The sequence below is a fragment of the Delphinus delphis genome, chromosome 17 (genome assembly GCF_949987515.2).
Source record: "Delphinus delphis chromosome 17, mDelDel1.2, whole genome shotgun sequence".
NCBI lineage: Eukaryota > Metazoa > Chordata > Mammalia > Artiodactyla > Delphinidae > Delphinus > Delphinus delphis.
The window spans coordinates 14,579,157-14,703,133 of record NC_082699.1 but is presented as its reverse complement, the minus strand read 5'-3'; the positions used below and the strand labels follow the sequence as shown (position 1 = coordinate 14,703,133).

General features: G+C 42.6%; 1 protein-coding gene across 1 annotated transcript; it reads right to left on the bottom strand.

Moving 5' to 3' along the window:
- Positions 1-10,559: 10,559 nt before the first annotated feature.
- SULF1 (sulfatase 1) lies at positions 10,560-87,891 on the bottom strand. Its single transcript, XM_059994741.1, has 20 exons — positions 87,784-87,891; positions 85,806-85,878; positions 85,269-85,498; positions 70,929-71,168; positions 61,951-62,102; positions 59,366-59,535; positions 47,965-48,115; positions 46,850-47,025; positions 44,998-45,126; positions 44,688-44,744; positions 43,776-43,905; positions 32,100-32,316; positions 29,622-29,874; positions 28,009-28,105; positions 27,482-27,576; positions 27,104-27,169; positions 25,976-26,148; positions 24,194-24,336; positions 23,976-24,099; positions 10,560-12,878 (listed from the first exon to the last, which is right to left on the bottom strand). The coding sequence occupies exons 3-20, from the start codon at positions 85,438-85,440 to the stop codon at positions 12,208-12,210; spliced, it is 3,216 nt and encodes a 1,071-aa protein (XP_059850724.1). The 5' UTR covers positions 85,441-85,498; positions 85,806-85,878; positions 87,784-87,891; the 3' UTR covers positions 10,560-12,207.
- Positions 87,892-123,977: the final 36,086 nt, after the last annotated feature.

Here is a 123,977-nt window from a genome sequence, read left to right as displayed (position 1 = left end):
CTTGTCTACTCTGGGGGCTTAGTGAACCTCTTTACCCTTTGTGGGAGATCTTTTTTTTTTTTTTTTTTTTTGCGGTATGTGGGCCTCCCACTGCTGTGGCCTCCCCCGTTGCAGAGCACAGGCTCCGGACGCGCAGGCCCAGCGGCCATGGCTCACGGGCCCAGCCGCTCCGCGGCATGCGGGATCCTCCCGGACCGGGGCACGAACCCACGTCCCCTGCACTGGCAGGCGGACTCTCAACCACTGTGCCACCAGGGAAGCCCTGTGGGAGATCTTTAATCCTTTAGAAGAGAAAGTTTCCTTTTGTGTTGGAGCTAAAGATATGTAGATTGGGAATAGGTGTTTTCTTAATTGTCCTCTGATGGTTAAGAAACTGCACTGAGAGAATTTTAGTGGGATTGGCACTTTTTTTTTTTTTTTTTGTAACTAAGATTGTGTGTTCCAACACTCTCAGAATTTCTCTCTTCTTAGTAGCACATTTTGAAAAGGAGCTCCTCTTAGAAATCTACGACCTGAAACGATGGACTCATCAGGTGTAATTAGAGACCCCCCTCCCCCTTCTCTACCATGAACAGTCATCCAGTTCAGCCATCGCTGACTGAGCACCATTTCCCTGTCAGGCACCATTTTACCCAATTACCATCTGCCAATCTATGAAATCCTTTGGGTTGATTAGGCCATGATTCAAAGAAATTGGCCTGAACTGTATACCACAATGTTAATATTGTACTTCCTCAAGTATCTGGTACTTATGAATAGCAGGTATATCATTACTGTGTTGTTGGTGAATGTAGAATAAGTGGTAAAAATCTTGGGGGACTGACATTTTGGAATATGTACCAAATAAGAGCTGTCCCCAAAATGCTTTGCGTTCTGGTGGCATCATTGGACTATTACATAGTCAGCTGAAGTGACTACTTGATAGATGACACCATTTAATTGTATATATATATGAGGTCCTTATGTGCTTGATAATAAATTGGTCGTGTTACTTTAGAGTCACCACTCCTGTTAAAAGTTTAATTGCCACTCTCCGTTAGCTTAGGCTTCTATTTACTTATTTTTTTGGAAAGGTCACCTTCTTCTTTTAAAAACTCTATAGATGAATGTATTATTTGACTTTAATACGCAAATATAATATCCTGAGTCTAGCCTATTAATTTAGAAACCCCAGGGGGTGGAGTGGACGGTTAGTACACATTATTCTGATTATCTTCTGTAGCTTGAAATCCATATCCTTTGTAGGTGGATGTAACTCTTGAAAACAGTCAAAAGTCATTCAGAACTAGGGTAGGGGAAAGAAAGGAGCAGCAGAGAGGAAACAAATTAGCATCTGTTGAATGTTGACTATTGGCAGAGTGTTTTTGTCAAGCGCTTAATATACATCATGCATTTAAATCCTCTTAATAACTTTGCAAGATAACTATTTTTATTGTTTTTCTTTTTTTAAAAACATCATGAAAACTGAGGCTCAGAGAGTTAGTGTGATTTGTTTAGGATTGTACATAGTGGCCAAGTCAGGGTTCAGACACATGTTTCTCTATTGTGCACTTCTTACACTACATAATGCCGGACAGTAGTTTTGGTTAACATAGGTAAGATGTGACTATAAGATAGTGAGGTGAAGCTTTTCATTTTTTGATGTGTTACTGTTTCTGAAGAGTAATTATTATTTCCTTGTGTAAAACAAAAAAAAATCTGTAGGAAACATCAAAATTTAATGTTTTGATTTTCAAGGTAAATTTACATTTATTTACCGAAGTCTTATATTCACAATTGTTCGTCCTAACATACCTCAAGTATTTATTTAGAGTTCCTATTTAATATAAAACAAATCCAATTTTAATGTTAACATTTAGTCTCAGTAGAGTTTCTGAAATGAATCTTAATGAGGAAAGGTAGTTCAGATTTGTTGAATCTGAGTTTGGGGGATTTCAAGTGTATGCTTTTTCCGCCCCCCCTCTTTCAGAATGTTAACATTTATATTAGTTTTTTTAAGTGACTATAGCTTTTAAGTTTCTTAATAAAAGTTTTAAATGGACACATACAAAGTGTTGCATGTTCAGTGAACAGATAAGTGTTGTATGTTATAAACCAAACCACAGTCCCATTGTTCCTGATTGGTACCATTAGTAGCTGCAGGAAAAAACAGGAATCTGTGCCTAGAAATGTCAGCTTACCTGCAGAAGGTAATGGCAGCCCTACCTTTTTACCAACCACCAAGACACTTCTCCCTTAGTCTGCATTTCCAGCTTGCATTGTTTGGTGGACTTGGAGCCTGTTTCTTTTTGGAGCCTGTTTTGTATCAACTACAAGTGCACCAAAGGGAAGAGAAGCTTCATAGTTTGAATGGACCTGAAGCATTTGCAGAGATTTTCTAGTTGTGCCCGGGAGCAGCAGGAGAGGCCAAGCCTGGAGTGGTAGCCAGTTATACTCTGTGACGTCGTGTGCACTTCAAACATCCTAAGTGGCACAGAAATATGAACATAACTATTGATATATAGGTGCATACTGAGTAGTCTAAGTAGCAGATAGATATCAAAATACTGCATAATTCCAGAATTGCCTAGACTGCAGTTTTGCTAATTCTGTTAATACAGACTGGTAGATATCCTTTACACACACATATTGGCATTTCCTCTTTCACGGAACGGAAGGGAGTGCCATGGCTGGTAAGGCGAAGTTCGTGGCCTCGCGCACTTTATCTTTTCTGTCTTCTCTCCTTTCCTTACCTTCCAGGATGCTGCTGGGATCTGTCCCAGACTTCTTGCCACATAGGAGTCAGATCTGTGTATGTTTGAAGAGGTTATTTTAAGCACTTCGTTTTTACTCAGCCCTAGGAAGGGTCAGATATGACGAAAACCCTCCCTGGGTATTTGCTTTTGCAACATTAAAAAATAAATGCCTCGGTGCTAAAAGTATTTGATGATGCATGCTCACCGCAACAATGCACCACTGAATTCACAGTATTTCACTGATAAGGGGCGGCATGTGCTTTGCTTTTGGAAATCTGAAGAACTACTCGGAAAACAAGCGCTTATTACTCTCGTTACTACAGTTAATCCATGAACTTTACACTGCAAAAATGGAGTGTAAGGGTGAATACTTTTCTACAGAAAACTCAGCGCTTTTGATATTTATTTAAGCAAGAATAATCAGATGCTACAAAGAATTTCAGAGAGAGGGGAAAATATATTTCAGATAATCTTTTCCTATTTCTTCTCCAAAAAAACCTTACGCCCATGTAAGGTGTTTTTAATATTGAGGTTTTGAAGGTGTTGTCTTTTGCTGGTATACTGTTACATAGTAAAATTGAAGGAGAAGATATTATTGAAAACTAAAGTAATTGCAGGGACATTTTAAACCAAAGGGGTGAGCAAAACAAGTTTAAAGTTTGTATGTAGAAATGAAAACTAAGGATAATTGGTAAGGTATTATAGTGGGCATTTTTCTTAAAATACATACCTCTACCCCAAATATTAATTTAGAAACATGAAACAGGCAGGTCAGCCTCTAACTCTTTAGTTAAAGGAAATGTAATACTGTGTCAAATAAACTGGCATTAGGATCCTAGTGGAGTGTGTGTTCAGCGTGTGTGTTTTTGTGTGTAGGGCTGTGCTTGTGATGAAAGGCTGTTTTGAGTTGTTGCGTAAAGGAGTTTGATTTTGTGATTTTTAAAATGAATATTTATTTGGAGACCTCTTAGGGTAATGAGAAAGTTGTATAATTCCTGTGTTTAATGAAATCTATTGTCCATGTACTAATAAACCTTGGTTTATAACATCTTGAATACTTGATCATTGAGAGTTCAGAAAAAAAGTAAAAAAAAAAAAGAATAAAGTGTGTTGGATTGAAATTAGTTTGTCTCTTAGGATTTTTGTTGTTTGAAGAGATGAAGAAGTAATGATGTGAGTGTTTTCTCCCACTATGAAAACACAGGGGTTTACTGGGATTAAATGGGCCTCAGCTTACTCTGGAAAATGGCAGTCATGCACTCCTTATGTAACTGATAACTGCCTTGAAGCCAAGTGTCCCACGTGGGATAAGACTATAGTTTCAGAAGTCTGCAGTAGCACATTTTCCATTGAGTTAGCAAAGAGAATAATAATATTTCACCACTTACCTATGTAAATTCAAACAGAATTTGGGGTTACAGAACTATATGCCTTGAATATGGTTCGTGTTAGTCAGGATAGGCTAAGTTATGCTTAAATAACATGCCAACCCCCAAATCTCAGTGGCCTCATAGCACAAAAGTTTATTTCTCATTTACGGGACATTTCTGTGTGGGTCTGTTCCACAGAGTCCCTCAGGGACCCAGACTGACGAGACTTCCCCATCTTGGAAGTTGCCCCATTCAGGGTTGGTTTTGGTTGCTGAGGCAAAGAGCCCAGGGAAAAGCAAAAGTCCTTTTCTCTTTCTCAGCCCGGAAGTGACACATGTCAAACCGCATTAGTCTGAACTAGTGCCATGTTCCTGCCTAACTGCTGGGATCCTGGGAGTGTCAGGGAGCAGATGGTGGGCATTTGATGGGTATTCTTCTTTGCCACGCTGTTGATCGTGATAAGTTAAGGATAAAATTAGTAACCCAAGGGAATGTCTCAAGCCTAAAAAAGAATGATTTCCAAAGGAGTGAATATCAAAACTTGATCAACAAAGCAGTTAAAGGCTCCCTTTCCCCAGTCTCTACTGAATAGCAAGCTAGTCATTGCTCAAGGGGCCCAGGAGCTGGCCTGTGACTGGAGGAAGAACTTGTGGTCAGACCCCAACCAAGGAGAAAAAGCGCTGGATTTTGAGGTCTTGTCTGACGGCCAGCAGAGTTTTCTAAGTACACTGGCATCTAAAACTTTTGAGTGAGAGGCGGAAGGAGCTGAAGGAGCCATGGAAATAACAGCATGACTCATGGACTGAAGTGCAAAGTGGTTATATTTAGAACCAGCTTCGAGCACTCTATAGGCGGAAAGCAGGGCGATTGATTTCCATTTCTCACTCCATCACTCCCTTGCACACCTAAACCAAAAGGTCACAGTGGCCCGAGATACATGGATTAATTGGAGGGAGTGTGCGCTTCTGTGCTGACTTCTGGGTAAAGCTTTCTTTTCCTCCGTGGCTTCGTGCATGTAACAAGGGAGCCGTTTATGTAAAAAGCAGATAGTAATCCTTGCCCAAGTCTACCATCTTCTCTTCAGTTATGTGTGCAATTTAAGCCAAAGGATTCTCTTGAATCTCTTCAGTATCGCACACTTTCAAGGGAGAGGCAGAGCCTTTCTGGAATTTGTGCCATTTGAAATGGACACATGAGAAAACGGTTTCTCTTTAAGAAAGGAAGAGAGCAGAAAGGTTATGAAGGTGGCCACTCATCTTCCCTGCTTTAGCCCCAGCCTTGGTAAAACCTCAGCAATTTTAAGAGCTGTTAAAAAACATCCAGTGCCTTTCTTCTTTTTAAAATTGTCAGCGAGGCGGAGATGGCCTCTGTTGCTTCAGTGTAGGGGAGCCAGAAAACATTTTTAATTGCACGGAGTCATTGGAAATCAAGGAGATCAATATTCGGTGCTCACTCTTGAATTTAAACGTCAAAGTTTGATGCAATTCCAACTCATAATACCAATATAAATCAGTGGAAAGCTAAACTGTTCTTTGGCTCGCTGGAATGGCTAAGATCCTAGGCACTGAAGAAAGCACGAAAACTTGCCACGGATCAAGTTCTAGATGTTTTCTTGTCGAAATGATAGTGCTGCTACTTTAGAAATCAATGTAAATGGCAGCTTTGCCAAGGGCCCGGGTCCTGGCGCCCAGCAAAGAGGTCTTTAGTTGCACTAGAGTGACACCTAATGGTCATTATGGAAAACACAGGCTGTAATCTCGGCCCTTTCAGCTCCTGGGTTTGATTTAGGAGCTCCTAGTGACCGGATACATAGCAGGGTTGTACGGTGGATGACATCTCCTCTTTGGATGAAACCTTTTAGTGGTTGTGTCCACTCTAGCTCTGGGTCACCTGTGCCGTTGAGGCTAGGAGGTGAGGTAACGTGGGGGAAGAGGTTTGCGGCGGGGAGGATGCAGATTCTGGAGTCCTGGGATGCCCACCTGTGCGGGGGGCTAGAAACTCAGAGCAGAAGGTAGATACCTTCACTCACCACTTCCTTTTGCCAGCAGAAAAGTGAAGCGATGCTGAGCGCAAAAAACCCTCAACATTTGTCGTTTCCTTGTCCCCCAACCTTCTGCAGTGCTTTCCCTAACACCAGGGAGCAGGGACACCCTAGTCCCAGCAGGAGCAGTCTAATTTTTGAAAGTCATTCTCTCTGCTTACTTCGTACAGCAACAGGCGCACTATCAGCCCAAAGTATTAGGCTGGGGACGTCCCCAAAGTCCACCACACAACTTAGAGGAAGGTGAGTTGTCTAGACCAGCATGAATTACTGTTCTACTGTCCACATTAGGTAAGTTTCTTGGTCAGAAATGGGGGAAGGAGCCTATATGGGAAAAGAATCTAAAAAAGAGTGGATACATGTATAAGCGTAACTGATTCACTGTACCACTGAAACTAACACAACACTGCAAATCAACTATACTCCAGTAAAATTTATTACTGGAGTATACCACTGAAACTGTACCACTGAAACTAACACAACACTGCAAATCAACTATACTCCAGTAAAATTTATTAAAGGGACTTCCCTGGTGGTGCAGTGGTTAAGAATCCGCCTGCCAATGCAGGGGACTCGGGTTCGAGCCCTGGTCCGGGAAGATCCCACGTGCCGCGGAGCAACTAAGCCCGTGTGCCACAGCTACTGAGTCTGCGCTCTAGAGCCCACACGCCACAACTACTGAGCCCGTGCGCCATAACTACTGAAGCCCGCGCGCCTAGAGCCTGTGCTCTGCAACAAGAGAAGCCACCGCAATGAGAAGCCCGCGCACCGCAGTGAAGAGTAGCCCCCGCTTGCCGCAACTAGAGAAAGCCCGCGCGCAGCAACGAAGACCCAATGCAACCAAAAATAAATAAATAAAATAAATAATTTTATCTTAAAAAATTGAAAAATTTATTAAAAGTTGAAAAATTTATTAAAAAAAGAAATGTGGGAAAGAGCAAGGTATAAATGTAGCCAATTCTTCTCACTCCCTTGGCCCCAGACTTGGTACAACAGCAGTGTTTTCTTACCTGGGGGAAAGTGTAAAATGCACAAGATATTATGTCCAGGAAAGTTTACATGGAAGGAAAAGGTAAAATTTGAAAAGGCAGGGGAATGAAAGATGGATGAGATTAAGGTGGAGAATGGGGTTATGGCCCAGGAGGGTAGATGAAAAGTTAGAGAAACATTTAGACCTGGGAAGGTGCTACTTATCCGGGGGAAGCTGGTAGTGAGAGGTTGGTGGAGAGCGGAACAAGTGGGTGGATGGAAGGAGGAAGCTTCTGGAGGGGACAAAAATCACTGGAGATTTCTGAGCAGAAGGCTAAGATCTGAGCCATGGCAGTGAGTATGGATGTGTTAGAGACGGAGGGGCAGGAGGTGGGAAAGGGGCTTAGGCAGCTCTTACAGCTTTTGCTGCAGCCTCTATAGGAAGTCACAGAGGCCTGATACACACTAGGGTAGAAAGGAGGGAGGGAGTGAGGGAGGGAGGCATGGAGTTAAACAGAAAGAAAAGTGGCGAAGAAGTAGGGAAGGGAGGGGAAACAGGGAAGCAGGGAGGGGGAGAGGAGGAAAGACAGGGAAGAGGCTTTTTCTAACATTACCCACCCTGCCCCTTCAAGGGAGGGCACAAACCCAAAGAAGAATTCCTGCCAGAACAGGTCGCTGTTGTTAATATAAGGGAAAGGAACACTGAAAGCCACTTTTGTGAAGATGATAAAATACCGGAGGATTTGAAGATTAGAAAATTCAACCCTGTGTGTTAACTTTGTAACATTTACAAACAATTTTTAAAATAATTTTTTATTTTTGTAAAAAAATAATTTTTTTATTCTAAGAAAAAATAAATTTTTCATTTGAGTTGATTAAAAACAAGAAAAAAGGAAGTCATGAGGCCTTAATGAACCAGGGTGGTGGACCATACTGAGGTATTAACTTCCTTAGGTATTTTAATTATCCATCAAAAATCTTTCTTTTCTATTAAATTTTGAAAATCTCAAGCAGAACTGGACTAATTTAGGGGAATTGAGGACCTTCTTATATCTGAGATCAAATCAGCTCTAAAGCAAATCCTAAAAAAGAAGCATTTAAAAATCTTTTTTAGAAGGTCAACATGTGTAGGTATGTCTGGCTTGGGGTGGGAGTGTGAAAGTGTGAAGTATTCATTCCTTCTCTCTTAACCAAAATTCCCTGCAGATGCTACCATCACAAGAATTTTTTTGGTGGTGGTATCTTAGTTCCCCAACCAGGGATTGAATCTGAGCCACAGCAGTGAGAGCATTGAGTCCTAACCACTGGACTGCCAGGGAATTTCCAGGATTGTTTTTAAAAAAGAAGGCTGGGAGGAGCCTCAGAGATGATCTCATTTGCATATGGCAAATAGGTTTTGTCTTGCATGCCAACGCCAGTTCAGCAGTGTTGATAGTAGCTGGCTGCATTGAGGATTCTAAGGATAAAAATGCTCTGGCTTAATGGAGAATTGTCCCGAAGAATTAGCACTGTCTTCCCTGGGCACATTTTGGGAAAAGCAGCACATATGCTATGCATTTGCCATCCTTGATTCAAACCTCTTATTTTATAGTCAAAGAAGCTGTGTTTGAGAGGTTATGTAACTTTTCCAAGCTCACACAGATAGGAAAAAGTAGAGTGTGCAGTGAAGTTAGTCTTGTCTAATTTCATGTCCGTTGTTCTTTCCACTATTTGTTACCAAATGCGGTCCCACTGTGGCCTCTCTTTTCACTAATTTGGGGTGTGTGTGTGTGTGCGTGCACACGTGCGCCCATGGGTCTTGGAATGGAGAAAGTGGAGAGGACTGGCCCTCACTTCTGCTAAATCTCTTTCTCTTCTAAATCTGTGGGGAATGCACAGATGGGAATCAGCTCTGCCCTTCTGGGCATCAGCTTCCTCAGGGATCAAATGAGACCCAGTGGCCAGCCAATCTCTAAGGGCCCTTCGAGATCTGAAATAGTCTCTCTCGTACCCTTTACACAGAGTAGCTACTCCAGGAATAGTTATTGAACTACGATGGAATTCCCTCCAGGATAGCAGCATTTGGCCTATTCACATTTTATAGGAAAGGAACAAGGAGGGAGGCACAGTGATGTGTCTTCGGACAACACTATTATCTGGGATTCTTCTCTCGATGAAACTGTGGTGTTATGGACTGAACTGTGTCCCCTCAAAATTCATATATTGAAGCCCTAATCCCCTGTGTGACTACATCTGGAGAGAGGACCTTTAAAGAGGTAAAGTTAAACGAGGTCCTAAGGGTAGAGCCCTGATCCGACCTATATGACTAGTGTTTTTATCAGAAGAGACCCCCAAGATGGGTATGCACAGAGAAAAAGGCCATGTGAGGACACAGGAGAAAGTGGCCCTCTGCCGGCCAAGGAGAGAGGCGTCTCGAGAAACCAAACCTGCTGAGAGCTTGGCCTTGGACTTCTGGCCTCCAGAACTGTGAGAAAATAAATTTCTGTTGTTTAAGCCACCCAGCCTGTGGTATTCTGTTATGGCAGCCCTACCAAACTAATACAGATGGTTTCCTTAATGATCCAAGGATGGAACTGGCGATCCCAAAGTCCTTTGCTTTTTTTCTTTATTATTAACCTTCTGAGCTCTGGACGTTTCACAGACTGTTAGCGTCTCTATCTGAAGGGGACAAAGCTCCTCAGGCGATCTGGAGCAGAAGGAAGTGCATGGAATTTGTCAATCAGAACACTTGAGGTTTTGGAAGGTGGTGAGGTCTCCACCAAAATTCATGGTCCCCAAAGAACCCAAACTTCCTTCGGAGGGGGCTGGGGGGGTCCTGTCCTCTTGCTTTTGAAAAACTACATTTTTGCTGCCCAGGACTGGCGACATGATTTGCAGGTTCAGTGAAAAATGGAAACATGGAGTCCCTTGTTCGAAAACGATGGAGTATTTCAAGACGGCAGCAGTAGAGAAATTAACCCAGCGCTGGCCCTGTGCAAGCTGCCCACATGCCTGCCCGGGAAGCGGCCCTCAGGTTGCCTCTGCCACATACCACTGGACAGCAATGAGGCAAATCCATGTGGAAATCATTAATCTGAGAGTGTTCTATAACACACTGACTTTGGATCAATTTTACAAGTAAGGCTAATGTTTAATCACGTATTGGTACATTGAGATCAGGACTCCAGTTTACTTGCAAGGAATGAGTATACCAAAAAACTGGGTTGGGGGCTTCCCTGGTGGCGCAGTGGTTGAGAGTCCGCTTGCTGATGCAGGGGACACGGGTTCGTGCCCCGGTCTGGGGAGATCCCACATGCCGCGGAGCGGCTGGGCCCGTGAGCCATGGCCACTGAGCCTGCGCGTCCGGAGCCTGTGCCCCGCAACGGGAGAGGCTACAACAGTGAGAGGCCCGTGTAACGCAAAAAAAAAAAAAAAACTTGGTTAAGTTCATTTCGCTGAAACAGGTAAAGTTTAAACACCTTTTATTTCAAGAAATAGTGCTTCTAGACTTTCCTGAAGCCAGAATTGTTCTATAAAAGTATCACAGAATATTACACAAGATTAAAAAACACAGTATGCTTCCTAATAACTTGAAACCTTTTTACAAAGCACATCATTCATGACCATAAATATGTTTCATCTGTCATTCAGCCGGTGACACACACATCTGATAAAGAGCTAGTTAATTTTAACATATGTACAGAGTCTATGATAAAGAATTAAAGTTATCAAAAGATTCAACTATAACATATTAAATTTCTTTAAAAGAGTTCACCTTAAACACGTAAAGGAAACATAATTTACCTATGCATTTGAATCATCTAAAAATAAAACAAAAATTACTGTTAAGCTAAAAAAAAAACTTCTTGGGAAGTTGGCTAGGATACTGGTAACTTTCAATGAGGTAATAATCGTTTTGCTGGTATTTAAACATCTAATACATGACAAGAATATTTTCAAGAACACAGAATTTCAAAAGCAGTTTTGAATTATGCTTTAAAAAAATCAGAACCTAGTGAAGGCCTCAACAATAATCATACAACACATACGGTGCATTTAAATTATGAAACATTCATGAGTTTGTTTTACTGAAAGAGTTCCTTATATAAATTCATAACTAGATATATTTTCTTAACACTTAAGCTTATCAGCCAAGTCAAGAAAACAAAACAAAGATGAAAAAAAAGTCTTCAGTCCTTTTATGCTGTTAAGAAAATAATAAAAATTTAGCAATTTTAAGCATATGATGAACACTTTGAGGCTAGGCACAGAGTAAGCAGGCAATCTTTGTTTTGTTCATTTATTTTTACTGCCAACATCCTTAGCCATGCCTTTCTGTTAATCAGTTTTAGCAAGTAGAGGTAAAACACATGCATTATTTTCTGGCAAAAGCGTATGTTGAACAATATGTGGTCCATACTGTGTGTCACCCTTGGGGGTCCATTTTCCTTTGTCACACTGAGAGCAAGCAGTGAGACTGACACGTCTGGAAAAAAAAATAAGACTAACCAAATAGACATGGCATTCCGATCTCAAAGTGCAAAATCACTGAGCTAAAAACGAGGGCCTTGAAAAATTCCAGTGGTTAAAAATGAATCAAAACCACACTTTGCAGGCCGTGGAAAATGGATTGAGATTTCACCGATGATGTCAAGTTTCAGAAACTCAGAAAGGCACAATTCTAGCCATCTTGGTTGGATAACATTTATATACTCATGTCCCTACAACTTTCAAAAGATAATACTGTTTTAGTACCCCCCAAACAATCAAAACCCTACAAATCCACCTGTCTTTCTACTCTGGACGAATAGCGACTTAGGACAGAGTCCCTGGGCGCGTACCGCTCGCATGCGCACTTGACTTCCGCTGCACGGGTGTACCCGGGGGAGGACCCGGGGGAGTTTGGAATGTCGGTTGTCATGATTGCCTTTATTAGTTTACTAAGAAAAAGTTAAAAAAAAAATACTGTGTTTAGGGTAAGGTAACATGGCATCTAATCAGAGGAGACTGGAAAGGAGGCACCGCCTTCCGGGCTCTGTAAGTCCCGCCTCCTGTGACTCTTCTCCACCTGGTCTGACATCCCGTCTTGGCTGCAGGAGGAAATAGGCTGCTCCTACTGATGGACGCTTTGATCCCGATGAATGGAGTCAACATCAGGATGCGCGGTAAGATGCAGCCGAACTTCAGAAGCATCTTCTCTTGGAGGACCATCCTGGGGAAGTCCCTTCTGGTGCCTGGGCCCGGGCTGCACCAGCTCCGTCGTCGTGCCGTCGCCGCTGAAATCAGTTTCAAGAAGATTGATCCCTTCCTGCTCCAACCGCTTGTCAGTTTTATGATTTCTCCAGTGTTCAGAATTCAAACGATTAACTTCGGGCATGTCGTTATTCCATTCAAGTTTACTCTCTGGGCTGAATGTTGGTCGGTTGGAATGCAGGGTGGGAAGGTCAGCCGTCAAGGTCAAAGGAGGTGCTTCCCCAACGCTATGCCTCGGGTCTTCATCTGACTCTGCTGGTGCCGAGAGCTCAGCGGACACAGCCAGGAACCCATCACTTCGAGCACTTTTAGTCTTATTTGCTTTATTTTGCTCATGGTGACTGTTCAACAGTGCAAATACTCTATCTGCAGCCTTCAAGTAATTAGTCCAGTCAACCAGACTAAGTCTATAGTTTGGTCTGTCCTCGTAGATGCTTCCATTCACACTGTATAGATCCTCCAGGCCTTGCCAGTTGACGTCTGCAGTGAGACTGGACTGACTAACCTTCCCATCCGTCCCATAACTGTCCTCTGTGAAAAGAGAGGAAGGTGGATCCTTAGTGGAGAAAAGATTTCCTACTTATTGGCTAAATAACTTACATTGTTTTTGCGGTACAAGTCAATTTGAAGTAAAACACTAAAAAGTATGTTTCCCTAGTAATTTGTTGTCAAGGAGGGGCCTAAGGTTACAAAAGTGACTGAATGATAATGAAATTTGGAAAGAAGATCGAATGAGTGAGAACTTCTATGACCAGGCTTGGCTGGTACTGGAAATACACTGGTATTACCGGTTGGGGGGCTTACGTTTTACTCCTGGCTCTACTCAAGTCTCCTGTGCAATCAGGAAGTCAAGTGAATGAGTCTCTCTGAGTCTTGGTCCCTCATCTGCCACATGTGGGAATAGTTGTGTGATAAAACCTTTACTACTTATAGGGCTGCTGGATGAACGCCCTGGTGGCGCAGTGATTGGGAATCCACCTGCCGATGCAGGGGTCACGGGTTCGTGCCCCGGTCCGGGAAGATCCTACATGCCGCGGAGCGGCTAGGCCCGTGAGCCAAGGCCACTGAGCCTGCGCGTCCGGAGCCTGTGCTCCGCAACGGGAGAGGCCACAACAGTGGGAGGCCCGCGTACCGCAAAAAAACAAAAACAAAAAAAGTCAAAGTAATTTAATGTAATAGGCAACGCTTAGTAAGATATTTTTATTTTATATTCCCTGACAGTATAAAAACACATTTGAATGCAATTAAACTCTTCACGGTAAATGGATCTATTTCTTTGATTGCTTTTTTGCTCTAAAAGTTCTATCCTTTAGATAAATCAATCATTGAGTGGTTTTTCACAGCATGCAAAGAATACACCAGCTTTCTCTCTCTCGGATTTTTCTACATCACTAAGATGACTATAGTTCTGCAGAAAACAACAGCTTTTCTCTAGGTGCGCCCAAGAATGCAATGAACTACCCACAAAGCAATACAGATTAGCAGGAAGAGTGAGTAAAACTATACAAAACCCACACCCTTAGTATAACCAGAAGATAGAGAATTCTAGAATCTTCAAATCACCTGTAAGTGAAAAAAAAGTTAATACCAAATCCCAGTAGAGCTGTATGTCACACTTTGGGCACCAGCCCTGGGAAGACTGCATACAAGAGAAAAGAAGAAAGAGAGAATGAAGTCAAAAATGGATTTGAAACCATTGCTGGAAAGAATGTTAACCTGAAGTATAAAACACTGTAGAGTCTTGGTAAATCGCGGTACTGACAATGAGGAAAAGACCTAGAAGGGCACATGAATCGAGGTGGCAGTCTTGAAAGGCATCATTTCAGGGAGAAAAGGAGACAAAGGAAGAGAGAAACAGCCTTTGGAAACTGGCGATAAAGGAAAAAGGAAGCCAAAGGGGGGAAATTTCAGGTCCTGCAAGAAAAAGAGAGAAACAAAGAAATTCGAGGACACACAACCTCTTACAATCCCATCCCCCAATAATAAGAAAATAAAAAAGTAAAAAGAAAGTATACTTGGTTACACAGAAAAGGATCTTCTTAAACTAGACATCTTGTAAATACTGGAAGTCCATGAAATTAATAGAAGCAGTCTAAATATAAACAATATTATTTGAAGAGAAAATAGAAAATAAGAATAAAAAGTCTACCATCTTATGAAAATGCCCCTGCCAAAATAAATGTGAAGACAACCACAGAGTAACACTGCTAAGTAAATTGAATCTTCTCAATCAAGCATCCAAGGATGTAAAAGTCACCTTAAATCAGAAATTAAAGTAGGAAGCAAGGATCATATATTCAGTCAAGCTCTCCTTCAACTATCAAGGCTACAGAAAGACAGATTCAAACATGTAAGGGTGCAGAGAATACTGCACACATCAGTTCATCTTGAGCAGTCTCCTAGAGGATGAGTTTCATTCAACCAAGAAATCACTGGGGAAACTCCAGCAAAAGGATTGATGGTGAGCATTTAACACATTTATCAGATCCAGGAGTAAACCAAAATTAATGAGGTAGAGAACAGAAAAAAAATGACATATCTAATTAATAAATCAAAATCCTGGTTCTTTAAAAAAAAGGATCAAAACAGATAGTCATTAGCTTACCTAATTAAGAAAAAGGGGAGAAATTTCAAATATACAAAATAGAAAATAACAAGGGAGAAATAATCATTGAAATACACAAAACTTAAAACACAAGCAACTATGTTGCAGACATTAAAGTGAACAGATTGGAAAACCTAGATGAAACACATAATTGTCTAGGAAAATACATTTTATTGAAATTGACCCAATAGAGATAGAGAGCTTACACAGAACAATTTCCAAAGAAGGAAAAGAAAGGTTTATAACCTTTATATAAGTTTATAAGAACTACTATAGGAAATTTCTATCAGTCTTGTAAGAATTACACTACAAAGAAGCACCAGGTCTCTATGATTTCACAGGAGAATTTTACTAAACCCTCAAGGAAAAGAGAATCTCAATGCTCTACAATCTGTTCCAGAGCATAGAAGATCGAAGAACACTTTCAAACTTTTTAACGAAGAAAGTATAACATTGTTAGCTGTGGTAGGCAGAATAGTGGACTCACCCCCCAAAGATGTCCACATTCCTAATCCCTGGAAACTGGGTATGTTGCCTTACATGGCAAAATGGACTTTGCAGATGCGAATTAAGTTATGGATTTTGAGATTGGGGGGGTGGGTTATCCTGGAGCAGCCAGGTGGGGCCGATGTAATCCCAAAGGTCCTTTTTAGAAAAAAGGGAGGCAGGAGAGTCAGAGAAAATGTGACCTCGGAAGCAAAGGGGTGTGTATGTTGGTGGGGGTGGGGTAGAGGTAGGTATCGAGATTTGAAGACGCTACATTTTCAGCTTTGAAGATGGAGGAAAGGGCCATGAACAAGGAGTGCAGGCAGCTTCTAGAAGCTGGAAAAAGCAAGGAAATGGATTCTTCCCTAGAGCCCCCAGAAGGAACGTAGACCAGCTGATACCTTGATTTTAGCCCAGTAAAACCCATTTCAGACTTCTGACTTCTAGAAAAGTCAGAGAATAAATCTGTGTTGCTTTAAGGCACTGGGGTAATTAGTTATAAGAGTAATAGGAAACCAGTACAATACCTAAAAAGAGAATGTTAGCATAAACAGAAAGACAATTTCAGACTGAAATCATTTATTAAGATGATGCAAAAACCCTAAATAATAGTGAAGAGAATTCAATATTATATTAAGAAAATAACACATGATGACCTACTGCAATGGAAAGTTGGTTCATTCTTAGCAAGTCTATTAATACAATATACCATATTAGTAGATCTAAAGAGAAAAATGATCTGCATGTCTCCATAGATGCTGAAAAGGCTTTTGACAAATTCAACACTCATTATTGATAAAAACACTAAAAAAAGAATGGATGGCTATTTCCCTAACGTCATAAAAATGTAAATATCTTAGTCCTAAACATGCTTCTCACTTCATGGGAAAATCCTGAAAGTCTTTTCATTAAGAACAGGGCCAAGGTCACATTGTCCTGAAAGCATTAGTTTATCCAATTAGATAAATCAATCGAAGACACACAAGTGGGAAAAGAAGCAAAGCTATCTGTACTTGCAAATGTATGGTAGTGTATCTGGAAGATCCAAGAAAATCCATGACAAAGTTAACTCAAAAAAAAAAAATTTTAAAGGTAGCAGGATGTAAAGTTAATATATGGAAACCAACAGCCCTCATATACACAAACAATAATCAAGTAGAGGTTTTAAGGATGGAGGAAAACCCTGTTTACAATAGTAACAAAGAAGATAAAGTACTTATAAATAAACTTAATAAGAATGTGCAAAACCTTTAAGAAAATACTTTTAAAAGCTCCTGAAAGACCCATAAGTATACTTAGCCAGATGGAAAGATGTCCTTTGCTCTTGGACAGAAGACTCAGCATCATAAAGATATAAATTCTTCCCAATAGCTAATACTTTATAATAACTATAAATGGAGTATAACCTTTAAAAACTGTGAATCACTATAATGTATGCCTGTAACTTACATGATATTGTATATCAACTATACTTCAATAAAAAATAAAGAATTCTTCCTGATAATTCTTTCAGAAATCAGACAGAAAAATGGTCAAAGACATAACCAGAAAATATACAAAATATGTAAAGTGTCCTTTGAACTTTCAAAAATATGTGCAACTCTGCTCATAATAAGAGCAATACAAATTAAAACCATACTGACATACCCTTTCTTTCTTATTTGATTGGAAAAAAATTAAAAAGCCTGACAGCTGTCAAAAGTAAACACTGTCATACATTGATGATGGGAATGTAACCCTTATGGAAGAGAATTTGGCAATATTTAATACATCCACATATGCATTTACCTGTTGATACAGTAACCCCACCAATTCATGACTAGGAATTTACTCTGAAGATATTCTCAACAACATGAAATTACACTTGCACAAGGCCCTTTATTGCAGTACTATTTGTAATTGTAAAATATGAAAATAACTGAATAATACATAAAAGAGCAGTTGAATAAATTATGCTTTTTGCAGTTTTGACTTTGGAGCTAGGTGAAGGCATTACATACTAAAAACCAAAATCAAATGAATAATGATGAAGATAAAAAGAACCTAAAATGGGATACAAACAAATAAACAAACCTTACTTTATTTCAAATGAATAACATAACCATAATCAAAGAGGGCGGGGCACAGAACAAGCCCAGATAACTTTGAACGTAGCACTGTTTTTTGTTAATCAAAAGAGAAACAATTGAAAAACACACTGAACTCCAGACAGCAGGTTTGTTTTTGCAGTAGTGTGATTTAGCAATTCTGAAATTGCTCTCTGTGTACCGGCAGCATTTAACAAATGACTTAATCCACTGGGGATAATGGAAACTGGATTTCAGTGCCTAGCTGTCCCTCCGCGGCACACTTCTTTTCAGGGTACAAACTGCACAGCAGCACCCAGGGCTCCTGGTCCTGACCCACACCTTTAACAGCCCTGACACAGGTCCCCTCTTCGTCTTAGGAAGCCGACCTCACCTCCAGCCCCTTGAACTCCAAACCCTGGCTTTGACCCATCTCTTGGTCTAGTGTCTTAAACAGAAAAGTCCAACAGTGCTAGCAAGGCAGCTTGAAAAGAAAACGGAGCCCTGAGATGTGACTGAGAGAAGAGACCCGGGGGCAGCTTCCTCAGGACAACACAGAGCAGGGCAGTGAAGGCTGTGTTTTTCCTTTCTGATCTCAAGAGGTTTGGATGGTTCAGAAAATGCATTCGTGTGCTGGACTCTGGGCTGCCAATGAGTGATGATGGAGATGGTGTTGGTGTTGATGAATATCTTTTTGTGTTTCTTATAAAATACAGTAGCATTCTTTTATCACTCATTACCCCCTTTCACATACCGCTTTCTTCATGTGAATGTTTTGGGCCCCCATAGTATACCTGACTAAGAATACCCATCATCATTGGGGCTTGCTATATGTTAGGCTCTGTTCTCAGCTTCTGACTAGTGAGGCTGGGATTTGAACCCAAGGCAGGGTGGCTTCAGTGTCTGTGCTCTAACCACAGTACTTTGCAGCCTCTAACACACAGCTATGCCACCCGTAACTGTCTACAAGGAACGCACTGTGGCCACAGGGGCAAATTAGTCCAAACAACCAAAAGCGGTTCCTTAAAAGCTAAAGGACCCAGTGATCCCATTCCTGGGCATATATTTGGAGAAAACTCTAATTTGAAAAAATACATGCACGCCCATGTTCATAGCAACACTATTTACAATAGCCAAGACATGGAAGCAACCTAAATGTCCATCGACAGAGGAATGGATAAAGAAGATACGGTACATATATACAATGGAATATTATTCAGCCACAAAAAAGAATGAAATAATGCCATTTACAGCAACATGGATGGACCTAGAGATTATCATACTAAGTGAAGTAAGTCAGATAGAGAAAGTCAAATACCATAAGATATCACTTATATGTGGAATCTAAAAAAGATACAAATGAACTTGTTTACAAAACAGAAACAGACTCACAGACGTAGAAAACAAACTTATGGTTACCAAACGGGAAAGACGGAGGGGAGGGATAAATTAGGAGTATGGAATTAACAGAAACACACTACTATATATAAAATAGATAATCAACAGGGCCTACTGTGTAGCACAGGGGACTCTACTTAATATTCTGTAATAACCTATATGGGAAAAGAATCTGAAAAAGAATATATGTATATACATGCATAAAACTGAAACACTTTGCTGTACACCAGAAACTAACACAGCATCGTAAACCAACTATACTTCAATAAAAAGAAAAAGTCGACTTTACATTTGGAAAAAACAAACAAGCAAAAGCAATGTGGACAGAAGCATGGTCGCTGAGGGTGGGCACGGCGTGGCCTGCTGCCCTGCAGGGCGTGGGACAAAAGGGGCAGGAAGCAGCCATGCCAGCCTTAGGCGGCCAAGAAGTGACCGTGACCGCCAGCAGCTCATCAAAGGGTAGCGGCATCTGCTCTCACAGGCAATGGGAAAAATAAACGCCCCATCAACCTGTGAATCTGATTCTATTTTGCAACACAGAACTTATTACTTTCAACTCAAGCCAGCAATTATTTCCTGAGTAGAATGGGGGCCACTTTACTGAGCTGTGTCCCTACTCTGAGCTTGTCCTAACCGGGAAAGTGACCAGTGGGAATAAGCAAAGCATTTCAGCTGCCCTGCCTCATGGACCTCCCACGCCAAAAAAAAAAAAAAAAAAAAAAGGAAATTGAACAGGGAACAGACTGGCTTTTAAAAGACCTTCTAAATGAGCCTAAGGATTAATTTTCGAAAATTCACAAAACTGAAGGCAGTTTACAAACTCTTCTGTAGTCAGTCTCCTACAAAGTACATTTTCTAAAATATTCTTGAATTTTCAAATTCCAAATTCTTCAGGTGTGATTGTTCTCGTTTTTCTCAAAGGCTTTTGTAATCAAATTGCATGATTCAAAATGCATTTTAATTAGTTTCCTAAAATAAATAAATAAATAAAAATCTTAAAGAATCGAAGCTTCCAAAAACCCATTAGCAGTGCCGTCACGGGAGGGCTGCGGGCTGGTAAACTGGGACGGCAGTTTTTTCGGCCTTTCCACATCTGTTGCCTTTCAATCCAACAGGATGCAGTGGACGGGGGGAGCACATCAAGCACTGCCTTTGGGTGTCCAGTGAGAGCCCAGGTCTGACAGGTCGATGCCCTCCTGTTTCGTCATTTCCTGCCTACGATGTGGATGGCAGCTGAAAGGTAGTTTGCCTCATGGATTATGAAATGGTGGAGTCTGAAAACGCCAGTCATTCTGAGTTAAAAAGGCTCCTTAGATTTGTCCATTGGTAAGGAATTTAGAAGAAAAAACAAAACAAAACAGGTAACACGAGGTTACCCTGCACACACACGTTCACTGGCCACATTACCAGGGAAGGGACGCCATGCCCTCAACAACTAAAGCTACCAAGGGTTTGCCCAAACGACCCCAGAAAGGATGCATTTGGCCCCGTTTAGTGATGGTGGTGACAGGGATCAGGGTAGGGGGAGTCCCAGATCCTGCCCTTTACTCATGACTGGAGTGCAGTTAGCCATTCTTCATCTCAAAGCTGTCCAAGGATGGCTCGGTGAAGAAGAACTCTCTTCCTCAGCTCTGACCAGACTTGTGTCTTAAGTAACCTGTTAATACCCTTTTCCCTCTGTCATGACAGAAATAAAAGAGGGCCAGACGGAAAATCCCGCAGCTGTAGAACTGAGTGCATCATAAAATAACTGTTAAGTCAGTATCTAGTGTGAGGTCCACTGAAAATGCCCCACTTCAGAAATGTCTTAACGGGACCCCCGGGAAGCAGGCAGATCAGTCCTGGGGTGTGAGATGTTACCTCATCAGCCCACAGCCTGGGGGAGACCCGCGTAAGAGGGGGCTGTCCTGCTCTGTCTTACGTGTGCTGGTGTGGGGTACGCAGGGTGGGTGCGGAGGCAGAGTGAGGAAAGGAAAGGAGAAAGACAAGAGGGGAGAGAAAAAGAAGAGCTAGAGAGACTGTTATCAAGGATCCTCAAAAGTCCAGCTTTCTCTGTCTTGTTTGCTTACACCTTCCCCGCCATCATTCAGCTTCTCATGGGACCAATGAACTGCCCTCTGAAAGGAGGAACCTGAGACCACAGCTCAGGAGGCTGGAGGAGGGGCAGGGGGGCCACCAGGGTGCCCCGGACAGGCGATAGTATTCTATTTCTTTGAGACAGTATCAAGATGGGTGACACCAGTGAGGTCCATGTTCCTTTGATGAAAGTGTTTCTCCCAAGAGGATTCGTGAACTAAAGCAGTGACACACCCGTGCCTCAGTTTCCCCTCAGTAAAGTGGTAAGGACAGGCCCCTCCTGCCCCACACGGCATGTTTCTGACAGACCTGCTTGAAGTCTAAGCTTGGAGTAGAAGTTTCTATGCAAGGGCTGCCACGGCCGCCAGGCGTTCTGGGTCCCCCTCCCCGACCCCGGAGCACAGGGAGGTAAGCGTGATGGATGGGGGGCTGGAGGGGATAAGAGGGCTGGGCTGAGGGCCGTTCGTCAAGCTTTCATGTGTCAGGCACTATTGTCTCCAGGCTGTGCTGGGGCCTTTCTGCGAGACTTGATTCCAGATACCCTGACCCTGACTCCCACGCTTCCTATTCACTCACCACCACTCGGCAAAGCTTCTGAGCCCCATCACCGCTGCTTTCACCACCAAAGTTAATTAAAGACTGTGAACAAGGAAACGCCTTCTCTTTGCTCCAACTTCGGCTCTAGCGTGCTCTTAAAATTCCCGTGACGCCTTTCGTGATTTTGCCTTCATAGTTCATAAAATCTCTACCTCATTTCTGTGAAGCCTCTTCACCAAATCAACGTGTAAGCACCACCAGGAAAGTCATTCTCCCCCCTTCTTCCCAGGGCTCCCGAAGGTCATTCTGTTTTCTCCCTCTTCACATCATTCCGTGCTTAAAAGCACCATCAAGCATGGGACTGAGCGAATGCTCTGAGAGACATCTTGTTGTGACCGTGAGTTGATTTAAAAGCAAAATGACAGATCTGTCCCCAGTGACACAAGACGGTGGAGAAAGCTGTTAGAACATGCATGCACCCCAAGCTACGCTCTGTGCGACAAGGTGAGAAACAGAAATGAGTTAAAGTGGCTGAATCATGCAATGACTGGGAAAGAAGCTGCCGGGGAGAATAAAAAAGTGTGAATACCTGTGCAGGTCATAGCTTCCTCCATCTTTATTTCCTGATATAGGAAAATATAAGAGTAATTTATGTTAGCTTTACAACTCATAAAACCACCCACTGTGTCATGTTCCACGCACAACATCTAAACCCTAGAAAGAAATATATCGTGTGAAATACAGGCAGTGCCGGAGTCCAACAGAGCTTTTCTATTAGACAGGTTCAAAATGAGGATGGAAAGCTATAAATAAAAAGGTTTAAGATAAAACGTATCAGACTTCACATGAAAAATGGGTGAGGGCGAGATAGGAAAGCCCATTTCAAAGCAATAAAACGGTACTTCCCAAAGTCCATGTAAGTCTCAGGAATAGTTAACTTTTGGTTATTTTAGACAAAACACTTGGAAAAAAGGGCCAATAATCATCTCCCTCAGGAAGCGTCTAGAAGGCGGACAGGACTACTTGAAGCGTAACGGTAACAAGAGGCTCCGCCTGGCGTGTCGTTCACCACTTAGAGACTCTATCAGGTTTCACTAAGTGGAGCTGCTATGTCATCACCAGTAGGAGTGCTATGTTCTTCAGGGGAGAAATATCGGGGTGTAATATTTCTAGTGCCTCTAATACTTGTTTCAATTTCCAGGCCTTAGGGGGCTTTTTGGGGGTAAAATTTGAGGAAAAGGTCAACAGATAAGCAGGATATCTGAAGAGATTTAAGCTGAGTGGAGTCAGTGACCAAAAGACCTGGCTGGACTCTTCTGGCTGGCAATGAATTCCAATAAGGTTTTAACTGAGGGGTGGTGACTGACAGCTGTGATGGGACCGCCCACAGGATTTAGACTTTCCTCTGGGGTTCACAGCTTGAATGCCGTGAGGACCCTATAATGGTGGAAATGACAGGTGACGATGTTGATCATTTCAGGATGCGCCACTGCCCCCCCCCCCCGGGTCCCCCATCAAGGCTCATGGCCTGGGGAGCTGCTTACCTTTATTGCTGGTTCTGCAGGGGACCCACAGAGACACAGGCCTTTAAGGGCACTGAGAAAACTCAGCTGCCCAACAGAGGGCTTTTGCAAATTGCTCCCCACTGCCTTTGGGTCTAGCTCTTCACCCTTTTGGGGTTGGCATGCTGTGCCCTTGGCCAGCCTCAGCTCTTTCTCCTTCCTCCTATGGACAGCTGACATTGACATTTCCACAGGAATTATGAGAAAATAAGTATTCTCATTAACCAGGAAAGAGCTGGGACGGACCCTGAAAAGAACTGCATCTCCATGAGCCAAAGGAGAAATGAGTTTAACATTGCAGACCAGGGAGGGAACATCTGGCTGATTCCATACAGGCCCTCTTATACTTTCAGATCTCAGGACCACGTTGTGCTCAAACATCTCTAGTTTCAGATGGGAAATACTTGCAGAAGAAATCTAATTCAGTGTGTCGTGGGCAGGGATCCAACTGGGGGAGTTCCAAACTCTGAGAAGCAGAAATAGGGCATTGTGTGTTTCCATCCCAATTCTCTTAAAAAAAAATAGGATATCCTGGTTGACCTAGAGTGATCTTATGACTGTTGACATCCATAACAAAGAACCCCCCAATACTTTCATCCCGTTTTCCAGCGGATGCTTCCATCAGGAATTGAGGTTTACTAAGAGAACGGATCTTTGGGAGAGATGGAATGAAACACTCCCCAAATCTTCGGGGGTATTAAATTTTTCATTAGTGCACCAGAGCTAAATTAGAGAACAAAATATGTTTGGAATTGCCTGGCAAGTTTCCCCTGTAAGGATCCCAAACTAGACGTTTCTATGTCTTCTATCCCCAACTACATGTTTCAAAGGCAGAAAACTTGACAACAGAAAGAATTTTCCAGGTACTATGGGACAACAAAAAATTGTTTTTCCTTACCAACTTCTAGGCCCTTAGGTCTTGGGTTGCACTGCTTATACCCTTGACAGCTCCTGAGCTCCATCAGCTGCATGTGTAGCTGATTCAAAACGCCCCGTTCTATTGTGTGCACGGTATTTGTGAGCTGTGGATGAAGCGGCCAGGACAGTATCTTTAAGCTCACGTTCTGCTTATTCCATTTTCAATAAGCTTCATAAAATGAAAACCTATTGACTTACCTGATAAGGATCAGTATTCATATCAAAATACTCCAAAAAGCCAGTGGCGAACTCACAGAAGAGAAAATTATGCGTGTCGTTAACTGTCCGCAAACACCAGTAGGTGTTATTGTTAGAACTCGTGCAAGCACAGAAAGAGCCCACTGTCGGTAAGAAAGAAAAACAAAACGAAAAGAATGAGAAAACCCAGGAGCCCAGCCATGCCAGCGTTCCCTATCTTTACATTTCGAAGTTCACATTTTCTTTCTTGCACATACTGTGCGTGTAGACGTTAAAAACAACTACATTTCTCCCCCTCGCTATACAAATTTGCTGTGAGATTAGGTGAAGATGCAAAACAACAATGGCAACCTAGGAGGGTGATGATAGGCTGAAGGCGAAGGTGAAGTTTCAGGCTCTTTCGTTTGCTGTCCCCTTAGCTCCGTGGGGCACTGTCTCCAAAACAGGGTGACTGAGTAGAGAATGGGAAGGAAAGTGTCGGAACTCCTACTGATGGTTGTTTTAATTTTTTTTAAAGAGGGAAAAAATGGTTACTTAATAAAAAGAGGGACCCAGTGCCTTAGCTTGCTCTGAATGTCAGATGCTCGCGTGTCACAAATGGTGCCTGGAAAGAGAGGGGATTCTGCAGCGTGGATGGGTTTGGAGGAGGCTTGAGCGCAGCTCAGTGGATTTAAGGAGGTCAAAATTTGTGACCTTGCAGACTCTCTACAACACTTGAACATGAGATGGACTGTTACCATGAACATCTTTTGTACCACGCAGAGGTCCACTGGTTAACTTGTAGGAAGTACGGGAAAGAGAGGTCCAATGAAAGCTTCTGCTACTCCCTCTGCCTGGGGTGCTGCACCCCCAACCCCTGTTCACATGATTCCTTCTCTCCACGCCTCAGGTTTCAGCTTCAATTTCACCTCTTCAGAAAGGCCCTTTATCCCTACCCTCTTTAAAAGGGACCCTTTTAAAAACTTTGATCACTGTTTCCTTCACAGCATTATTACAACTTGTAATTATTTTATTGATTTCATTTACTTTCTTTCTTTACCGCTCTTGGAATATAAGTGTCTTGAGGGCAGAGAAGGAGGTGTGTCTCGCTCATCGTGTGTCTCCCGTGCTCGGCCCAGAGCCTGATGGAGAACAGATCGCCAGCAAGCTCTGTGACCCTCAGATCCCCACGTTCAAAGTTAAAGCTAGGCCTTTAAGAGTTCACTCAGCCTCGAGTATGTAAACATTATGTAAACATAACTGCAAACATAGACCCTGAAATCAAGATACACCAAAACGGAAAGAGAAACAAAAATGATCACAAAGAGGCCCTAGGTCTCCCCAAGGACGGTCTCTGGTTTCCTGGGAGTCTCCAAATCCCAGTTTGAGAAACACTGACCTGGACTTCAAGTGCAAGTCTCCATGCACTTGAAATAAAGCAGAAATGAAATATATTTGGGACAAAATCGTTCATCCATTGATTTAGTTACTTACTGGCAAAGCAGTCTTGCTGGGCCGGAAGTCTGTCAGGGGCTGGGTACTCTGTGAAATATCGTCAGGAGAAAAACCCACGGAGAGCTGGGCATTTTCAAACAAAACGTCAAAATAAAAATTTCTAAAGAAAAACGTAACTTTGGGCAAAATGATTCTAGTTGTCAGTATAGACAATGATATGATGCTTTCATCTAGAATCTTTCTAGATTCCTGGTTTCAAGCTGCTGAATTCCTAGTCTAAGTGACTGGGCACGAGCTGCTGGCTGTCGGGATGGTGGCAGGAAGCGGCAGTTAGATGGGGCAACTCACGGTTCCAGAACGGCGCCGTCTGCCAGTGGTTGTTGTCATGCGTGAAGCAGGTGAGGCCAGGAAGGCTGCACTCCTCACCCTTCCGCTGCCGTTTCTTCTCCTTCCTCTCTTTCTTCCTCCTGCGGTTCTCCTTGAAAAGCTGCAGTTTGCTGTCTACTTCTTGAGCGGCTTCTCTATTCCAATATAAGGGACTTTTTAATGATCAGAAAGCACTTTCTCAAGTCAAAATAGGATTGTTGCTATGAACCACACACACATATTTAGGCACAAGATAGTAGACACACAATAATAGACGGCCTTACTTTTTCAGAGGGCCTCCAAACACAAAATATAAGCAGCAATATTGAAGACAAACTCATGAAGTGGCAACGCTCTTAGAATTTTACTGAATCTTAACAGGATTGACATTTTCCTCCTATTGACATGCAAACATTGATGGAAATAAATGTCAATGTGAATCATTAGATCCTGTTGGCCATGCCCTTTGGGCAAGTGGCTTAACTTCCTGGTGGCCCGGTATCTATCAGCCATGAAGTCAATGATTGGTCGGATTAGATGACTTGAATTAGGTTTCTAAAATTCTCTTGACAAATCGTACAAAATAGATTTGGAAAGAATTAAAAAAAATTTTTTTTTATTATCTTGATCTTTCCATGAAGGGCTCAAATTTTGTTGAGGCTCAAATATTAAATTCCCTTTACACGCACATTTTACGATTATTTTGAAAAGATGTCTTTTTCTTCCAACGTATAGAATTCAACACAATTGCATGCTGCTCTGCAGAACACACAGACCTAATTCAGCGAGTCCACATCTCCTAATCACTGTCCACAGAAAGCAGTGCATGGAGTACAATCTAGATACCAGCCGATACACCAGCAGAGAGCACACCCGCAATTAGAGCAGAACTTCAAATGATGCCCCCTCCTGGGATTCCAAAAACATCGATTGCCATGGTCCCTTGGCAAGATGTGGGCTTGTTTTCAACTTCTTGAGCTAATGCCCTCCCAGCTGCATCTACTTTTCTTAAGCAGCACCACTTGGAACGCAGGAGCCCCAGCAGCCTTTCAGAAAGGCCCTGCAAAACGTCCTCCACTCCCAGCAAATGTGGCAAAAACAGTTACTTACTTGAATGGGTGAAGGTGGCTCTTTAATTTCTCTTGCTTTTTCACACCTTTCTCTTTGTTGTAATAGCTGCAGGCAAGAAGGTTGAAAAGTGAGTCTTCATAATTGTGCATTTGATCAAACAGTTGATTTATAAAATGGAAGAAAAATACAAGGTAGGCAGTTATTTTGTTGTACGTAACAATCTTTTAAGTAAATGGGACTTTTTAAAAAAGCTTCTGCTTAGGTTTATGACGTGTTTAATTTGACATAAATGGTTTAGATCATTACAATATATGATATCAATTTATTAAGCTTTCTATTGGTAAAAGAGAGAAACGAGCCTACTGTGCATCACTGCAGCTTGTGTGAAAATGAGACCATGGATGGACACACACACACCTCTGTTTATTGCAGCCACACTCCTCAGGTTTCCTTCTCTTTAGATGTCCTCTCACCTCTCTTAAATTCTTAATTTTATCTTGCAAAACCTCAATCTGGAAAACACGCATGTCAACCGCGGCATTTTAAGATCAACATTTTCTATACAAAGCCTCTTTCTTTCCACCCTATTTTCCGTGTTTATAGCTACACAATTACAGCTCTTCATCTGAGGTGATAATTAATTTGGAAACAAGCTGGGCATAGAATATGTCTACCTCTATATTCCAACCGATGTGTTATAATAAACATTAACAGCTGCCTCTTTTATCATTGAATCATTTTGCTCACAGAGATTTCAAGAGGTCACGCTTTTTTCACCTTCTATTTTGTTTTCAGTCAGGAATATCACGGTATCGCTGGAGAAGCAGAAGCAGCTTGTTCTTCTACTCTTCACATAATTATAGAAAAGATGAGTGTGCACAGCAGGGCTGGCAAGTGGAGTGCGCTTTTGGAATAGACCTTCCAAGTACACGGCCATGGCTCACCTCTTTATCAATGTACGCCTTGTGGTCCTTCCAGGCTCTGGCTGATTGATAAAGTTCTCTCTCACAATGGATTGTATCATTTGGAAGAATAAAGCATCTGCAAAAACCAAGCAAACAACATTAGAAACAGGTTTCTATTCTAATATTAAAAAGCAATTAAAAATAGCCAAGGGAACTTCATTATCCTCTATACCAGAGGTCCCCAACCCCCAGGCCATGGACCAGTAGTGGTCCGCGGCCTGTCAGGATCTGGGTGGCACAGCAGGAGGTGCATGGTGAGCAAGAGAGTGAAGCTTCATCTGCCTCTCCCCATCTCTTCCCATCGCTCGCAACACCGCCTAGACCATCCCCTGCTCCCTCCCCGCCCATGTAGAAAAATTGTCTTCCATGAAACCGGTTCCTGGTGCCAGAAAGGTTGGGGACCGCTGCTCTAACTGTTTAATCTGGATGCAAGCAGTTACCTGGAGCTGAGCTACAGACAAGGATAAGTGGCAATGTTTCCTGGCTACTGGTGAGGACAGAGGATGGTATCAGAGAGACGTCATTCATCACAGAGATCAAGGCAACATTCAATATTCACGCCCCCATGAACAAATATCACCCCCCCCAAAAAACCTCCATTTTTGAAAGCCCCACCAAATACTGTAGGAAAAAAAATGTTCTCACAGTTGTAACGGAAATGGTTGATGTGAAGAAATACAGAGATAGAAGGTGGTTATTCATCCCACTCATTTTGTTACAAAGAGCCTGCCTGAGGTGTCCCATTAAGTTTGAAGCAAAGAAGCCTGCAGCCCCAGGAATGGACAGCAGGTGGGATGGGGGAGCAAATCAACACTGAATGAGAAACAAATCCGGGTCTCAATCTTTTAGCCTCTGGAACCATAACCACTGCGGGCACCAGGAGACCCGTCCCAGAGATAAAGATGCTGGCAGGGCTCCTCCCTAAAGTGATGAAATGAAAGAGAAAACAAAGATCTAGCTAATAAATTCAGAAAGAAAAGATTTCTCTATCAAGAGAGCACACAGATTTTGGAAGGAACTGAAGACCCAGGGCAGTCGGTTAAAGCCGAGGGGAATCTCCTCCCTCCCCATCTCTGTGCCTCTCTGGGATCTGGAGAGGTCAGGTGTTTCTGCATCTCATATCCATCCTCAACCCACGCCATCTTTCTGGAAGCTTCTCCGGGACCCAGAGTCCTCCCTTGGGCTGTGTTTCATTTCTGAGAGCCTCACACTGTAACTGCTCTGAGCTGCAGTGCCCATGCAGCACCGAGAGCCTTTTCAGCCCCGGTAATGTTTTCCATGTGTTTTCTAGACTCCACAAAGGTAAGTGCTTCAGGGCAGAACTCCACTCCTGCTGAGTCAAGATGTGACGGCATCACGCTGGCTAAACGCCCAGCTGATCAGCCTTCATGTGAAACGGACCCAAAGCAAACGTCCAAATCTATGACTGTTTGGACCCCTTGTTGCTTCTTGAACCCCCAGGTATGTATCACATCGGCCAGCTCTGGGAACACCGTGCTGCTGAGTGATATCGCTTTTTGTAAAGGGGCAAAATCGTATGATACGGAGGGATGACTTTGAACTCAATCCCCGCGAACACAAAGCCTTCCTACTTGTGCGTCACTCGGACGGTGGCGGGCAGGCCCACGGCATTGCCGCTGTCGGCCAGCATCGCGTCCCCATCACCGCCGCTGGTGGCCTGGCGGCCTCTGGGCCCTTGGCGACCTTCATCGTGACGCTTGGCAATGTTTCGTGGTCGCAGGACTTGCAGTTCTTCTTCTTCCAGGTTTATGTCATATATTTCGCCTTCAAATTCGACTGACAAGGAGCGTGTCTGCCGGGTATGGACAAATCTGGGCTTGTACTCTGGAAATGAGGGAAGACAGGTTAACACGGATGGCCAGGTGTAGTTTAGGAGGGAAGAAGATGATCGCCAGGCTTGGTGGGCATTTTGGGACGGGGCAAGCAGCACACACTGCATTGCTGAGGGGCACATCATGGTGCAGTGGCCGGCCCAGGGGAATCCACACCGGGAGAGGCAGGCTATGGTCCTGGCTTTGCAAGTGCAGAGCAGTGTGCTGGATGGTGTGTTTCTCTGGGTCTCAGGCCTTTCATCCCTCAAGTGAGGGGGTAGATCCAGGTGATCTCTAAGACCCTTTCCCCTTAGGGCAGGCTGTGAACTTCTACATCAAGTTTTCAAAGTGAACTACAAAGCAGTTCGGATAAAGCTATTAGTAATAGTAATGACTATAATTAGCTTTTGCTATATATTATTCCCATCGTCCTTACCTCTAATGCACAATCATGAAAGACAGGAATTATGACAATAAATCCTCACATTAAAAAATCTATCAGATTGTCAAAACAGGCTCATGAATTTGTTACCACTTTTATATTACGATGAGAAAACTGAAGCTTTGAATGTTACGTACTTTTGCCAGGTGACGCAGCCAATAGTTGTGGGATCTCAGACTACAACCTATCAGATTCTAAAGAGTACAGTCTCCCCACGACACTGGGCTGCTTTCTCAAAATGGTCAAGGCTCCAGACACCTTCTATTTGCACAAATAGTAGAAGATCGCTCTAAGAAAAATTAAATTTTGCAAATGCTTTCATCAGCCAACTGACTAAATGCCTGGCCGATGGACAGTAACGCCAGGGGGAGATGAGTGTGCTCTCTGGTCACCAGAGACCACTGTCAAGGCTCACTGTGGGCTAGATAAGAGCTTTAACATGCACACACTGCTCCCCGCCGATCAGATGCACTCAGGCTCTGCGGGGTGGCCGGTGGGGGGGGCACTCAGTGGCCTTGTGTGTCCAGCCCGCTGCGAAAGCAGGAAGAAAGGGAGCACATGGGCTGTGAGATCAGAATCATTTTGTTCTCTGCAGGATGCAGCTCTCAGAGGAAACGCCCCTGTGCATTGGATCACTGAGAGCGCTCACGAATTCCATCATGACGCAAAAGAAGAGCATTCACTCCCGTTCTCGAACACACAATACTCCACGTGGCTTGAAAAAGTGGCCCCAGACTTCTTGCGCTTGTGCTCCACACGGAAAAGTCAGTGTGTTTTATGGTCAGTGCCTGGGGAGCGACAACTGAACTTCTTGAGAGACAAGAGGCTTCCCCCACCTCCAAGCTGGACACTGTAGATGGCTTCTGTTAAGGGAGAGGGTCAGGGGTCCTGTCCCTTGTCGTTTTCCCATTTGAAATCTTTGTGTGAATTATTAAACCTGGCATTTTCTCTCAGGAGGAAAATCTCCAAAGTCAATGATTTTCAGCCTCTGGGGTTATTGATTCCTTTACTATTTTGTTGAAAGTTACGGACATCCAGAAACATGTGCATATATACACATAGAATATACTTAAAATTTTGGATAAAATGCTAGAGGCTCATGATCCTATAAAGTTCACCTGTGAAGCCCAGGATAAAAAAGCCTGTTCTAAGAGCTTCCATTGCACTCTAGTGAATGATTTGATTCCCTGGTTTTGGGCATGGAATTTAATTTAATGTATCCTGCTTTCCAAAACCAGTTCAGAAAGGCGTTATCATAGAAATAAGTCACTTTTCACATTACGCCACTAGATGGCACTAGACTCTCACTCTTTTATGGAAGGTGCCGCTTCATAGGAATCTGATAGCTGCCTGAGAAGAGTTTTTATGAAGATGCTAGGCACTGCTTCTCATGCTGAATTCGGCTAGTTTGACCCCGCCAGTCAATAAGAGGAATTAGAAACACATATCATCCTAAAACAGATATGCCGTTTAAAAAAGCATTTATGCTTCTCCTATTAGTTAAATGCACAAGCACTGAAACCTCGGATTTTTCTTTTCTTTCTTTTTTAAGTGTGCATGTTTTGTGTCTGCTGCTTTTACTGAATATATTTTCATCCTAAGCTTAATATTCACAAAGCAAAATTTCAAATGACCTCGGCTTTCATATTGTAAACAGAACTATTATTTGCTTTTAGCCCCAAACCTGTGCATTGATAATATCTAACATGTAGATGGATCAAGACGTTTTTGTCTCCCTAACATCCATTCCCAAAGGCCTTGGGCTGCCACTGAGAGGGTCACGGCGAATGGCTTACTCGGGGTCCCCTGGTTCCTTAGGTACTGCCTCTGACTCTTCCTCTGGCTTCTGCTGGCCCGATAACCGGCATCTCCACAATTGCACTCTTTGTCATTGTCGTGGAAGCTGCGAGAGAAGAGGGGTCTCGTGCTGTGCCGGACGGCAAGCAGGTCACCAGACCCCTTGCACTTGTGAATCCGAAGCTTGCCAGACGCGTCCTCGACACACCGCCACTTCTGCAAAAGCCAACGTGAGAGCAAGTTACCCATCCCGAGTCAGGTGTTCCTGATTAAAGACTGCTGCTTTTGTTTTCAGAACCCTGGCGGCACCCTTAAAAAGAGCCAAGGACAAGAAGCCAGCTTTTCAGTGACCCTGGACTACGTTGACTCCTGTTCTCTTAGGTATTTCCTTCACTGCAGGCAAATACAGATGACCACAAAGTCATGGGAAATCAGAGCTACCTCAATGACACCAGAGCCCAAAAATTGATATATAAATCCTCAGCACCCAGTCTAAACAGAGTCTTGAATGAAACACGTAAAAGCCCTTACTTAACTCACCAAGCCACAGAGCACAGCTGTCAGGGCTGTTTTCACCAGACCCTTCTTTTTCTGGAAAAACAAACGTGGCTGCTTTGTTCTCTGTCCTTGAATTTTCTAATGCGAGCCCGGGAAGAGTGGCACATGAGGAAGACAGAGGTGAGTTTAATCTGAGTCCATCACGGGGCAAGGTGAAGCTCAGACAGCCCAGACATGAGCAGATGTGCCAGGCTTTCTCTGTGCTTTTTCTTATCCTTCTACAAACAGCGCACAGCCAGCAGAACAAGCCGCTCCCTAAAGAGGCAAAGGTTCACCTCCCCGGAGACACGCGTGAGGATCTGGGCCTGGGTTTTCTAGTTCAAGCTTTGTCTCAAGACAGCCATAGAGCTTGCAGGCTAAATTCCGGATGAGTATGCCCCAGGATCGGGTCTCAGTGCCCCCCACCCTGTTTCGTGAGTATCAAACCTGGCTGCAATAACAGCGCTTTGCCTGGGGGTGATTTCATGTGATCCTCTATAACTGACTTAAAGATCTAATAACCTTCCTTTTACTTTTCATTTTCCCCTTTCTCCCTCCCTAAAATGTTAATCTGGCAAATAGGAAGAACGATGCCTTTTATTTTAAATTGATTGTGTTTGTTACAACATGCTACAGTGTGGTATTATCAAACTTGTGTCTTTTTTTCCCTTCCGTGTATGAGTGTCACCTGTGTAAAATTTTTATTGATACTTTTCTTTAAACAGACACATTTCTAAACTGTGGCCAAAGCAATAATATTTGTAAAATTATGCATTTGTTGTGCCAGTTATGTATTTTCTTTTTTTTTTTTTTTTTTTTTTTTGCGGTACACGGGCCTCTCACTGTTGTGGCCTCTCCCGTTGCGGAACACAGGCTCTGGACGCGCAGACTCAGCGGCCATGGCTCACAGGCCCAGCCGTTCTGCGGCATGTGGGATCTTCCCGGACCGGGGCACGAACCCGTGTCCCCTGCATCAGCAGGTGGACCCTCAACCACTGCGCCACCAGGGAAGCCCAGAAAACCTTCCTTAGTTTTATAACCACAATGCATTAAAAGTTTTCTTTTCTTTTTTTGCCCTGTAAGAGCTGAAGGGACAAGTAGATTCCTGTAGAACACAAAAATATAGGCAAAATTTTTAGTGACTTAGCGTATTTTGATTACAACCTGCACTTTCCCATTAGCCAAATTCCTTGTTGATTTCCTATGGGATAGAGATGAAGAGAAAGTGTGTTTCTTTCCTGAAGAGTTGAATTTAACCACACGTAAGGTCTGGCATGGTCCTTGGCATGGAGGATGTATCATACAAACTCAAATAGACATACATATATGCATGCACATGTACACACACGCACACACACATATACCCACAAACACCACATACATACATATACCTGCACACATTCTTGTATGAAACAGGAGTCACTGACAAAAAAGCCAATTATTTTCTGTACCACGGACTCTCTGAACAAGGCATAGGCCCTATTAGATAGAGTAATTATCTAGAGGCTTTGAAAACCTTCTCACCGGCAAGCATACTAGGAATTTTAATGAAATATAATTACCACACACTGGCCACAGTCATCTTAGTGTCCGATATCATGACAGTTTTTATGGCTGAGCAATCAAACCTGGAAATAGTGGCAACTAAACGGTCATCTTACTTAGAGAGTTTACAGAGGGAGGCGGAGAAAGAGAACTTTTAAAAGAATTGCATGGATATATACACACTACCAAACGTAAGGCAGATAGCTAGTGGGAAGCAGCCGCATAGCACAGGGACATCAGCTCCATGCTTTGTGACCACCTAGAGGGGTGGGACAGGGAGGGTGGGAGGGAGGGAGACGCCAGAGGGAAGAGATATGGGAACATATGCATATGTATAACTGATTCACTTTGTTATAAAGCAGAAACTAACACATCATTGTAAAGCAATTATATCCCAATAAAGATGTTAAAAAAAAAAAAAGAATTGCTCTGAAACACGCTGCCAGCCATTTACAGGCTCTAAATAATGAGATGACTTTGCATCGCAGAAGAGTTGCCACAGTCAGATGAGAGCCTGAGCTCAGGCGAGGCTAATGCGACGTGGAATCAGCCTCAGAAACGAGCTTCGTTCAGTCAGCGCCCTCCCGAAATACAGACGGCACGCTGCCTCGCTTTCATCTATGTTTTTGGACTTTCTCGGTAAATCAGTTAATGGTCAGATCCAGTTTTGCCCATCTTCTCCAACCACTCGCTCCTGCAAATTCCTCTTCTGATCTCTGGGACACCATCTCAATCCTCCTCCTGCCTCTCTGACGTCTGAGTCTGTGCTGATAATTTAGCGCGCATTTATTCCACAAATATTTCTGTACATCTACTGTGGGCGAGGCGCTCGATAAAACTATTTCAATCATTCCAGAGTTATTATGATTCCATTTTAGCCTTTCCACCTACACTGAAACTTGGGATGAAGGGCAAGGACCAAGTCTCTTACTCCTGAACCGTTCCCTGGAGTTAGCTCAGCGCTGAATCGCTCCATTGAACAATTATGTCTTAGTGTTTTTGACGGATTATATGTAACTTAAGGTAAATCACACCGGATGAGGAAGAGAAGGTTGGCTATTTTGGTTCAAGGAATCATGTGTGCAGCTGCTTGGGTGGAAGCCAACCTAATGAGAAATGTCACATTATCATCACCTATTAAACTCTTACTCGATAGAAGGTACTGGTGTAGAGTGCTTTATGTAAAGAGTTATTCATTTAATGTTCACAATAACCCAAAGTGCTACCATAATTCATTTATTGGAGTAGGGTTTTGTAGTAGTGAATATCACCTGTATTCTGCCTGGGACTTGGGAGGGGCATTTCATACCCATATTGATGTCGCTTAGTGGGAAAGTCTGGACTTTCAAGCCAGAGAAGCCTGGATTTGAATTCTCAGCTCTATCGCATTGCTGTGGGGCCTGGGGCAACTCAGCTACACAATCTAAGTCTCTGCAGGGTCATTTGAGCACTAGAGATAACACACAGGAAGAACCTAGCACAGGGCAGGCCATCAACAAAGGTAGCTGCTATTATTCTTATTCTTATGATTGTTACACACAGTTTATTACTTAAAGAATTTGATCTAATGTAAACTTGATGAGAGGCAGCCATTTTTAATGGAGATAAGTATTGGGTTAGGGATCTGAAGACCTCAGTTTTAATCTTCCTTTGCTGCTAACTCTATGGCCTTGAGCACACTGCAGAATCTCTTTGTTCTTCCAGATTCCACATCTGGTAAAATAATACTTGCTCCTCCTGGCTTTAAGGATATGTCATGAGAATAAATTGCTGAGTGTTTTCAGAGTTCTGAGGAGAAGAGGCACTCCACGAATCCAGAGGACATTAGAATTGGCCTTTAATAAGGCTACCCAATCCTTGGGCAAGTACGGTTCCCTGGCTGTGAACTGTCTTAAATACAGTAATTAGGATTTAGTGGGGAGACTGCGAGCGTCACCCTCCTAACTGTGCGACTTCGGTCAAGTTACTTTCCTGTCTGAAACTCATGTTTACAATGGGCATAATATCTATTTTTAGAAGAGTTTTCAGGTGTAAAATGCTCCATGTAAAATGCTCAGCATAGTAGGAGATGGTGATAGAACTTTGGTTACTTCCCTTTCCTGAAGTGACCACTACGGCATCATTATAGTTTCTACGTTTTTTTTTTTTTTTTTCTTTTTTGCGGTACGCGGGCCTCTCACTGTTGTGGCCTCTCCCGTTGCGGAGCACAGGCTCCGGACGCACAGGCTCAGCGGCCATGGCTCACGGGCCCAGCCGCTCCGCGGCATGTGGGATCCTCCCGGACCGGGGCACGAACCCGTGTCCCCTGCATCGGCAGGCGGACTCTCAACCACTGCGCCACCAGGAAAGCCCAGTTTCTACGTTTTGAACTGTATATATTTCTCAGATTGATTAGGAATGTTCTGTATTCTTATTTAGACCTACTTATACCCATTTTCATGAGGAAGAAAAAAACTTTGGCTACAACTTGTTCGAAGATACACTGCAATGAAAGCTTAATTTTACACACAGGCACACATGCACATTAGTTTTCTATTATTATACGTCTTACTACATGGATTTGGTCCTAATTCGGGTCAAATCATAGTCTCTGAGATGCAACCACAATACAGTAGTTTTCTGATAACCTGATTATCCTCTAAGCCAGTGCCAGCACCATGGAAAGCAGTTACCTGCATGTGTTTAGAATTTTCATCTAGGGTGAGGGGGGGCAAAATGGGCGAAGGGGGTCAAAAGGTACAAATTTCCAGTAATAAAATAAATAAATCCCCGGGAGTGTAATGTACAGCATGGTGACTACAGTTCACAACACTCTACTGCACATTTAAAAGTTGCTAAGAGAATAAACCTTAAAAGTTCTCACCACAAGGAAAAAATATTTGGGATTGACCTATGTACGCTACTGTGTATGAAGTAGATGGCTGGTGAGGGCCTACTGTATAGCACAGGGGGAGGAAAAAAGAAGGTACCATCTGTTTGTAGGACATATATTAAGTTAACCTTACAAATGCATTCCAGGGACTTCCCTGGTGGCATAGTGGTTAAGAATCCCCCTGCCAATGCAGCCCTGGTCCGGGAAGATCCCACATGCCGTGGAGCAACTAGGCCTGTGCGCCACAACTACTGAGCCTGTGCTCTAGAGCCCGCGAGCCATAACTACTGAAGCCCGCGCGCCTAGAGCCCGTGCTCTGCAACAAGAGAAGCCACCACAATGAGAAGCCCGCGCACCGCAACGAAGAGTAGCCCCCGCTCGCTGCAACTAGAGAAAGCCCGTGCACAGCAACGAAGACCCAATGCAGCCAAAAATAAATAAAATAAAATTTAAAAAATGCATTCCAATATACATTAGGTGCAGACAAATACTGTTTGATTCCACTTATACGAGATACCTAGAATAGTCAAATTCACAGTCAGAAAGTACACTGGTAGATACCAGGGGTGGGGGGCGGGTGGGGAGGGGGAGGGGGAGTTAGTGTTTCATGGGGACAGAGTTTCCGTTTAGGAAGGTGGATGATGGTGAGAGTTGCACAACAATGTGAATGTACTTAGTGCCACTGAACTGTACAGTTAAATATGGTTAAAATAGTACGTTTTATATTATGTGATTTTTACCACAATAAAAAAAAATTAAAAAAAAATTTTAACTGTGCGGTGATGGATGGTAACTAGATTTAGGGTGGCAATCACGTCACAATATATGCAAATATCGAATCATTAAGTTGTACACCTGAAACTAATATAATGTTACATGTCAATTATGCTTCAATTAAAACAAAGAATTTTCATCTCAACGCTGGGGAATATAAGACCACAGAAGCATCCTTGTTCAAATCACGACTAACTCAAGCTATTGTCAAACTTTCTCACAAATATGAAATAAAGTTGCTTGTGCTGAGATTTATCTCCTGCTTTCTCTGAGATGGGGTAAGATGGGACTGGGGAGGGGAAAGGGGAGAGGGAAAAGCAGAAGAGAGAGAAAATGTTGCCTCCTTTAGATTTTAATGTGAATAACCATTTGTAAAAGTCAGTGTTGGAATGCTGGAAGAAGTATGGTTCTTGCAAATGAGGGAAAGTAAAACTGGTGAACTGACCTTGGCTAACCATCAATAGCTAGTATTTGCTGAGCGCTTGCTATGTGCCAAGGACTACTCCAGCTGCTTGATATATTTAACTCCTATAATCTTTACAGTAACTCCCAGAGGCAGGTACTATTATTACGCCCATTTTACAGATGAAGAAACTGAGGCAGAGTTAGGTTAAGCAACTTGCCCACGGTCACATACCAAGCAAGCAGTGGACCCAGGATGCAATCCCAATGGATGAGGACACCAACACGAAAGGAGAGTGGTTTGGGGCAGAGTGTGAGGCTGCAGGTGGGCCTCGGTTGAGGGAATGGCACCTGGGAAGACAGAGGTGACAACCTACATGCAGGTGAGAATGTTACGTTTACGAGACAGGGCGGGCGTATTGGGAAATGAGAGTAAAAATTAAATAAGGTGGGGCCACATTATGTAGTTGATGGAGAAAGTGTCTGTCCTTAACGTTTGTCTGTTTCTGACTTGTTTGGAACATTATTAAATACGGTTTGATGTTTAACCCTGTGATTTGTATTTTGAAAAATGCAAAGAAGCCGAACATCTAGGTAGATGCCCAACTGTTCAGACTCATCCTTCAGTGCAGGCTGAAGATAGGAGGAGGCTTGCCTTCCACGCTGGGCTCCTGTGCAAATGAGAGTTCAGCCAGAGCAAGGCACTGGGGGCTCAATCTTTCTGGCCAGCTTCTCTGGAACCAGAAGAGCCAGGACAGGGGGAGGTGGGTCAGTGGATGGTTACAAGCCATCCTGTGATCTTAACTAGGGCTCAGTGGGTTTCTGGAAACAGGCAGCCCGTTTCTGGCACACTAACAATTCTAGCCAGAACTTACCGGCAAATGTCTTTTTATTCCTGCTCTGTAGCTGGTCACAAAGGGTCTCAGGGATCTCTGGTCAGAGGGGTAATTTCAGGATGACGACAGAGATCCTGGAGCTAAACCAGCTTACACTCAATGTGCCACATTCTAACTTACTTTGCTTGATGCTGGGGTCCTTTTAGAATTTCAACAGATTTTTTATTCTGTACGGATACCATAGTAGAAAGGCAAACTAAATGACAAAGATGCTGGAATTCAACAACTTTACAAAAGGATATGACATTTGCTTTATAAAAAGAAAACAAGTTGCTTTTTCCTCTTAAATGACAGAGAGTATATAAAATGTACTTCAAAATGGAATGCCCAGGAATTTCTCATTTATGTAACTCCTATTTAAGGAGTCAATATCTGTACCTGGAAGAGGAAAGACAACCCAATCATGCTCACCCAACATGAATGGTTCTCCATCTTGCCTGCTCATAGGAATCATCCGAGAGCTTGAAAAAAAAAACACTGCCATCTGGGTCCCATCCTCAGAGATTCTGATCTAATGTGTCTGGGTTGGGATTCGAACATGGGCATTTCCAAAGCCGCCTAAGTGATTCTAATGTGAGGTCATGGTTGAGAACTGCTACCCAAGATGCTGTGGGGGCTTCAGGGTAGCAAATGCCATTCACAATTTCAAAGAGAAAAATCTACTGTCTTCTATTTTTGCAGAGGCAGCATGTTCTGGGGAAGAAAAGATTGAACATGAAGTGAAGAGATGCAGGTTTTGACACTGGGTTTGTGGCTTAAGTTTTCTGGATCTAAATTTCCTTATTAGGAAAAGAATATCATTCGACTAGAAGACTTCTAAGCCTCCTTCCAACTTTGACATTCTCAGATTCCAGGTCTGTGGTTTGTAACTTTGTTAAAAAATACAGATGCCTTGGCCTCACCTGCAGACATGTTCATCTGACTGGTCTGCAGCGAGGCTGTACGTCAGTGTTTGCGAAAGCTCCCCAGGTGATTCTAATGTGCAGACAGAACTGAGCGTCACTGATCTCTGTTCTCTGTTGAGCCAAAGTCTTCAGACAGAAGTTGAGTTTGTACATGAGTGGGTGCATGTGTGCATACATGCGTGTGTGTGTGTGTGTGTGTGCATAGTGTGTACGTAAATACGCTTGGGGGTGCAACGCCAGCTGAGAGGGTGGTGGGAATTCACGTTCAGCCTCGTATTAATTCAGTAACATGGAAATAATGCAAACGCATATGTCCCTGCTGTCTTAATTAGTCCCTGCTGGTTGCTTTGTTCACGTGGTGAAGTGATGCCAACTGTCTGGGATCCTGGCCCATTTTAACTGCCTGTTGGCTTCACAGGAATGAAAACAACAGGTAAGATGGCCTGGAACAATAGTAACACCCAACATCCAATACTTGCACATGCTTTGGAGCTCATCTAGCGCTTTACATATATAATATCACTTCCTTCTCCAAAGACAGAGATCAAGTTTCTTCCTTGAGCTAGAAAACCCAAGACTCAGGAGAAATTAAGCTTTTTGTCCAAGAACACGCAACCAAAAGGTAGTGGATGTCCATATTCTAAGCCAAACCTTTGAACTTCACATTCTTCTTTCCTATTTACTCCACTTCCCGCAACCACGTTGACCCCAAACCATCCTTTGGTGACCAGGCACGGGGGTCTGGTGAGGGGAGGTGCACTGTTTCTTTGGGGAGGAGGAGTGAAGGGACTGAGTGAATGGGAGTGAATGGGGCTAATGGTGCTGATTTTTCCTCTGCACCACATAGAGGATCAAACCAAAAAATGATGGTGCTGCCTGTGAAGGAAGGCCGTTCACTTTGGTTAGAGGAAGGGAAGCAGGGCACAAGCCATGTGTGAAACCCATGTCAAGGGAAGGAAACCCAAGCAGGTTAGCTCTAGTCTTAGCTGTCGCCTTGTTCCTGAACAATCTCATTACTCTGGACTTTTTTTCTTTTCTTCTAAAAGTCAGTGATATTGTAACTAAAAAGATAATCTTCAAAGTGGAGCCAGATAAAAGAGCAAAAGGCCAAATATAAAGATTTATAGAATATAGCTATGTCAGGTTAGACCGACAGATTTAATAACTGCCTTGAAGAGGCTCAAAATTTTCTCAGTTCTCAGATTCTAAAGCTACGGTTTGAGCGCCACCTATAGAAAGAAATCACCATTGGGAAGAGTCTAATTCTTTGCTCCATTAATTCAGGCACTCCTCAAAGAGATTGCTCTTTGAGAAGTTCTCATATATTTATGAGGTAGAATCCAAATTCAGACTGATTAACATAGAAATAAAGCAGCAGAGGAAAATTCCAGGGAGCCAAATGTTAAAGTATTTCATGGGGGCAAAGCGAGTTTAGAAAACTATTAATATAAAAAAGCAAAGTGAAGTTTTTAACATAGTTGGTATTCAGCACATGAGTGAAGAGCTTGTGCCAATAATCTAGTTTATCCTGCATTTGCCCTTGAGGACATATATGAAAATTTCAGCGCAAGCCATATGGATAGGTTTGCAAAACTGTATACTGAAAGGTAGGCCATGTATCTTATTCTCAAAGGGTTATAAGTCTCGCCACTTAAAGGGCTGAAATAGTAAGATCACCAATGTGCATGAGATATATTTAACACTGAATATTTCCAACTCCTGAATAGAAGTAAAGTTAGTCTATTGAGGCTGGCTCATAAAAATCATTTTAGAGCTACAAAACAATTCTGAGAGTTTAATCATAATAATACTTAGAGCTTCCATAAGAAGGATTTGAAGACTTCAAATTGGAGTATAATGAATAGGTCTAAGCTTCTCCACTAAGCACTTGAAAACTGACTTACCAGAGTGCCATGAAGGCCTGGTTTTATCCCTTCCTTCAAGAGACCTCCCTCCTCACCTCTTTCCACTTCAAAGGGATTCCTGTGTATGAAAAGGCATGAGGAAATTCAGAGCATATGAGGGTCAGGTAGTTCATTATGAACATCTATTCAATACGCTAGATGCCGTATAAATAGAGTATAATGAGTGAGGCCATTTTCATAATAACGGGGCTCTTTATTTCCTGTGTCTGATACCTTGGAATGATGTTGGGTAGTTGTGTGGTTATTTAGAGGTCAGATAAATTAAAAAAAAAAAAAAAGACTCACAGAAGAATTGAACTTCTCTTCACCTTATTAATGAAATTTACCTTGGAAAGCAACAAGAGACCAGAGTTTTAATCAGAAAACTTACGGGTCCCCAGGTTGTAAAATGAGGATGTCTACGCCTTCTTCACTCAACGGATGTGAAGATTAAATTGAGCTAATGTGTATAAAACTCTGGGTGCGGTGTCTTGCATAAGACAAATGCTCGATAAATGTTATGTTTCTCTTTCCTCCACTTTTGTTCTAAATTGCAATGACTTAGGCAGAAATTCAGTCCCTCTCATCATGACATAGTGTATTTCTCCCAGCTAGCATAGATTTCCATCAAGAGTGCTTAGAGTAACTTGTGTTCCTATGTTCTCACTTTCCTTAAAAACAGATCTGTGTTGATTCATCACACGGTCATTCTTTAGTTCTTATTGGTAATAGTTGGTGTTCTGGGTAGCCCTGAACTCCCTGGTAATATTTCTATTAACGAAGAGGATTTATTCGAATGAAATATTTGATGTCAGAAATTTTGTGAGCACAGGTAGAAACAATAATCAAACAGAATATGGCTTCCCTATTCATTCTTCAACCTTGGTCGCAGACTCTGTCCGCCTCTCTGGGTTAGATGACATCTGGTCTTAGTCAGCACGGGGAGACCCAATCTCTTGGGGTGATTCACTGTCCAGAGGCTCAGCATCTACCCAAGATCTCTTTTTTTTAATTAATTTTTATTGGAGTATAGTTGCTTTGCAATGTTGTGTTAGATTTTGGCAAAGTGAATCAGCTATACGTATACATATATCCCCTCTTTTTCGGATTTCCTTCCCATTTAGGTCACCACAGAGTATTTAGAGTTCCCTGTGCTCTACAGTAGGCTCTCACTCGTTAGCTATTTTATACATAGTCATCTACCCAAGATCTTGATTAAGCTGCCACTCGACCCCTCCTGATGGCCAGTTAGGAGGGGCCCCAGGGATGGAGCTTTTTCCTCAGATGGAACCAGTCTCTGATCTTTCTAACCTGACTATCCATTTCATATGTCTGATATCTCGAACGGATGCTGGCTAATTGGGCTGATATTTGGAAGTCTCTGAGAGCACCGTCTTTTTTTTTTTTTTTTTTTTTTTTTTGCGGTACGCGGACCTCTCACTGCTGTGGCCTCTCCCATTGCGGAACACAGGCTCCGGACGCGCAGGCTCAGCGGCCATGGCTCATGGGCCCAGCCGCTCCACGGCATGTGGGATCTTCCCGGACCGGGACGCGAACCCTCGGTCCCCTGCATCGGCAGGCGGACTCTCAACCACTGCGCCACCAGGGAAGCCCAGCACCATCTGTTTTAGTTGGAGGAAGCCCAAGCAGTGATGAGAAGGCCCAGCTTGGGCCAGTTAGACACTGCTCAGTCACGGGAAAGATGTCACAGTGGGCACTCCATGACGGCTATGGAGAAATTCTTTATACATAAATGTACATTATTGGACATGTTGAAAATATTTTACGTTAGAATTAGAGAAGCACGTGAGTCATGGTGCAGAAAAGCTGTGTCACTCACCTGCCCAGGTTGTTCACAGGCTGTCTGGTACCTGGCCTGCTGGCACAGTTCCTTGACCCTCTCATATTTGGGCAAGTGATTGGACTGTTGGATATTCTTGTTGGAGTCTTCCTTCTTACGTAGCAATTTCCTTTGACAGAAAGGGAAAAGCTTCTTCTGTGAGAAGGGATCTGAAATGACCTTCGCTGAGACCTGCCTGTTCTTTTTCCTTCCCTGTCACATGACTCCACATTCTCCAGGCAGCAAGAAATTGGTATCAAGGGTAAAACCACAGGAACCCCACATTTCATGAGTCCTTTGCAAAAAATTACCAGCTGGGAACTATGAGGACGAGAGGTCAGGGGAGGAAGAGTCATTTCCTCCAAAATCATTCATTTCAAAACTACGGGCAGAAACGTTTAGCTTTCCAGGCTCAAAGTTCTTTTCTTGTTAAAAAGCAATGATAGAAATGCTTTTCTCCCTCTCAGTGTAAGTATGGAGGAAAACAAAGACCCTGGGCGTTATAAATCAAAAGGGCAAACCCAGAAGTGACTCAGGAACAGTTACAATCTCATAGATTTGTCTAGTCAAAACTAGTAAAGGCACATAAGGAAAAGAAGGAAAAGGGTGTCAGGCAGAAGATGGGAAAGAAGGTTGAGAAAGTCAATTGACTGGTCCAATTAGGAAGCGCGGTGGAGAAATGCAACCGTCAATCCAGAGCCACGTAAGGGCTGTGGTCCCATCTTTGCAATTCTGATGCAACAATCCTTACTCTGCTGGCCAGGGAGGGATGAGTCGCAAATGTTCAGTCTTATGACTAAGTTTACGAAATCTGCACGCTTAGTAAACCAAAATAAGGGGAAAAACATTCCCAGCAGGGAGAGCTGCCCACTAGGACTGGTGCCCAGAAGCACCCTAGGAACCAATAATTACCCTCTTTCCACGAGGAATGTATCACGCCAAATTTTGGCCTTCTTGTTTGTTCGAAACCTGAAAGCAAAATAATAATATTTACTGTTGGCATTTGGACGTTTTTCCAAACGGATCTGTGCTAACAGTTTATTTAAAGCAACACCTCTCACTTCCCCAGACCAGGACACCAGGACTGCATCTCCATTAATACGCTATTCACAAGGGCGATCCTCAGGTGCAAAGGGTATTTTCCCTCTATTTCTGCCAGCTGCCGCCCAGCTCTGGGGGCCAGTGTGCTCAGGGCTGGCTCAGGGGAAGAAAACTGACGCACCTGTTACCTGGCTTTTCCTGGTCCAGGAGTTTGAGGACAGACTTGCCGTCTATGTCAGGAGGTGCGTCGAGCCCAGCAATGTCCAGGATGGTAGGGGCCAGGTCAATGTTTAGAACAATCTGTGGGACTCTGCAAAGGGACAGATGGTCACGCCCCAGACCCAGCACCAGTGGAGGGTGCCACCAGGGCTGTTTTCTCCATCCCAGGACTCCCTGGCCTTCACTGCTTCTCAGCCTCTCATCTGGTCCCCAAGGGACGGTGGCTGCATCTGGGAGGTGCCTGAGTGGTCAGCAACCAGGGCCAAGAGAAAGATGAACTGGCTGTCACAGGGCTGGAGAGATGCCTGCACCCCGGAACTCTGGCCACACTGACCGACAAATTGTGGCCTGATATTTGGTTTTTGTAAGCTGTGTATTTTCTTCTGAAACCCAATAGTCCACCACTCCTCTGTTGAACTAGGGCTCCGAAATCAACCTTCTGAAAAAGGCACAAGGTTTTTATACTTGAATTCAATCCATGCTTCCTAGTCTTGCAAACATAAAGCCTTGTCACTCTAGATCTGACACTTCCCCAGGGGTTTCCAATGATCTGGAGAGACAGGATAACATTCTCCAAAGGAGTCCTTCTTACTGCCATCCCCTCGTCCCCAGGATGCAGTGGAATGCAGCTGCGGACGAGACTCGTAGATGGGACTCAGAATATCTGGGATCTGGGCCCCAAGGCTGCCACCTCCACGATCGGGGACTCTGAGAGAGGCACGTACCCTGTCTGTGGAGTGTCTTCATTGTGAAATCAGGGGTCCAGGCTGGATGGTCTTTAAGGATCATTCCAGCTTTTGAATTCTACTTGCACTCTTTTCTTTCACTCTTTCCATAATTGTTTCATGTACATGATCTCATTTTACACAAAACATTTTTTTAATGATTAAAAACACATTTATTTAAGTGGTTGAGTTGCCTCCATTTGAATATTGCCTATTGCTTCCATAATAATATCAGAAGTTTTTCACAGATGCTTTTTAACGGGCAGCACCTGCTATATCTCTACTAACAGTTACACGAAACATTTTGATCGGTAGGGCAAATGAAACCCATTTTACGATGGGAATATCTAGATACAGAGGGATGCAGAGACTTGCTTAAGGTGACAGAAATGGAATTCCAGTCCTTCAGGCTTCTTTTCTTAAAATTTATTTAAATTTATTTAAACTTTATTTAAAGTTCTTAAAATTTAATTTTCTTTAAAAAATTCTTTAGTAATAATTAAAAAATAAAAAACAAGGGCTTCCCTGGTGGCGCAGTGGTTTAGAGTCCGCCTGCCGATGTAGGGGACACGGGTTCGTGCCCCAGTCCGGGAAGATCCCACATGCTGCGGAGCGGCTGGGCCCGTGAGCCATGGCCGCTGAGCCTGCGCGTCCGGAGCCTGTGCTCCGCAACGGGAGAGGCCACAGCAGTGAGAGGCCTGCATACCGCAAAAAAAAAAACACAACAAAACAAGAGGAAGGACTGGTTATTTTTAAAAAAAGATTCAAAGAAGGTAAGGATAATGTTCCTAAAGATCACATTCTGTGTCTGTGCACACAGCCTCATGCATTCTGGTAAATTTGAGAGAATGAATCACTGATACAGTTATTTTTCCCTTCTCTTGAAAGAGTATACTTTAGTTAATTTAACATGTGGCAGAAGTGGGGGAGGGGTGGAGCAGGGAGGAGGTTTTTGTCTTCTGAATTACCAACCTACATGCACCCTTTTTGTTTGGATGAAAGGAAACCAGAGCCTGAGATTGGTAATTGAATTATCTCAGACGTACACGAGCTATGACAGCTGAATGTTGGAAACAGAGAAATACGTACATCGATCCTGGTTCTACACTTGGACCACGAATAAAGAAAGGCACACGGATATCAAAGTCATATGGCATGGATTTCCCCTTGACCAGTCCAAACTGCCCGATATGGTAACCGTGGTCGGCAGTGTAGATGATGTAAGTGTTCTCCAGCTCCCCCGTTTCCACAAGCATATTATACAGCTGAAACACAGCACAGACACCAGTCAGAAGCAATTGTGATGGCGTAAGATGACAACAGTGCTGCCATGATTTCACCCAAACCTTTTTCCCATTCTTTTTAGGAGGCAAGAGTTGCTTTAATAAGGCCGACAAACATGTACATTACCCACATTTTCCAGTTGCCTGCAATCCTGGAGGGAAAAAGTCTAATAACACAGTGGATTTTGTATAATATGTAACTTTTGTGAGTCTGGTACGTTTTATTTAAAGGTTTTGTTTGCCTATTTGGAAAAAAAACCCCCACAAAACAACCTCCACCACCAAACTTTAAGGTTTTACTTTGAAAAATCCATTTAAAAGCAAATTTGACTATCATCACTCATATCTAGTTATCGAGGGTTAAAAACAGGCTATTTCTGAGCCTGATCCAGCTAGATCCAGCCTTCAGGCATGTCTTGTTTGGCGTATGTTTTAAAATTCAGGAAATTTCAAAGAAAATATTTGTATTTCTGGCTTCTTTTAGAAGTCAGAGGACTTGATACTGTATCCACATTCTTACACAATAGAATTAGTTGAAGTTGAGTAGTTGCTCCCTGCTTTAGATGGGGGCATTTAGTTTCAAGTTCACCACAAGCCCCACCATTCCCTATTGCCTTATACTGGATCTGATTTAGCTACTTACATTATTTGCTTAATTCCTGAAGGTACTTGCGGCTATAGCCCTTGATCTATGATGTCTTGATTTGTATCTCCTCTCTGCTACTGGCTCCACAAGAGCCAAGCATGGAGAGGTAATAGAAAGGGGACAAGATAAGGGAGCAATGATGAATTAGCTGAATACACACACACTCTCTCTCTTAAAATGAAAAACGACAACTACAAAAACAGGATGGGCAAGAATGGGTCTACGTAAGGGGAGCTGGACCAAAACCTGTCACTGAGGCAAGTTCGTGTGCTTACCCTTTCCACAGAGTCATCCACTGACATCAAAGTCTGAAGCCGTTTGCGATGTAGAACGTTTGTGAATTCCATGTGGATGGGCAGCATGGGTCCCGTGTACTGCATTATCCAGTGTTTGTCCATATTTGGTGCATAATTATAACTAGGAGTTCTGCAAATATCCAGAAAGGAGTCTTACTATATACGCTTTTTAGCCATTTAGAGACATATCTCAAGTTAAAGGCTGTGAAATAACAATAACAATTTAGGAAAGACAATTTAGACACTGCTAAAGGATTTTTTTCTCCCATACATCTCTCTGTGTTTATATAGAGATCTGAAGTCTGCACCACCCCAAACAGCACAAGCCCTCTGAAAGTATATGGATTCAAACTTAGAAGACCAAGACTGGCAGCTAAAAATCTAATTAGTGCAAGTTCCTTTGGGTCCTTTGACTAAAATGTGTAAAAACACGTCAACATGATTGTGGTCATGTTACAGATCTACAGATAAAACTCAGTAATGTAGAAGAGAATGTTCTCATGGTGATATTAACTCGAAAAATTGTATTGCTAATTAGGCTATGAAATATAGTCACTAATACATTATGTGCAATGATGAGGAATCAAAATTTCAATACATTTTCTCCTCTTGAATTTACTAGGGTATTTTAAGGATTACCTACATATCTAGTCTCTATGAATTTTTCTCATTCCTAACCTTGTATATAGATACCATTAATTAATTAATTAATTAATTTTTATTTATTATTATTATTTTTGTGTGTGTGGTACGCGGGCCTCTCACTGTTGTGGCCTCTCCCGTTGCAGAGCACAGGCTCCGGACGCACAGGCTCAGCGGCCATGGCTCACGGGCCTAGGCACTCCGCGGCACGTGGGATCTTCCCGGACCGGGGCACGAACCCGCGTCCCCTGCATCGGCAGGTGGACTCTCAACCACTGCGCCACCAGGGAAGCCCAAGATACCATTAATTTAATTGGATTTTCTGGAATTATAACCAAGTCTACGGCAATATACATGCTTACCAATAGAGCTATTCATTATAGACAAATCAATATAGGTGCAGGGCATAATTTTTTGTTAACTATAGGGAAGTGGGTTCTGTTGTTCTAGGACAGGTGGTTCAAGCCTATATTTAATCTATTGCAGAGATCCAAGAGGTGTCCATACTTTCCTTTGGGGCCACACAAAGCACGTCACCTTCTCTCTGAAGTATTCCCCAACTCCCTGGACCATTAGATGCTGCTACCTCACACTCCCAAAGAACATATCTATGCTAGAACAATTCTCACAGTGAGAAATGTTTGTTTTTCATTTGACCTCTCCGCCACACTATAATGTACTTGAACCTTTTCCTTAGCTGATAAGCATATAAGCGTTGTTTAATATTAAACATTAAATAAATATTTCGTTTTATTAAACATTTAATAAATGTTTTATTAAACATTTAATAAATATTAAAAACTTAGCGAGTATTTACCACGTGTCAGGTATCGTGCTAAGTGTTTTATTCACATCAATTCATTTAATTAGCTCAGCTCTTCTGGGATATAGGTTTATCATTCCTACTTTACAGCCGAGAAAACTAAGGCTTAGCAAAGATAAATAACTTTCTCAGGTTAATAAAATTAGCGGGTAATAGAACGAGGACTTGGTTCCAAAGCCCATTCACTTTAAAAAAATGAAAAGAAAGTAGAACGAGGGGAGTTTCCTGCATCTGAGATTGCTCTTCATATGACCACAACTGTGCAAAGAGCCAGTCTCACAGAATAAGCAACAGTCTATGTTGATCGAGAAATTTCATTACGAGTCTCTGTTCTGGGGAGGATCCTATCAGTGAAAGATGGTGGATAATGACGACTGAAGGTGACCCTGTGGCATCATTTATTATAAAACTAGAGAAACAATCAGTCGCTGTGAGCCTGGTGAGTCCAGGAGCCTCGACCGTGTTCCAGTGGTTCCGTCAGGGAGGGAATTTCGCATGGGGGAACTTGGAGTTTCTGAGATGCATGACTGTACACAGGGGTGTTTCCATGAACACAGGGCTTTATAAATGTCACCTGTGACTATACATTTTCTTCTGCCAGTGGATTTGCAGCACCTCTCTTTTAATATTTGAAAATGCTGTTTTGGTACCATTGGTCTTCCTGGTGTAAAAAGTTACCCTGATGATCTGTAAGGATGCGGGTTAACCAGCAGAAATGCCACAGCTCAAATGCCAATATAACACAGAGCACAGGAGACACTGTCACTAGAAGTGTACAAGTTACACTCAGAAGTGTAAGTTAACTCCCCTTTAAGGAGACAGATTTGTAGGGTGGGAAAAGCACCTGCAGCTCGATTTGCTCATCTGTAAATGGGGATAAGAGCATCTCTAATAAAAAGTTGTTTTGAGGAACAACGAATCTGTCTGTCTATCTATCTATTATCTATCTATATCTGTCTGTCTATTATCTATCTATATCTATCTGTCATCTATCTCTATCCCCTCTATCTATATTTATCTCTCTCTCTCTCTCTCTCTCTATTATCTATCTATATCTATCTGTCATCTATCTCTATCCCCTCTATCTATATTTATCTCTCTATCTCTATCTATCTATCTATCACTTTAAAGTGCCCAGAACAGAAGACATACCTGAGTTTCCTACATGAGCCAATAAAAAAATGTATTCTATAAAAGGATATGGGTTGAAAAAAATCTCATGGCATTAAAAAACAAACTTTCAGATATCACTTGCCATTCTCTGTAAGAGAAACTTTCAACATTAACTTTCGTCTCCTTACCAAGTAGACACCTCATGAACCAAATGGTCCCACTTTTGGCCTGAAAGCGTTCTTCATATCTAAAATTGCACCACGGGCCAAATCTGACTCTTGTATCTCAGGGGCCTGGGCAGTAGGAAGGGACTTAAGCCCATGTTTCTTATTCTTCACACAGCGTGTCGCCTTACAAACAGGATTAGATTAAGAGACAGAAGAGGAGGTGGAGAGAGGGGCCATCTAAATCCTGGCGGAAAGAGATTTTCACCCATGGGGGTAGTTTGAGGTCAGAGAAATAGAGCAAGTTGGTCACAAAAGGTCCCTCACCACTTACTGATACGTGCCCTGAAAAACAATACGGCTATAAAAGATTACATGGGGTTTCTTCATAATACCTCACCCTCTCCTCTTACTACCTTTGATGTTGGTTTGCCTTAATTTTAAAATAAATTTTTTTAAACCACAAAAACTCAACACAATTAAAAATTACAATAGGGAACCGAAAGGCAGGCTCACAGTGGGCCAATCATGTCCTCCACCGTGTACCTTCAAGTGCTTGGCAGGGTTCCATCCACCTCGCTTTGAGGAACAGGGAAGGTTGCAGCAAATTACCAGCCTCAAATTGGACTCCCGGATTTACAGAATGACATATGTTCAATCTGGCTTATATTAAAAGGGAGAGTTCAGGTCCGCTGTCAAAGCTGTCCTTCCCCCATCCCCCGTTTTTCTTAATTTCTGGATGTGGGAGATGACCCCCCCCCACACACACACCTGCTCTGGGGATGAGATCCCAGGTGGGATCTCAGCACGGGGGGAGGGGGGATAAGCATTTGCCTTTTAAAGGAAGACAGGCTGCCACTGCTTCCCACAGAACAGCAGCTGTCCAGGGACCTGCAGGTGGAAGGTTGGGGGTCGCTGGAACTGACAGTGTTGTTGAAAAGTGATCTTTTGCCAAAGACCTGTGGTTGCCTCCTGCTGGGGTTTGCCAAATTCCTGGAAGATGCAGCCTTCTGTCCCCCAGGGATAATGAAGGCTTGCCGTCCTAAGAATTGACTTACAATTATTCAGACAGAGCCTGGAGCTGTTGGCTGGCCCACGAGCCACAGAGAAGCAAGTAACTGTTTTAGGGAACAGTGGAAAACCACATATCCAATTGTTCCAGAATGTTTTGGAATCAGACCTGAATTCTCATCCCAGTCCTGTTATTTACTAGTGTGTGATCTAGAGCAACTTGTTTCTCTAGGCCTCTGTTTCCTCATCTCTATAACGGGAGCAAGGATTTCAAAGAGTTCTCGTGAGGCTTCAAAGAGGTGTCAGTGACTCCAGAGGACAAATGCTGTGACCACATCACACCCACACTTACAGGTAGCTGGGAGAGAGCTTATCACATCACAGCTCACCTGCTTGCTGTAGCAGCCCGGAGAAGGCAGGGCATCTTACTCCCACTTTACAAATGACATAGTAAAGTGTATGGAGGTGGTCCTGAAAGAACGTGCTGGGACCCCTGCTCCCTCCATGATGTCACACTGAACTGCCGTCCCCAACAAGCACCTCAAAATCCCCATCATTAAAAGCACAGATCCAGGGCTTCCCTGGTGGCGCAGTGGTTGAGAGTCCGCCTGCCGATGCAGGGGACATGGGTTTGTGCCCCGGTCCGGGAAGATTCCACATGCCGCGGAGCAGATAGGCCCGTGAGCCATGGCCGCTGAGCCTGCACGTCCAGAGCCTGTGCTCCGCAACGGGAGAGGCCACAATAGTGAGAGGCCCGCGTGCCGCAAAAAAAAAAAAGCACTGATCCATACATTTCTTTCTATAAAAAGTAAGTCCTGAAATCATTAGCCTTCATTCTGATTTAAAATATTAGCTGCGGGCTTCCCTGGTGGCGCAGTGGTTAAGAATCCGCCTGCCAATGCAGGGGACACGGGTTCGAGTGCTGGTCCGAGAAGATCCCACGTGCCACGGAGCAACTAAGCCCGTGCACCACGACTACTGAGCCTGTGCTCTAGCGCCCGCGAGCTACAACTACTGAGCCCGTGTGCTACAACTACTGAAGCCCACACGCCTAGAGCCCGTGCTCCGCAACAAGAGAAGCCACCACGATGAGTAACCTGCGCACCGCAACAAAGAGTAGGCCCCGCTCGCCGCAACTAGAGAAAGCCCACGGGCAGCAATGAAGACTCAACGCAGCCAAAAATAAATAAATAAAAAATAAATAAAATAAAAAATAAATAAAATAAAATATTAGCTGCTTCTGTTTCCCATTCAGACGCCTCCCACCAGCTGCTATGTGTCTATGTTTGTTGCAAATACAGAATCAAGTCTGATCCTCCAGGGCACACTGGAGGCATCCTCCAGAAGGTAGATAACACTGGCTGTTTGCTTGAAAATGGAGAGGACAAAGGACCAACTTGTTGTTTTTGAGTTTCTGTTGCTTTCTTTTAAAAAACCCTCAAAAAACGAAAATCTGTCAGAGTTACAGTCACATGTGCCTGGTCTGCTATTTGTTCAGATACATGTTTGGCCCAGAACTATGCTCTCCAGACCTCCTAACTTTCAGGAAGGTACCTGTAACCCTCAACAGATTATTCCAATACTTAAAAACGGGAGCTTTGCCCAGCAAGGCTTCCCCGCACATTGCTTTTCTCTAGTCATTGTTTGTCTGGAGTTATTGCTCAGTGTATGAGCTTGCAGATCGCTCAGACTACTGGCCTTGTACGTTCAACCTTTGCCATCAATGCCAATTCTCCCCGGGCTTTGGTTTTCTTGCTCGTATTGCTTATTGACATAACAGGGATAAGAATTCTGAAAATCAATCATGTCCCCTTTCTATTTGATGGGTGGTTGTTTAGGGAGAATAATTCTTACTAGCACAGAAATAGTTTCAAGAAATGCACGTGTCATATATTAAACCCATTCGCGGCAAAATGCAAAGAACTTAGCAGTTCATTTGTACCACTGATGGTCTTTGCTGTCACCCCACAGAAATTAAATATATTTTGAGCGTTTTGTATTTGAACATGTTTTCTTCATTTGCTATTTAGTCTCATACGACAACAAAAATCCTAACTCTTAATACCCTTATTGGTAGCAGGATAATCACTCACTGAGAAATAGGTCTCGATTCCCAGAATAAGTTAGTTGTATAGATTTAAGACGCACACACTCAAAGCATTATACTGGAAATTCTAGACTTAATCTCCCAGGCCACACCATCTCAGCTTTCACTAAAATTAAACGTATTTAATTTAATTGACTTCTTGGAGATCTTCCCCATTTGAGTTCAAATGTCTTTAGGTGGGTAATATTTGAACACATGCAGGATAATACCAAATGATCTTGATTATAGATAAATCATAAAACTTTAAAATAAAAAGGCATATCATAAAACTAATTTAAAGAGTCTTCCAATGATGCTGCAAACTCCAATTCTAATTGTGCAAAGACATACGTAGGGAACTCTTCTCCTATTAATTGTGACTGTGATGGGTACTGAACAAGCCCGGTGTAGTGGAAAGATCTAGGGTCCAAGAGAGTCGAGTTTGGGCTCCAGTTTTGTCCCTATCTACTTATGTGACCTGGGCAAAGCTATTTGGGTCTTTTTTTTTAAAAAAAATAAACTTTGCGTATTCATTTTTTTAATCTAAAAATTTACGAAATTATACTATCTCTAGGTACTCATTTAATTTATAAAACTGATTGTTCAACTATTTTCATACTAGTTAAAATAGTGTCTTAATGTCAGCTAGTTGGTGGGGTTAATATGTTTACTCATTTGCTAAACAAAAACGTATTGTACAACTAGAGCAACAGGAGCTGTGCTCACCAGACAACGAGAGGTAGAGATGGACCGCTGGGTCCTGCCTTTGGGAAAGAGCGACCTTGCCTAGCAGCAGGGCACCATTCACGTGATACTGAGTGCGAATACGGCCCCCTGGACCTGTGCGATTGCACTTCGGGGATCTGGGTAAACAGCCAGTGCAATGGGATATGTAGTAAACATAGAGAGAAGAAGAGAGTGGGAATAGAGGAAAGGGAGCAATGAATTCTGCCCCAATCACAAATGTTTATGGGGGATTTAAAACTCTCTCATCTTCGAAAGCATATCCTTTTATGTATTTGTGGAAGAAATGAGGGAGAACGTGCACATTCTTTTTAAGGCAAGACATTTCTTTCCAACTTTAGGTAACAAAGGTGTTTCGAAAACTGTTCTGAGGCTTACACAGACGTAGTTTTCCCTTTGACGTGCCGTGTCCATCCCAAACTCCACTGTCAGAACAAATCCTGCAACTTAGTGGATGTGGACTGTTCTACCGAAAGTTTAGATTTCACATGAACCTCTGTGTGTGTGTGTGTGCGTGCGTGTGCGTGTGTGTGTGTACAGTCATACACATTTCCAGGGATGGAAAGAAAGAACTGTTGAATTGGAACAAAAAAAATTTTTAAGTTCATACATGCATAGTTGGTAGGAAAGTATTCAGGAAGTCTGAGCCCTTCATAGAATCATCGGGAAGATACATGGAATCTCCTTTCTCATAAAGGCTTTTGTCCACAGGTGCATATTATCACATCACTGAGGCCAGGAGAGAAAAGCGATGCCAAGTGAGGATGAGGCTAGAGCATTACTGTGAGGATACGAGGGAGAGAATTTACTGGGAAGTGCAGTAGGGTCGCAGCCATAGTGAAGGGCTCTATGGTAACGGTGATTATAGGTGATTATCATGACGGAGGCTCCCTCAGAACTCTCAGAGGCCAGGAGTGGCTGAGCCACTGTCTGATCAAACAGTGTCTTCCGTCCGTCTGTAATCTGTTCTCATTCTTAGCCGGCTGGCATAACCTCTAGCTGCAATATTGGACTGGCTTCCTTCCTTTGTTGGAACGGCGAACACCATGGAAACCTGATACATTCGCTGCAGGCTGAGGGGGTCAGATAGCTCTAACCCAAGGCGGATGAAAGGCATCTGGAAAATGCTTGACCACCAAGGAAGGTGACCTCAAGGAGAGCGCTCACATGGCTTGCATCCCCCCGCCGAAAGGGGAGAGCCTGCAGCTTCTCGTTCCGCTTTCCTAGGGCCTGCCGAATATCTCTGCAAAGCACTTAACTTCTTGCATCCTTTGCTTGAATGCCTTGCTGTTGTTCTCGCTAAGGAAACCAGCCATTCAGGAGCTCCGAGCGCCACAATGGAAAGCTTGCCTTCAATTTGTCTCACTCCTTTTGTGTGCGGACTGAACTGTGAACCTGGGCAGTCACTCACAGTGACAAGAGACGCACACGGACTCTCTCCAGCCCTTTCCTCCAGCGGCAGCCGGGGAGACTTTTACAACAAAGATGCCCTGAATTCAAGGCTTCTAAGGTGTGCAGGAGACACAGCGGATCTCCCCATTCTAGGTACACAAAGCCCCAAGCTCAGCAGCAAACAGAAGCTGAATCGCTCATCCCACGGTGTGAATTTTCATCTTCTGTGGCCAAGAGTGTTCTCCAAACTGGCACTTGCCTATAGCACATTTTGCACCTGGCAAAGATAACACAGCCCGGGCTGCTGCTTCTGTCTGTGTTTTTAGAATAGCCAGGTGTGACAGCCTCATCAATGCGGGTCTTAGCTAGTCAACAGACTTGTCAAGGCACCACGGACAAGTATCAACTCGTCCTTTCTCTAGCTGCTTTCCCCGAACGTTAAGTTGAACCAAACGAAGCAGCACTTTTTGTAGGTCAAGAGAGATCCAATCCGGAAAGAACAGTTTTTTATGGTTTGTCTTAACAGAAAGGATCAATGAGAATTAGCACCTATGAAGTGGCTTCTGTGTCCCAGGCCCAAGGTGGGGCCCCTTTTAATTGTCACTCATGACACCACGTCAAGGTGCTAGTTATTACTCCCATTTTACAGATGAGACAATGCAGGTTCTCAGAGCTTAAAGAAACGGCCCACAGGCTCAGTGAGGACAGCTGAGATAGGAACCCACGCTTGTCGGCTCCAAGGCCTGAGAACTTTTCACTCTGCCATGTGCAGATTTCCCTTAGTAGCATCACTACTAAGGCACACAGGGGGTTCATTTGCATTAAAGAGGAATAATGGAAACTTCGCATGAGAAGATGATCAACTCACATATGACGTCATTCTACCTTTACTACGTGGCCTCCAGTGACTCTCTGCTTATGCTTACATACAAATTACACAAATTCTCAATATTCTGTGAATTTCTCTTTCTAGCTTTATCCCTTATTGCTTTCCTAGGTCACATCTTAGATGGCCTCATTTACATGGTGACCACTTTTCTACGCCACATTCTCTTCCTGAAATCATCTACCCAATCTCTGCATATCAGCTGCAGAAATTTTGCCCATCCTTTGCGGCCCACTTTGAATGCCTTCTGGGCCCTGAAGTTTTCCTTGTTCCTCTAAAAGATGTGCATGCTTCCTCCTCCAAACTTCCACAGCCCCTGGGATCCCTGCTCTAGTACTTACTGCTGGGCCTGCTGCTGATAAGACTATTTGGACACTACCCCCTAGAGCAGGGGACCAGGACAAACTTATCTGTAAAGAATCATACAGTAAATAGTTTACGCACTGTAGGTCATACGGTATCTGCGGCAACTACGCAACTCCACGGTTGTGTTGCAAAAGCAGCCATAGACAATACCTAACTGTATGAGCATGGCTGTGTTTCAATAAAACTTTATTTATAAAAACTGGTGGCAAGCTGGATTTGGCCCCTCTGTGCCAACCTCTGTCCTAGTTCATTGGGTCTCCAGGGTTAGCAATTGTGTCTTCCTTGTGCCTATATCCCTGCTGTGTTGTACAATGTCACAGGTGGCGCTCCATAAATATTTGTGGAACTATTAGAATTTTAAATTGCTGCAATCAGAGATGCTTTTTTTTTTTTTTTTTTTTAAAAAAAGCTATTGTTGAGGCCCCGAGAACTTTGCAGATTCCTCTGGTCCTGCACTGCTGTCTGTGCATGCCGCTGAGCTGTCAGAACCTCTTGACCTGTGGCTGATTTTCCTGTAGGCTCAGGACCTTGCCCTGAAGCTGCAAAGGCAGGCTGACTTCTAAGGAGCCGTAAAACACATTTTGTCAACCTCTTGTCCTCAAACTCGGGAAAACATCAGTGAAGTTTACAGTTGTGGAAAATCACCTTAGGCTGAGATTCTGTTAACGCAACAAAGGGAGCGATTTCTGACTCAAAAGAAAAGAGAAAGGTGGGTCCCAGGGCATGGAAGAAGCCTGCAAAAACCTTTTTCTCTCACTGAACCAGCTGGTTACTAAATCTGCAAGTGATTGGTAATGGAGAGCCACTCACCACTCATGGGCTTCATTCATGAATTCAGTTGCATAGCTATATGTAGGGTAGGTTTTCAGAGGCTTGTATATCCATCCACAGGGTTGATTCCAAAGCACAATGGCTCATCCAGACCGTATTCCCCAGATGCTGGGGCAACCTTCTTTGTCGACAATATTTCATGCATCAAAACACTTTCACCCTCCAAGTTCCTGGGCATGCTCAGTAGGACACCCACCCTGGCTTCGTACGTATTGTCAGTTCTTGTCTTTCTTTCTTTCTAAGTCACTTGATACGATAGAGAGGATCTAAGTACCACTGACCAGGAGCCAGCAGTTTATTAGTTATAATAAGATAAAAAATAAGAATAAAAAGAAAAAGTTTTCCAGGGATATGTCTTGACCAGCAACTAGAATGCCTTCCGTAGTTACTTACCTCTTTCCGTAAGGAAGTACATTTAATCTTTTTTTTTTTGTTCTGTCTGGGATCACAGATAGAAAATCAGCGTGGATGAAAAGGGATGATATTTAAGCACAAACAGATGAAGAATGTATTCCGGAGGTTTAGTGACGAAGGAAACACACCAGTACCCTGTTCCCTACCTCTCTGGCGGTCAAACTTTCAGCAGATACAGAGCCAGCTGCTCTGCGTAGAAGACTGTGCATTATTGCAATGGATAAGAAGAAAGTGTGCGGACAGAGTGAAAATCAAAATCACGTCCTCTGCTGCCTAAGCATCGACTTTGGCTAGTGAGAACGATAGGCACATTACAGCTCTCTGCTCTCTGTCCTGTCCCTGTATGCCATCAGCCCTCTACTCTGTGCCTCCCCACCCCCTCCTCTTAAAAAGAAACATCAGGTTATTTGAAAGCCTGACCTGAGAAGGCCTCTCGGGCAAGCCCACTCCAGCTGCCTCTGTAGCAATGCTAATTGCACATCTGCGGCAAAGCTGCAACAGTCCATGCCCAGGGAATCCACCCGGGTTTTTATAACCAGACCAGGGGTTGCCACCCAGCTGCTATGAGAAACACACTGCTTGATCACTATTATGATTAGATCACATTTGTGAATATTATTTAAGACAACTGAAGGACACCCTTGATCAAAATCGCCCCCCATTCACCCCGCATGCTTCTCTCTCTTTTCGTTTAGCCGCTTACAAATGTGGATGTGATTCCTAATCAAAGCACCTCGACAAGCCCTTGAGTTCAGGGTCTTCCTGTTCCGCGGTCTCGGGGCAGAAGCCGGTGTTCCCGTCTCGTGGAGGTGCCGCGTGGAAGGAAACGGGGTGCAGGGGAGGAGCGAGATGGGGAGCAAAGGCGGGGCCCGCGTTCGGCAGGTCCCGGAGCTGAGGTTGTTACTCACATGTGTTGGGAAGCATTGGGGTACAGTTTTGAAAACTGTGGGGCTGAGTCCTCGGGGCCGTGGGGCGCCGCGTGGCTGATGACCATCATAATGGGCCTATGGGGATACATTCTCTTAGACATTTTGAAGTAATTAATGCTCTCGTTAGTGATTAAGTCTGTGAAGTAGTCCTGAAACATATATTTGACACAAAACAAAAATTACAAAAGGTGACATTCATCAGATCACATTTGAATACTGCTTTCCCTCAGAAGCAACGCACTGAACGAGGAGGTAAGATCTTAAGCAGGAAGGGAAACTACTTCCCAAAGGGGCAAAACATCTTCCGGAGACAGAGGACATCAGCTGGCAGTTACCTTCTGGGTTTGCTAAAGGGGTAACGTGCACAAACCTTTTTTAAAAAATAATGTGCAATTTAGGAATTAGCCAAAAAAAAAAAAAGGGTCAAGTCCCCGTTTGCCCAAGATAATGATCAGATCTGGCAATACAAATGCTCCAGCACATGAAACACCGGATACATATTTCATTCTCAGGTTTCGCTGATGTAATTCTTTGACAAAAAAAATTTAATTACTTCAAGGGCAGGAAACACCCACGCCCACTACAAATTCACAGTTGCAGAACACACACACACACAGACACACACAGGCATACACACACACGCATAAATGCACAAACGAAAGAAAAGATCTTTTCCTTAAATTAAAAATTCACCTGTGAGCATTACATAATAAATGCTAATGAAAGGCGTGGCCAAAATCTGGGCGCCCAGGGAAAAGTGGCAACATTTTATCTATTAGTTTATTTGAAACACTCAGTATGGGGAGCAGTTGATCTCCAGCAGATTATACTCTTAATTGCACAACTAAAATTACCCAGCTGTTGGGATTAGAGCCTGACTTGTTAATAAAATAACTTAAACCGGCAGTCCCAGGGGCTGATGCAAAAGCAATAAGGGGAAGAGGGGGAAGAAATGGAATAAAAAAGAAAAAATGAAAACTTAAAACACCTGCTTCCTCTAAGTGTGTATCACTGGCCTGGAACTCCGGTATAAAGTTTATTCAGAAAGTGCCTAGGCAATGTGCACCGTCAGAGGCTTCTAGGCATGACTAATCACATGTAGATTCAAGGACCAGAACAGCTGCAAAAGCAGTGCCCAAGGGACCAAATCTGTGTCATTGTTAGGACAAGTCCACAGGCTAACACCTTCGTCCATGGGAGTGTCTGTTTCATTCCTTTCCTCCCTAAAAAAAGATACATATTCTTTTTGACACAGTTGTCTTTGACACTTAATCAGCTGTGATAACGGGCAAGTTACGCTGATTTAGTCTTTGGAAGGAATCTTGATTACTTTGCTCTCCTTAGGACAACAGGGAAAGAAGGGTTAATAGCTTGAACAGAAGCATGACAAGCATCCCCACAAGATAAAAAATGAGCAGTGACAATTACTGCACTTGGTAGGACAGTGCTCAAATCTGCCTCCAAGGTCCCTGCCAGCTCTCAACTTTGATGAGTTTGGAAACCTATTAGCAATGTTTGTGAATTGCTAATACGCATTCATTTGCATGCGTTGTTTTCTGAAGGGTATGAAAGAGTGAGACATACACCCTCACCCCAAGTCCCCTGTGCTCAAATCAGGCCAAGTGGAAAGACAGCAATGTGCCAAAGTTCGATCAAGTCTCCTCTCTCTGACTTCTACCAAGAGCTGTTTCGTAGTGACCTGTGCTAGATAGAGCAGATTCTCGGCTTCTTTGAGATAAATGAGGAAGAGATGGATATGGCTAGGAGGGCAGAAGGCATTTTAGGCTAATTAGCAGGCTAAATTCAAAGATGCTTTCCCCTCCACTCTTGCGATCTGGAAATAGTTTTAAGTTGGCAATCACAAAACCTGTGTGACTTTTACAAACTCTAATCTGGGATCCATTTGTTAGAGAACCATGGGACATGTCCGTTTCATTTTCTATGACCTGATTTGGAAATCCTAGGATTGAATCGTGGGGCATGTCCCTTCCAGTTTCTATGAACTGATTTGGAAATCCTAGGACTGACAGCCTTAACAGAATTTTGCGGACTCTAGCTGCCATGGGGCAGGTGTCCTTGTCAATATCAAAGTGCGATCAGACAGGAGTAAAAGCAAAGAATGTGGTTTCTCAACTTTTGATTAGTGCACTTGTCTGCTGTTATTCTTACATCTACATTGGAAGCCACAGACAGAATATACTTTCACCCCAGTGAAAAGCAAAACAGCATGAGATGAACATATGATTATGTGGATAAGTCCTCTAGAGGAGGAAAACCCCAAAATTATCCCAAGACAGAGTGGAGGCATCTATGATTTTTCTGATACTACTTTCATCAAAGGCTGATTGCCTTTCATCCTAATGGGGGAAAAAATCGCTATTCAAAGTCAGTGCTCCTTGAGAGCCTTTTTCTTGCCTGGAGTTTAAAATTACCTTAAAATTTCTCATTCTAATACTGTGAGAATGTAGAAAGCCAATCTAGTGTATGGGCTAACACACTGAAAATGGCTTTCCCCCATTATGCACAAAGTAAATTGATGCAGTGTAGAAGTGCCCGAAAATTACCTTCGCATAATCAAATCCATGCTTTTCTTTGATGCCATTGCGACAAACAGTGTAATTATAGAAACGAGAATTCTTGATTAATCCAAGCCATTCTCGCCACCCGGGAGGGATGTAGCTGCCATTATATTCATTGAGGTATTTTCCAAAAAAGGCTGCAATGGGAAAAAAGGATTATTTTCTCACGTGAAATGATTAAGCGTAACTAAATGCATCAACGTGAAATTATGACTTGAAAAAAAAGGCAGTGAGACAAAAGTTAACCTGGTAACCGTGGAGGCCAGAATAACATGCATGTAATACTCTGATCCTTTAGCAAAGTGACGCATACACATTTTCCTTTTGAATAAATAAAAGTAGTGCCCAAGTACACGGATTATAAAAGCAGAATGTACCTCTTTTGTTAAGTTGATACAACAATCAGAGAAGTAGCCAGTATGAAATCTGGAATGCTGAAAGTTGTCTTTGTGATAAAATAAGTCTTCTAACTGTTGGAGAGCTGCGAATTTCAAAAACGCTATTGAAAAACTTGTCTTTGTTTTTGCCTGTCAGGACAGTACACATTTTCCCAGCCAGGGAACCGTAGTAAACTCCGTTTATCATGGGACGCGGTCAGGGTTTTTACGTCACATGTATTTTATGTCCTCGGTGTTTGCATTATATGTATTTTGCAAATGTGTTTATTACTGATAATCAAAAATTCTAGCAACATGGAGTCACAACCTAGACGACTAACTTTCATAGAATTATAGTAAAATAGAGGTATATGTGCTACAAAAACTCCACTGCTCGTTGAAAAGGCCACTGGAAGGCCTTCACATTTGTAACTTTGGCATGGTCACACCCAAGAAAGGCCGCTGTGCAACAGTGGGGTCGGAGCTCTGGGATCTGTCCCTGTTTCCTGATTACTTGACACCCCTCATGGAGGCCCACTGTCTCCTGACCGGCTTTCCTATGCAGGCTCCAGGGTCTTTCCATTCTCACTGCCAGCTTCCTGAAGACCAGCTCGGGTCACATCACCTTCTCATGATCTTGGATGGCCCCCCCTCGCCTGCAGAATCACATTGAGTTTGACACCTTGCCATCCAAGCCCTTCCTTGCCTCCGACCCCATGTTGCCCGTCTCTGTGAATCGTCCCTCTCTCCAGTCAACGTGTTGCCTTTACTTGTTCTGGTTTCCACCTCTCCACCTTTGTCTGTGCTATTCTCTGCCACCCTCTGTATGAATCAGCCCAGAGCAGAAGCCATTTCAATTCCAGTCTTCACCCTGATCCCACAGCACTTTACTTCTGTGGCTCTGAAGCTGTCTTCCCTCTCTTCCTGGTGGTATAGTTATGTTCACGTAGAAACCTAATCTCCCTTAAACTGTAAGGGTTTTGAGGGCAAACACTGCCTCGACCTCATCTGTGGACCTCCCTTCCCTCATCCTTGCATGTAGTCTAGGGGCTGCATGAATTTTTGTTTCTTGAACTGGGCTTCATGGAGCCCCATGTCTTCTGGGGATGGTACCAGTTCTGGACTTGTTAAATGTTGTGTTTTCAATTGAGCTATGATTTTTTTTAAAAAAAAGTTGATTTGGTCTAAATATTTTCATAGAGGAGAGCTTCAGAGTTAGAAAAATTGACACTTCCCATTGGATTTACTTTCTTTGAAGGGCTGACTCAAGTCTGAGAAACACAGCAATGTTTATTTGTTGAATGAATATTTATATGTTGAATCTGCAAATGAGTAAATCAATCAGGTGGTCAATTAGCCAAACACCTACTGCTTGAGGATTCTGCCAGGGTCCCTGAGCAGATGGACGGGTGTGGGACAAAATGTCAGAGGGTCTCATGTCAGCTATGACTCAGGGTTTCCCTCTGAGCTGGCTCTGAGCAGTAGAAATTCTTCTAATGAGGGGTTCTCGTCTTCAGAGACTAACCACCTTTTCACATCGAACCACAAGATGATTTTCCTTTCCGACAAAAGGCAACGTGATTTAAGAGTCACAGGCGGCGGACCAAAGCCACACCCCACCAGCATGACTTCAGAACGGGACTGTTTCCAGAAGACTTTCACTTAATAACCTCAAGCCCAGCTCTTTCCCCTGGCCTGCTCCTCTCCCCAGGGTTTTTTTCCCCACTTTTCTCTCTTTTTGTAAAAGATCATAGTGGTTTGCAACATAAAACCTGGAGCCAGCTTGCCTGGGTTCAAATCCCGGCTCTGTTATTTGTCAGCTATCCTGCCGGAGGCAAGTTACTTAACCTCCGTCTACCTCCAATTCCCCTTCTGGAAAAACATGAAGATGATAACAGTAATAGTGGTAGGATCGTTGTGAGGACTAAAAAGAATGAATACATATGTAAAGCACTGAAAACAGTACCTGGCACATAACGAGGGCTTATTAAATGCTGCCACTGCCAGTATTATGATGACCATGGCTATGATCATTAGCCTTTCAATGATCTGTGCTCTGATTTTAAATAATTTACCCTCCTGCAATGCAAGGAAATCCTGTTCTAGAGTTCTGCACTTGTGCATCTGAAAACATTGCTGGAGAGGTCACACAGTTTTCTTCCCCAACCTGATTTACTTTGTGGCAACAAATTTCTCCCCCAACTGGCTGACATTTTCGTGCTTAATTAGTTTTTAGATTTTTTCTTTTCCTGCTACTTTTAGTTCTGTTCTCTCTCTGTTCTTTTTTTTTCCTCTCAGGGAAGCCATAACAAGTCATTCCTGCCCTTCCCTCATTGTTTTACCCGTTAGATTATTTAGGACTGTTTTCTACCCATTGCCATGGCTATTGCCCTTTCTCTTAATCCTCCCCTTATAAACTATTCCTTGAAGTCTCTTAATAGGCCTTGTTATGTGCTTTAGAACTCCCTCCAGGTTTTCGGTGTCTTTGTGTTAATGGGGTGTAAAAAATGTATTCAGTATTCCAGATGTTGCCTCACCCATCACACTGGTTCCAAGAGAGACCGGGGACCTCGTGCGTCATGAGGCAGCACCCAGCGTTGTCAGCTTCAAGTTACTCGGCCTTTCTGGTTGCCTCCTAAGACCGAGGCTCATTTGTAATCACCCCTGGCCTCTTTCAACATTACGCTTCCCGGCAGTGCTCTGCAACTGATTATCTGGGCTTCTAATTATTTTCCTCCAGATGTATTAAATCTCTTTCTCCCTCCCTAAGATGAACTACATTTTCTCACCCATATTGCCATTATATTGGGTGTGGTTTGAAGTTTTTGTATCCTTTGCCACTGGCAATTCAACCCAACTTAACTAACTGTCTGAATATGTCACTAACACACCACCTACCCCTCCTTCTGTATCATTCTTTTCTCTGGGCCATTAAACACTTCCCTTCACAGCTGTTTAAGAAGGTGGCAGGGGGTCGTTGGGTGACAGGGAGAATGATCAGGAAGACCTGATTATAATGATTGTTGACTTTAGGCCATGCAACTTCTGTCCGGGACTACCTGTTACATAATACTTAGAAAAATTCCCTTGAGCCATTTGAGGCAAAAACATTTATTTTTATGTCGGCGATAGTACGCACATAGACAAAAGATTTCTGATGCTGTAGGGAAGTCAAATCTTATCGAATATAACAAATGATATACTAAATGAGCTTTTATTCCATGTATTATTAGATTTGGGGTGGCAGGACTTCACTGGTAGTAACTAAAAATTTACATAATTTTGAACCAAGTTAAAATTATGATATACTCTTAGGTGACCTCGTGCACGTGAGTCTGGCTTCCCCAACTAGATTGTAAGTGTAGCAAAGACAGGAATCTCACTTTACAGCTCTTCATACACCAATGTCTAGTATAGTTCTAAGCATAGTGTGGCTCAATAAATAGCATACTATGGTATGCTATATCTTATGTTTGTGTACTTAACAAAAATCAATAATGCCATAATTCATAAAGATAAGAATATTACTTTGTCTTACTTTCAGTGAACTCTACATTTTAAAACATCTCAGAGAATAAATAAATATACTTGCTATAAGTAACATAAATAAATTCTGTAATGCAAAAAGACACGAAACTAGAAAATTGATTAACTTGTCTACATTGTTTTACTACAAAAAGAATTCTCTCCAAAAATTTTTATTGCGGGTCTCTATTAAATATTGGCCCTTTCACTCCAGTGATATGAAGAAGAATTAGTAGGACTAAAATTTCATTCACCTGTGATTTTACGTATCCTGTATTATGATTATAATTTGAACATTACCATTTTTAAAGGAATTAATAGGATTACAGTGATAGCAAAAATGGACAGGAAAAAAATCTCTGCATTATATAGGTTGGAAAACTGGGCTGGACAAGTTCTCAAAACAAGTTTAAGGCAGAGTAAGGATGTGACTCCAATTCTCCACCATTCGGTTCAGGGTTTTTTTCTAACGCTTGATGCTACCTCTCCAATACGGATTATTATACACTACCAAATGTAAAACGGATAGCGAGTGGGAAGCAGCCGCAGAGCACAGGGAGATCAGCTCGGTGCTCTGTGTCCACCTAGAGGGGTGGGATAGGGAGGGTGGGAGGGAGACGCAAGAGGGAGGAGATACGGGGATACATGTATATGTATAGCTGATTCACTTTGTTATACAGCAGAAACTAACACACCCTTGTAAAGCAATTATACTCCAATAAAGGTGTTAAAAAAAAACCATGGGTTATTACTCTTACCTTAACATTTCTGCCAGGTTTTACATTCATGTCTATACCCTCACAAGAAATGTAAACTAAAACTTTTTTGAGCAGATAGGCAGAATTTTCCTTTTTATGATAGATAATCCAGTATCATTCCCACTATACTTAGAACATAAAATGCAATAGACACGTTACTGTATTTTCCCTTCTTAAACACTTAAGCTGTTGTAGACTCATATTTTCCATGAGTAAAGTTAGAAAAATTTAAGTTACAGCCAGTCCAAAAATACGCCTTGGTTCTGAAAAAGAAAAATCATGTCACACAATGGTAAATACAATATTGGATCAATTCAATTCATTTCAATCCATGTATTCTGGATGCCTCCCAAAATAAGCCTCTTAGTAATTTGTCTTCTCTGAGTTGCTCTTCATAAAACTGATTGCTGCTTTGTGCTTTTCTCTAGATGGGTATTCATGTATAATACATAGTTCAGTTTCCGTCATTATTTTTCTTAGGTTCTCAGCTAAATGTTCCAAATAACGTATGCATTATTAGGAAAACATTAAAATCGTTAGCTATTGGCTCCTCCCACCTCCCCAACTAGTTTAGTGGCTCATAAATATGCTGGTTTAATACCTACTCACCAATTCTCTTAACTTCCTAAGATGTCTGTCCTCCTGATGTGCTTACCTGTGGATTTTCAAATGGGTCTCTGTCCCTGGTTGGATCGATAATTATTGTCACAGAGACATCTCTACTTCCTAATAGTCTGAGGCGTGTCAGTATTTTCCCATCAAAGATGAATTTAAATTACGTAGCTCATTATCACTGCCATTTTAGTCTTCCAATTTTTAATTTTTCTGATTTACTAATGGGCACATCAGAATTTATTTTCCTGAGTGTATATCATCCGTTTTCTATTCATAGCTAAGTGTTTGGACGAGTCCCGTTTCCCTTAAAGAATTCCTTTTACTTTACAGGATGACTCACTATAAATTCCATTATTACCTAAGTGTCTAGACCCCTGGGAAGAAGGTTGGCTTCAGAATCTGAGTTAGTTTCCAGGAGCAAATCTCCTCTCCCTGAAGAAGACAACTGATTGAAGCAGGCTACGGGGCTGCACCAAAGGACTGACAGTTGTCCCCGGGAAAGCCTGATGGTCTGCAGCTTCATCCTAGACCTAACCCATTAGGTTAGGGTAGCATACTGGAAAGAGGCCTGAAGACCAAAGTCCTGTTGCCCACTCTTCCTGTTAGAACATCAGATGTGTCACTTCAGCAAGTCACCTTAATCTTGTAGGTCTAAATTTGTTCGTCTGAGAACAAAGGAACTGAAAAACTAAATTACCTCTGAGTTTTATTCAAGCTCTTGTAGGGTGGACGCAGCATAGGATAATTGAAACAAGTACCAGAGTACACTCCACTTCTTAGAAGCAAGATTTGTTTTTTCTTGGTGACCCAGTGAGCTGTGTAATGGATGGCATTTCCATTTTTGCTTTTGCCATCTGGAAGTTAGCTCCAAATATGCAGCCTTTCTCTACAACTCCGTGGTATGCCTGCAGTTTGCATATTAACCTTTGCCTTGATTTTAACTGGCTCTACCCTTCGTTTCCATTCGACAGTGTCCTTACTGCTCTGTATCTTATGTTTTATGTGTCTCTGCCAGGCACTCCGGAATGAAGCCTGATAGAAATATATGTAAAGAAATAAAGAAAGAGGAAAGATGTTGGAGTCAGGTGTGCTGGATTCAGTCTGTCACTGACTAGCTTGTGACCTCAGATAAACCCTCCTGAGTTTCGGTTTCTTCACTGGCAATATGGGCAAATCCTTTCAAAGTTTCCGGAAGAATTAGGTGAGAAAACTTAGCTAAAGTGCCTGGTACAGAGGAAGCAAGCATCAAATATCAATTTCCCTTTTTTCCCCTTTCTTCCCCGCTGCCCAGCTTTACTGAGATATAATTGACAATCAAAACTTGTAAGCAATTATACTCCAATAAAGATGTTAACTTAAAAAAAATTTGTAAGATGGGACTTCCCTGGTGGTCCAGTGGCAAAGAATCCGCTTTCCAATGCAGGGGACGCGGGTTCGATCCCTGGTCGGGGAACTAAGATCCCACATGCCGCGGAGCATCTAAGCCCGTGCACCACAACTACTGAGCTCGGGTGCCTCAACCAGAGAGTCTGAATGCCGCAAACTACAGAGCCGTCGTGCTCTGGAAGCCGGGCGCCACAACTACAGAGCCCACGCACCCTGGAACCTGCGCGTCACAACTAGAGAGAAGCCTGCGAGCCGCAGCTAAGACCCGATGTGGCCAAAAATAAATAAATAAATCTTAAAAAAAAATTGTAAGGTTTACAGCCTGATGGTCCGCTATACATAGACATTGTGAAATAGTAACCACTGCCAAGCCAATCAACATATCCATCACTTCACATCTTTGCTAGTTTCCAGTTTTTTCTTTGTGGTGAGAACATCCAAGATCTAGCCTTTTAGCAAATTTCAAGTACACAATATAATACTGTCAACTATAGCCACACTGCTGTTCACTATCTCTCCAGAACTTATTATCTTCTTTTTGCCCTTTCTTGATTTAGCCCTGAAATGAATTAGCAAGTCCTAATTGACAGTTCTAAGTTCTGGGCAGGTTTCTCTGTGTCACCAGCATCTCCATTTCTAGGATGGACACCGTCCACACCGGTCTGGATACAGTGAGGGTTCTAATTCCAACTCTAAGTTCCAACTCTCTCCGTCTCTCTATGTCCGCTACTAGGAATTAAATTATAAGGGAGCCTGGGAGTTGAAAGGCACTGATTTCGTACAATGCTTCCCGCAAACGAAACACAATTTGGTGGTCAAAATCAGGAATCAGGCATCAGGGGACCATTTCTGATTTTGCTTCTGAGCTGGTCATCACACAGTATTTGAAATTCCCACATCAGTTATAAAATGGAGCTAAGTACATTTGCTGTTTATGAACCCTACAGGGATGTTTGATAGATCTGCAAATTGCTTTAGAGCTCGCAGGTGAAAGGTGCTATAAACTTAAATCACTTATGTGGGAAAACACACGCAGGATAGGGCACTTGGAGTAACCTAGTTTCTTTCTGAAGCGTAAGCAAACACGCTTGAGGCTCATGGGAGGAGTTTCTTCTGTGAGCGGAGCTCTTGAATGCCTGTGGATGACAGTGCTATCACACCCACAATCAATATTTTCATCCATAAAGAACAAGTATTAAGTGCGCACAAGGCGCTCTGCGAAGAAGCAAATGGCCACGTATTTCCTGAGTCCAGTGGAAAAGGTTAATTTCATTTTTAAAAGAGATTTGAGAGAATACATTTATCTGATATCCTTTCCTTTTAAATCTTCAGAATAGAGAATCTGCAGACCTGAAAATCTTTTTCAACAAGTTTTAATTATGACACCCTTAATTCTTATGAATACGTCTAGTTGGTTCTGAAAAAATTATTTTTCATCACAGCCCCTCAATCAATATCTTTGCTTCTTTTCATAAAGAAATGCTCAGAAAACCCAAGGAGAGCATATAAACGCTAGGAGAATAAAGGTTTTGGGGGCAACCTGACAGGAAGGAGCCTTGCTTCTTTCTTACACTGGTATGATGTTCATAACCTCTCTGGAAGGAGGTCCCCAGTTTGCAAAAGACCAACTAACCAAACTGCTCATCTATGTAGGTTAAACAATGATAGAAGATGTAGCAATTGGGATGCCCTCCTTTCCTGGGAGATGGGGGCGAACACTTGAGATCTAAAAGTCACCAAAACTAAGCTAAAGAAACTCCCAATCCTATTAATTATGAGTAAATAAATAGATGAATGAATAAGGTACACCTCACTGGATGATTTCTTTCAGTTACGTCCGAATTCAGTAAACAATTTTGATAATCTATCGTGTCCCAGATCCTGGGGTACGTGCTAAGCAATTTCAAAGCGCTTGATGATTTCTCACCCAATGGGCAAGAATTTGCCAACATTTAAGACAAGCCTCAAGCTGCGCTGGGATGCCTGGAGGTTTGGAGGGTTGAGGTAAGCACGTTCATGGGATGAAAACTCTTCTGTTGCAGGTTCTCCTGGAAAATTCCAATTGCCGGTTGCTCTGATGGGGACAACACTCTCTTAACGTGTCTGCTGAGAATCACTGACTTTTCTCTAAGGGACCTCTCTCTGGGATGTTAACCAGAGGGAAAAGTAGAGGATGCTGAGAGACACAAGCCTCGGCTCCTTCCGCTTAGGGACCGATTGGAACTTCATATATTTCACCATACAGTGCATCTTCCAGAGGTGCGCTACCAGAGGTTCACGGGCTGGAAAGCTCCCCCTTTACCTGTTCTGTAGCCGGTGCTGTTCAGATAGACAGCAAAAGTCCGCGGTTCGTGCACTGCCTGCCAGGGGGGCGAGGAGCAGTTCTCATTGTTGGTGTAGGTGTTGTGGTTGTGCACGTACTTGCCCGTGAGCATAGACGAGCGGGACGGGCAGCACATGGGCGTCGTCACGAAGGCGTTGGTGAAGGTGGCCCCCTCGCGCTCCATAATCTTTCTGGTTTTGTTCATGACTTGCAGGGACCCTGGAAGGCACAATGCCAGCGTTGTTAGCAGACAGCACCGCGCGATCACCCACCGATGTCACGTCACTCAGGGGCTCTGTTCCCCCTGCCTTGTTGATTTCTCTGCCTTAGCCTGAAGGAGTCTATCATTTGACGAGCTCTCGTTTCTAGAACAAAATGCAACGTTTGGGATTCTGCCATCTCAAATATTTTGCAGAATAAAAACACATTTCAGCTTCTCCCCTCCTTGATCACAAAGGAAAAAGAAAAGCAGGTTTATCTGATCACTAAAGCAAGAATTTTAGAGACGGAGCAGATTCCAAGGCCAGTAGCCCTTTGAAGATTATCAGAGAGCATCAAAACAGAGCATCAAAACTCCTAGCCCACCACACTCGCACCATGCCACAGACATTGCAGAGATGACGAGATAGAATGTTTTCATCGTATGAAATAAAAGAGGGGAGAAGTTTTCCAATTAAGTAAAAGTCCTTCCAAAATGCCTGTTTTTTTTTAAACTGGGGTAAAGTTGCTTTACAATGCTGTGTTAGTTTCTGCTGTACAACGAAGTGAATCAACTATATGTCTACATGTATCCCCTCCCTCTTGACCTCCCTCCCACCCCCCCATCCCACCCATTTAGGTCACCACGGATCATTGAGTAGAGTTCCCTGTGCTGTACAGCAGGTTCCCACTAGCTATCGATTTGACACACGGTAGTGTATATATGTGGATCCGAATCTCCCAGTTCATCCCACCCCCCCTTCCTCCCCTGTGTCCACACGTCTGTTTTCTGTCTGTGTCTCTGTTCCTGTGCTGAAAATTGGTTCATGTGCACCATTTTTCTAGATTCCACATATATGCGTTAATATACGATATTTGTTTTTCTCTTTTTGACTAACTTCACTCTGTATGACAGACTCTAGGTCCCTCCACGTCTCTACAAATGACCCAGTCTCGTTCCTTTTTATGGCTGAATAATACTCCATGGTATATATGTGCCACATCTTCTTTATCCATTCATCTGTCGATGGACATTTAGGTAGCTTCCATGTCCTGGCTATCGTAAATACTGCTGCAATGAACATTGGGGTGCATGTGTCTTTTTGAATTATGGTTTTCTCAGGGTATGTGCCCAGGAGTGGGATTGCTGGGTCATACGGTAGTTCTATTTGTAGTTTTTTAAGGAACCTCCATACTCTTCTCCATAGTGGCTGTATCAATTTACATTCCCACCGACAGTGCAAGAGGGTTCCCTATTCTCCACACCCTCTCCAGCATTTATTGTTTGTAGATTTTTTGATGACGACCATTCTGACCGGTGTGAGGTGATACCTCATTGTAGTTTTGGTTTGCAAAATGCCTGTGTTTAATTAAAAAAAGATCTTCAATGTAAGTTCGCATCCTCTAGCAAACTCACCACATACCTGCCAGTTTTTCTACCAGGATAGTACGACCAGTTTATATTTTCACCTGTTTCCACGTCATTTTAAAAGATGGGTTGTTTGTGAAAGAGCTATGATTCTGTCACATTCAAAAGTATCTGCGTAGTAGTGAAGCGTGCCATTTGAACTGTAAAGGATGAAATTGTACATACGATTGCTGAGGAAGGAAAAAAAAACCTATTTCGATTATCCAGCCAAACATGGAAGCTGAAACCCATCCAAATACTACAGGAAAAAAAAAGCTCAGGCCAGAATTCAATCGTCTTTTCAGGACCTGTCAAGAAATGCACTACAGAGCACTACAGCCAAGGCCATTGCATTTCAATCCTGGAGCCTCACATTTCCAACAGGTCCTACTTCTTCCAAAGAAAGGGAGAAAGTCTATGTAGCTTTCCAACAAGGAAGGAAATCGTAATGCAAACCAGGCAAGCACTCAGCAGAAGAGAAGCGTGCAGCCATCCAAAAACCACAGTTTTTTTTCACATACGAGCTCTTACCATTCACATGAAAACAGAAAAGATGGTTTCTAATTGGGTCTCCTTAGAGCTCCCTGAAATATGCTTCAGTTAGGAGGATTCCTAACTGCTTTTTCTCCCCTGGTTGTATTCAGAGGATCAAGCAACCTTTTTGCCATCAGTGGATAACATGTAGTGAGCACCCACTTCATGCTGAGCATTCATTCTATTGACCTCAGCTCTCTGGACTGATCCCCCAAAGTGTAGCATTAACAAAAGAAATGGAAAATTCTCTGCTGCCTCTGATCTTCAGCAGTAAACTAACCAGATGAGAATTTACATATGAAAATTGCTTAGGGACATCTGCAAAGCAAGGTAGACGTGAGTGTGGATATAGCAGTAGCAGGACCTATAAAGACAGCGGGGACCAGAGGCAATGTTTAATAAGAGCTCTGCCACAGGAGATGAGGACAAATGGGAGGAAAGGAGGAAGAAAACATGGGATGGGCGAAGTGTACTGTGGGTAGCACGGGGAAGGTGGTATGCACGGTGCACTGGAGGTGGGAAGAAGTAAGTGGAGTGATGAAAATGGCACGTGGATTTTCTGGAATGAAATCGAATATGAAGACTTCTCTTGATGAAATGGGTGGCAGATTTAGCCAATAGCTTGGAGGCTGGGCAGAGATATTTGGATTTGACAGAATAGACAAAATGACGGCAGAGCAAGTTCTTTGTCAAAGGCATGAAGGACATGATAAGAAAGAAGTCTTTGAGAGGTGTTGCCATGGCAATGGAAGTATGTGCATTGTGGGGTAGGTGGGGAATAGGCTTGGTCCATCAAGGGTACGGCCAAAAGGCTGCTGAACCCACCCGGCCATGGGGTGGTAAGAACCTGAACTGGGCTGTGCCTTTAAAATAGAAGGACTCTTAAGAAGCAGGCCCAGGAGATGTTGCAATGCATCAGAAGGCTGTGAGTTGACTCACAGTTTTCAGCCCGGGAAGAAAGCTGGAAAAGTAATGGTTTCACTGTTACTCAAGAAGTAACTAACAAGAAATATGTCCTACAGAAGATCAAAGAAGTGCATTTTAGAAATGTTGTGTTTTATATTTGTGTTGGTTGATCACACAGGGGGAAAGAGCCTGGAGAAAATACATGAAATGAGACGCAGGAGTGGGGAGAGAGTTCGAGGTTGATGCCAAAGTCCACTCCCTTATTACTCTTTCCTCTTTAGAAAACTGCAGTGATTACTTACGGTAATAGCTTGAATTTTGGGAAAACTCAGCACACACTGTTGATCAATTTTTATTGCCTAATAGTCTTTTTATGTCAAAGAATGACTTCTCAGAGTTCCCTTATGAGCCTAGCTGGACTCAAATTAAAAAAAAAAAAAAAAATGCAGCTGGAGGCCATCCTCCAAGGTCCCGAATCACAAAGCTGCAACCTCCAGTTTACAGACTTATTTGGACCGCAGCACAGGATGGGAGGTGAAAATCTGATCTAAGGTCAAATAATCTACAAACTGGGGACTAAAACTCAGCCCCTTGCATCACAATTGCCCCAGCCAGGACTCTCCTCTCATTCTAAATATCTCTCTTTTCTTCATTGACTGAGCTGGTTGTACCAAGGAACTAAAAAATCCCTCCAAATGCTCTGCTTCCAACCGGCCCACACGTCAAAGGGAACAATGAAGACATTTGGTCCCTGCAGGTACTGTGACCACGGTAGCACCACCGGCGGGGTTCCCGGATGTGAGGTTCCTGAATGTGGCTTCACGTTTCTCAGTAAGGAGAAGGTTCTGAGACAAGGCTTCTCCAACGTTAAAAATCACCTGGAGCCCATGTTAAATCCTAGACTTCTGGGTCCACCCTGAGATGCTGATTTAATCAGTAAGACCCGGGAAGGACCAGAGAATTTGCATTTCTAACAAGCTCCCTGAGGATGCTGGCGCGGCCCCTCCCCCACTCCTGGAGACCTATTCGAGGCCAGACACGGAACCAGCGAAGCCTCGAGCTGGAACAGACTTTAGTGGGTGCTTCATTTTAAGTGATCTAAGTGGCTCAGACCGCTTCCGAGGCTGTAAGGTGGGCAGAGAGGAAGAGGAAACACCGATTTCATACTTTTACTCTCACGGATTTTCTACTTTACGCCCACTTCTAAGTGCTTCCCGTGTAGCAACTGATCGAACCCGGACAATAGCCTTCCATAGCAGGTGTTTCTATTTATTATTCTCACATCAAGGATGATAAAGCTGAGGAGCAGAAGGGTTAAACAACGTGCTTAGGGCCACACAGACCCTAAGCAGTAGAGCCCGGATGCAAAGGCGGGCAGTCTGCTCAGGGACCACGCTCTTAAGCTGCGTCTAGGCTGAGTCCCGGCTGTGACCCTGACGTTCTCAAGACTGAGACACAGAAATGATGTCTGCTTGGAGTCAGGCTATGTCTCATTTTCTGTAATCTCATATCTCGCTTCATCCGGCCTCTTAGGGGAGATGCTAACAGACACTGAAGCCTGTCTCCTGCCCTCTTAGGGGCTGAAGTGATTAAAGTAGCCCGAGCCCAGGTCGAGGTGAGTGGGCTGCAGGCGTGTCTGTCTTCAGAAGCCGACAGTCACACTGGTGTTCACTGCTGCCTCTGATCTCGGATTCCCTGCGTAGACACAGATGATGGAGCACAGGAATCATATACCTCTTCCCTCTGCCGCGTCGCTGCACTCCAACAAGGTAAGCAAAAACTCCTTCTTCTCTTTTATGGCTGTGCAGTGATTCATGTTAGCCAACAACACTGCCTCATCCTGCTTCTACAACCAGTACGATTGCACCATTGATATTTCATTGGGAAACTACCAAACACTATTCTGCAAAAAGCAACTCATAATTCTGCATCTCCAGCTGGAGAGCAGTGGCTGGGACCATGTCTTGTCCTATCGCTGGAAGGACTCAGTTTTGTTTTAAGCTGAAGCTCCCCACTTCTTTGGGTTTCAGGCCTTTGGTGCCTAAAATGCAAATCGTGTTGATTCTTAGTTATCGGAACAATTAGTTCATAGGCATGACATGAAGCTTAAGGCTAGAGAATCATACCAAGATTCCCACAGCGGGGCTTAGGAGGGTGAGCACGAGAAGAGAAAGAGCCCTGGATGTGGACTTGGGGGGAAACACCTGGGTGTTTGTCACAGATGAGCTTGAACTTGAACAAGCCCTTTACCCTCTTTTTTCTCAGATGTAAAATGCAGCTAATAATAGCTCCTTGGACTAGTTAGCAGGGCTGTCGAGCAAATGGCATGAGCGACGATTTTAATTTGTGATCACCTCAGCCCCAACGTGTTTCCTTTACTCTTGCATTTTCCATCTCCCTATCTGTAATCACATCTGAATTCCAAAGCTAAGGTAAGAATACAGAGGTTGCGATAGACTGAACTTTCGTGTCCTTCCAAAATGTATAGGTTGAAACCTAACACCCAAGGTGATGGTATTAGGAGGTGGGGTTTTGGGAGGTGATTAGGTCATGAGGGTGGAGCCCTCATGAATGGGATCAGCCCCTCATAAAAGGGGCCACAGAGGGTTCCCTTGCCCCTTTCTCCATGTGAGGACACAGTGACAAGACAGCCACCTATGAACCAGGAAGTGGGTCCTCACCACACACCGAATCTCCTGGAGCCTCGATCTTGGACTTTTCAGCTTCCAGAGCTGTGAGAAGTAATTACCTGATAAACATCTGTTGTTTAGAAGTCACTAAGCCACCCAGTCTATGGTATTTGGTTAGAGCAGTCGTCACGGACTGAGACAGAGGTCAACTGCTTTGTCAACGCTTCAAGACATAAAATGTTAATGCTGGCTTAGAGACATCAGTTCCCCTCCACCCATCACACATCCGTTCCCCTCCACCCATCACACACTGTTCCCCATGCCCCTCTTAAGCAAGAAGCCTGACTTCATTATCATTTAAAATTGTCCTGGGAGGTGGAAGCCTGACAGGGATGTTATGAAGTGACCGTAATTAAGTCCAGTAGCTGGCACGGGGGCACTGCTGACTGGGCTGGCTTGAGGACAGGGAAGGTCCAGGCCACAGCTGAATCTTGGGGCTGCCAAGAAAAGCTGTCCCAGCACCAGAGCTCCAGGCTGGAACTGGGGACTTCTGCCATTCGCTCTTGCAGGGGTGGGGATGCTCGGACAGCTCAGCGGTGACCGAGACACTGCTCGGTGTCAGGAGAAGTGGCACTCTTTGGGAATCCGGCAAGATCCGCCAGGTTTGCAATTCTGGTGGAGTTAAAAATCAAGGCTCCACGAATGGTCCTTTGAGGGGGTATGTGCTAGGTTCCTGGGAGTAGACAGAGCCATAGCCAGGAATTTAAATCATTCTACAGGCTTCAACTCATGTATTCCCAAATCACGTGTGTGAAAAAAGGTCACAAGGGAGAAAATGTCCCACTAATTGGAATGACTTTACCAAAACCACACAGAGAGCCTGGATTACTTCACGAACATGTTAAACTTTACAACAAAGCTTTGCCTTTCCTGATTCAAATATCTTAGCGTTTGATTATTCAATATTTCATACTATCAAGCGTTAACATTTTCATCGAGGCTGTTCATCATGTCCAGAAAAACTCACAAAACCAGAAATTCAATAATAAATGTTGTCATCGTCATCCTTTAAGGAAGTCCCAGATATGCGGCATTCACGCACACCTGGCTTCACAGAGCGACACACCTCCGTGTGAATCGCAACAATTCACGGTTTGATGAATGACAACGACAAGCAAACACAACTCATTAACTGTGCAGGGTTGTTTCTGGACGCCATTGTTTTATGATGGGGTAAGGTTAATGATTTAAATATGTAAATGACCTGTGCTGAAGCACACCCCTGCTATTTTCCTGTGCCAACAGTTAAGTGTGGAACCTTAAACAGTGATAGTTCCCATATTAAAAATGGCTTTATTGGTCTATTGAAAATTTTAATTCTGAAAGCATTAAAAAGATAACATGATCACACAGTATACCTTTTTCTACCAAAACTGTGAAGTTGGTAGGAAAGAAAAAACAGATGTTTCAGCTAAAACCAGAGGAGGGAAAACAAGCTGGGGGAAGAAGGGACCAAGAAGCAGATAATAAATCTGTCTGGCATGTTTCTAGGTCACTAGGACTCATTATTTTTTCCCCTAAAGAGCTAAAGGCCATTAAAAGTGGGGACTAGTTTTTTAGGGGAATGGAAGTAAAAACGCCTATAGGCTAGACAGAGAAGGTAGGCAGGTACAAGAAAAATCACAGAGCTTTCGTCTTTCCAGTTTTCTACGTTTGATAGAGATGTGAGTATACAGAACTTTCCCCTGACTGTAAGAAAATCGGCAGGATGGGCATGATGGCAAATAACAAGTGATCCTTGGCCTAAGTGTTGGGGAGCAGTGGAGAGTGCTGGGGACCGTGAGGGTCTCGGGAGGACACGCCCCACCTAATGGGGGCAGCTTTGACTCCCCTTCAAGCATTTAACTGATGGCTGCCTCATGGGAATGTAAGCCCTCATTCTTCTGAACTTTCAAGAAAAGTCGGAATCTGGATTTCTTTTCTTTTCATGTCAAATCACCTGATCTTTTAAAATGTTGCCTTGGTTTTAAAAAGTGTGCTGGTCAAGCAAAACACATCTGTGGGCTAGCTCTGGACTGTAGATCCCATTTGTGACCTCTGCTTTAGACAAAGTGTTTCCATGCATTTAAGATTTCTTAATTCTCCTTATGATCTAAGAGAAGCATTGGGTCAGCGTTCCTGAGATGTTAGCACCAGTCCAATATCCTAAGAATTTAAGAAATGCCACATTGAGCCAGATCAATGTTCTAATCAGCTCATTATTTTGTTTCTCAGAGTGGCACCCAGGGACCATTTGGGAAAGATTTAGAGCCTGATCTCTTTGACTCTAGTCTCAGAAAGTTAGGGGAGTCCCACGAGCATTTCTGATTTTCTTCTTTTTGATTTGTAAAATATTTTCAAGTGCAGGGAAACACAGAATAAATGACATGTCTCCTAGCTGTGTCAAAGCTTAGCATTTGATCACAGTTTCTTCAGATACATATTTTCAATTTTAAAATGAAATATGAATACTGCTGATGTACTTGGTTACCACTCCTTCCCCAGATGGTAGCCATCATCCCAAACTTCATGTTAATCATGTCCATTTGTGTTTTTCTAGCTTAAAAAAACCCCATAATTCGAAAATATACACGTACCCCAATGTTCATAGCAGCATTATTTACAATAGCCAAGACATGGAAGCAACCTAAGTGCCCATCAACAGACAACTGAATTAAGAAGATGTGGTACTGGGAATTCCCTGGCAGTCCAGTGGTTAGGACTCCATGCTTTCACTGCGAAGGGCGCAGGTTCAGTCCCTGGTTGGGGAACTAAGATCCCACGAGCCGTGTGGCGTGGCCAAAAACAAAAAATAAAATCAATCATACATTATTTTTAAAAAGGAAGATGTGGTACATATATATACAATGGAATATTCTCAGTCATAAGAAAGAATGAAATAATGCCATTTGCAGCAACATGGATGGACCTAGAGATTATCATACTAAGTGAAGTAAGTCAGACAGAGAAAGACAAATATCATGATATCACTTATACGTGTAATCTCAAATATGATACAAATGATCTTATTTACAAAACAGAAATGGACTCACAGACATAGAAAACAAACATGGTTACCAAAGAGGAAAGGAGGGGGAGGGATAAATTAGGAGTTTGGGATTAACATATACACACTACTATATATAAAATAGATAGGGGCTTCCCTGGTGGCACAGTGGTTGAGAGTCCACCTGCTGATGCAGGGGACATGTGTTCGTGCCCCGGTCCGGGAGGATCCCACGTGCCGCAGAGCAGCTGGGCCCGTGAGCCGTGGCCGCTGAGCCTGCGCGTCCGGAGCCTGTGTTCTGCAACCGGAGAGCCCACAACAGTGAGAGGCCCGTGTACCGCAAAAAAAAAAAAAAAAAAAAAAAAAAAAAAAAAGATAGCTAACAAGGACCTACTGTATAGCACAGGGAACTATACTCAATATTTTGTAATAACCTATAAGGGAAAAGAATCTGAAAAAAATAGATATATATGTATGTATAACTGAATCACTTTGCTGTACAGCTGAAACTAACAGAATATTGTAAACTAACTATGCTTCAATTTTTTTAAAAAAGGTGTAAATCTCCACCCATTCACTTCGCCTAAAAACCTGAACTATTTACGGGTAGAGGCATAACCTGAACCACTTCTCAAGTTGTGGAAAAAGCAAATCCAGAAGTACAGGGACCGCTGGTTAAATTACTTAATCTTTCCATGGATCAAGTGCCCTCCTGGGATAATGATCTCTGTCCTACCCACCCAACTTGGGTGGAATGACAGTAAAATGCAATAATGAGAATAAATGTTCTTTGGAAAAAGATAAAGTGTTATCCATATATGAGGTTCTAGCACTTTTATTAGTAAATGCCTCATGTGTTTCACTCCTTTCACAAAGGACTAGTTTACTTTATTTGTCCTCAAAGTTGAGGGAGGGGCCCCAGTCCTACTTAATAAGAGCTTTCCTTTCCAGCTTGTTTCATAAACTTGGATTACAATCCTTCTTAGCCTTTGTCTTTCCAGACAAAGAGATACAATTATTTTATTCTTTTCCAAAAGGAAAAGTATTCTATTACAATTTTTGTAGCTGTTTTCCTAAGCCTTTTCTCAGTCTGTTATACCCTTCTGGAGGCACAGAAGCCAAAACGCCTGCAGTGTTACAGGTGCAAAAGTTCTGCTTAGGTGAAGATTTATTCAATATTTGGCAAACATAATCACATGTAAGTAAAAAATCAAACCAAAACAAACCATGTCAAAACCACAATTAGAGAACATCTCACACCCATTAGGATGGCTATTATCAAAAAACCAGTCAACAGCAAATATTGTCAAGAATGTGGAGAAACTGGAACCCTTATGTACCGTTGGTGGGAATGGACCATGGTGCAGTCGCTATGAAAACAGTATTGCAGTTCCTCAAAAAATTAAAAATAGAATTACCTATTGATCTAGCAACTCCATTTCTGGGTATATACCCCCAAAGAATTGAAAGCAGCATCTCAAAGAGACATTTATACACCTATGTTCATAGTAGCATTATTCACAATAATCAAAAAGCAGAAGCAACACTAATGTCTAACAAGAGATCAATGTATAGACATAGGGTGGATATACATATAATGGAATATTATTTAACCTTCAAAAGGAAGGAAATTCTGAGACATGCTACAACACAGATGAACAGTGAGGAAGGACATTATGCTAAGTGAAATAAGCCAATCACAAAAAGACAAATACTGTATGATTCCACTTATATGAAGTATGCAGAGCAGTCAAGTTCATAGAGACAGAAAGTAGAATGGTGGTTGCCAAGGGCTGGGGGTTTAGGGAGTTACTGTTTAATAGGTATAGAGTTTTAATTTTATAGAATGAAAAGAGTTTTGGAGATTGGTTGCACAACAATGTGAATGTACTTAACACTATTGAATTGTACACTTGAAAATGGTTAAGAGGAGGACTTCCCTGGTAGCACAGTGGTTAAGAGTCTGCCTGCCAATGCAGAGGAAACGAGTTCGATCCCTGGTCCAGGAAGACCCCACATGCCGCAGAGCAACTAAGCCCGTGTGCCACAACTACTGAGCCTGCGTGTTGCAACTACTGAAGCCCGCGCGCCTAGAGCCCGTGCTCTGCAACAAGAGAAGCCACCGCGATGAGAAGCCTGCCCACTGTAACAAAGAGTAGCCCCCACTCGCCACAACTACAGAAAGCCCGCGCGCAGCAACGAAGATGGAATGCAGCCAAAAGAAAAAAAAATTGGTTAAGATGATTAAAAAAACACAAAAGCCAACTAAAGTCTAGAGCAGTTAAGTGTCAAGAAAGATTATGAGAGCATTACAATCGGCCAGGCGAAAGTCTCCATCAAACTGTACCCACTACCAAGAACAGAATTTTTCTGCTGAGAAAAGAAGTCTTCTCTAAATTTGTATCCATGGTTCACAGTGGTTCATCATTAACTTGTTCTGCCAGTAGGATAACAAGACCCATCTTAGCTGTTATCTCGGAACCTAGCGCGTGACCATGTACTTACAGGTTGTTTTAGGAAGGGCTCAATAAATATTTGTTGAAGGACGGATTGAGGGAAGGAATCATGGTTAAATGTGTAGCTGTGGAGACCCAGACCTAATACAGGTCCTGAGTTTACCATTTCCTAGCTCATCACAGCCTATGCAACTTCTCTAAGCCTCATTTATCTTAAGTATAAACTGAAGAGAGTAATAGTAACCACTTCATAGAGCGACTGTGATGATTAAATGAGTGAATGCTTAGCCTGGTATCTGGGTAGGAAATCAAGGAAGGAAGTAAAGGCAAGGCAAACATGTAGGAAAGAGCTGGGTTGATTGAACCTGGCCGACGACTCTTCACCATTATATCCATGGGCTTCCACTAGAAGCCAGTGTTTAATAACTGCTTAATAAATATCTACTGAATGAATTCATTAACTATAGGATAAGGATGAAATTTTGAACTCTTAAAAATACACTGATCAAACAATTCCTTAATTAATTAATTAATTTATTTATTTTTTTTGCAGTACACGGGCCTCTCACTGTTGTGGCCTCTCCCACCGCGGAGCACAGGCTCCGGACGCGCAGGCTCAGCGGCCATGGCTCACGGGCCCAGCCGCTCTGCGGCACGTGGGATCCTCCCGAACCCGGGCACGAACCCGTGTCCCCTGCATCGGCAGGCGGACTCTCAACCACTGCGCCACCAGGGAAGCCCTCCTTAATTTATTTTAAAGACAAGGGTTGTATATTGAAGAGGTAGATCATGACGGATACTTGCATTCATTTCTGGGAACGTGTTAGCCTTTTCAGGCCCCTGTGGGTCCATTTCCAGTTTACTGAGCACCTACTAGATTCCCAGCACAGTCCCAGCATCAGGACTACAACATAAATAGAACACTACCCTGCCCTCTAGTTGCTCTCAGTTAAGTGGAAGAGACAGGTATGGAAGCACATGGTGGATTTAGGGTCATACGCTGGAGGCAGGTCCAAGGTGGTGCAAAGGAAAGTTCCCTCCACCCTGCTGGACAGCAGGATCGTTTTGGTAAAGGAAGACCCCCCAAGGGGAAGGCATCTGGACTGGGTCACGAAGAATAGGTAGGGCTTTGCCAGGTGGAATAATGGGGAAAGGGCAGAGGGGATGAGATGTACAAAGGCATGAAATATAGGTGAGGGAGATGAAACCACCAGACACCTTCAGGGAAGTGTAAGTTGTTTCCATGGAGCACAGAGCAAAAGTGAGGGAAAGGGAAATAGCCTTACAGAAATAGGTAAGGACGGATGCCCGGCGCTCATCAGCCTGCAGAGGGCAGGGGCTTCACCGTCTTGGTAAAGGAACCCGGTGGAGGGTTTTAAGCAGCAGAGACCTGATCAGATACTTGCAGGAAATGAAGAATAGGTAGGAGGGGCCAAGACTAGAGGGCACAGATCACGTGACCAGCCAGTTAGGGAAAAACTGGGAGAGAAGAGAATGGCTTCATTGAAAAGGATGGATATGAGAGATGTTAAGGGAAGTGAATTCAAAGGTCTTCACTTTACTTGCCCTGTAGGTGAATGAAAACTTAAACCACCAGCCACATACATACTAAAGTCATACCTGCAAGACTTTTCATTTTGGTATGATGCCTGAAAATTCTTGCTTAAGCAATTAAGTGAGAGGGACTTCCCTGGTGGCGCAGTGGTTGAGACTCTGCGCTCCCAATACAGGGGGCCAGGGTTCAATCCCTGCTCAGGGAACTAGATCCCACATGCATGCCGCAACTAAGAGTTCACGTGCCACAACTAAGGAGCCCGCCAGCTGCAACTAAGACCCGGCGTAACCAAATAATAAAAATTTAAAAATAAGCAGTTAAGTGAGAGACAACAGACTCTGCAAGTCACCTCCAATAATCATTACCTCTGCTGGCTTTTAGTGCCTTTGTTTCCAGCTGAACCCAAAGAGTTGACTTTTTGGGATTCCAGGGTTTGGTTTCCAGTTGGAAATCAAAGTCCCTATCCCTGTGGATCAAATTCCAGCCTGGAGGGGTTTATCCTCAAAGACCCTAGCCAGAGGAGCTCTGGAAAGAAGTCCAGGGTGTTCTGGTAGCTGGAAGTCTAAAAGCTACTAGCAACGGTCAAGTTCAGCATGATGGATAAGCCTAGCTGAGCGATTTCCCGGGAGCAAGGAATTGCGTCCAGGAATGGAAATGAGTGGTGGTGACAACCTGTAAGGGCAAGCTTTTCATTTGTCCTAGGTACCCTAGAAGAACTTGACCCTAAGCTTATGGGCAAGACCATAGGGCTGGGCCATTAAAGAAAGTGAGAAGGTGAGAAAGCAAATCAGGTGATACAGAAGCTCAGCTGCAACGCCAGATGTTGGCAGGCTTTCTAAGTGCTCTAGAATTAACCCAGGTGAGCGAATTCTGCAGAAAAGCATCCTGTCTAGGGTGGTAGCAGTGAATTACTACCGGGAGGATGTGCAGAATACTGTAACTTTCAATTCCCTAACAATCACAAGCTGTGAATAAAGGAATCACCTTAATAATAATGACCATCGATAAGTTTTTTTTTTTTTTTTAAGGCTTCGGACGCGCAGGCTCAGCGGCCATGGCTCACGGGCCCAGCCGCTCTGCGGCATGTGGGATTTTCCCGGACTGGGGCACGAACCCGTGTCCCCTGCATCGGCAGGCGGACTCTCAACCACTGTGCCACCAGGGAAGCCCCGACAAGTTCTTTTTGTATCCACCTATGCTCATATGCGGGGCAGAGAATTACAGTCATAATCTCATACTCTTTGAAACAAATTTGCCCAAATATTTTGAAAAGTTCTGGACCAAGAGTTTTCCAAGGCGCACGATCCAACCCTTGACTTCTACAGTTTCGTGCTTCCTCTCGCCTGCCATCTTCCCATCCTCCCAGCCCACATCCAGCTTCAAAACCTTAAGATCAGAAGAGTCAAGTTGAAACACAAACCAAATGCTTTCTCATTTAATACGAGTACATTTTATAACCTAGGGTGTTGGTTCAGGTACTACCATTATGTGTCAAACCCCCAAAAGTTAACTGACTCTTACTGATAATGCAAGCCAGCAAATCATTTGAGCGAAAGAGACCAACAAGCGACAAACCCAGTGCTCACCCAACTCCACGTCTTGATCATCAGTGAGCACGAGAATGATGTTGGGTCGGATGTTTTTCCGCTCCTGCTGTATCCGGCCTCTGAACCGCGGGGATCTGATGGTTGAACCGAGGCTCCCCAGTAGCTGTGTGCCCAGCATAGCCAAAACCAGAGCACAGCAAGAATACTTCATTGTGCTTGGTCCAATGTCACAAAACGGACAAAATGTCTGTCTTCTGGTTCCTGCAGCTCTGGGCAGTCAGAGAGAAAGGGAGAGCGAGAGATGAAAATGAAATCCAAACCCCAGACACAGTTGCAGAAAAAGGACTACAACTCAGCGAGAACTGACACAAAAACTGGCAGAGAAAGGTCTGTCCATGAGTCAGAAGCGGCAAACCCTACCAGGCATCAGGTCGTTTTTTTAAGTGCTTGATTATTTTGCAAATTCACTTTTGTCCTTTATTCTCATTCCAACTTTTCCGATTTCAAAATTCATTGCCAAAATAGAATTTCCAACACAGAGCTCGGATGTAAAAGCTTTCTGACAAGAGCTAATACCTTGAATTAGGTATCCTGGTTGAATAATCAACTGCTATACTCAGAGGTATTCAGGACATCTGCAGATGGGGTCCTGGAAGGGGGAGAAAAAATACGAAAGGAAACGTCAGTCAAGGATTTTGACAGAGTTTTGGTCTGAAACAGTCTCTTGAAACAGCATAAATATATATGTATAGATATGATTTATATATTATATTTATATATAAGTATAATAAATAGAAATGTAATATATAAATCATATCTATACAAATATATTGATATAATTTTTAAAATCTGTACTCCAAAAGGGAGAGACAGAAGGAAACAACATTCAGAACTGCTAACCAATGACATGAATACTATCTTCATTTCATAATCATAAATATGGTGATCTGGGTATCATCCCTGCTCACACTTTAATAGTACTTTAAACATCCCCAAGAAAACAAATGACTGATAAGGAAGAACCAGCAGTGCCTGTGAAACCACAGTGCACTGGAGTGTTTGCATCTGGGGAGCGTTAACTCACCTGCGTACGATATTGAGTACTTATCAAGCAGAATGAAACGCAAAGCTGTCATATGTCATCTGCATGAAGTCACTCACTGCCCAGGAGAGCTCTTTTTGCTGACAAAGACTTCATAGTGAGGGGCTGGGAGGACAACCTTTCCCAGCCTCCAAAAAGCTCCTAACTGTGCTTCATCAATCACCGGGGGAAGGGATGCTTCCTCCCGGCTGGGCTGGTCCCTCAGCCCAGCCCTCATCCCCAGCGCATCGGCGCCTAAGGGGACACAGCCCTCCTCCGACTGTGAGCACCAGCTTCACTACTGTTCAGAGCCGGTGCAGCGCCGCTAGCACTGAGGTTTGGCTTTGCCGCAGCAGATCTCAACCTGCAAAGCAACATGACTGATGGGCTCTGAGGCTGGAGGTTAGAGGCGACCTTTCCACCTTAAAAAAAAACCAAATCAAATCAAATCTGGAGGGGAACACTGTGAAATCTTTGCAAATCTGCACAGGAGACTTTGGAAAGGGTTGGAAAAATGCCCCTTTCACTTTAGAACGCTAACCTGCTGAAAGCTGGTCTCTTGGACTTCCGAAAGATAGCAAAGGGCTCATTAAAAAAACCCCAAAAAACACCATCTTTCTCTTGAATGTCATGAGGGAGCATCTGTATGGGAATTTTGACTGCCCTAAAATTAATCAGAGAGCAGCCCGCTCCAGCAGCCACTCTGTCGCCACACACCTGAGGGTCTGTATTTTGATGCTCAACAATAAACGGGTATCAGATAAGTAAGCATCACGGATGAAGTGTGAGGACTGCAAAGCAGAAGGAAAGGGACTCCATCGCTTCCTTCCGCGCCTTAAATTCTGGAGGGTGACGTGGGGCAGGAAAGAAGAATGAAGAAAGACTGTGTACCGTTTCCCCCTGCCATCCACATTATTGTGTTTTACACAAACACACACGCCCCTATTATTTTAAACTTTTTGAGCTGTTTTGTAAACAGTTCTAATGCTTTTTACTTTGCAGCCTGTAATTACTCTTTGGGAGGGAAGAAGGGAGGGGGAGAGAGAGAGAGAGAAGGACTCAGTAAGAACTAGATTTTAAAACAAAAATCCAGCATCTGCAGCGAGGCAGTCCTGACCACGTGATCTGCAGAGCAAAAAGCAAGCCACCTCCGACTGATCCTGTGGCTTGAGAAAGTCAATATGTATGGTTTGGCGTGTGGTTTTGTTTTTTGTTTGGTAATAACTCGGCGTTATTTCAGCGATCGCGGTGCCTTCTGAACGCTGAAAGCCCGCAATTGTTCTGCCTTGACTGTTGGGTTTCTGGGCATTTGTTTTAAATCATGAGAAAACTGATACAAGCATGAAAGGATGGGAAAGCAAAAGAAATGAGTGAAACAATGGCCTTCTCCCACAGAGCGTGCGTTAACCTAAGAGTTAAATACAGAAATTTCTTAGGGGGTGTTGGTCCTTGAAGCAGCAAAACTTTGCCCACCTCTCAAAGCCGGTGACGTTGTGTGAAGAGAGAGTCCGCAGGGTTTCTTGCATCCGCTATGGTTTAAACTAACCTCTGCTGACAATGGTGACCCAGAAAATACAGTCAGACTCACTGTATGGAGCGAACAGCAGCGCTTGGTTTGAATAATCAGTCACACACGCAACTGAAAATTCTTGACTATCAAGATGCTGGTAACATTCCCTGGAACCCAATCAGTGTTCTGGGTTATTCTTTTCTTTCTCGTTATTTACTTTACTTCTTCCTTTAGGAAAAAGAAAATTAGCTTTAGTGGTACCTTGTATAAACTACATTGAAAATCATTTCCTAATAAAGAAAAGGGACAGCAGAGAAGATGCACGTTTTACCTATAAAGGAACTTTTCTCTCTGGACAGTTAAAGGTGCAGAAGAGACCTACGTTTATTTTTTTCTGCCACAATTTATTATCGATTCAGGGGATTCATATGTAAAAGCCGAGAAATTGAGTGGTAAAGAAAATGGAACTTTCAGACAGGTCTGGCCAGCAGGAGCGCTCCCTTTACTAAAACACACAAAACACACAACTCTGAAGAAAAGTGCACACAGACAATTCTTTATTCAAATATGACCTTTTAGAACCTGTCATCCTCTCACTGCCTGGTTTCCAGCTCCAGAAGGAAAAGAAGAAAAAAAAACCTGACAGACAAAATGCAGACCTCAACAAAGGAGACAACGATGCAATGTTTGAATTGGATACTTTGTGGCAGACAACAAGTGTCCTTAGAGACTAACAGCTTGTCTTGAGAAATAGTTGAAAATGGGAGAAATGTCAAAAGAGGTTTTTCTCACACATGGAAAGTGAGCTTGAGGAACGGTTGCTGTATTCACGAATCAGGACCGGAACACAAGATGCCTATTCTTCAAGCTCTAAAGTGAAAACACCAATGGTAGCTATGGCCAATTGGTGGGGAAAGTTTACAACACTTTGTTTGGGGCAGTCAAGCCAACTATAAATGTGACATTAAAAGTTTCAAGTCACATATAAAAGAAAGAAAAGACTGGGAAGCCTTCAAGCCAACTGGACAGAAAGTCTAGTTCACATATGCTTGTCCAGCAAAACCCCACACTAAATCAAAGCCCTCGTTGCCCCAGTAGGTTTAAGGGGGGGGTCTCTGTCTTCAATAAGCCTCCCTTTGTCTGGGCAGCTGGTGCCGAGGTAAAGGGGATGGTGGCCATATGCTTGTCCACCACTGTGGTTGTCAAAGTGTAATCTGGGACTTTGGGGGGACCCTGAGATCCTTGTGGGTGGAGTCCACAAGACCAGAACGATTTTGAAGAATACTAACACTATATTTCCCTTTTTCACTTCGTTGACATTTGCACTGATGATCTAAGAGCAATGGTGGGTACAGCTGCTTTTGTATGAATGAAGGGAGCATCACATACGGTTAAAAAAAAAACAGAACAGTTTCACTCAAGATGAAACAGTAAAATGATTAATTTGATTAAACCTTGACCCTTGAATGCACATCTTTTCTTTTAAGTTTTCTGTTTTATGAGAGAGAAGGGACACATAAAACCCTTTGCAGCCTATGGAGGTGTGATGCTCGTTGAGGGAAAGCACTCGTGGGACTGAGTTGCCAGGTGAACTAGACACATCCTTTTTCTCTGTTTTTGCTCAAACGCTATTTTTAGTTGAAAGAATTACTTGGACTTGGATTTTTGGCAGACATTTTCTCAAGTCGTGAATGAAATCAGACTGTCATTTCAAGGAAAGCAACTGACGGTATTTGTCGTGTTTGTTGCCAATGACAGAAATCTAGCTTTCAAGTCAAAAGCAGAACTTTGGAAAACTTGTATCTGCCACTGTGAGCTTAGCAGCTTTCCAATATGTAAAACCTTTCTGATGACACTGATGTTGGTATTAACGAATGTCATTTTATGGTACTGTAAAATGAAATGTGTCAACACTTCGACTATTTGCATAATTCAATGAACCAATGTTTCCCAAATGACCAAATACAATGTTACAAAATCATACACGTGTAAAAAAAATTCATTCAAAGTGCAAGATGACCACTGGATTTTAATGTAACAGAGTAGGAAAAGCTCATTGATATGGTTTCAGATTTCTTACTACACCTAACCTTTAGGAATCACCACGTGTCAAATTTTGGTATAGTATCAAAGAAGATCTACAAGTATCTGAAAAAAGCTCTTGAAATACTTCTTTTCCAACTATTTATCCATGTGAGGCTGAACTTTATTCCTATACCTCAACCAAAACAATATATGTCAACAGATTGAATGCAGAAGCAGATATAAGAATCCAGTTCTCTTTTATTCAGATAAATATTAGATTTGCAAAAATGTAAAACATGCCACTTTAGTCACCAATATTTTTTTGGTTTGGAAAATATAGTTATTTTTCATAAAATAGTATATATCATTTAACATATGGATTTATTGTTTCTTAATACTTTTTTTTAAACAATGGCTTTCTTTTTTTAATTATCATTACAAATTTATTTTATTTATTTATTTACTTTTGGCTGCGTTGGGTCTCACAGGCTCTAGAGCGCAGGCTCAGTAGTTGTGGCGCACGGGCTTAGGTGCTCCGCGGCATGTGGGATCCTCCCAGACCAGGGCTCGAACCCACGTCCCCTGCCTTGGCAGGCGGATTCCTAACCACTGCGCCACCGGGGAAGCCCCTAATTAATACTTTTAAAAATTCTCAGTTTGGGGGCTTCCCCGGTGGTGCAGTGGTTGAGAGTCCGCCTGCCGATGCAGGGAACACGGGTTCGTGCCCCGGTCCGGGAAGATCCCACATGCCGCGGAGCAGCTGGGCCCGTGAGCCATGGCCACTGAGCCTGCGCGTCCGGAGCCTGTGCTCCGCAACGGGAGAGGCCAAAACAGTGAGAGGCCCCCGTACCGCAAAAAAAAAAAAAAAAAAAAATCAAACTCTTTAAAAATTCTCAGTTTGAATTTCTAAGTATCAATAGCTAAAATCCCCATAAACACAAGCTTAATAATATAAAAGGATAAAAACACAATTTCAATAATATAAAGGGATTCCAAGCCCAAAGAATTTGAGAATTACTGGCCTAGAGTATATTTGGTTCCATAGTCAAGCCCGGCCTTTCACCTCTAAGGCTACAGATTTGGCCCTAGTCACAAACGTAATTCATTTTTTTTCCCCTTAAAGCCTTGAAACTGTCCTAAGTTCTAAATGCCTGCAAATCTAATGAGTGATGACATGCTGTGATGACATTCTGTGTGTGTGTGTGTGTGTGTTTTAATCTGAGGATAACACAGAACTTTATAAATAAATGCCCACAAATCTAAAGTATGTGAGAGACAGGCCCAGAACAACCCACTCAGCACGGAAATCAACCTCTCAGGGATGGGGCAATGGAATTGTTTCTAGTACAAAGCAATGCCACTCCAGAGTGAAGACAGAGAAAAAAAAAAGGACACCATAACCAGTCACAGCAGTGGGGGAGATTAGGCCAGCAGCATGCAATTATTCAAAGCTGAATTTAACCAGAACACACTTAGTTTATCGTTAGAGTGAAGCAAAATAGGATTATACCAGCAAGAAGGTGGTATCTACCCTCCCCCATCCCACCCCCCCCCAACGCCAATCGACATAGTTCCCACATTTCCTAGGGTCAGTTTACATGGCCCTTTTCCTTTAATTTTGACTTTCAAGTTTGCCATATATCACTTTTTTTTTTTAGAGGAAGCCTTCAGGATGTGCTAGCTTCTTTATGATATATGTGAAACCATGAAGGAGCTAATTTTTTCTTTTAAAAACCCCATAGCTGGCAAAGTTCATCTACTGTTAATCCCAAGAAAGCCTGCTTCCCGATCTAATTTATTACAACTCCAAGCAAAGAAGATAGACAACAGTCTCCTTCTGGTGCGGTAACATTTTTATACCCCTCGGATAATAAATCTCTTCCAATCACCAGCGACAGCTGAAAAGTGTGCATCTCTGACCTGGAGCACCTTTGGGGAAATCCTTGGCTAAGTGATGAGATCCTCCTTGAACAATGTTTGCTTTTCTTCCCTTTTTTCCCTTTCTGTTTTCTCCCCCCAACACTGTAAATCCTGACATTGGAAGGAACCTTGAAAAGTCATCTATTCACAAAATTGTTAGCGTTGGTTACCCCGGGGTACGATGAGGGAGAGGGACAGATTTTATTTTTTTTTATGTTTAAGTTGGATTTTTTTCCCATGATCTTTGCATGATAAAAATAGAACTAGGTAAATTTCCTAGGCTTTCCCTCTGTTTTCTCATGGAGGAACAGAATAGACAGAAAGACGTAAGCAGTGATAAGAATGAAGTGAGAGGTTACAGCAAGAAATGTACTTTTGAGAGTTAACCCACAAAGGTAGGAAATAAAACCACATAACGACAAGCTCACCAAGAGCATTCTGGAGAATGCAAAGGGTCCAAGACAGAGATTTGTCCAGCTTCTTTCAAATTGAAATTAGCAAAACAAAGAAAACCAAAGTGACCTAAAAATTATGGAAAAAAGCCCCAGAAGGACCTGCTATTCCTGAAGCAGATGCTACAGAGTGTCCAAAGGGTCTGATAATGGTCACAAGTTTTGATGGTGGCAATGAGCTCCAAGATAATGAGAACAAGACTGTTGAACTTTAAAAAGCGGGGCATTGGAAACTTCAGTTTGGGTCTAGTGCAAGAATAGCATATTGATAAAAAGAACCCCAAATGTGGTCTTAGGCATCTTAGCTACTCCTTATGGTATATGATTTATTACATTAAATTTGCCTTTGGTTTCATATATTTATAGCTTGTCTGTATTGAAGTATCTGGAGGTATTGCATATTGCAGATATAGTTTGTTGCAATAACAACAAGAAAAAAACCCCAAATATCAATGACTTAACACACACTACAAGTCACACACAGAGTGACGGGAGCTTTGCTCTGCCCGGTCATGCATGGATGTGGGCTGATGGGAGCACAGTTGATGTGTTGCTGCAATAGCTGGACCAAGAAGCAGAGGAAGAAAAAAACGGAAGAATCTTGCAGGAGAACTATTCATGGCTTCAACCTGGAAGTGACTCAGATCACTTCTAATATTTCATTGGCTGTAACTAGTCACATGACCCCATCCAACTGCAAGAGGGCTGGAAATTGATGGTACAGCTGAAGCGTGCTGAACACTACTGTCTACCACAAGCATCACGTTTCATCAGTACCCTACGTATTTATCTTTTTTCCTCCCTAGATGCCTGCACACGCACATGTGCACGCACGCACATGCACATACTTAAGATACATGTATAAATATATTCATACATGCAGATACATGCTTAAGTAATGAAGAAACATAATCTTCGTAGCTTAAAGTTCTACCGTTCCTAGGTACAAAAAATGCACCTTTTAACAGCTTTGGGAATTTGGGGGACATGTTTCATTTTCGTTTGTTTCCCTGATGTACATAATCTGGCACAGTATGAATTTATTTTAAAGTTCCACAGTTCTTGTGATACATTTAAGTTGAAGAAAATATTTTAAAAAATACAGGTAGGTGCTACATTTAGATTTCAAAAGCACTTCTCAAAATATTTTCTTGTAGATAACATCTATGTGAGGAAAGAAGAACACCTGACTTAGCTTTAAAAATTAAGCCACAGTCAAGAGAGTTCCCACTGGCTACTATAAAGCTTGCTACCAATATAATGCTCTTTAACATTTTCTAAGGGTTTAAACAGAAGAATGGAGACACAAGTTCCTTCTGAGGGATCCTGCTGGCCTCACACGGAGTCACGACCAAGAAAGGGAGGTCTGGGAACACAGAGTGCGAAAAACAAATGTGCATTTCAAAAGACAACAAATTCTAGTTCTTAGCTCAAGATTTAGGGACAAATTATGGGGAATAGCTCTGTTCTTCAATTTTTTTCTTCCAAAATGTATTATTTACAGGAGAACCTTTAAAGAAAATCAAATGTCCATATTTAAGTCAACTCCTTTGCTCAGAGACCCATTTTCAAGGAAACCCTAAAATTCAGATTAGTTCATGTATTATTTCAAAAATACTCCCTTCACAAGTTGTACTGGGAAATGCTGGTTTGAGGTTTTTTTGTTATCGGCTAAATATATCATTCCAAGCCTTTTAATGACAAAATCATCTTCAACATGTGCTTTATATGTACCTAAATCCGTCTACTGTCTTCAGATTGTCACCTTTCCTTCAGCTGTATACTTAACTCCCAGTGATTACCAAGCATAGATGCACATTTATCAAGTAAAAAAAACCAACTCTAGGGTTTCCCTGGTGGCGCAGTGGTTGAGAGTCCGCCTGCCGATGCAGGGGTCGCGGGTTCGTGCCCCGGTCCGGGAAGATCCCACATGCCGCGGAGCGGCTGGGCCCGTGAGCCATGGCTGCTGAGCCTGCGCGTCCGGAGCCTGTGCTCCGCAACGGGAGAGGCCACAGTGGTGAGAGGCCCGCGTACCGCAAAAAAAAAAAAAAAAAGCGCAACTCTACTTAACTTTCAAGTGAAATTCAGGCCTGCAATCGTGGAAAATATCATTATAGTAGAACAAACTGAGTAGCTAGCAGGCCTCGCTAGGAAAATTAACTTACTAATTTTAGCCACAAAGCATACAGCAAAGATAAATTGTCTACCCATTTTTATTGACATCCATCTGATGTATGACATTCTTGTCCAATCAAATTCATCAGTTTACCCTCAAAACAGTATTTGGACACAGGGATATTTATCACAGTCTTCAGGTGAATAGCACCTGAAGAGACACAGTAGGACATTTTTAAAACCATAAATTCACTGATTCAAATCACAGTACTTGCATAAAAGGCCTGTAGTAACTCGAAACTTAAAATATGACTTCTGTCTTAGCTTTTTGTCTGGACAGAAGCTGGGAAATATTTTAGCTAACGAAAACTCAAATTTTACTCTACTGTTACAAAAGAGTGAAGTTTATGAAGTTTTAAGCCGAAGAATTTATAGAAGGAACATTTTAAGAGCTATATTATCACCATAAACAATTATCTGTCATATCTGTAAAATAATCTTCTTGAAAAGGCTCAGATTATAATCTATGTCTATGGACATTTGGGGCAAATGTATGTTTATTGTCACTAGAGTATCTTTATAAATAGATGTTTACAGCTGGCCAAGTCCTTAAATCTCATCTAACCATCTATACTACAAACACCCAATGGTGCTCCATGTCCAGAATTTATTTTCTAACTCCTCGACTTTGTTTGAAACCTTCATTTCTCAGCACACACAAGACCAGCACTTGTCACACAAAGGAGCTAATATAATTAAACCAGATGATGTGTCCCACAAGTAAAACCAGCCATTCACGAAAGCTGGTCACCAGAGGCCATTTCAAAGTAATCTAAAGTAATCCCTTCTCTCCACAGATTTGGTTTCCATGAAGTCTTAAGCACATGTGTGCTGTAAAAAAAGAGGCTTATTAAAATCTGATGTGATATTAGAGATTATAATGCAACACAGTTGGGCTGATTTTAATACCTGAGTCTTCAAGAAGAAAGCAATTTTTGATTTTATTTGTAAGCTTACTAAAACATTACCCGTACAAAGGTACATGATGTTTACTTAATTAAGGAAAAAAATAAAGAAGGCTCCCCTGTTAGCTGAACTGGGCTTGTATCAGTGCACAGAATTTGCAAATAAAAGTGGAGGAGACGCTAAAACAGTTTTCACTGATGGACAGATTAGCAAAGCACAGCATGTATTTATAACTCTAAAGAGTGAGGAGCTTAGATTGTTTAGACAATTCCTTATAAAGTTGTGAATCTCCAGTATATCATTCTTTTGGCTCGCTCTGGTGAAACATTATCAAAATGTGTCATATAACGGCATGATAGCTTCAAAATACCAGTTGCCGTCATTAGTAGAACTGGATTATTAGGTAAGTCTGACTGCCTACGAAGCTTACCAAGACCTCCAGTCCTGGCGGATCTCTGGAGGATTTGTTTATTTTTCCTGATCCTTTTTCTATGTCTTGATTGTATTTAGTTTCAATTGTGGATGAAAATACAAAGGATTAGATTTGATATGCTTCTGGTCCCTCCATTGCAGGATCTCCTACCTACAGCTTTGTATCCTTGAAACGCAAACAAAGGAAACATGTACATGATCATGAACAGGTTTGCAAAATGAGCAAACGGCAACGCCCTGCCACAGAATATCTGCTGTTCCTCATTGGAACAGGGCTTCGCAGAACAGATCATATGTGAAAAAGGAGAGAAGCAACCTCTACTCTAGAGAGCTAATGTGAAGGAGACTTGAAAATACGTTATAGCATCTTTGAGTTTGAAGGTGTTATGGGGTAAATGTTTATGTCCCCCTCCTTCCCCATTCATATGTTGCAATCCTAACCCCCAGTGTGATGGTATTAGGAGGTGGGGTCTTTGGGAGGGGATTAGGTCACGAGGGCGGAACCCTCATGAATGGGATTAGTACCCTCATAAAAGGGGCCACAGAGAGCTCTCCCACCCACCTTCTACCATATGAGGACATGGAGAAGATGGACATCTATGAACCAGGTAGTGGGCTCTTGCCAGATACCCAATCCACTAGCACCTTCATCTTGGACTTCCAGCTTTCAGAACAATGAGAAATAAACGTTTGCTATTTAAGCCGCCCAGTCTATGGTGTTTTTGTTACAGCAGCCTGAATGCACTAAGATGAGGGATCTTAAAGTTCACCTAGATTAACTTTTAACTAATGAAGAAACCTTCTCTAGACCATCAATGAAAATGCCCCTGTCTAGGTAACACAGACCTTGTTAGGAAACCTGTTTAGTTTTGGGTAGCTAAACAGGTTAAAAAATTCTTTTTTTTTTTTTTTTTCCGGTACGCGGGCCTCTCACTGTTGTGGCCTCTCCCATTGCAGAACACAGGCTCCGGACGCGCAGGCCCAGCGGCCATGGCTCACGGGCCCAGTTGCTCCTGGACCAGGGCACGAACCCGTGTCCCCTGCATCGGCAGGTGGACGCTCAACCACTACGCCACCAGGGAAGCCCAGAAATTCTCCATTTTATTGAACAAAAATCTGTCCTCTTCTAAGTGTTTAATCATGCTCTATTCTACTGAGCCACACAAAATAATTCTATTTTCTTCTCAATAACAAATGACTTAAATATTTGAAGATTGTTTCCATCTAACCCCTGAATCTTTTCCTCTTAAAAAATATGCTTATGTGGTACATTGTGGGAGAGCAGTGGAAGTGGTTATTTTGAACTGGGCCACCGGCTTGTTAAGTAGTGGATCAATAGATCCCACAAAGCTGTAGTTACACAGATAGGAAGGCAGTATATTTAATGTCCATCTGGCTCAAAGGAATTCTGACTACTAGGCTACTAATCAATGCTTTCCAAGCTCCCTACGAAAAATTTCCTTATATAACACTACTTTCGTGTTTGGACTAAATTCAACTCAAATATCTTCCAAAATATGCATAAGTAACTTGTTAATCAGTTTTATTGGAGAATAAAGCCAGACAAGAAGATGAAGATGCAGGCTGAGTCCTAATCCAAGGACTAGATATTTTTCATTCCTTTACAATTTAGTCATTGATTTCTCTCTAGATTTTGAGGAAGCTTTCCTTCTAAGAGGAAACATTTTCTTTAACACATTTGGTTCCCAGTTTCAGAATACTGGATACTTTATTTTTTTATTTTATTATTATTTTAAAAATATTTATTTATTTATTTTTGGGGGGTGCATCAGTTCTTAGTTGCGGCACGTGGGATCTTTAGTTGTGGTGTGCGGTCTCTTCTTTGCAGTGTGCAGGCTTCTCTCTAGCTGTGGCGCGTGGGATCCAGAGTGCACGGGTTCAGTAGTTGCGGCGTGTGGGCTTATTTGCCCTGTGGCATGCGGGATCTTAGTTCCCTGACCAGGGATCGAACCGGCGTACCCTGCACTGCGAGATGGATTCTTAACCACTGGACCACCAGGGAAGTCCCTGGATACTTTAAAAGAGCCATGCAAGAGAAGAACAACCATTTTGCTATTAAACAAAGGCCCCAAGCTCAAGTACTTAAATCCTAAGGTAGAGCAGTGGTTCATTATAATCGCTGGAGGTCTCGTTAATTATTCCAGAGTTCCTGCTTCAGGGGTAGGGCCTAAGAAATTGCAGTTCTAACAAATTCCTAGGGGATGCTGCTGCTTTTAGTACTGGTCCAGGGTAGAGCCATCAACCGACCAGCATTGGCAAAAGGAACGGTAGATGGAACCAAGCCTGGGGGAGGTGCTCCAAGTCTTTTCATGAAGGTTGATCTCTCAGGCCTTTGCATTGGCAGAGACAGCTGATAATTCCAAAATGGGACACTTGAGATTGCCACTTATTTCATAGCTGGTAGGACCGTTCCGTAAGATCATCTTCTGCAGAGTTGCCGAAAAGGCAAGCATTCCAACACACTCACTAGGAACTGAAAGAGTTTTCTACTGGACAGCACATATCCAGAAGTGTTCTTCAGAGCAGCTTTCAAATGACCCTCTACTATCCCTTTCTATATATTCTCTATCAATGTCTGAAGAAACTAGGTTCCACAAATCCTTGAATACACGAACGAGCAAAGTCTGACAGCGGCCCCGTGCAATGCCGAACTTTGTTACATTTATTAAACAACTGTCATGTACTAAGGTAGGTTTGCCACCACCAAAATTTGTTTTCCACCTTTAGGTAAATTATTACTAGAGATGAGGGCAGCAGAGTGAGTTACTGCTTTTGTTTGGAGGAAGCCCATCCTCAGTTTGCTAATTCTGTCCAGCTGTCTCTGCCAATCGCCCACTCTGGGTCTTTTACCCTCATCCATCACCTCCTCTTTGACACACTGGCAGACAAATACAGATGTAGTGAAACAACAAACCGACTAAATGACGCAGTATGATCCCGGGAGATCTCAACCCACCACGATGCGTGACGCACATTAGGTGCTCTGGGAAACCCCGAGCTGAATTCTCCTCCCACTGAGCGAGAGGAAGGAAAGAGATGAAACCACAGAAAAGTCAACTGGAAAAGTAGGACTGAACTTCCCAGAACTAGGACAGTGGGTGTAAACAGAGCAAAGGTCAGTTTGCAACCTTCCAACCTACTGTGTGCATCTTTGATTCTTGTAGCAGACGCTTCTCAGAAGACTGAGTCGTCCTGGTCGAGAAGGGGCAGGGATTCTGGAGTCCGGGTTTTCCAGCTGCCCGATTTCAGGACGTATAGTCCAGCACCATGTGCTGGCTGTGCGGACCCAGGCGCTTCTCAGGAGTGGCATATCTTGAATTTGTGGCCTTCCCCCTCGCCCTTTCATTTTATTGTTGATTTCTCCTTCATTCCTGCCATTCTACTACCCACATATGCTCCTTGACCACCTAAAGTTCTTCACCACTCCCTCTTTCCTTTTGCTTTCCTGAGTCTCCAACCTTCTACAATTTCCAACATGTGGATCAGACTTCACCTTTTAACCAGAAGTAACAATTTTTGCTAATATGCGTTGAACACATCCCATACACCAAACTTGTCATCAGCTCCCTTTAGCCCCACCATGTACCAATGAAGCAGGCACTACTATTCCTTTTTTTTTTTTTTTAAATGAGGAAACTGAGATTCAGAGAAGTTAAGGAATCTGTCCAAGATTACACAGCAAGGGGTAGAACTGGGGCTAACTCCCACCAGAAACTTTGTTCCTAACTGTTCTGTTTTTGTAGTATTTTCTCCTGAAGTGCATTTTCACTTGAAAAGATCTTGGAGGCCTAGTGAATTCTGAACCTGTCAAATCAACAGGGAGAATTTGGGGGCAAAAATGGGTGTCAGGTGTTGCTGATGTTTCCAGGCAGCTGTCAATGAGCCTCAGAGCATCTCCCCCAGGAGCACGCGACAGGGCATTGGTATTGTAGCCACACACCACGTACAGGTCCCCTTTCACCTTCCAAACAGAAGGGGACCCCTCAGAGCTCAGTAAAACAAAGAGTTGTTGCTGGGCGAGAGAGTGGACTGGCGTGGTTGAACATGAATATTCAAGACCACGAGTCACAGCTCCATGAATTCGGGGGTCTCCTCCATTTGTATGTAGCATTGTGTAGTTGCGAGACAACTTGCAATGATTAATTAATCCTGGGTGCCGAGGCAGAAGGTGAAATAATTTGTGCGTAGTCATGAAGTTGGTCATTCTCAGGCTCCGAGTGAGCGCCGGAGGGCTTTACTTTCCCGAGATGGAAAGAAGATCGGACTTGACTTTCTGCTTTGTGCCTGTGATCCCAGAGATCCACACCCACAAGCCCTGAAATTTTCTAAAAGGAAGGCAGGTGGCTGCCAGCTGTCCTTAACCCTCATGACATCATCCTCAATATCACCAGTCCATGGAGACTCCACCCACTGAGACCACCATCTCCTCCGCGGGCCTTGTTCCCCGGCCCACAGAAGCCCTCCCCAACTTGCCACGTGGAGGAGGGGACAATCTCGTTCATATATTGCACATGGCTGCTTATGGCCGTTTTTCCACCATCTCCTCAAGTGCAATTTTAACTGAGGTCATTCATAGTAATACCTCAGTTATCCATCACAGTTCGGGGAAGGGTTTCCAAATACGTAAATTTCCATGAAACCTTATTTTAATTATTTAAGGGCAGGAGCTTCAAACAAACAAACAGGAACCATTTTAAAGCACACTGAGTTTGCAAAAAAAACCTCCCAAAACTCAGAGGCTTGTAACAACAAAGGAAGGGGTATGTCTCCCTGTGTCACACGGAGGCTGCAGTGGTGGTGGCTCTCTAAGGGTTCCCACTCCAGCCCGCAGGCCGAGGCAGCAGCCCTGATGCGAGACACGCCATTCTCGTGGCAGACACCAGGCGCAGGAGAGCTGGTGGAAATCTGGAATAACGCTCAAAGCCATCTGCTTCCACACGGCATCTGGCGCACCTGCTTACCTGCCTTTGGCCAAAGCAATATATGCAGTGGAGCCCCGGGTGGGGTGGGAGTAGGTTTTGCTCCCTGGGAGGCTCTACAAGTCCTGGGCAGTGGGCGGGGACGCTGAACTCTGGTCACTTCTCTGGTGGGGGAGGGATGGCAATGATTGGGATCACGATTTAATGTATGGCGTGCACTTTCAAAAATTAATCACAGGGGGCTTCCCTGGTGGCGCAGTGGTTAAGAATCCGCCTGCCGATGCAGGGGACACGGGTTCGAGCTCTGGTCCGGGAAGATCCCACATGCCGCGGAGCAACTAAGCCCGTGCACCACAACTACTGAGCCTGCGCTTTAGAGCCCACGAGCCACAACTCCTGAAGCCCACACTCCTAGAGCCCGTGCTCCGCAACAAGAGAAGCCACCGCAATGAGAAGCCCGCGCACCGCGACGAAGAGTAGCCTCCGCTCGCCGCAACTAGAGAAAGTCCGTGCACATCAACGAAGACCCAACACGGCCAAAAATAAATAAATAAAATAAATAAATTTTAAAAAAAGATAGGAATACTAAAAAAAAAAAAAATCACATATTTCCTAGTCTTCAAAAAATACTGGGAATGATGCCACTGTTTTGTTTTATGGCTCTGGGTCATCATCGTTAACATAAATACTGCTTTTAGCTATAATTCAGACTTTTTCTGTGGGATACTGGGATATGGAAAGCTGTCTGCGTAACACATAAGTGACACGGGACTGATACTGTTTGGAATTCCTTAGGAATATTTTTCACGGTGTTGTTTTACCTCCATCGCTATCCATTATCACTTCTAGTTATTATAAGGGTATTTACCTCTCACAACTCCACCTGCCCTCTGCTAACACACTAGGGAGATGCTGAAGAGATGGCTTGTTAAATGCACGTTTAAAGTAAGAGTGAAGACATGAGAGTCTCCCTCAAGCGCAGTACGTGGGTGGGTTTGGCGCACAGACGTTTGGGACAAACGTCTGGGTATGGGCGCTTCATAGACTTATTAGATTCCTTCTTGTTCTTGTATGTCTGGCTGGTTGAGGTGTCAGATAAGCAAAGTCAGGGAAGACTGGGTTTGGAGTTGAGTTCCACAGGAGCACCCCTGCTTTGCCATTTTCCATATTCTTTCCTAGACAGTTGACTAAGCACTAAAACTACCTGTCATTTCTTGCTCAATTCTGTTTACTTTAATCACCACACATACTTAATTCAGTAGTCTTGTAGAGCTCCCGGATAAAGCACGATTGGAGATAATGGGTGAATGAGAGAAGAGCCCTGCTTTCAAATGGAGAGTTATATCCAGTGCCAGGTATAATACAGAACGTGCTGGTGACTGCCAACTTTCTAAAGGTTGGACAGATATCACACTTGATAGCCCCCAGCTAATATTCAGAAAAGACGAAAACTCTATTTCGAAAAGATACATGCATCCCAATGTTCACAGCAGCACTATTTGCAATAAGTCAAGACATGGAAGCAACCTAATGTCCATTGACAGAGGAGTGGATAAAGAAGATGTGGTCCATATATACAATGGAATATTACTCAGCCATAAAAAAGAATGAAATAATGCCATTTGCAGCAACGTGGATGAACCTAGAGATTATCATACTAAGGGAAGTAAATCAGACAGAGAAAGACAAATATCATATGATACTGCTTACATGTGGAATCTAAAATATGATAAAAATGAATGTATTTACAAACAGAAATAAACTCACAGACAAAGAAAACAAACTTATGCTTACCAAAGGGGAAAGGTGGGGGAAGGATAAATTGGGAATTTGGGATTAGGAGATAACACACTACGATATATAAAATAGATAAACAACAAGGACCTACTGTACAGCACAGGGAACTATACTCAATATCCTGTCATAACCTATAGTGGAAAAGAATCTGAAAAAGAATATATATACACATATATATAACTGAGTTCCTTTGCTCTACACTTGAGACATTGCAAATCAACTATACTTCAATAAAAAATTTTAAAAAAGGCCCCAGGACTCCCTAGAATGTGCACGATATTTGCTTTAGGTTGATATCACCCTGAACACCATAGTGGAATCAGATGTTCATTTTTTTTCCAATGAAAACAAACTCCAAAGAGCATATTAGCCTGTCAGGGTAGATGAAAGTCAAATATTTCCAACTTGGTTAGTGGACAACTATTTCTTAGCTGGTACTTTTCTCTGATATACATTTAGTTTTCTTCTGAAAGCCTGACCTTACATTGATAGTAACTGAACTGTGAACAAGATTTTTCATACGCTTAGGTGTTTTCTTGTATCTCAAATCCCATTAGTATCTTTGTTGTTTTGTGGATAAAATAACTCCTCCTATGTTCACAATGCATCACAATTCAGGAAAGACTTTGGCGTGAATTATTAGTATTTGTTCTTTACAACAGCTTCTATAGGAAGCTAGAGCAAGCATTATTTTTCCTTCTCCAATCCACCGCCATCCCCTACAGGAGGTTCAGAAAGCTGAAGCTGAAACTCACGATCATGTCTTCTGACTCTGAACCTGGTGGCTTTTTCCCCTAATAAATCAGTTCTTTTCCAATTTACCCCATTATTTTGTGAATAATTGCCAACTTGATCATCCCTGGACACAAATGTTAAAAACATACAAACTAATGTAATGCACAAACTTGCAAAGAAAAAATGCATTTGTATGAGTTTCAAACTTTTCATTGCAACTTTTCATTGCAACTCAAGGAAACAGAATATTGGTTTTTAGGTTTACTTATTCTTTCTGCACAAACCCACAACCAATGAAAATACAAAGAAGTAATAATGTCCTTAGTAATGGAATAGAGTGAGTTAAAGTGCTAGGGCTGCTCTCTAATAATTTTAGCAGAACTATTACGTTGATCGGAATATCCTTAATAGAATCTTAGGTTAAAAAACGTACGGGAAAAACAACTTTTTGGTAAAAATATGTCTATGAGATAATTTGGATTAAATAAGTTGAGGATTAATAACTTGAGGAAAGCCTTGAAGATATGTTGATTTTAACATTTTAACAAAAGCAGACTAGAAAGTTAGATTGATTACACCGCTGAAAATACATTTGTAGGTGACATGAAACTCAGTTAAACTCAGTTGAACAGGAAAAGACAGCTTTGTAGGAAGTCTGCACCTTCTCAGTGGACAGCGGCCAGAAAACTTGTAGTTGTCTAGGTAGGAGTCACAGGGAGAGGGCAGTAGGACCTACCGGTTATTCCTAGAAATTCACCTCATCTTGAGTCATTGCTTTGCCTGACCATGGGGATGAATGGAGAGCCCAAAATAATATTCCATCCAATGATAAGGCACAACTTTATTTTGTCTGATGGTGATACCCTGTTTTTCTCCAGATAAATTCTGAGCTCATACAATTTGTCACCATTTTTTGGAAGGAGAACAGAGTTTTGACTGACGCGAATGGTTTTAAATTATACGGCAGGGACTGTTCATTGCCCACCTCCTCATTCATTACCATCTTCATTCATAACAAGATCCTGATTTCATGTGCAGTGGTTACGTGCCCAGCTTTAGGTGACATCTCCCAGTTCTCCTTACAGCTCCATGTGCCCACATGACTGAATCCTTTCCAGTGAGATGTAATGCAAGGGTTATGTGGGACTTCTGGGTTAGTTGCATAAAAAAGGGTGAGTGGCCATTTGTCGTATAACATGGATGGAGCTTCAGCAGTCATCTTTTTTTTTTTTAAAAAATTGAAGTACAGTTGATTTACAATGTTTCAGGTGTACAGCAAAGTGATTCCGTTTTATATATCTATATCTGAATATGTGTATATATACATATATATATATATATATACACATACATACATACATACAGTCACATTCTTTTTCAGATTCTTTTCCATTATAGGTTATTACAAGATATTCCTAATTCATCCCTCCCCCTCTTTCCCCTTTGGTAACCATACGTTTGTTTTTTTATGTCCGTGAGTTTATTTCTGTTTTGTAAATAAGTTCATTTGTATCATTTTTTTAGATTCCACATACAAGTGACATCATACGATATTTGTCTTTCTCTGACTTACTTCACTTAGTATGATCATCTCTAGGTCCATCCATGTTGCTGCAAATGGCATTATTTCATCCTTTTTTATGACTAATATTCCATTGTGTGTATATGTGTGTGTGTGTTTGCCATACCTTCTGTATCCATTCATCTGTTGATGGGCATTTAGGTTGCTTCCATGTCTTGGCTACTGTAAATAGTTCAGCAGTCATCTCGAACCATAAGATACTCTCATTGATGGAATGTTCCATGGTGGAGCAGAGAGGGAAAAAAGCCTAGGTCCCTAGTGACTATTATCCCAGCCCTGACAACCAGACTCTGGATTTCTTTTACTTGAAAGAACAAAACCTTTTGTGGCTAAGGCACTATTATGATTCCTGCTATGTGTAGTCAAAATCCCTAATGACATCTTCTAACTAACACTACTATTTTTTTCCCTCATTCTACCACCATCCTATATTTAAAATGTTAGGAAAACATGGGTTTTTAAAGCAAACCAGAAGAGTTTGATTTATGTTCAAAATAGAAAAAAACAAAACCTGTGGTTAATGAGAGATTTGAAGACATAAGGAACTACACAAATAAACGTGCAATTACAAGTTATGGTAAATGCTATGAAATCCATAGGGGCAAGTGGGAACACGAAATTCTCTCAGCAGGCTTTAAGCTCCAACTAATAATTAACTAATATTTAAGGCAGTTTAAGGTTTCTGGGTCAATTAAAGAATGTTAGAAATTGCTCATTAGCTATGGAAATGAAAAGCAGAAATGGATTCCTCTATCTTTTGGTAATTTCCCGGGCTTCAAGTGGATTTCATTACGGTGTGAATTGCACTTTAGCATCTTACAAAAAAGCCTGAAGTCTTTTTGTAGACAATAACCAGTACTCTACCTGAGTTTTCTTAAAAGAGGTTAAATTGTAACCCCCACAATGATAAATTTTCATATTTCACATCCAAAGGAGGAATTTTCATACTTTAAAAAAATTTGCTTAAGATAGTTTATTATTGTCTTACCTAATTGCAGAATTTTATTGGATAAAAAGATGGTAACAAAACAACTCCTCTGAAGGAATGCTGAGACATGTTTATGCATGAGAAAAACTTAATTACCTCTCTTCACCTGCGGACCTTCTCCCTTTTTTCCTTCTCACTCTTGCAAATGAGACTTCTGTTTTTGGTTGAAAATACAGTTTCTGCCTTAACTTGAATAGCAAGGATTTTCTAAAAAAAACCTCCTGAAACCCAAGGTCTCTATGCTTTAAAGGAATTTTTAAAAAGGGTTTGTTCTTGTTTTTTGTTTTAAACACCTTTATTGGAGTATAATTGCTTTACAATGGTGTGTTAGGTTTCTGCTTTATGACAAAGTGAATCAGCTATACATATACATATATCCCCATATCTCCTCCGTCTTGCATCTCCCTCCCACCCTCCCTATCCCACCCCTCTACGTGGTCACAGATCACCAAGCTGGTCTCCCTGCGCTATGCGGCTGCTTCCCACTAGCTATCTATTTTACATTTGGTAGTGTATATATATCCATGCCACTCTCACTTCGTCCCAGCTTACCCTTTCCCCTCCCCGTGTCCTCAAGTCCATTCTCTAGGGGCACGACAGGAACAAAGAAAAAGGGTTTGTTCTTCATATATGTCTCAGTTGCGTGTCAGTTATATACCTCAAATTAGGATTTTAGAAACTCAAAGTAATACATAAGTGACACACTATTCTTAGACTGGTGAGATTGACTCCATAACAATTACTAATGGTTACTCCGACGTTGCCATTAATAAACTAGCAAAGTTTAGGAGGAAAAAATATGAATGCACAAACAAAAATACCTTATTCAATTTGATTTATGTTTAGCTACCAGGAAATGGAAATTTTTTGGTAAATTTGATTAGTGTAGATTGTGTTCTCCAAACTGTTGCACGATGTGGCACACAAAGAAAATAAAAATATCAATTATGCACAGCACATTGGAGTAAGCAGATGAGGGGACTCTGGCCAGTCTGGCCCTTCCCAGCCATCCTGAACTGCGGACATGGGCATCTTGACATACCTGTCATCTCTCTTCTTTTTTTTGCGGTACGCGGGCCTCTCACTGCTGTGGCCTCTCCCGTTGCGGAGCACAGGCTCTGGACGCGCAGGCTCAGCGGCCATGGCTCACGGGCCCAGCCGCTCCGCGGCATGTGGGATCTTCCCAGACCGGGGCACGAATCCGTGTCCCCTGCATTGGCAGGCGGACTCTCAACCACTGTGCCACCAGGGAAGTCCACACCTGTCATCTCTTTGTGGCCCACTGCCAATGCAGAGGGACTACTAGGATGTTGGGTTCTAGAGAATTGAATTGGGCTGTGAGGATTTTAAACTGATGTTGCTATCTCTCCAAAAAATATTATGTAGAGATATTGAAAATAGACTATTAAAAAAATCAGAGCCTTAATTTCTATATTTGTATGTATTATGTACCGTGGTGTTTTTAGAGTTAAAAAAAAAAAAAGTAGTCTGATTTGACCAATAAGAAGAATCAGTTGGACAGCCAACCTAAATGTCCACTTCACAGAAGCACAGACTCATAGAAGTCACAGACTCATAAAATCAAGGATGGACTTTACAAATCATCTTATTTAACTTCTTTTAGAACTGAGGAAATGGAGGTCTCGAGTAATCAAGGATACCTTGAGTAACCAAATGTATACTGTACAAAGATTTCGCATACCTTTTCTAATTGGAATCTCCCAGTAACCCTTGGCAGTACTCCCTATTTTTGTAGGGGTGGAACCAGATTCAGAGAGGCTAAGTGACTGACCCCAAATGGCTGTTTCTCAAGGCAGAGAAGGAACCCCTCACCTTGTACTCTCCTACTACATTATAGAACCTTCCACCATGATCACATGTGAGCTATCCGTTGCACTTAATGCACAGCTAAGTTAAGGCAGTTTCCTTCGCGTTCCATGAATATTTTCACTGTGGCCAGTTCTGTCTTAAGGGAGTTGCTCAAATGAATAAATTGCATTTGTAGCATGAAGAAATGCCATCACCCCTACCCCACCCACATCCCTAAAATTTGCGAAACCCTCTCCCACTTTCTTCAGGGTTTTAAAGTGGTGACGCCCAGGAGAAGTTATGCCCCTGAAGAAGGTATGGGAGGGTACACATCGGGTATATTTCCCTGGAAACTTTCCATCGGTCTTTCACTTGTGGATTCTATCTGGCAAAAGGAAAAAGAAGGCATAATAAATATTTATCTAGAGTGGAGCTCTCGAATGTCATCCTGTAGCAAGAACATGCACTCCTAACCATGGTCTCAGCAACACACACAAGCAGGCACAGAAACCTGGGTGGGAAACACCATCCCCAAGCCAAACAGCCTATGCCTCTGTCCTGGCACGGAGACAGCTCCTTGAAACAGAAGTAGGCCTGCCAGAGCAGAAGGACAGACAGATTTGGAAGTTCTGCTGTCTCATTTACTAGTCGTGTGATTCTGGAGAAGTCAACATCCTCTCTGAATCAGTAGTTTCTCGTTTCTAAAATGTAATAGCTTTGCCTGTCTTCCAAATGACTGAAAATTCATGGAGTACTTGATAAACACGAAATGACTTGTAAATATTAGGTACTCTAATATTTTGGTCTCTATTTACAGAAAATAATCTATGTCATTGTGTCAGGGGGAAAAGTGGCTTAGGGTCTTATCAGTGTCTCTGTCTTCACGGCCCAGCTATCATTCCATGAGTGATAAATGGATCCGGAGCCCACATGGATCCCATTTCTCCATCTATTCCGGCACCTTCCCCCCTCATCAGATCAGTCACTCAACCTGTCGATTTTGTTCTCTAAACGTTTCTCAGTTCTGTTCCCCTTTCTCTATTTCTTTCTTCACTACCATAGTTTATGCCACCTTCTTTTTTCCAGATCACTAACAGCTTCTAATGGTCTGTCTCCTACCTGCTTCCTCTTAAATTCATCTTCAACTCCCCTGGGGAACCAGAGCAATCTTCTTAGATGCTAGCCTAACCACGTCTCTTCTCTGTTCAAAACTCAACGTCTTCCCAAACATGGCTTTAGTGTTAAAAAGACCTTCTAGATTCAAGCACCAGCATGGTATGTGCCCAACCAACTCCACTCCCACCAAAATGGTTGATCTCTTGTTTATTCACTAAGAAAATTCAGACATCAGTGAGGCCTTCCTTGACCTCGCCTTGCCACTCACACACCAGGAATTCTACCACTGTCCCTCTAGAGCCCACCCAGAATTTAGCACACCACAGGGGCTTGGTAAATGTTTGTGGAATAAAAGAATGGATGTCTAGATGGTAATGTACTCCTTTACGAGTGCTTCTTCAACCCAAATGTAAAATATCTTAAAAAAGGAATTGGCTGCCCCACCCCCTGGTATTTTCAAGCCTACCTAAGTATCTGATTAGCAATTGCCTGGGACAAGATCTTTTCATATCTGCATATCATAGTATAATAGAAGAAAAATGAGGGCACGCCTTTTTCAAATAGCACGTGATCTTTCATCTTTAAAAGCCTTTCCTTTTTCAGTGAGCTGCAATCTTTCTCTAAAGGATCATTTTCATTCAGTAGACTCAAAAAAAGAATGAAAAGCTGTGAACGCCTGACTTTACTCCCAATCAGTTTGAAAGCCATCGCTTAGTTGTTAAGTTGTCCTTTCCGAGAACAAATGCTCAGGTATTTGGATTCCGAAGCCTTCCCATCAGCCTTTTGGCAAATGAGGTGATAGCAAGGTGAGTGTGAGAGCAGAGGGAGGGATTCTCGGACACACGTGCCCCTGTTCTTTTCAAAGACAGCCCTGAACACTAGCCGGTATACAGCTGCAGGGCTCAGTCCTGGCTTATCTCACTTTGTTTTGGAAATACACTGCAGGTTGCAAACAGAAAGAAGATTATAGCGTGGGAAGGTTCAGGCATGACAGGACCGTCTGTTTTTTCTCATTGCCTCATTTTTGCTCAGTGCTTTGTTTCCAACTTTCCACAGAAACCATTACTAACTATTCCTCCCTCATCTTCTAGAAAAGTGCTTCCAAAACTCACTAAACTTCCCGCCTACTTGGGGCAGACTCCTGAATATTCGAGAAAGGGGTTCTGGCCTTAGTGCATAAGCCTAGAAATCTCAAACCAAATTTCTAGACACTAAACACAGCAAATGGGTGTGGGACCTGAAGTTACTTAGTTTCTAGGGCTTGTGTAGGAGATCAGCGGTGAGAAGCATGTGCCTGGAAAGAGTTCAATTGCTCAGAAAAAAAAAAAAAGGCAAAACAAACTAAGAAATCAATATGCAAACAAAGCAAAAAGCAGGCTGATTACTTCTCCCCTCCTGCCCCCCGCCAAAAGTCATTTTCTCAGGTTGTATAATATTTCCATTCCAGATGCACGGTTAAAAGAGCCCAGAAAGGACACAGCCTCCCAGGAATCTGAAAACCAACTAAAGAAGCGAGAAGTTGAAAGTCAAAAGTTGTCATCTTATATTGCACAAAGCACTACACGTCACAGACTCTCATTTCAAACGTCAGAGGTTAGCCTCCATGCCTCTGACATCATGGCAGGCATGAAGCATTTCTGGAAGCCGCTTTGCCCTTTATGGGAAAAATGGGAAGCACATGATTTGACTGTCACGGAGCAGTTTAGTATGAGGAAGGCTCTTCTTGAATGAGTCACGTTGCTGAGGTACCCCTAAGATGCCCACACCCATGCTGAGAGCAGAGCTAAGAGTTTTTATATCTCTATAATATGGTATACCCTTGGAGACCAGAAGCTGGATCAAGAAAATCTCTTAACAGAATTATACATACTTAATCATAGTTTCTGGCAACAGAAATCCACAAACAGGACATGGGTGGAGGTTATTAAGAAGAAATGTATGAAACTACTAAGTGATTGATAAGGGGCTGAGAAGGAATTTGCAGCCAGGGTCCCAGCATTCATTCAACAGACCTCCAAAGCACCCCCCTGCGTACCATGTGCTGTCGGGGATGCCCAGAAATCTGGGTATTTGCACCTGGTTCATGAGCTAATCTCCTTCCACCTGCAGAGAGAAAAGGAGAGGATGCTCTGAAAGTTCCAGCTCAGCTTCGCTCTCTCCCAAGGGCACAGATGCTCTTACGGATGTGCCCAACGTGAGTCACAGATGCTAAGAATAAAAGCTCACGTTGACGGAGCCCACGGTCGGTGCCAAGAACAGTGCAGTAACAGCACATAAAACTGAGGAAGCAGGACTATTTTCTCCATTTCAGCTGAAGGAACTGAGGTACGGACAGGTTAAACAGATTTTCCAACGTTACACGGCTAGTCGGGAGAGCCACGTTGGGCAGGAACATGGTTTTCTACCATCTCACCAGACTTCCTGGCACTTTCCACTCTGTGTCGTGTTTCTGTAGCTTATTCTTCTGAAATACTGGCCTAAAAATTGTACAATACAACTGCCACACTGCTCTAAATGAATAGACTCTTATCTAGCGAATCAACATACCAAGCACCCCTAGGAGAAGGAAATATCTTCCACTGTCTGGGATCTGGGGCTCCATCCTTAGTAATTTTGTTTGCCAAATAATTATCTTAAAATGCAACCCACTTTAGCCTGGAGAATGTGGCTAACGGGTTCCCGTCTGCCACTGCCCCCAGCCAAATGTGCTGAGTAGTGGGGTGTCCTGCTTACCACAGACATTTATAAACATAAATAGCAGGCTGCAAAGAGAGTCTGAACGTCCTCTGATACGTCGTAGTGATGGTAGGACATCAGCTGTTTTTTAAAAAATTTACTTTATTGAAGTATAGTTGATTTATAATGTGTTAATTTCTGCTGTACAGCAAAGTCATTCAGTTATCCATGTATATACGTTCTTTTTCATATTCTTTTCCATTATGGTTTATCACAGGACATTGAATATATTTCCCTGTGCTATGCAGTAGGACCTTGCTGTTTATCCATCCTATGTATACTAGTTTGCATCTGCTCATCCCAAACTCCCAATCCTTCCCTCCCCCACTCTCCTCTCCCTTGGCAACCACAAGTCTGTTCTCTACGTCTGTCAGTCTGTTTCTGTTTCATAGATAAGTTCATTTGTGTCATATTTTAGATTCCCACATGTAAGCGATATCATATGGTATTTGTCTTTCTCTGTCTGACTTACTTCACTTAGTATGATAATCTCTAGGTCCACCCATGTTGCTGCAAATGGCATTATTTTATTCTTTTTTCATGGCTGAATAATATTCCATTTATACATGTATCACGTCTTCTTTATCCACTTACCCGTAAATGGGCATTTAGCTTGTTTCCAGACATCCACTACTTTTAATTTAAATTGCAAGTGACACTCAGGATCATGGAGTTTATACAAAGTATGGAAAAAATGAATTTCTGTAGCACATCTGATGAAAGGGAACAACATTCACTTTCTGATCCTCTAAACACTGTTTGAATCGGAACTAGATGATGCCTTCTTATGAGCTGCAAGATGAATTTATGCATGTAAGCACAGGCGTGGGGCTTCGTGGCTCCCACAAACAAGGCGCTTGTGCTCAACACCAAACAAAACCAGAAGGATTAGATGGAGGAGAGATGATGTGTGCAAAACACCTGGGCATAAATAGTATAAAAAGTCATGATCAAGTCCAGTCGATGGAGGTTTCCAGCATCTAGGTGATTTTCACCACCAAGTGTGGGGTGCTAGTGATGGCAGACAGGGCTCTCGTGGTTTCCCCTTGGACAAGGGTGGTTACGTTGTTCTCTGCCAGTTGGCATGTGGTTTACCAATTGGAACCTTCATCTTATCTAAGCCAGTTTCACGGATTTTATATTAGAAGTATATAAGGCTAGAGCTTTACTTCATATGTCATGGCACCAGAGGGGCTATTTGCCTTTTTCGTATCCAGCAACTGCCTTCTATTTTTGTAAATGGCTCTGATTTTTGGCTTTGGGGGAATCATTTCTCCCCACCTTGGTAACCCATGGACTTTTAGGAATATTCACACCTCCTGCCCCTCCCCCATTATGGAATGCATTCTTTTTCCCTCTCCTCAGCAAGAGTGATTGTTTCAAAGACTAAGCGTTGGCCAAAGCCAAGTCATTCAGAGCTGGTGAGACTCACTTCAGAAGCTATGTTGTTGGAGCTGAGCACTGTCATCCACTGACTTAAGACTGTGAGGATGAAAAGTTGGAGCGGCAGCAGCCACATTGTGAACATGAGGGCACACACATGTCTAAACACAGAGCTCTCTGCAGCAGGCAGAGCCAAGAGAGGCATGGAAGGAAAAAGAGTAGGAGACTTTAACTGAGCTCCAGTACAGCTCCAGCTGCGGTGAGCAGTGGTCCCCGGAATTATCATTTGTAAGCCAAAACACCCTTGTTGCCTAAACCAATTTGAGCTGATTCTTTTTCTATTTCAACCTGAAGTATTCAAAATTACATACACACACACACACACACACACACACACACACACACACACAAAATGTAAAACTTTTAAAAAACAGCTTGCTTTTATGATTCAAACAACCCTTATGAATCCTACTATTATTTCACTTCCAATCAGCCCATTCCTATCTGAATTATTTAAGATTTTTTCGCTTAAGAATTAATTATGAATGGTGACTTTTGTGTTTAGGACAATTTAAAGATACAGTTCTTGTTAAATATGTATGACATTGATTGTATCAATGTACCATTCATTTCACAGGACTGGGAAATTTGCAATCTCGCCAACCTCCTCAAATTGCCTGTGAGTACTACTATCTTGTCTCATTTCTCTGAAGTCTCAAAAGAGTGGGGAAATAAAGTCTTAGAATCCATTCATTTGTCAAGGAAATGCAGTCCATGACATACGGAAGATCAAGCTGATTTCATCAAAGTTGAAGGTTGAACTGGTAATAAAACAGATATAAGTAAAAGGAATGTAATATTCCTGCTTTTCTGGCAATTGTTCTTATGTATTATAAAACCTCAAATGACTGGTGATGCTTCTAGAAATATACCCCTATTCTTCACAGCTGGTATCTCCAAGTGCACTAGATCCTTGTTTCTTACGGCATACAAAGAATTCCCTTAAAAACTGAGTTAACAGTAAGTCACCCATGTTACTTACTGTTGACCATGCACGAGTTAGCTCGAAAATTGACGATGCACGATTTAGCAAAAAGCCATTGTGTATCTCTTAATTTAGGAGTTTCTCAAAGATCCGTTTGGGTCTAAAGATGTAATATGATATTACAGACATTTAAACAAAGCATGTGTTACTGCTTCCTGAATTTTTCAATTTTCATTTGGCCCTTGGAGATTGCCTATTTAATTAGTAGCTACTTCCTGCATGAACTGCAAAGTAAGTGAACCGAAGGGTTCAATAATGTGAAACGTACATTAGCAAGTATATTCAGTCTCAAGGTGAACTTGGATCATGTAGCTCTCACTGAAGTCATTAACAGAAGATCTTCCTAAACCACTGAGAGCTTCCTTATCATTTCCATTCCATGTCATGGTTTTTGTCATTATCATAACCACTAAGAATAAAACTCCCTTAAGCTGGGGAAAATAGTGGACTTTGCAACTGAACCTTGCAAATATTTCTCTCGGTCCGTTGTTTGCCTTTCAACTTTGTTTATGGAGTTTTCAGTTATTCACAACCAGCCTTTGATTTTAATATCACAATAGTGCCAGATTAGGGGTAAAAATAACCACATTCTTTCCAACTTGTTTGGTTTTGGAACAAATGGCTCACGGGCTTTTAGAGTTAGGTTTTACCACTCTCCACAGCCCAATACGACCCTGGCCTCGCTGGGATTGTAGGTATCTGTGATCAGGTTTTTTTAATAGCTTTTTCATAAAAGCAAGCACATAGAAGACTCTATTAGAAACAGTAAGAGTCAAATAATTGTTCTTAATCACTTGGTCAGTCAAGGTTCTAATCTGTGATGTTCTTATATTAGTACATTCAGATTAATCAATATTCACATCGAAATTTTATTTGTATTCACAATTATTCTGATTAGTAATAAATCTATGATATCTAAGGGTCAAGCGGGTAGTCGCCCACTTTCCTCTTGCATTCTTTTTCCATTTTCTTACTGTAGAATGCATTTAAAGACCATACAATGCATTCTCTTCTTTCAGAGGTTAGTGAAAGCACTAGTTCCTTTCCGTGTATGAGCTGACTTTTCTAACAGTTAATAGTGGTGGCGAAGTATCTGCTGTTGTTTTGGATAAAAAAGGAGCTAGTGACCTGTTTTTCACAATGTTAATGAATCTGTTCTATTCATATTGCTGTCCAGTGTTTTGGTTTTGTTTTGTTCTTTAAAAATAGAAGATTTTCTACAAATGGAACTACCATATGACCCAGCAATCCCACTACTGGGCATATACCCTGAGAAAACCATAATTCAAAGAGTCATGTACCAAAATGTTCATTGCAGCTCTATTTACAATAGCTCGGAGATGGAAACAACCTATGTGTCCATCATCGGATGAATGGATAAAGAAGATGTGGTACACATATATAATGGAATATTACTCAGCCATAAAACGAAACGAAATTGAGCTATTTGTAATGAGGTGGATGGACCCAGAGTCTGTCATACAGAGTGAAGTAAGTCAGAAAGAGAAAGACAAATACCGTATGCTAACACATATATATGGAATTTAAGAAAAAAAAAATGTCATGAAGAACCTAGGGGTAAGACAGGAATAAAGACACAGATCTACTAGAGAATGGGCTTGAGGATATGGGGAGGGGGAAGGGTAAGCTGTGACAAAGCGAGAGAGAGGCATGGACATATACACACTACCAAACGTAAGGTAGATAGCTAGTGGGAAGCAGCCGCATAGCACAGGGAGATCAGCTCGGTGCTTTGTGACCACCTAGAGGGGTGGGATAGGGAGGGTGGGAGGCAGACACAAGAGGGAGGAGATATGGGGATATATGTATAGATGATTCACTTTGTTATAAAGCAGAAACTAACACACCATTGTAAAGCAATTATACTCCAATAAAGATGTAAAAAAAATAAAATAAACTCAAAAAAAAACTTGAAGATTTTTTTCTCCCTAAAAATTGAAAATTCCTTTAAGGTTCAATGAAGCGTAAAGCTTTCTCATGGGTCTGTTTTGAAACACTTATATTAAGACATAGAATGACTCGTTTCCTTGCAAGACCCTTGGGCAAAAAAAAAAAAAAAAAAAAGACTTTTAAATAAAAGATATAAAGTTTGAGGTTCTATGATGACCTGAAGAACAATTTTGTCATCTAAGTAGATATGTTGCTTCATGTAAGGGCTTGTGTCTCAATGTTCCTGAATGGAGAGTGGTGACTGCATTAATACCCTTGCTTCCTATCCCCTAACTTGTGTTCCTCTTGGAGCGTCAGTAAAGCTAAAAATTATCCTACTGTACGTCATCAGCAGGCAAGTGAGTCTCAGGTCTTCAGCTGAGACTGCCATTAAGGATGTGAATTCCTGAACTTGGTAGTAAAGCATTCCCTCCAAAGAGGGTGGTGGTGTATTTAATCAGCTTAGCCTCTCTTGCTTATGGTGACCCTAAGCTGTGGAGCCAACGCATAAGCAGAAACAAAGGAAAAAGCCTTCTTGGGAATTACAAAGAAAGAGAAAAAGAAATAAAAAGCATTACAAAGTGTCTACATTGAAAAAAATGATTCCAGGATAGAAAATACTTCTAAGATGATGTTAAGATCTAGAGTCCCAGTAGGGACCTCTCTCAGTCACAATACAATTGACTTTTCAGCTTCCATATTAATTACTGTAATCACAACTCCAAAGCAGCCAAATGTATTGACTAAGAAAGACTTTCTTAGGGGTTATAATCTACACAAGTTTTGGGGGAAAATAACATGATCTTAAAAAAGGAGAAATCACCTTTTTCTCCACCAGTAGAAGGGAACACTCAGTGGCCTGGGATGGAGACAGAGGAGGCTGGTGGCGGCTTGGCTGAAAATTTGCCGTGAGAACAAAAACTACCTTGGGAGTTTACTGTGGGCAGAGTGCCCTACTGGTGGGAAAAGGGAAATTAAAAAGGAATGCTATTATTAAGGAGATACCTATATTTTTGGAAGCTCTTCATTCATACATATATGCAAACCTGAAGATAAAATAGCCTTGGGCTTCCCTGGTGGTGCAGTGGTTGAGAGTCCGCCTGCCGAGGCAGGGGACACAGGTTCGTGCCCCGGTCTGGGAAGATCCCACATGCTGCGGAGCGGCTGGGCCCGTGAGCCATGGCCGCTGAGCCTGCGCGTCCGGAGCCTGTGCTCCGCAATGGGAGAGGCCACAATAGTGAGAGGCCTGCGTGCCGCCAAAAAAAAAAAAAAAAAAAGCCTTTTAAATATCAACACTTATAAAGCAACATGGACAGTCTAAGGAGAGCATGGAAGTGAGCTAGGCCTGGTCGTCGAGAAGTTAGTTTCAAGTGGTACTTGGACAGTGTGGTGAGTAAAACCTTTGAATTTAAGTCCCAAATCTGCTTCTTGCTCCCTGAGCTTCTGTGGGCAGATTACTTACCTTTTCTTACTTTTCCCTTTTGTAAAGTGGAATAAGAATCACGCCTATCACCTCCTACCGTTCTTGTGGGGATTAAAGAGCTGGCAAGAGCGCAGAAATGCTAGCATCCTCCCGGCACACAGGAGGCCCTCAACGTGTCCTTTCCGTTTTTCTCACTCCACCCCTTCTCAGAACTTCCTTATGCAGGATACCAATAGCTCCAACCACTTTGGAAAGGACAGTTGTCTGATTTGATATGTTGGTCAAAAGGCATAGAAAGTGTTAACTTAGGTGTGGGTCAATGCCAGTATTGAGGGTTAGTTAGATTTTCCTCTTTCTAAAATAAAGGAACCAGACTACATGTCCATAAACAACCTATGACCCTTGACTGAACCCTAGAAAGGAGTACAGACAGTTGCAGGCCTGTGTTGAAGAACGGCTGCTGCACACTACCCGTTTATTAACGGTACTGTTGGGTGATATGGGTTTGTTTTTCTGCTTCAGGGCAAGACCAACAGAGAGATTTCCTAAATGATGAAATAAAAAATGAAAAACAGTTTAGGCAGTTGTTTTGAGAGGTTCTCCATGGATTTCATAGTTTTTCCTCTACTCAAGCAACCAGATGAATCATGGTTGTTTTGACTGTGATTTCATGAATGAGAAGTCAGGGCGGAATAGGCATAACCATGTGATGATAATAAGCAAGTTCTGGTTTTCTGGAGACTTCAATTTTCTCATTTGTAATAAGGGGTGGTGGAGATATTGAATTATCTCTAAGGCTCATTTTAGCAAAGAATCTCTAAGAATAACAGACTGAGCCTTCCCAGTGGTTCACTATGTCTCAGATTCTGCACAGACTGTAGTCCTGGCCATTGATAGGTATCCAATAAATATTTGTCACATAAACGAATGCATACGGAGAGTAGTCCTAAACATGCCTACTTCTTCTGTTGCTCAAAGTGCTTGATGGCCGAGTGTCTCGATGAGCCTTATATTCCGACACAGTCCTACACTTGATGTCAGCAGTAAGGCAAGAGGATGACCAGTTGCTAGTCCAGCAAGATTCCTCAAACTCTAGTTTTCCTGGGACAGATGGAGGGCAGATTGCCCGCTGCATTCATAACTCTTTGAATGTATTTACTGCTTTTATTTCATCTCTCTGTTGGTCTCGCCCTGAAGCCGAAAACATGAACACCAAACGGTATCATTAACAACCTGATCACATGTGGCAGCCAGCCTCCAGCACGGGCCCCCATGATTCTCACCCCCGGTAGTCGCCTTTGTGTCGCTTAGTAGGGTGACCCAGGTAACTAACAGCATATTGCAGATGTGATGGAGGCCACAGAAATCATTGCTGCTCTACCTCCTTGTCTTAGATCACCTGCTCTGGGGAAAGCAGGCCGCAGTGTTGTGAGGGCACTCAAGCAGCTCCGCGGAGAGAGGTCCACTTGGCAAGGAACTGAAACCTCCTGTTAACGGCCAGCACCCATGTGCCAGCCATGTAAGTGAGCCAGCTTAGAAGAGGACCCTCTGACCCCAGTCAATGCCTCAGATGACCGCAGGCCTGGGTAAGGTCTCGGACTGCAATGTCATGCATGACTCTGAACCAGAACCTCCCACAAGTTCCTAAACCCCCAGAAATTATAGGAGATAATAAATGGCAATTGTTCTTTTAAGCAACAAACATTCAGGGTCATTTTTAATGCAACAATAGATAACTAATATAATAGGATTCTAAAGAAGATTGATTTCATGAGTGACTGAAGTCACCTTTCAGTTTCGTAGTGAGAGTTAGTGTTAACTGTTAATAATGCATGGGAATGAGGAGCACAGGTGTCCTGAAAGTTTAGCAGCTCTATCAGTGATGGCTCAAAGGGATTTCCTAATGGCTTTCTCATAAGATCCTTACTTCTTTTCCCCTTTCTTAGGTACACGCACTCTTTTCTCATCTATCACAGTGGTTTATAATAAGCATGAGTTTGGGGACTGGCAAGCTGGGTTTTGATTTGGGGTCTGCCGTGTGCTAGCTAAGAGAACTTGCACAAGTTAAGACTTTCTGGAATGAAGCTTCCTCTTCAATACAGATGATGTAATAGTACCCACCTCATGGATATTGTGAGGGTTAAATAACCTAATATATGTGGAGTTCTTAGGACCATAGCTAGTACACAGTAAGCTCCCTGTAAGTTACCATTTTTATGGTAATAAATGGTAATAAATTTACCATTTACCATTACCATGGTAATAAAATTACCATAAATAAATTTTATGGTAATAAATACCAGTTTATTTTCACAACTTAAACATATTTCCCCTCTCATAGTTTCTACTTCTTTTTACCATGATCCCTGCCTTCCCCAGCGAAAGTACGTCTCACCAGTACTGATATCCCAAAGCCATGTGTGGTGATCTCATTTCATCCCTACCCCCAGATCTCAGGTGACATTGATATGACTCTGTCTTCTAAGAGTTGTATATCTGAAAGTTGGATTTTTCAAAGAAAATTTTAGGTAACCAAATACTCCAGTTTTCTAGGCAGAGTTTACCAGTATATAATTAAAGAAAACCAAGTATTGCAAGAAAAAGCCATCAAGAGTTGCCTCAATCTCAAAGCACAATCCTAAACTGACCCATCTTTTGAGAATCAGATCTAACTTTTTCACTGACTTTCTGTATGAGAGAAGAAATTAGAATTTGCTCTTGTCTATAAGATTTTTCATTCTTTTTCCTATTGGAGTGGTGGTGGGAGAATTATGAAATCCAACCAATCATGACAACTGTCCCATCTCACAGGAATTGTTGAACTGGGGATTTAGGGTGGCTCATAAAATTAGCATATTTATACAGTCTGCCAATTCTATTTGAATTCAGTGGTGGGAGAAAGAGTAGAGGAGAACAGCAGGTGGTTTCATCAAAATCTCCAGGAAACTCTGAACTCCTCATTTTTAAGGTTAGGAGGTAATGTGCCAAAGGTCACGTGGGGCAAAGGGCAAGAAGACTGAAAGGGATTAGAAGAAGATAGAGACTGTGGGCTTGGACATAAAAAGAGTTACTGGGAAAGCAAGAAACTGGTGACTAGATCACATTTTATTGTTTGGCTTAAATTATTTAGCAAAACTAGCCTTCTTTTAGTTTAGTGCATTATCCTGGGGGCGGGGGGAGGGTGTAGGAAATCAAACTATTTACACATTCCCGCTTTCTCATCTCCCTCATCTTTGTCTCTCTCTGCTCCACCCCAGTGAAACACATACGGATTTTATTATCCAAGCATCATTTTCATCATGCATTTTCCCTGCAGTTCTAGAGAAATACTCACACGCACACGCACACACACGTGCACGCACACACACGTGTCCACACTATATGGATAGGAACCACACGCTGAGAATCTCATTCATTTTTAAGCCTTTAAATCTGTATGGATAATGGTTGTTTATTTTTCATTTAATCTATCTATCCAGCTTTCTGTCTATCCTCTATTCACTTAGGGACATGTGGAAAAATACATCCTTTGGAGACACCTGCAATTCTGGTTTCTGCGTAACTGGTATTTTAAGTAAACCAAAACGCTGTGCCTGCCTAGTCCCTAAGCTGCCCAGGAATCTCCTGCTGACACTGGCCATCCTCTGGCTTGGGGCATCTGGAATGACACCTTTGGCCCTTTCCGCAGAGCCCTTTGTCCTTCTGACCTCCGGTTCTTTCCTCTTGCTCTGCTGGTCATTCGCCTTGTCTTTTCACTTGCCCCCAGTGACATGGCTATTGTAAGGTTTTTGTAGTATTTTGGTTCCTACTGCAAGGCCTTCTATGGAACAATATGCTGGCTAGCGGGTTGTTTCCCCTGTTTGCAAACTCGACGGGAACTCTCAAGACCATCCTCACTCAAGCTGCCAGCTGAAGCCAAACAAGAACCATTCACACTGACATTTTATTGTTTGTATCTCTAGAGTTTTGTTTAAAGTACTTTTGGATTATTCCCATCTTTCAGACACTTACAAGAGGTGGTTATTTTGATTTTTTTTTCTATCTTTCTTATGAAGCAAATCCCATAACTTGAGTGGAACTCACAAAACCTCACTCTATAAGCTTCAGCAAACAAGTATTTTGAAACAGAAACATTTAAAAATATTGACTAATAAAAAAATCATTTTAACAGACTGACTAATAAAATAAAATTTAAGAAAAGACAGGTTGATCTTTGGGAACAAAAGTCCATAAGTTTAAATTCTTCTTGGCATGAAAACACAGCCAATAGCTCAGGGAGGACGCCCTTTCTGTTTCAAGGCTATTGAAGGAGGGCTCTCTGCCTGGATGTTAACCACACTTAGAATATGAGAAGAGGGATTTTGTTGCACTCAGAACACCTAGTTGATGAAAAAGTTACTGGGAAATATTTCGTGCCACGGTCCTGAGCGTCCTTAAGCTGGCGAGTGTCAGCAGAAGTCTGGCATTTGGTTGTGTTAGCAATTTGTACTTACGAACTTTACAGTTCTTGGGAAGATCTGGCCAATTTTCATTATTAACTTCCTTTTTTTTTTTTTTTTTTTGTGATACGCAGGCCTCTCACTGCTGTGGCCTCTCCCACTGCAGAGCACAGGCTCCGGACATGCAGGCTCAGCGGCCATGCTCACGGGCCCAGCCGCTCCGCGGCATGTGGGATCTTCCCAGACCGGGGCACGAACCCGTGTCCCCTGCCTCGGCAGGCGGACTCTCAGCCACTGCGCCACCAGGGAAGCCCTTAACTTCCTTTTGTAAAATTTATTTTATTGAAGTATAGATAATTTACATCGTATTAATTTCTTCTGTACAGCAAAGTGATTCAGTTTTATATACATACACTCTTTTTCATATTCTTTTCCATTATGGTTTATCACAGGATATCGAATGTAGTTCCCTGTTCTCTACAGTACAACCTTGTTTACATTATTAACTTCTGATCATTTTTCTGAAATATATTCTAACAAACAATAGAGCTGGAGTTATCAGCCACTTACGAGTTTTGAGATATATGTACCAAGAGCTAAAGACCACTCATGACCCCTGTAAAGATGCAGTTTCTCGCAATCACACTGGCAGGGAGCTTCAGCTCACACCAGGCAGTCTTAGGGTCATCTTAGAATGTAAGCTTCTGAGAACAGAGCCCACGGGTCACACCCAGCATCACATCCTCACAATATCCTGCACATGGAAGGTATGCATTGACATTTATCAAATGGAATGAATAATTGAGATTTGCCATTTCAAGGGAAGTCCACAAAATCCTCTTCACATAGTATCAGCCGCCTGGGAAACTCACTGTAATTTATAATTGCTATTTACAGTCAAGTATAAGCAAGATCCTAATTTATTAAAAACCCTCTACTTAACGTTCTTTCCCCATATGAATATTTCTTTCTCCCTACCTGATTTCCTAGAAGAGTGCAAGGAAGGTTTCTTCTGCTTTACTGATTTTTAAAACAAGTCACCTGGTGTCATCCTTGCCCTGACTCACCACAGGCAAAGACATGACTCATAAACACAAAAAGGGGACCTTCTACCTGGCCATCTTTCTTGATTCCACTCCAATAAAAAACAGGATTTGTTTCCACTACAACATGAAACTTGCAACGGGATTAACAGTCCAGTGACTTAGTCTCGCTGAGCACTTTCTGAGTATCTGTGGGCTCAGATTTGTACAGAATCCGACCAAGGTGCCAGTCCTGACTTCCAGGAAATTTTTTTTTCAAATATGCCTATGGCATCAAGAATGGAATATGGCTTAATGATGAAAATATAAAAATTTGATCATCTCCCCTGAGCCATCACCAGGATAAACACTATTACTTTTACAGGCATAAAATCGTATAGATGTCATCAAAATAAATTCACATCTGAATGATCTGTTGTTAAAGTAGGGAGAAGATGCAAAACCATAAAAAGGGGTAATAAAGTCAACGCTATACATATAAAGCACTATTCACTGCCCTTCAGAGACTTCAGCTCTTTCTCCCAGCAAAGATACTTGGTTTATTATTGCCAGAAAGCAAGCCTAGACCATCGATGCTTAAACTGGATTCCTTCTTCTGTGCTTCTATCGTTTGGCACCTTTCTAAGGACTTTCTTGTTTATTTCCCTGTAAATCAAGAAGCAGCAAGTTATGGGGCATCTTGACGGCTTCTGGCAGGGGAAAGGGAAAAAATTCATTGTGGCAAAATGTCGCTTTCTATGAAATGTAATGATGTATCCAGGTTCACGGGTAACCACGCTGTCTTTGAATAATATAATTCTGGAAAACTGAATGCAAATTTGGGTGTATCTTCTGACGGTTATGTTAAAATCTTCCTTAAAGTCTGCCGCTCACCTGCCGGCTTGCCTGCACCTCTCTCCCCCTCTTCCTCCTTCAATTTGTGTGTTCTTATTTCTCATCGTATTTCAGCTCGTGTTATTAGATTACATAGTCTACTACTTCCATAGATGGACCCCAGGACATTCCTCCTGATTTCCAAGTGATTTTAGCTTCTGCTTCACTCTCACCCTCCTCACTATGACACTGTCTGAATTCTTGGAAATTTCAAAGTTCGTGATGTGAGCTTACCAGCTCCATAGCCTCTACCTTTCTGGACCACCTCTCCTCTACCCTAGCTACTCCCGGGGCCGATCTAGTCAATCCCCAGCCCTTAGCAGTACCGGGCTGGTACTGTCACCTTCCTGTCATCTCAGTTTCATGCCTCCTGCCCTCGGACGTGTCT

Coding starts and splice junctions, on each gene's coding strand:
- SULF1 (XM_059994741.1), bottom strand. CDS start 85,440: ATGAAGTATTCTTGCTGTGCTCTGGTTTTGGCTATGCTGGGCACACAG. Junction 47,026..47,964: donor TGGATGACTCTGTGGAAAGG/GTAAGCACACGA, acceptor GCTGTGTTTCAG/CTGTATAATATGCTTGTGGA. Junction 32,317..43,775: donor CCTGTGAACAACCTGGGCAG/GTGAGTGACACA, acceptor TGGCTTTTGCAG/AAGTGGCGGTGTGTCGAGGA.